Source organism: Dasypus novemcinctus, chromosome 27 (assembly GCF_030445035.2).
Source record: "Dasypus novemcinctus isolate mDasNov1 chromosome 27, mDasNov1.1.hap2, whole genome shotgun sequence".
NCBI lineage: Eukaryota > Metazoa > Chordata > Mammalia > Cingulata > Dasypodidae > Dasypus > Dasypus novemcinctus.
Genome location: NC_080699.1, coordinates 1736375 through 1879847, shown reverse-complemented (window position 1 = coordinate 1879847; position 143473 = coordinate 1736375). Strand labels below are relative to the sequence as shown.

Genomic DNA, 143473 nt, shown 5'->3' with positions numbered 1-143473 from the left:
CGGGCCCCGGGCGGCATGGAAGGGACGCAGGCGCCCGGCCGGGAACACGTCTCGGGGGAGCAAGACTCAGGCTGTCGCCTGCCGAGTCCCTTCGCGGAGGGCAGAGGAGCACCCCAAGGCTCCGAGGCCCTGTGGGAGGAAGCCAGGTGGCCACAGCAGCGGGACAGAAGGGACAGGACCCGGCGGCTGGAGAAGAGCCCGCAGGGCTCCGGGGGCCAAGGGCGAGCACAGCCGCCCCGGGGGTCCTCGGGAGCCTGGTCTGCAGGAGGCTGGGCTGGACCACCGAGCCCGCACGCGAGCTGACGCACGTCCAAGCTGCTTCAACTCGACCCAGCACGCGCCGTTTATATTTTATTTTATTTTATTTATTTTATAGGAAAGTCTGCAGCTTTCATCACTGGTAGGCCCTTCTAGCTCGCAGAAAGGAAGCGTGACGTGAAGGGCAAGTCGTGCATCAAGAGCCAAGCCGGGGTTGTGTCCTCAGCACCCGCCCTGCTCCTCGCGGAGCTTCCTCCTGGAAGCCCGCACACGCCCGGCGGGCCTGGTGCTCGCCGGGAACGGCAGCTCCTCCTCCCGCCTGCCCTCCGAGCTCTCAGGTCGACGGTGCTCAACAGCAGCGCCTCTTCTCAGCGCTCTCTCTGCCAGGCCACAGAAATCATCCTTGCTCGTCTCCAAGGTGAGGCGGCCAAATTAGTCCTTGGACGTAACCCCGGGGCTCTCCAGTGACGCCTGGGAACTCGGGTCTCCAGAAGGAAGCCTCGGCTTCATGTTCCTTACACTGTCGTGTAATCGATTCGCCCCTTTACAGGATTCGCCCATGTGACCCACAGCAGATTAGTAATGCGCTGAAGGGACTTACTGTCACCGTACTGGCATAGCTTTTGTACGTTAAGTGACAATTCAAGTTCAAATTCCCCTGGGGTCAAGTGGTTTTGAAACTGGTCCTCTCCTTTTCCCACCCATTGCAACAAAGATAATTTGGCTTTTGAAATGCAGGACCGTCCTAAACAAGCTGATATTTCATGCAGCATACGTAATGTGTACCTGCTTTCATTTGGCTCCTTATTCAGCACCAGTCAATCCTCATGCGTGTGCGTGTGTCTGCGTACCTTTACGGGGAGCAGGGAGCAGGGAGCCAGCACCCGCCGGTGCTCACACACATTTGTGTGCCTACGTGCCTTTATGGGAGCAGGGCAGCCAGCACCAGCAGGTGCTCACGCGTGTGGGTGTGCCTACATACCTTTACGGGGAGCAGGGGAGCAGGAACCCATCAGGATCATTACAGCAAACATTCTGCCCAGGCGGCTTCCCTGGTACCTACCCGTAGGTACTCACAGGTTTGGGGCCCTTTCCTTACACAGCTGGTCTGTGCTTTCTCTGGGAATGCAAACACATTGTAATATCAGCTCAAGCAAGGCACAATTAGGAACACAAATCTGCTGCAAGAAAACAATGCAATTCATTCAAAAGCCAAGATTCAATGACTTTTGAATTATCTGTTGCTGGGCTTTTTTCCCCACATCCTCAGCGCTCTCCATTCCAGTAACTGAAAGCTGTCCATCTAAGAGTGCAGCTGGAATCGGCCTCTGACCAACTCTCCCAGGCAAGTTCTGTTGTTTTGTAAGAAGATGGAATAGGATAGCTCATCCCCCTCTGGCACAGAGTAGGGGGAGGATGAGATCCTTTCTAGATTCCCACTGTGACAGACACAAGAATAGAACACTCTCCTGGCGCTGAGTCACACTCCAAGGGTATTCTTTTGTGCTGGCTACTAGCTCTTATTTTCCATAACAACCTTTTCTTGAGCTTTGCCTTCATGCTAAACCACCTGCCTTCTCCTCAGCAGATCTGTTTTGTCCTGACGCTTGCTTTACCCTTTTGTCAACGTTGCAAAGTGAAAATAGAAAGTAAACACCCCCCTCAAAGTTGTCAACTTTTTGTCATTCAAGGACCACATAATCAACACCATAGTTACGGCGTTGAGTTCTTTTATATAAGTGTTCTTGTCTGTGTTGGGGGGAGGGGTGTAAATGTGTATGTGTATATGTTAGCAAAACCTAAAATCAAAAATGAGTTTGTAAAGCACAACAATCAGAGATGGTCATCGGCTGATGGGGCTTTATTCAGGGAGAGGACACTGGCCACTCCTCAGTTACATCCCACTACCCTGGCCGGCAGGCGAACACAATCCTGCACGATGTAACGCCTGTTTGTCTTTCCAGCCTCATCTCACCCCCCTCTCCCCGGGATTCTCCAAGCTGCAGCCGAGGGGGCATGTTCCCGGCCCCCGCAGACCCTTCCCTCAGGCTTCCATTCCTCCTGGACTCCTCTTCTGCCCATCACGCGGCACTTTATTCCTTATCCTTCAGGTCTCAAGTCACCACTGGGCAGCTGGGCTGTGAACGGGATTCACACCCAGTTACACAGATTTTCAACCGCAGCAAATGTGTCCTGACGCTTCCCACCGGCAGGTCTATGTGTGGAGCCTTGGGGACGGAGGGGGACGAGGGGGAGCCTCTGGAGAGCACCCAAAGACCTTGAGATCCCCCCGTAACACTTCCAAACACATGGATCCCGAAGCCTCTCTGAGCTGCTAATGTCCTTGCAGTATGAACATTTAAGCCACGGACTCTGACTCTTGTCATTTTGTGCAGGCTTCTATGAGCCTCAACTTCTAAATTCCTTATGGACAAGGTCCATCATATTTTTAAACTACCTCCAAGACTGACTTTGGGGTGAATACAAGAAAGTCCCCAGCAAATACTGCTGGTTTTTTGCCCACGACATACCCGTGGGGTGACTCCCACATCAATCAGTCATTTACAACATTGAAATGCTCCCGTGTCAGCATTTCCCACAGGCGCATGACAATTTCTGAATGCCACAAGTGTTCGACAAGTATTCGTGGAGTAAATGGATGGGTAAACGAACAGCACAAAGGCAGTGGCGAACCAAGTCAGACCAGGAAAGGGACATCAACTTGCCTTCTCTTCTCCCCTCCCCCGCCCCTTGTCTTCATTGAACATTATTTACACTTTCTTTCTCATATCTTCTGAAAGATCTTTTGAAATGGAACCTTTCTCTTTTCTCCTTAAATGGCTCTAAGGTAAAATCACAGTCTCAGCAGAAACGTACGAGCAGGAGCCTTCTTCCACACAGCTTTAGAAAGTGCTGGAAGTGGAGCAACTGGGAGACCAGTCTACCCCAGGAGGCTCTGTGGAAGTAGGGTGGAGACCGCCCTTGGGCTGTGGCCTTCTCTTCCTCTGTGGCCACTGACAAGCATCGCACGTTGCAAGAGCAAAATCAGTGATTCAGTGTAAGCTGACAAATGGTCATCGCGTAAAGAATGTAAAAATTAGTAAGACATAGACCTTCCCCTCGGAGGCTTATCAGTGGGAGGGGACTGGCCAACTGGAGTGGAGTGAGAGAACGCAGGGAGCAGTCACGGGGCGGGGGTGGGTGGCTGCTGGTCCAGGGGCTGGGCAGCGTGCCCAGGGTGGTCGGGCACAGCAGGTGGCTGTCTCTCAGACCGGGAGGAAAAAGGCACAGAAATCCATCAAGGAACTTGGCCTCCAGGACGGGGAAGAGGTGACCCAGACACGCCACGGAGCGGGCAGAGTCAAGGCATGGGGCACACATCATCTTCCAGGTGATCAAGGCAGAGAGGCTGGGAAAGGGCTTCCCAACAATTTCTAAACTGCAGCGTTTCCTTTGCATCCACATGAAGAGAGCTGGAGCTTTAGCAACCACTGATGGAGGAAATGCAGTGCCGCAAAATCCACGGGTTTCGTAAAGCTCTTGAACAAGGGTTTTATTCATCACTGCTCCGTCTGTGTTCAGCCCAAAAGCTGTAGCCGTGACGGCAGAAAATAGCCACATCTACCTTCCCTTTCTCTGTATGTGCCGGTGAAACCAAGATGGAGAATTGTTGTCTGAGGGAACTAGACAATCTTCCTAGAAAATCCTCCTGCTACCAGAGCTTGGAGGGAGGAAGAGCAGGGCAGGGGTCTGCGAGCGGTGTGGGGCGGGGGCGCCGAGGGGGAAAGGCACCTGAGCCCAGGAGTGAAACGCTGTCTTCCAAAGCTCTGCGTCACCAAAGCAAAGCCAGCCTCCCGGAGGGAAGAGAAGGCCAAGGATAGCTCCCAAATTTTCTATCAAAAGAGTAAAAAGCATGCAAAATTGCAGAGAAAAGAGAGGAGACAGCAGAGCTGAGTAGGCAGTGATGTGCTAATTTCCCAGCCTTTCATAACAAAGTCAATAATTCTCTCTAGCTGGTAATAACTAGCAATAGAGGCTTAAGAGTCTTCTTTAAGGTGGTATGATTCCCAGCAGAACTGCATATAGGGCCTGTTAATAGGAATTGCTTCCGGGCAACAAGCCTGAGCAGAGGAAACTGCCTCTGGAATCAAAGGGTTCTGCTTCCTTTGAGGAAAAAAAAAATTACTGTATAGGGATACATTTCTTCTGATATTTTACATAACATTATCCTTAAAAATTGGAACCCATTGGCAGAACTGAGATGCCATTCCCATCTCCAAACTGTTTGAGAAGGGTAAGATGCAGCTTTTCTATGCCAATGTGGGGCTCCTTTTTAATCAAAAGAAGCCCTAGAATGAAGAGCAATTTCCACTCAGGAAATGTGCATTGAATACCTGATCTGCACCAGGTAATTTATCCTGATATGCATCAGGATAAAGCAGTTAAAAAACAACAAAAATTCCTGCCTTCGTGGAGATTGCTTTCCCTTAGCCCGAGAGTGCCAGGGTTATTACTTTGCAGTCAATAGGCACAGTGCTATCTTAACAGAAGAATGTGTCTCCCCAGTGTAGCAGTTTGATACTGTTTATGAATTCCAAAAATAGATATTGGATTATGTTTGTAAACTGGTCTGTCCCTCCAGGCATATTAGATTATACTGGATTCAGAGGTTTGGCTTTTACTTGATTAAATAATGATTAGGGCTTTGATGGGGCCATGTCAGTAGGACGTTGCATCCCTGCCGCTTGGTGGGCCCCTGGGGGCTCTCAGAGGAGGGAGATTGGAGTGTTGAGCTGGAGCCCAGGAAGTAAACACCCAGGAGGAGAACACAGAGGAATGGAGACAGCTCCTTAGACACGGCAGAAGCCCTGGGGAGAGACACAGAGCCGGTCACCTGATAGTCTACAGCTGACCTTGTGGAGGAACCAGAGGAGCTGAGCCCAGAGGAACCCAGGAAGCCTGAGCCCTCGCAGACGTTGGCAGCCATCTTGCTCCAACACGTGGCAACAGACTCTGGTGAGGGAAGTAACTTAGGCTTTATGGCCTGGTATCTGTAAGGTCCTACCCCAAATAAATTCCCTTTATAAAAACCAGCCATTTTCAGGTATCTTGCATCAGCACCCCTTTGGCTGACACCCAGTGAGAAGAGACTATATTATCTTCTGAAGAGGAAAGTAGAACAGTCATGAGGCGCGCTCGCTGCCAGGTCAGTTCAGGTGGACCCACCACTCCACACCACCCCAACAAGAGCTCTTCCAAGTGCAGCGGCCCCCAGGTGTGAGGAATTTAAAGAGGGGAGCCTTAGGAAAAGGTCAAAGTGAGGAGGATGAAGTCAGAGAAGGAGGAGACGCCACGAGACAGCCTGCGCGCTGGAAAGCAAGGCCCTTGGTGTGGTGCCCGGGAAAGCCAGCAACCAAGCCCCGACCCCCGTGGCCAGGCCGCCTGCTGCCCCCGCAACGCGCGGCTGCGTCCCGAGCGAAAGGCCGGCTCCTCCCCGCGCCGTGCGGAGGTTTGGTTCTGGGGACGCAGGCGTGGGGACGCTCGAGCAGCTTCACCTCTCCCAGGACGCCGAGCAGGCGGCGGCAGGCAGCTCGAGGGCACGTCCGGGCTGGCGGCTCCTTGCCTGGCCCCCAGGAGGCCTCCAGGACCGCCTCACCCTCACGTCCACGGCAGGAAGGCCACCCCGCCCACGAGCCGCCACGCACCTGCCGCCCAGTGCGTGGGCTGAGCCGGGACGAAACGACGAGGAGCGGGATTAGACCTCGGCAAGATCAGGGACTCCCGCTGCCTCCGCCTACCCAGGAGGCAGTGCGCGCTCGGTATTGTGAGCCTAGCACACCTGTCAAGGCACGCTGCTTAGCCAGGTGCAGGGGCCGGCAGGTGCAGGGGCCGGCAGGTGCGGGGGCCAGCAGGTGCGGGGTGGGGGGCCGGGCAGGTGTGGAGGGCGGGGGGGGAGGGGAGGCCAGGCAGGTGCGGGGGCGCGGGGGGGGGGGGGGGAGGCCAGGCAGGTGTGGGGGGCCAGCAGGTGTGGAGGGCGGGGGGGGGGGTGGTGGGGGGAGGCCGGGCAGGTGTGGGGGGCCGGGCAGGTGCTGGGGCGCCGGGGGGGGGGGGGGGGGAGGCCGGGCAGGTATGGGGGCCAGGCAGGTGTGGGGGGCCGGCAGGTGCGGGGGGCTGGGCAGGTGGGGGGGGTGGGGGGGGAGGCCGGGCAGGTGCGGCGGGCTCTTCTCATCCTTGGAGCAGCACAGCAGGGCTCAGGTGCTGCGGGGACACTGAGGGCTCCTGTGAGAGCTGCTTGGCCGGAGGCATGAGAAGGAGGCCAGTGAGGGGTGTCAGGTCCGCTGTGAAATCTCCCCTTGCGCCACGCTGAAAAACCCATGGCAGAGCCAAGAAATGCACAAATCACAAAATCACGACCAAGACAGCGAGGGAAGGGAAGGTCAGTACGGAAGGGGCGATGCGCTCAGGCCGGGTTTGAGGGGAGGACGCTGGCATGGCTGGACCGTGGCTCGGCGGGCCGGGGTCACGGGGAGCCCGCGGAGGGCTGGCACCCCGGGCAGGCCAGCGCAGCCCCCAGGAAGCACAGGGAAGGGGCGCCTCCTGCTCCGCGCCTGCCCGCCCCCCAGCCGCTGCTCGAGCCCCGTGTCCACACGGACGTCCTGGCTCAGGGCCCACACGGGCTGACCGCAAGGCCTCAGCCCCAGGCCTGGCCCGGCCGCCCTGCCCACCCCGCGCGCCCGCCGGGACCAGGGCCACACACAGCCTGCCAGGCAGCGCTGATGCGCCTCGAGGGGGGCTCCCACCCAGCACCACCTGCCCTCCGCCCCGGCCGTGGGGACCCTGGGCCACGGGCCTGGTGCACGCTCTGTTCTGGTAGGATCAGCGCCAACACTGGGACCAGGAGGGGAGGAGAGAGCAAGACGCTGAGGTGCCAGCAGGGCGCTGGAGCCGGAGGGCGCTGGAGCCAGAGGGCGCTAGCTAGCGGTGTCCCGCCATGGCTCCTGGCCCTGGGCGCTGCACCCACACATGCCACGTGGCCGACACGTGCTGTCACACGCCATGTGGCCGACATACAATGCACACACTGACGTGCCGCGTGGCCGACATGCGCTGCCCGCACTGACACGCCATGTGGCCAATGGGTGCTGCACACACTGACACATGCAGCACGCACTGACACTCCACGTGGCCGACGGGCACCGCATGCACTGACAGGCTGCATGGCAGACACACACTGACGTGCCACGTGGCCGACGGGTGCTGCACGCACTGACACATGCAGCACGCACTGACATGCCACGTGGCCCACAGGCGCTGCACGCACTGATGTGCCACATGGCCAACACACGCTGCACGCACTGACACACACCACGTGGCCGGCACACACCTCCCCACCACGTTCCAGGCTCGCACCTACGCCGCGTGGCCAAGCGCCGACCCGCTGAGCCTGGGCCGGCCTCTCCCTCCCTTCGCCCGGGCTGATCTCGCTCCTCCCCTCCTCACTCGAGTTCTACCCCTCAAGCCTCTTTTGTCACCCACATCGCACAATCCATTTTCACGCTCTGAGGTAATATGCTAGCCGAGCCAAATTTACAATTACAGGGGAGCAGAGAAGTAAATTTTATTGGAGACAAGCAAGCGGGAGTAGAGGCAATCCATCACTTGGCAGGGTAATTTGCTGGCACCATGAGAAGTGAAGTTCTCATTTTCCATTTTCTTCTAACAGACACTCCTCTGAGAATCGCCTCTGTCCACCGAAGTCAGCAGGACCTGACCTGGGGGCTGTCGTGAGCCCCTCCTGTTGTCCATGTGATAGGGAGGGAGAGGCCCATTCCGTGTCCAAGGTCAGCTCTCAAAGACCCCCTGGGGGGGAGGACATGGAGGGTGGAGGATGAGGCCGGGGGGTGGCGGGTGGAGTCCGTGGGGGGTTGGAGGACAGGGATAGAGGGTGGGGGGTGGAGGATGAGGACATGGGGGGCGGAGAAAAGGGGGTGGAGCATGGGGGGTGGAGGATGGGGGTGGAGGACGGGGAGGTAGAGGATGGGGGGTGGAGGACATGGGGGGGAGCGGGGGTTGGGGGACATGGGGGTTGGAGGAGGGGGGTGGAGTATGGGGGGTGGGGAGTGGGGGACATAGGGGGTGGACGTGGGGGTGGACGTGGGGGTGGAGGCCGGGGCAGCCTGTCCGCGGAGCTGGTGGAGAGAGGCCGGATGTGGCACTGTTTTCTCACGTGCGAGTGGTGGCGGAGGGCCTGGCTTAGGCCTCGTCGTGCCTGGACGCCCCTCATGTCATCGAGCTGGGCTCAGGGGCCGGTCTGGCTTTTGTCACCGTCAGCCGCTCTGGTACGCAGAAGAGCCAGCAGAGCTTAATTTCCAAGCGCGTCTGAGATCTTCCGAGCCCCTGGTGAGGCCCCCGCAGAGCGCCAGCGCGCGGGCCCCTCTCCCTCCGCGGCTGCGTCCCGGTCGCCGCAGCCCCTTTGCCCAGACGAGCACCCGAGCACCCGGGCTCTCGGAGGAACGCCGGCACCGCCTCCAAAGGCCACGCTCCAGCGCCCCTTGAGCTGCGCATCTTCAAGGGCCCGGGAGGGGGCGGGTGCTGCGGGTCTGTCCTGGACCGCGAGGGGCCCCTGGCACTTGGCCCGCGACAGAAGCGCTTACCTCCCCCGGCCGCCCTCGGCTCCAGCGGCTCTGGGACAGGCCCTCACAGGTCCGTTCCCTCTCCCCGGAAGTCACTCTCCAAACCCGGGTTTGTTCTGATCCTCTCAGGGCTTTGTTTGCTGGGGAGGCAACGCTTGGCTTAGGAGGCAGGGGCTTTGGCGGCTCTGACTTCCCGCCAGCCTTCCCCAGCGTCTCTGGAACTGTTCTGAGAACCTTGAGCGAGTCTTCCTGATTCTCCCCCTCGTGCGCGCGCACACACACACATACCTTTCCACGCAACGTTGTCCATGACTGTGGAGCCATATTTGCTCGGTGGATTTAGTGGAGAAGCGTGGGGGGCGGCGATTTGCTAGTTATTGTAAGAGCTGAGTTTATTGGGAACATCATCTCCATCAGTCACACTCGATACTTTCCGTGCATTCTTTCATTTCATTCTCTCCAAACCTTACAGAGGCAGGTATCATTACTCTCCCCGTTTTACAGATGAGAAAATTGAGGCCTAAAAACATTCAAGAGCTGGCTCAGGGCCCAAACCAGTTCTTTCCGATACAAAACTTATACTTGATGTTATCATGTCTTAAGTTAGAATGTCTATCTCCAGCACACGCCCAGCTCTTTTTCTCAGAATTCTATTCTATCAAAACATAATGTCTCATTGGATTTTTAGGAGAGCAGGTCTGAGCCTGATAAGCTGATAGCTGTAGATACTGGTACTTCTAGGTGTCACACTAAATACAGAAACTTACAGGTATGTAAACAACAATCCATATTAATCTCACTTTATAGATAGGAAAATGGAAGTTCAGATTTTTAAATTAAGTAACTTTTCCCAGGTCACATAAGTGGTAAATTGTAAATTGGATTCAAACCCAGGCATACTGATTCCAAAGTTTAAAGTTTCCCAGAGCCAGTTACATTTTTTTTCTTGATTGTTTCTTAGGAAAATTGCCCAAGGAAAGAGAAGGAGTTTGACAAATTTCCAATTTATCCCTGCTCAAGTGCCTGCCCCTTGCTTTTAATGCATACGCAGCCTCATGTGCTCAACACATGGCATGAATAATTTGGAGACAAATACTTCAGAAAATGAGAAACATTTATTGAGCCTCTACTGTATGCTGGCGCTGTGTTGGGTCTGGAAATACCAACGTGAGGAAGAAGTCTTGCCTCTTAGGGACCACAGAGGAGAGGGCGCTTAGAAGACTCCTTCACTAGGACACAGCGCAGCAGGGCTGTGGGCCCCGCGCCAAGGAGGGGTGGGCCAGGCGCCGGGGCTCCGGGGAAGCCTGAGCCCCGACCTGTGCTGTTTCCAGATGCTCCCGTTTGCACGTCACGCCGTTTGAGCAGGTAAGGATACTGCTCATTGCCTGTGAAACTGAGGAAAAAAGTGACTGCAGCAAAAAAATGAAATTTAAATTAAAAAATCCATTAACTTGGAATGTCCTACTCAGAAAGTCCCTGAGGCTCCCATCACCCCTGGGGGCTCGAGCCTCTCAGCGGGGCCACCTGCGCCCAGTCCCAGCCTCACCTGTGCCACTGGGCTCTCCCAAAGGCCCCGGCGCAGTTTGCTGGGTGGGCCACCTGGGGACGCCCTTCCAGGTGCGGGGACAGCCAGTAAGCATCTGTCCCTCAAAAATGGGTCCCGCGCACCAGGGGGTGGGTGCCCTCCAGCACTGGGCTGTGGCCAGGGGAAGCCAGTGAGAAAAGGAGGAGGCGAAGCGGACGAACAGTGAGAAGTAGAGAGCAGACGCCCCACAGCTCCTGGAGGGGGCTGCCTGATTTCCTGACGTTTCCGTGGGGCCAGCTGCACCTTGAATCTTCACAAGTCTTCTGCTGGTGTTCTAAAGCCTCACGTATGGTTTAGTTTGGGTGGGCGCCTGTTTCTTCCTGCTGAAAGATCCTTGACTAGCGCACCTTCACCTTCCCTAACGAACCACGAAGTTGTCTTTTTAATCTGCTGCATCACTTCAGGATCCAGACCCAGCAGGGCGCCGTGTGATTCTGCAGGTGCACAGAGCCTTTTGCAGCCGCTGTGTCTTGGTTGTGTTTTGGTTCTCTCTATGGGGCATGTCCATGCCTCCAGAGCCCACGCCTGGTGGCCCACGCCTGATGGCCCACGCCTCCACGGCCCACAGCCCATGGGCCACACCTCCATAGCCTGCACCTCCATGGCCCACGGCCCACGCCTCCACGGCCCACGCCGCCACAGCCCACACCTCCACGGCCCATGCCTCCACAGCCCACACCTCCACGGCCCACAGCCCACACCTCCACGGCCCGAGACCCACCGCCTGTGCCTCCACAACCCATGGCCTAGCGCCTCCGTGGCTCACACCTGGTGGCCCACATTTGGTGGCCCACACCTCCACAGCCCAATGCCTCCACAGCCCGCACCTCCACGACCCACAGCCCGTGCCTCCACGGCCCACACCTCCACGACCCACACCTCCACGGCCCACACCTCCACAGCCCACGCCTCCACAGCCCACGGCCCTGCTGGAAAGTGACCTCTTGGTACAGGACCTCTTCCCCTCCTCAGGCTGCACATGCAGGTCTCCCGGCACACCGCTTTTCTCCGGAAGGCAGAGAGCTTAGTGTGCCCAGCTTATCCTTCCCAAAGATTGCAAGCTGCTGGGGCAGACTTGTGCCTTGTCATTCCTGTATTTCATCAGTATTGAGCACAAAGTACACTCAATTGCTGTTTACAGAATTAAGGAATAAATGAATAAGTTCAAATTACCAGGAAGCTAAATTAGCTGAAAGGGGTCAATATTCCAATTTTGGAGGGTGAAAAAAGGAAAATAGAGAAATTAGATCCTATCAAACATATAGTCAAAATAGGAATTTAATGGGAACATACAACCACTGTGCAAAGCACTGTGGCCATTCCCCAAGAGATTAAATACGGAATTACCATATGAATAGGCAACTCCACTCCTTGGTATATCAAAGTGAAAGAAATGAAAAGAGGGTCTCAAACAGATACTTGTACACCAGTGTTTACAGCAGCATTTTTCACAATAGCCAAAAGATTCCATCAACAAAATGGGGAACATACACAAAATGGAGCATGATTCTGTCATAACAAAGAGCAAAGTCCTGAGATGGGCTGCAGCATGCAAGAAGCTTGAAATTGTCATGCTCAGGGAAATAAGCAGTTACATGACATACGGTATGATGTTATTAAGAGAGATGACTAGAAATAGCAAATTCAGAGACAGGAGGTAAGCCAAAGGTTGGGGGGCTGGAGGGCGTCGGGGGTGGGGTGGGAGTGTTTGGGAAAAAGGGCCTAAGTGGAGGTTGGAGGGCCACAAACAGTTTTCCCAGATTATGAAGCGGGTGGGTTGGGAGTGTCGTTCGTCACATCTTTGCGTAGGCAGACACCGTCCCTCCCAGTATAACCATCTCGCAGTGATTAAATGCACTCGGCAGATTCCCAGCCTGTCTGCCTAAAACAAAAGTGAGCCAAAGGGAATAAAAACTGAATTAAATTGTTAGCATTTACAGCGTGCTTGCTCCATGCCAGCCACTGTTACGGGCACTTTATTCTAAACATGCAAAATAATTTTTTAAGACAACAGCTCAAATTCGTAGGTATCACCATTATCCCCATTTGAAAAATGAGGAAGTAAGAGAGAGAGCAATGAAGCAACTTGAGCCAGGACAGGCAAAAGGTAAGGGGTGGAGCCGGGGTTTGAACCAGGCTGTCTTAACCACTTAATGATTAGCTTCCAGACTTTATCAAACCCAGATAGTGGTGCCTAAGCTAGGACAAATAAAACATTGGAATACCGTGCAGTGGAAAATTATTAGGCAAATAGTAGCCTTTTCTTGGAGAAAGGGAGAGCAGTGCTTGTGCTAAACTTTGATGTGCTCTGATATTTGCCTTTCTGTGTAATGCTGTCAAAAGTACTGGACTACCAGGGTATTCACATGTGTGCGTGCCCACAAAAGAGGTAAGCAATGCCCAGAAATCAGTAGAAGGTCCACCAAGCCTTGAACTCTTGAGCTTAATCTCTCAGGTTTCTCCCACTACAAAAGGTCTTTGCACCCCGGATTCTCTGCAATGTGCCTCCACAGTACTCCACAGGGAGGCACAAAGTTGGAGTGAAAAGCTTGAGGCCCTTAGGTCTGCAGTGACTAGAGCCCATGCCCCCTTCTGACGTGGTACGCAGGTACTTACCCGCCCACCGGCGTAGCTGCCCCTCTCCCGCTGGAACGCGAGCTCCGAGATGAAATGATATTTATTTCATCCTCTGATGCATCCCACATGCCTAGCGTAGTGCTTGGCATCGAGGTGGCTCACAACAAATAGTTGCTGAGTGGATGCTTGAATGACTGAATCGGTGAATAAACAGGAAATATGAGGACAGATAAGCTTAGCCTCTGCCCTGCAGAAGCGTCCAGCTACCCTCAGAGCAGGAGATGGTGCCCTTGGCCCAACCAGGCCGGAACCCCAGTGGAGGTGTTGGCTTCTCCTGGGAATGGCCCCCGTGTCTGGAAGCCTGGACACCTGGACGTTGAGTGATGGGCCCCGCGTCTCCCAGAAAGGCCCTGGAGATTGCGGCCTCCCCCCAGAGGTGGCCTGTGGCAAACCTCTGCCCAAGGAGGGGGCTGCCTCAGGATGGACAGGCCTGGGACGGCGTTGAACATCTGGAGCTCCCCATGGCAGCAGCTGAGAGCACAGCTTGGCCCAGCCCGTCCCCCTCCGCTTCTTGTGTCTCTTATGGCCTCTCTCCAAGGGCATCCTCTCAGTGAATCACTGGAGGGAAAAGTCCCTTCCCAGGCTCTGAGTCTAGGCATCCCACCCTTTAACGTTCAAAGTTATGTTATCTGTTACGTGCCTTGCATTATTTTTGAGACTCTATATCCATTAAGAAATTTAATTTAATCTGACCACCAAACCAATTTGCAAAACAGTTATTGTCATCTTCAATGATTACAAGCTCATATGGGCTAAGTGATTTGCTCAGTACCTTATATGTGTGGTAACTGTGGGATTGAACCCAGAACCGTGTCTCACATCACCCTACATTAATGCAGAGGTTCATTCATATAGATCAAAAACATTTTTAAAACAAAATACCCTTTTTTAATTAATCCTCAGCTATTCAGAATGTGTAATTAATCACAACTGCCCAATCTCTAAAATTCAAGGTAAACAAGTAGTCTCTTCCTGCCCAAACTGGCTTTTCCTTCATATTCTGACGAGAGTCTGGCTTTAGGAATTCACATGTCAAGGAGTCTTGTGCAATTTTTCATTGCCACATGCCTTTAAGTAAGATCTGGGCACTGCAGAGATGTGTACCTGTTGATTGATGAAGGCGTCTAGACGTTGAGTGATACTCCCAGGGCCACACAACACATCCTCATCAGAAGCAAGCATTCCACATCCCTCGCCTGTGCCACGGGCCTTTCAACTGCTATCTCACGCAGACCTGCTCTCACAGTGCAGAGAGCTGAGTCACAGGAGAGCCTGTGTCACTCGTCCCTCACTACCGTGTCTGATTCTACTGCAGAAAATGGGGGGAAACTATGATACGTAAAGAGCAATCGTCTTTCCAGAGGGGAGTTCGCAGCCTCATAGACCAGATTAAAATGGAATTTGGGGTGGATAAAGTATAGAATTAAAATCTTAAAAGTATTTAAAATTCAGGGAAATGGGCAATTTGGACATTTCTTTTCTCCTTGGGATACTTGGACTGCTTTGCTTCCAGGGCCCATCTCTTTTGGAGGTTGTTATATTTTTATAAAGGTGCTTTTTGTACTTCAAAACCCTTTTTGTTTTAATTATTGCAGGTCTGAATAAGCAGGGATAAATAGTAGAGAGATGAATAATAAGCTGAGTGGGGCAGCAATGATGAGACACAAACACAGTCTCCACGAAATGGGGAGCAAGACTGAAAGTGTGCTTCCCTGCCGTTGCTTCTGTTCTGTTCTTTCAATTAAATTACTAAAAGAAATATGGATTAGAGTATGAATTTCAGTATTCTCTCGCTGGTAGTTTTTGTTTCTAGTGAAGGAATGTTCTGGATTTTCAGACCCTATCTAGATTTTATTTGTACTTGGCAACTATAGATTTGGAATTAAAGAAGAAAATACAAAGAGGAGGAGTCTAACAGCTGTCCAATATAAAAGAGGAGAATTGAGATATGATCCCCGAATATAAAAACTGACATTTGTAACCACATCCTACTAAGGAGGTGCTGTTTTTCTTACTTTGAGCTCCACCTCTAAAGCTGAATCTCCCAGATTAAAGACCCTGGGCCGCCTCTTTTCACTGTAACGACAAACACTTGGGCGTCCACATCTTGACGGTGACTGGACGCTCAGGCCGGAGGCCTGCTGGGTCTGTGGGATCCACAGCTGACGGGGTTGTGGTGTTTCACTGACCCCTCCTTGCTCTCCGTTTCCTCAACTGTATGTCAGGAGGACTGAACTAAGCCAGCCCTAGGGTTTCTTCCAGCTCAATATTTGTATGACTTCGCACTCATGAAATTGATTTAAGTACTTTAGTGAAAAATCTCATAACCTCCATAATTGGTTTTCAGAATTAACTACACTCTGTTTCTCAGGGCATTTCTTTCTAAGCTGTGATGATATGGTAAAACAGAGCCTTCTCCCCAGAAACATGTCATGTTGAGACCTGCTTTTACAAAATACATCATCATTGTTATTGAAACAATGTTGAGGCCAGATATGGTGCAGAAGGAAAATATGATGGACAAGGCGAAATGAAATTACGCAAGAATACAGATCTGGAAAGCACTCAGGAGACATTCTCGAGACAGAAAGGGCTGCACAGACAAACAAGTCAGAAGGCAGGCCCCAAGAAAGCAGCCCCTGCAGGAAGGACAGGGCAGATGCTGGAGGCTGAGGCGGACGGAGACCAGGGTCTCAGGAACGGACGAAAGCAGCCCCGAAAGCAGAAGCCTCCGTGGGAGAGCCGATGAGGGCACGGCGCATCTCCTCTCCTCGCTGTCCATGCTTCTCCACGTAGCAGAGAATGCGCTCCTTTAGTCAGAACCATGTAAGAAGGCGAGAGCAAGACCCTGGACAGAAAAGGTCCTGAGGAAGCTCTGAGGGGCCGGCTTTCCCCCCAAGAGTAGGCGCGGCCCAGACGGTTTGGAGACACCGCAGGTGGGAGAGGAGAGGGGAGGAGAGAGCAGGCAACGTGGCTTCCTTCCACGCGCGCTTTGCCCTGGCCTGTCTGGAGAGAAAACGAACCACTCCTGTTTCCTCGTCAGCCTCCCGCCTGCCGAGCCACGTGGCGTGGCTGGCGCTGGGGACCTTGGTCTGTACTGGCAGCGCCCTCGCCTCGCTCGCGCCGCCCCTTCTGGAACTCTCCTCGGGGAACCCCGTGAAGCCTCCGTACCCGCCTCCCCGGCCCGGGGTGAAGGGCTCTCGCCTGTTTCTCATTCAAAATGAAGACCGCAGAGAGCGTTTGTGGCAGAGACGCCGCTCTCCTTCGTCCCAGCTGACCGGCTGGGGACAGAGCGAGGCTGGTTTCCATTTTAGCCGCCTTCTAGCTGCCCTGTGGGGAAGGTGCCCACGGGGGCAGGCGTGACGGCAGCACGGCCACAGGACGCTCTGGCGGCGACCCGAATCCCGTGTCCACCCCACCCGGTGTCCTGGCGTCCTCGGATGGGGCTCAGCACAGCAGAGACCCACTGCCGCCCGGCCCGAGCCGGAGGCCCTGCTCCCCCGGGAGCCCCTGTTGCCGCCCCGGGCCTGCGGCCGGTGCCTCCGTGCCCCTCTGCCCTCCGCAGCACTGCAGCAGCCCGCCCCCAGGGCCGACGCACCTCCCCGACAGACCCAATTTCCTGGGAAAGCCCCGGGTACTGAGTGTTAAGGCCACGCGGCTTTCAGGGGATACCTTTCAGGCATCTGGGAGAAGTATCCTGACTTGTGCCCCGCAGTTGGCCAGTGCCCTTGACCAGTTCCGGCCAATGGGTCGTGGGCAGAAACCAGGCCAGTGCCCGCCTGGCGCTCTGGACTCTGGGTAGGACTGCCTGCGGGTCCTTGCTCTGCACCTGTGACGGGTGCAGGCCCTTCAGGAAGGCCCCAGATGGGGGGGCCTGTCGCGTCTCAGCCCCCTGACCTGCTCTGGGCAGCAGCTCGTGCAAGACGCAAGCTAGCATTTGTCATTCAGACGGCAGAGCTTTGGGGATACTGTCCCGCAGCGTACCCAGCCTGTCCAAGGTGACACAAACAGTAGAAATGAGGAATGGCAGTTAGTCTTGGCAGAGACTTAACAGACAGGACTTTCTGTTGGAGACAAATGTCAGAAGAAAGTAGAATCGAGCATGCCATAAGTTTTTGGCCACAGCAGCCCATGGAGGCCGTGGCTGGCCTTGCTGATCGATGACAGCCCTGTCCCCACTGAGCCCACACAGGCTCACAGCGCCAGAGCCACTAGCGTGGGAAGGGGCACGAACGCGACAACTGCGAGTGCTGGGACCGCAGGGTTTCACGCATCATCCAGCTCTTGGAGTTTTTGATTCTTTGAGGGACAGATGGCTAGAAATTTGTATCAATGAGCTAGAGGGCTGGGATGGGGTAAACAACCAAATACATTCCAATCTCCCCCCAAAAGGCATCTCTGACCACAGAGAAAGGACATAACTGAAGCATCAAAAACAGTTCATGAGTACCAGAAATCAGAAATGAAACGCTTCCTTCTCATGAATACTAGTGCTGGGGACTTCAGGCGTCCAGATCCCTGCCCTGAGGCCGGTCTTCGCCTAGACTAGGTTCAGAAGGGAAGCTCCAGGCCTTGGCTGAAACCTTCACGCGGCACTAACTCGCACGACCTTGAGGTCACGCTAAACTGTCAGAGTCTTACCCTTGTCACCTGCAAGCCAGGGGTAATTCTGAGATTGGAGAAATAAACGAAATCATGCATATAAAAGCTCTTTGTAAGCCACACAGTGTTCATCTAAAATGCAGAATTATTCATTTTTTTTAATGCAAGTCAGGGGTTTTTCTTTTCTCTCAGTTTTGAGCCTGTATGTAACCCTGGCGAGGCTAAGAGAGGAAACACGAGAAGTCTAAACCACTGCAGACTGGAATCCTGACACAATGACATTTTCAATGTATTGCTGGCATTCGGACCCCAGCTCGTGGAGGAGAAATTAAATCACTATTCACTGTGGGCATTATTAGACCTAATGAGATCAGCAGAGCGTGCTCTCAATTCTAGTATCATTGAGCAGTTTGTGTCATAACCACACGGACTAATTTTAGCTGCCTTCTCCCAACCCCAACAAACCCACTTCTAAAAGGCCGGCAGAAGTATCCAGCACCACGTTCTCAATTCCCTAGTTTCATCACCAGTTAAACCAGTCAAGTGCTAAGCATGCAAAGGAATTGGTGGAAGAAGGGTAGTTCCCCAAAAAGAATGAGTGACCTTTCAATCTAATGCCACAGCAAGTACATCATGGCAACTTCATCATGAGGTTAGACAGATGTGCTATAGCTCTATTACAGGCCTGCCTTGAATATAAATACAAATAAACTAGCTTGGCAATAACTTAAGAGTTGGTTAAATCCAGTAATGGGTATGATACAATTTTAAAGAGCTTCTCTAATTAGATTCTAAACAAATTCACCCATATCTTGATTATTTTCCCTTTGGTATATTCAGTACCTTCAATGAGATGTATAATGTCTAGTCTCTAAATTGTTGGCTTTAGTTAACAGATAATTGAGTCCTGGTTTTTAATATCAAAATTTCACTTTGTATCTATCTTCAGCTCTACACAATCTAAAGCAATTAGAAAGTAGAACAATTTCTCCGTAAACCTGAGAAGGCTAACCAAGAGGGCGCACCAGACTGTTTGATTCAAAAGTGCAGGAGGGCCTGTTTGTGGAGCATGAATTCACATGACAGTTTCTGGTTCTTTATGGTGACAAGAGTTTTAAGAAATGTTTACTGAGTACATAGAATGTACCAGACACTTGTGTTAGGCACTAGGATTGCAGAAATGATTTGAAAGCTCCTGCCTTCGAGGAGTTTAGAGTCTAGGGAGGACAGACACACAATCACCCTGACATGGTGTGGTCACTGCTAAGATACAGAGGAGCACGGGTGCTGAGAAAAAGTCAGCCCGCCTTGGCTTCTCAAAGGGATGCCTCCCAGAGCTGGACTGTGAAGCGCCACGAGTGCCACCAGGTGAGTAAGGCAGGGGAGGGCATTGCAGCACAGGGGATGAGCTTACCAAAGAAATGGGGGCAGCAGGTGTGGAGGCACGGAGGCACTGCAAAAGTGAAGTAAACCAGTCTACAGGCATCTGGAAATCAAAACCCAAAGCTCAGAAGTCGGGTAAGGGCTGGGGATGCAGCTCTGGGAGCCAGGGAAGGAGCTGAAGGGAAAGATCCCTGGGTGAGGCTGGGTCCCTGGGGAGGTCAAGTTTAAGGAGCAGGAAGAGGGAAGAACTCAGAAGGGGCAACACGGAAATGATCGGAATGGTAGAAGAAGGCCAGGAAAGAAATCCACAACGTGGAAAATTTTCAATTAGTAATGGCCAACAAAGTCAAACACAACCCAAAAATGCAATAATATGGGCCTAAAAATATGAATTCCACTTGGCAATTTGGAGAGCGTGGCACCCCATTGAAAACAGATTCAACAATGAGGGAGGTGGAGGGTAGGAAGGGAGAAGAGAGTTTAGAATCTGCTTCCTGACTATGAGGAGCGAGTTAGAGAAACCTAGGTCAAGGAAGGGTAATTTAAGCTAGAAGAAACTGTAGGGAAATATAGGATAAGGGGGGGAAATCACTAGAGTGAGAGAGTGAATATGTAGAGATGATAGGAAATTAGTGCAGTGGGGATACTGCAGAAATGGGAGGGAGTGGGAAGAATGGCCTTGGAGCGGGTAGAGTTTTAACACTTTATGACCACAAGTTCCTAAAAGAAATACAGCTCACTCAAAACCCATCAACAAAGTTCACGGAACAGCAGTAACCCTCACTACATACGATGTACCCTGAAATTTTCTTTTCTGTTTTATTTTATTCCATTACAAAGTGCTAATCACAACCCACTAAGGTGATTTCATGCCCCCATGAACTGACCAGGACCTACAATTTAAAAACAAAAAAGACTCGAGTGAGAAAATGACTCCTCAATCTCTAAAACTGGATGAAGGAAATAAAATTGGTAGAGATGAAGAGAAATACATGTGTATACAGAATTAGGTGAGGCAGTTCTTGCTTTGTGGCCTCAAATTTCTTGACATGGGAGTTGAGGTCATCTGTTTACTCCTTAGTAGAACAGAGTTAGATCAAGGGTATAATGAAAACCGTGGCAATTTGGAAAAGCCACAGAGGAGAAGGGGAGATGATGGCGTGAAGACAAGGAGAAGGCTGTCCAGCAGACCGAGGGCCCCGGAGTGTAAGGCCAGCGTGTATCGTACCAGCCCCGTGGTCGTGAAGATCAGGCAATCCATTCCCTTGGGCCAGTCGAGTTCCCCCTTCTTCCACTAGAGCACCTAATAAATGAAATAAAACAGTTACAAATATTGACTCAAAGCTACTCCATCCAGGTGGGCTGTTTCTCGGCCTGAATTGAAATGCCACACTGCCAATGTCAATTCCTCTCTCTCATGACCCAGGAAGCTTTCCTCAGGTTCTCCTTCACACAGTCAGGGTTTCTTTGGAGCTTCTGACCTCAGAGAATTGCTCAACTCTGTCTAGTTGTCAGCACTAAGCGTGGCACTCAACACCTCGGAGGGGCACGTTGCTTACTGGTTGGCATCTGGTTTGCAATATATAAAATAGGCCGCGTAACCAGCCTTTGTGCTTAGACTTCGTGTCCAGCAGAACAATGCCGTGAGGTGAAACCGTGGCCCTTTGCAACAATGTGGCTGTGTAACTCATTTGACAAGTATGTGTTGACCACTGACAGCATGTGCCAGGCATTGTTCTAGGAGTGCAGACGGAGAGTGAGCAAGAACAACACGGTCCCTGAACTCAAGGAGCTAACGTGCTCTTCCGGGGGAGGAGGAAAGCGGCTTTGTTTTGTTCTGTTCTGCTTTATCTTTTTGTTTTGTTTGGGGCTGCAGACAGTAAACCCCATGTAGGAAGAGAGAGCAGCACGTGCAAGCCTAAGGCTGGACGCAGCATCAGGCATGATGCTGGTGTGTTCCTGGACCTGAGAAGATGGCTGTGTGATGCTACAAGAGAGGGCGGTGGTGGGACCAGGCTGTGCAGAGCTTTGCAGTCATAGTAAAGATATTTAATGACTTATAAAGATGAGACGTTTGAAGTTGTGTGTACCCCAGAAAAGCACGTTCGTACATTTACTCCGTTCCTCCGGGTGGGAACCCACTGTAAGTCGGGCCTTTTGATGAAGTTGCTCGGTTAAGGTGTGGCCACCTCACACGGAGTGGGTCTTAATCCTATGACTGTAGTGTTTTTTTTTTAAAGACTCATTTTTTTATTTATTTCTCTCCCCTCCTCCCCCCCAGTTGTCTGCTCTCTGTGTCCATTCGCTGTGTGTTCTTCTGTGTCCACTTGCATTCTTGTCAGCGGCACCAGGAATCTATGTCTCTTTTTGTTGCATCATCTTGCTGTGTCAGCTCTCCATGTGTGCAGCGCCACTCCTGATCAGGCTGCATTTTCTTTCATGCTGGGTGGCTCTCCTTACGGGGCACACTCCTTGCGCGTGGGGCTCCCCTACGGGTGGACACCCCTACACAGGGACACCCCTGCGTGGCAGGGCACTCCTTGCGCGCATCAGCACTGTGCATGGGCCAGCTCCACACGGGTCGAGGAGGCCCGAGTTTGAACCGCGGACCTCCCATGTGGTAGGTGGACGCCCTTACTGTTGAGCCAAATCTGCTTCCCTACTGTAATACTTTTTAAGAGGAATGAAATTCAAACAGAAAGAGAGAAAGCCATGGAAGCAAGAAGCTGAAATTCAACAAAATCCCGAACAGAAAGGAGAGGCCAAGAGAGGCCACCACATGCATTGCCGTGTGACAGAGACGCCGATGACAAGGCTCGCTGGCGGCAGCTCCAGCCCGCCAGCCTTGGGAAGAAAGCAGTGTCTTGACGACACCTTGATCTGGCCTCAAAACCGTAAGCTAATAAGTTCCCATTGTTTAAGCCGACCCATTTCATGGTATTTGCTTCTCCAACCCAGGAAACAGAAACAATATTCGTCTCTCCCCCAAGAGCAAAGGGAAGCCGTTTTAGACGGGGGCATGGTAAACAGAAGGCCGTTTTAGACGGGCGCATGGTAAACAGAAGGCCGTTGCTGGACCTACCTCAGAGCCTGACAACTCCGCCACTGTTCATCCTACAGAAGAATCTCTCTCTGGCCGGTTAGTCAAAGATCTGGTTTCTGTTTTGCTTTGTTTTGCTTTTGCCCCAAATGCACGTACTGGTGAGCAGAGTCTGCACTTTGCGTGGCTTCCCGGCCATTCTCACAGTCCACGTCTCTGCTAGGGCCATTTCTGCTTCTATCCACTCTAACCTTCAGGCCAAAAGGTAAGAGGGGCCTTTTTAGCGGGAATTTACAAGAGGCTCAGTGGTTCAGAAAATATCCCACTGTGCACTCTGGATCAGTTTCAGAGAAGAGGTCCAATTTCAGTATTTCAACAGAAAATTGTATGGAAACATTTCTCTTTGTCAGTCAGAGTGGAGGGTTTTGCTCCCATACCACTCTACTGACGTACTTCCAAACTGGAAATCTTGGAACTGCTAACTGCATTTTGACTTGACTTCTCAGTTTCCTCCTGGATTTCTGTTGCCAGGGAGCCTCAGCATCCACGTGGCCAGCCCTCTTCCCTTCCCTCGTGTCCAGAGGTAGCTGCGTTTCTGGACTGGCACTTGGAGCTGACACCATAAAATGCAAGGTGCAGCAAGAGAAGCGCAAGCTCCTCTGCCAGGCACGTGGCTTTTGAGTGCAGCCCCAGCCTTAGTGACTAGTTAGAATGGCAGCAGAGGCCTGTCGAGAAGGCTGCCCTGAGTTCAAGCACCCTGTCTCCAGGAGCCGGACGGCCTGGCCCCAGCGGCCCTGGGCGTGAGGCCGACATCATGATGTGGCTTTTATTAAAAATATCTGCCCTGCTCCAGGTTGACCATGAAGCCAACTCAAAGCCACCACCTGCACCTGACTGTGGCAGATAAAATCTGTTGTCATCTTAGAAGAAAGAGCAGGAGCTGCTAGTCTTGTCATTATTTCCACTCCACTTGCTGACCTTTGACGTCTGCCTCTTAACTATTCTGAGGCACACACATCAACTAAATCAGACCCAGTTCCAGGAAGTTTTGCATTTTCAGTCAGTCCTTTGTATCTATCAGATAAAATCCTTTTTTTTTTTAATTTTCTTTGATTGCAATGAAATACAATAAATTCATCAAACAGATCTCACTTTGAATCCAGGCTCTGTTTTCCTGCTTAAACGATCTAACCTCACAGAACCTCTTTTTCTCAATTATACAAGAGTAGGGATAATAGAAGCCACTCGCGGGGTTGTTCTGAAGATTAAGTGGAATGAGATAATGCAGTGACTGGCAAGAGTATGTGCTCAATAAAAGCAGGCTGTTATCGTTGTCCTCTACTAACCCCGGCAGGAAGGCACCATCGCGGCTTGATCTTGTGGTCAGAGATCTCAGACCCTTGAAGATGATCCAGAGTTTGTCCATTGCAGTTTGGTTCTGTGTCTGCTTCTTTGGTAGTATAGAACTAAGATGGGATTTGGCTCCATCAGTCCAACCACAAAGGTTAGGGGGAATGGATGGGAATGGATGCCACCTGCTAAACACAGTTCTGCATTAAACAATTTCTCCAGAACTTTGTTTTCTTCCAAACAAATGGCCCGTGCAATGGAAGCGTCAGTATTCTTTATTTAGAGTCAAAATGCAGAGGCACGCATGTCCCACGCCAATAAACCCAGGTTCCGAAGTCCTAATTTCCTAGGATTTGGTGAAATCCTCCCAGACGCTGCTGGTGGGTGGACGGGGAAACAACACAGTAATCAGTCCCATGTTTCTTCTCATCTGTAGATGTCCCCACGCCCAAGCCCCCCCCTTTCCCGTGGCAAGCAGTCTTCTCCTGGGCCTCCGGGATGCTCCCTCCAGCAGCCCTTTAGTGCAGTGACTCACTTATTTACTGAAGTGTGAACGGGATTCTGGACTCCGTACAAAGTGTCCTGGAAACGTCATCCCGGCCCTCGAGATCCTTTCAGGTCTTCTACTGGTTGGTGAAACTGCCTGATTCCTCCTGCCTCCAGCCCTTGGCTCATGAGGCTTCTCGCCCTGAAAGGCCATCGCCGCCCCCCACTCCCCACCACCCCGTTATCTCTACCTGTTAGTCCCTCGGTATCTACGCCCAGGACAGATGCCGTGCCTCCTGGGAGCCTCTCCCAGCCTCTGTGTCCCACCCCTCCTCCCAATCCTCAGCTTAGAGTCCTTATCTTATCAAAAGTATCCCTTGGAGCGGCATTTCTAGCTACAATTTTCGCTCACCTAATTCAGTATAAGATTCTTGAGGGAGAAATCCTGTTATTCATCTTGTGCTTCCTACAACTCTTACAGAACATAACAGCAAACACTATAAGCTGAGTGATGGATGGAGGAAATTAATTCATCCAACAGATAATTATTGACTGCCCACTTTGGGCCAAGCACTGCTGTAGGTGCAGTGACTCAGGTGAATAACTCCAGCATTGTTTAAAAAGTAAAGACAAGCTGTTTAAAAAACTGGTGTTATCACAAGACAAAAATTATTGCAAATATTTAACCTCATTGTTATTCCTATACTGATTTTCCCTCAACTAACATGTCATTAAAATTATTACCAATTATTGTGTACTATTTGCTGGGAACTGTGCTTAACTTTCACTTTATGGTCACAACAATGCCAAGTAAGAACTATATATTACATTTGAGGAAATGGTGGCCCATGAAGGCTAAATAGCCTGTCGGAGAACAAGCGCGTCAGTGGATGAGCATCCGAGATTTGAACCCCTCTCTGCCTTGCTGTAAACACACACCTTGACCCTGGGCTGTGCCTCCCTAAACTCTGGACAAGTGTCATGTGACTGCAGCATAAACCAGTTTGCCCTGTTCATCTTCCACTTGGCACAGTCTTGCTGAAACCAGCCTCCACTGCTAAAACTTCACACATCCCTTCTGATATACAGTATCAACTAACAGTATATGCTTCATAAATTTCATCATGTTCAATTTTCTATTTAGAAAAATGTGACCTGCGCAGTGCCTTTGGCTGGGGATCATGCGTTAGGAGAGAAACTGTGCTAACTTGGCATCCACCCTGCCACACAGGCTTTGCCTACACAATGACGAGGTCAGATTACTCACCAAATTTCCACACTCTACACACTGTCAGTGATTAACCTGCAAATTACCTTCTAAAAACTCTCCCTGGGAGCAATGTGGCTCAAGCAGTTGAGTGGCTACTTCCCACATGGGAGGTCCCATGTTCAGTTCCCAGTGCCTCCTAAAAAAACAAAAGCAAACAACAAGCAACCAAACAACAACAACAAAAAAACCAACTCAGGGCAGCCAACCTAACTCAGTGGTGAGTGCTGGCTTCCCACATACAAGGTCCCTGGTACCTCAAAAAAAAAAAGAAAACTCTCCCAAGTCCAACCTGCAATGCCCCCACTGAGAGTCCGTGTGGCTTTGCCCAGTATCATCGCCGTGGCAGCCAGAGGCCAGCAGGACCAGGCCACCTGGGGCAGCCTCTCAGCCCTCCTGCAAGGCACTGCTGGTGAGCCCATGCTGGGGAAACAGTGTCTTTTTGTCCCCACAGGCTAGGCAGTGTTTGGAGCACACTCATTCAATGAATGTTTGTTGAATGAAATGATCGGGGTTTTTTTAAGTCACTCTGAAAACAATCTAAGATAAGATAGATGTGGACACAACCAATCCAGTGTCCACATAGAAGAGGTGGCATTGGATTGGGAAAAGTGGACATAATGGACAAAGGGTATGGGGAAAGGCAGGAAGAGATGAGAGGTGGAGGCGTCTTCGGGACATGGAGCTGCCCTGGATGGTGCTTCAGAGGTAATCACCGGACATTGTAAATCCTCACAGGGCCTACATGATGGAATAGAGGAGAGTATGGGCCATGATGTGAACCAATGTATATGAGGTGCAGAGGTGCCCAAAGATGTACTTACCAAATCCAATGGATGTGTCATGATGATGGGAACGAGTGTTGTTGGGGGGGGGGGGAGAGGGGGGGTGGGGGGTGGGGTTGAATGGGACCTCACATATATATTTTTAATGTAATATTATTACAAAGTCAATAAAAAATAAAAAAATTAAAAAAAAAAAAAAAAAAAAAAGATAGATGTACGTGGGGCCAAAGGGATTGAACTTGGAGGTTAAAAAAAAAGTGTGATTCCTGGCTCACTCCTTAAGATACTGTGGCAGGAAGCAAGCCATGTCCTTCCCTTGGGTCATTGTGAGGGAAATGTGGGACCCTGTGGAGGAGCACCTGGCGAAATGTGGGGCAAGATCAGTCCTCGCAATGCTTCCTCCAAATAGGAAATCGGCTGCCCTGAGTTCACTGTTTTTAAAGCAGACCGAAAGGGCTAGATCAGGAGCACACTGGCACGGCACAGGAGATTACCTGGGCAGGTGGTTGTCTCACCTGCACAGGATTCATGGGCAGCTGGCAGCGAGTCAACTTGGCCTTTGAACTCTGGAGGGAGGGCGTGTCCCAAGAAGGTGAGTGTTTTCCATCTGGAGCTCTAATCTGCTATCTGCAGGTATCGTGGTTGTCCCGCAGGAATGAAGGGGAGAAAAGTGAGCAAGATCCCAAGAAAACACTGGAGTGCTTGAAGCCCAAGAATGTAACGTCCGTTCTTTCCATAGCCAAAGCCAGCGCCGTAGACCTTGCCACCGAGGTGGCTCTCAGGCTGGAGGTCGCGCTCCCGGCACAGCTCCTGGCACGTAGGTGCTTCCACTCCTCAGTCCCCCCACCAGAGGTCTTCATGTCCTGACCACTGCATGTAGGCGAAAACCTGAGAAGATCCAAAACCAAAAAGAAGGAAGAGTGTGCAGTGGCTTCAGCAGCTCCCAAGCTCTGTAGCCCTGGACAATACTTTCCACTCGTGTTTTTAAATGGCAGGCACTTGCAAGTTAATTGTCTCTCAAGCCCTGGTTCCACGAGCTAGCCATTGCTATCCCCATCGTTAGAGAAGCGGACACGTTACCAGAGGGGGGGAGCTCCCAAGCTCCTGAGAGTCGAAGCCCGGGTGGAAGCCGAGGTCTGCAAATTCCAGTTTGCTCATCCTGCCTCCAGGTGAAGAGCTCGAAAGTGTCATCTTCAAGATCTTCTCCCTTAAGGCCTTTAAGCTCTAAATACCTTCGTTATTTATTATTCAATTCATGTTGAAAATTTGAGGTTCCACCATACATAGTTTCTAATCTGCTAGGTATAATTGGATGATATCGGGAAGAATAAGGCATAAAATTATGATCTATATTGACACATGCACTTATCATAATTCAAGATAGAAAGTGGGAACAGCCATCAGAGGACGGGCTCGGCGACTTCAGACAAGAGAGGGCTTTAGTCTCACCGAGCCAAGGGAGGCTTCCTGAAGGAGGAAGAGCTTCACCCACCCTCAGAGGTCCTCCCAGAGTCCAAAGAGAGAGACACTTCTGCTTCCCAGCATCAGCACCGTGCCTGGCTTCTCCATCTCGGTCGAGAGAATCCTTCTTTGAGATGAGAGCTTGACATTAGTCTGGACTATTCTGAAAGCAAGAGAACTTCCAATGCTCATAGTAAAATAGTTTTCAAAGGCAAAGGGCCATGGCATTTAAGGCTCAGTTCATCTAAATTCTTCTAATTCGTCATCTTTGTCATTTCACCTATAAACCACGCACACGTGAATGTCCAAGCAGCGCAGATGCTTTTCTGCCAGCTTCTCTTGGTTGACGGAGGGTGGGGCGGGGGTTGCAGGGAGAGCAGCTGGATTTCATACCTTTGACACTCAATCTCTGGCATTAAATTACGTTCTCTGGGAGCAGCAAACACAATACTGCTCACGTGTGCCAGGCATAGTTCTGAGCACTTCACATATGTTATTCTCATTTAATCCAGTCATCCTATGAGATCATGTTAATATTCCCATTTTACAGACCAGGAAACTGAGACTCCAACAGGTCAAATAATTTGCCAAAGGCCACCCAGCTAGTAAGTGCCAGGCCCCGCATTTAATCTAAGGAAGTCTGTTCTGGTGGATGAGCTCGAAACAAACATCCACCAAAATTCATTTGGCTAGTTTGAAAGCAATAAAAGAGAAAAATCTATCATGAATCCAACATGTGGGAGAAACCAAAGGTTTTGGTTTGTTTTGTTTTGCTATAAAGTTTCAGTTCAATACATAGTTTTAGTAGTCTAAATTTTGTAGGCTTTGATCTAAAAAGTTATTGTTTTTTCTGTTGTTCTATTGTTACTTCTATTGTTATTTTCCTAACTATAAATGTAAATCAATGTTGCTGTAGAAGACTTTTTAAAAATAACAGAATGGTATAAAGAAAACAGAAGTCAGTTATGATCCCAACTCAGAGACAACCACTGTGTTTATATTTTGGGGGTTTCCTTACAAGTCATCGTTTGTCCTGTTCAAGATGCACGTTGGGGTCTGTAGCACACAGTTTGTTTTCATCATCTTTTCCACCTTGTCCCATGTTATCAAAAATTCCTTTACATTTTAAAAGCTGAAAAATGTTCCATTAAATAGTCTATAATTTATTTACTCAAGCCTCTATTTTAGGCATTCAGGCTGTTTCCATTTCCCATATTATAATAAATGCTTCCATAAACGTCTTGGTACACTTTTCTAACTGATGTTAGTTGTTTAAGCTTTGCTAGGATTATGTTAGATTTCATTAATTAATGAATTTCATAAGGCCTTATTTAATATTTACGGTGGGCCAGCTGCAGTGAGGGGCTGAGGATACTGGGTATTCCTGGGTCCGGAAGGATGAACAGGGTCAGGAATCTTGGGAATTCGTGGCCGGGAACCCCGCCCACGAGGCTGAGACCACGCCTCCCGGAACCTGCTGCCTTAGGAATTACACGTCTAATCTGGAAGGTGAAATGGCATATCTCACTGTTGCTCTCTGGTGTGATTATACCTTTTTGGTACATTTATTATTCATAAAATGTTTAATTTTTAAACTCTTGTTCCAGGCCTAGCCTAATTGAAGAAGTTTGTCATTTCTTATTCTTTATGGCTTGGGAAAATTCATACCAAAAACACTCCCTGAAAGTTTTAATGTTGCCTTTTGGTACCCAAAGAAGTCAAGGTCAGCCGTCTCATTCTTCCAGCTCTCACCATCCGGGTCGCTGGAGAACATCAGAACGCGCCCGCTGTAGGAAGTGAGAATTGGGAATAACATGGACTGGGCGGCGCTGTTTTTAAACAAAATTGGGTGGAAGGCCTGAGGTCTGCCGGTCAAACCCCTGCGGATCAGGAGCCGGAGCTCTTCCTACAAAACATCTGCAAAACCCCGGGTTTGTCTCTAAGGCCTTCATGTAGTACACGGCGTACACTGCACAGCGCATGGCATACAGTGTAGATACTATGTACACACAATATATATACTAAGTATGTACACACCAGGGCCCAGGCAGAAAGCGTGGTGAGCGGGGACTCCTCACGGTAGCTCAAGAGCTCCTGTTCGGGACGGGGACTCTCCCGGGAGAATTTCCTTCTCGAGCTCGCCTTCTCGAGCTTCACATTAGCATGAGCAGGACTCTGCAGAATCGGGGGTGCACCGAGCACCTGGTGGTCAGCTAGGGGCCTGGGCTTCCAGGCCGACCTGTGGGCAGGGAGCACGCCTGCTGCTGGGCGCTGGGTCTAGAGGGAGCAGACAGCTGCAGGGAGTGGACATTTGTTTCGACCAAGGCCTTCGGCAGGGCAAGTACCACAAGAGGCCAGGGCAGTCTCCTTTGGGGACCCCCAGGAAAGAGCTGACCCCTGCTGGCCCCCAGGCCCAGATGGCCTCCAAGGCAGGGTGGTGTCCAGGGCTGCAGGACTGGCATGTGCCGTGGGCAGTGCCGCCATGGGCTGAAGCCATCACTGTCAAGAGCGAGTGGGTGGTCCGGCCAAAGCCTCCCACTGGCCGGGCTGGCTCAAGCCCCTCCAAGGTTCCCCGTGGCCCTGGTGAGTGTCCAAGCGCCGGGCCTCAGCCTGCTGCTCTCAGCTGCCCCTCAGGCCTCCCCCTCCCCATGCCCTTCGCACCTGCCCTGCAGCCTCGGGCCCTTCCCCAGCGCCTGGCCTGAGCCTGGCTGGCGTAGGTGCTGCCCCAGGCTAAGTGCTACTATTTCTCCCACTTCCCAGAGGAGGACAGTGGGCCCGGAAGCGCAGGCTGCACCTCCAAAGCCATCGAAGACTGGGCTGTGTTCCCTGCTCTACAGGACATCTGAGGATGGGTTCTTTCGAAAAATGGAACACGAACGACATACAAAGACAATGAATTTTTTTTTAAAAGAACAAAATAAAGCCCCAATTTTTTATTATTATGTTCAACAGGCACAAAATTATTATAAAAATGTATACACACTTTAGTCCCAATTTCTGTGCTTATCTCGTCATGGTGAACCCGCAGACCAGCGCCCGCCGCAGGCCGCCCTTCGTGGGGGGCTGTCCAGCCCACTCAGCCCCCAGGGTGGTTTTCTTAGACTTGGTTGGTTAAACACTCCCGAGTTAAAATCGCCAAGCCCACATCTGCCGCGTTCAGTCCTCGGAGGGTCGCAGGGCAGGCTCCTGGGGGCCACAGGGGGCGGGGGCCTGGCGTGGGCCGGCCTCTCGGCCGCTCGCACTCCCCGCTCCTCGCAGCGCTTGGCGTCGGCTGACTTGGCGCTTTGCCTCTCGCTCCTCTATGGTGAAAGCTCCACGAGGGCCGCACCTGGTCTTGTCTGCGGCGTCTTCCGTGGATCTGGCACTCGGTGGATATTAAATAAACACGCAGTTGATTGAGCGACTGATGAATCTGAGAGCACGCACGGACAGGGAGGCCGTGTGCGTGGTGGTCAAGGCACGGCCCATGACCGGCTGTGTCCTCGCCTCTGCACTCACTGGCCGTGGGGCCCTGGACATCCGCCTGACGTCAGGCTCCAAGTTCTTACCTGAAAAACTGAAAAACGGGGGTAATAGCACCTGCCTTGCTGAGTGATTGGAATTCACTGAAGCCCCGTGGACGTGCAGTGTTTGGTGCACAGCAAGGCCCGAGGCGGTCACGACGGCTACAGCTCGAGCAGCGTGAGAGCAGGCCTGAGGCTGAGTGGCCTCTGCAGACCACCCGGGGAGGGGACGGGCACCGCCGCCCTCCTCCCCACCCACCGAGGCCTTGGGCCCTCCCCCAGCTTACCGAGAAGCAGGTAGAGGTGCCTCCCAAAGGGGAGCCCGTTTCTAGGCCATACCAGCCCCAGCCGCGGCCGCGGGCCCAGCTGCCGACCACACGTGGGTCACGGCCCCTCGTCCCTGGAGCACGGCCCACAGAGCTCCCACGCCCACCCTCAGCACAGGCCGGCCGCGCCCAGCACCCCCGCCCGATCGTGCCACACCCCTCAAGCGGGGCCACCTTTCCGCTTCCCTCAGACGGGTCCAGGAGGTCCCACAAACTAGCACGCACACCCCACGCTCACGCTGCCCGCTCCCCTCAGGCTGCCATTGGGACCCACAGCCCTGTGGCCTCACATCCCAGAGGCGAGGCGCGAGGGCCAGGTACAGGCAGCCCCGCGTCCCCTCAGCCTGCAGGGTGAGCGCCGCCACGTCCACCCTCCCGTGTCTACAGCCTGGCCTGGTGAGAAGCTGCAGAGCCTGCCTCGTCCCCCCACACGGCCTCCTCCTGGCCCTCGTCCACCCCCTTGTCCCCCCTCCTGGCCCTCGTCCACCCCCCGTCCCCCTCCTGGCTCTCATCCACCCCCTTGTCCCCCCTCCTGGCCCTCATCCACCCCCCGTCCCCCTCCTGGCCCTCGTCCACCCCCTTGTCCCCCCTCCTGGCCCTCGTCCACCCCCTTGTCCCCCCTCCTGGCCCTTGTCCACCCCCCATTCCCCTCCTGGCCCTCGTCCACCCCCTTGTCCCCCCTCCTGGCCCTCATCCACCCCCCTGACCCCCTCCTGGCCCTTGTTCACCCCCCTGACCTTCTCCTGGCCCTCATCCACCCCCTTGCCCCCCTCCTGGCCCTCATCCACCCCCCTGACCCCCTCCTGGCCCTCGTCCACCCCCTTGTCCCCCCTCCTGGTCCTCATCCACCCCCCTGTCCCCTCTCTGGCCCTTGTCCACCCCCTCGCCTCCCTCCTTTCCTACAAGGACCCCGCATACTGGACGGCCCCTCCCTGGATGCTCCCTCTTAACCGGCCACACTCAGGGGCGCTGTCCCTAAAGAAGGTCCATCACAGGCCCGGGAGGTGGGACCCGAACACGTCTTCTGGGAGACACATCTCAACCCACAGCCCACTCAGGGCAACATTTGCTCATTCTTTATTTGTTTCCCAAATGATCTTGGTAACCTCAGCGCACAGCACCGTGCAGGAGCTGGGGGCACGGGTAACCGCCACGACAAAGCTGTGACAAGCGCAGTGGGAGCAGGCGTTAATTTAGGTTTTCACGTAGGGAAACACCTTTAAAACGGTCTGGAAGGATGAAAGGCTCCTTCCTCCCTTGGCATACCGGGCCCTAGGTGCGAGGTGACGAAGAAAAGCGCGAGCGCAGGCGCCTCCTGCGGGCGAAGAAAAGCGCGAGCGCAGGCGCCTCCCGCGGGCCAGGGGGCGGGGAGCAAGGGCAGGTGGGACAGCTGGCACAAGGTGGACGCAGGGCTTTTTCAAGGGGCTTGTTTGGGAAACAGCGTTACAGCGTGGCTGGTGCAGGGCTTGGGGGCGAGCGGAGAGGGGTGGGCAGGGGAGACCAGACATGTCGCCGAGGCGTTGAGGGCGACACTCGGCCACCCAAGATGTGCCCAGGGGAGAGAGGGGAATGAAAAGGCATCTAGAAAGGTCCCTGGCCATCGTATCGTCTACAGCAGTGCTGCAGTCTTCAGGCGGAAATAACGGCCCTGAGCAGAGACAAGGACAGGTGTAGATGGGCTGATGTGGGTGGGCAGGTGTGGATGGAGAGGTGGCGAAGGATTTGCAAGCACTACAAGAGGAAGGAAGGCCGCAGCTAGGGCGGTGGCCACCTGCTAGCCCCCCTTCTCCGAGCACTTCAGAGCTTTGGAGGGTCTAATCCACCCAGGTCAGGGGAAGGACTCAGGTTCCGAGAGGCCGAGGGGTCTGCCAGGGCTTGAGCTGGTCGCAGCTGGTCACCTGGTGCCGAGGAGCCCTTCCCTGGGGCTAGACACGCACAGGCCCTTGGGCCACGGAAGCAGGAACAGGCCACTCGGGAACAGGCGCGCTCCGGCCTGTGGGGAGACCACGGTGCAGGTTCCAGTTGTTTCTCACTTTGGGGTGCGGCCTGGAATGACAGGGCACAGGGGTACACCAGGAGCCTCTCGTTGCTTCGGTGCTGCCCCTGCGCCTCCTGAGGGGAAGCGACCTCCCCGCCCCAGAGCGCAGCGCACGAGGCCTCGGCGCCCTGAGTTCAGCGAGTCTTTAGGCCGCGAGGAGGACACCTGTGGCCAAGGAGGACACCTGTGGCCACGCCTCATCGTCAGGCCTGCTGACTGTGAGGAGCGGAAGAGTCCAAAGCAGCAGGCGCTGCAGCGCCAGGAATCACAGGCCCCACCGGCCTCCACGGCCCCCATTCCCCGGCCCTGCGCCCACTGCAGCTCCCGGGGTGCTGAGCCGGGCTGGGAGCGCCCCCAGCGGCTCCGGGCAGCACACCCCGGGGGCACGAGCCTGAAGGACTGCGGGAGGCTGGTGCGGTTGGGGCTGGCCCGGGGCCTCAGTGTCCTGGGGAGCGTGGCCGTGGCAGGGCCCCGAGGCCCGGCGTGAAGCTCAGGTCCCACCGGAGCCTCTCTCTCGAGTCTGGGGTCCGCCGGGGCCTGAACTGGGCTTTAACTGTGCCCCTGCTGTCAGGACTTGCTCAGCAAACCAAGGCCAGGACGTAAACCCGCCTCCAGTTTGCCCGGTGGCCTTCGCAGGACAGCCGGCCTGCGTCCTTTGGCAGGAGCGGCCCCCTGGGCCTTCGACGTGCGTTTATCTCCAGGTTCCAGGGGTGAGGGCCGTGATTTCCGAGGCACCGTGCGCTGCCGGGGCCTGGCCGGCAGCTTCTCGAGCCCCGCGGCCACGCCGGCCTCCTGTTGGCGCCCGTGGCTGGAGGCCCCGCGCCGGGGCGGGAGGGGCTGGGATGCGAACCCGAGGCCCCAGACCCCGCTCCCGGCCGCGCAGCCGCCCCCTTCCACCCGCCAACTAGGTCAGCCCCTCGGTGGCTCAGAGGGGCCGGCGCTCAGCGGTTTCTGGAAACTCTGCTTTCGTCTCGGCAATGAGGATTGGGGAGGGGGTGCAGTCAGCCAAGCAGCCCCAGCAGTGATGCTGCCACGGCGCCGGGTGGGCCCCCTGGGCTCCCAAGAGCCCACCACGGACGGGCACTCGGGGCGGGCCAGACACGCCCCGTCGTTCTTTGTTCTCTGTGGGCTTCTTCTGTCCCATGTGGGACAGGCCGGGGCCAGAACCTGCCTGGGGGTGGAGGGGACAACAGCCCGGGAGGGGGCGTGGAGCTGTCTACGAAGATTAAAACCTAACCAGAACCAAGGCTGGTAAAATGCCGGAGGATAACCACACGTTCTCAGAACCCCCGAAGCCCCGTGAGGCCATGTCTGCGTTATGCCGTAATCTCCCCACTGGGGCTTACCTGCAAAGCGCACACAAAGCCCCTGCGAGTGCAACTAGAGAACTGGGGCTGTTGACCCAGAACCAGCAGCCTCTGGCTTCCAGACTGCTCCTCATCAGAGGGACGGCTTGAAACACCGAAGATCAAGCTTGAAAGGTACGTCTTGAACTTCCCGTCTAGCTCACGCGCCAAGGGCCGCCCCGCAGCACAAATGCATGAACCCGACAGGTCTCCAGGAGTGGCGAGGCACGGCCCATACAGCAGGCCTTTGGAAGATCAGGTTTTATTCGCACTGAAGTTTTAATTGGAAAAAATAAGGCACTTGCAGAAAAGCGCGGCCGTGCCTCGCCGCCCGCTGGCCGACTGCAGGGCGCAGGCCTCTGCAGCGGGGCGCCCCTCGGCTGGGCGCGCAGAGGGAGCCGGGCAGGCGCTGCGCCCCGAGCCGCCGGTCCTTCCGCCTCCTGATTGGTCGCCCTGCGGCGCTGACATCACCCTGTTGCCGGGTGGAAAACGTCTGCCGCGCAGCCCCCGGCTGCAGGTTCCTGGGAGGGGAACTGGCCGCAGCAGGGAAATCAGGTCACAGCTCAAGGGGCCCGGGATCTCCGCGCAGGGCGGCAGGGGCAGCAGGGCCCCGAGCCCGCGGTCTAGCCCCTCCCCAGCCGCCGGTCAGGCCCCCTAGGGTGCCGGGCAACGAAGAGCCCGGCGCTTCCAGCCGGGTGCCCGCACGGCTCCCAGGTGGGCTGTGCCCCTCGAGGGTCTTCGCCTCCAAGCAGAAGTGAAGCACGCCCTCGAGACAACGCTCACGGAGCAGGTCTTGGACCTTTCTGGAATCAACACCTCTCCTGCGTTTGTTTTTCCCTCCCTTCATCCTGTGAGGCAGAGGTAAACCGGGGAAGGGGTGCGCCGTTCACCTTGCCTGGTGCCCTTTCCAGCTGGCAGAGCACTTTCAGACGCGGTGTCTCGTCCGTCCCTCGCACGACCCAGTGAACTCAGCGCTTTTATGTGCTGTTTTACAGACAAGGAAACAAGCCCCCGGCAGCGAGTTCTTTGCCAGTGCAGAGCTCACCTGCGGCAAGGTGTGTCCCCCCCCCCCCCCCCCCCGCCCAGGCTTTCGGAAGCCGCTGCCCAGCTCTTCCCAGGGCGCACGGCCCGGGGGCTGCGGCTTGCAGCGCAGCTCAGAGCGGTGGCCAGGCCAGAGGCAGGGTCAGCGAGGCCCTGCCCGTTTCTTCTCAGCCTCTTGCCCGCTCTCACCAGGTGCGCTTCAGAAACGCTTCCAGGCACACACCTGTTTTATTTATTTATTTTAAAGATTTATTTTATTTCTTTCTCCCCACACCCCCGTCATTGTCTGCTCTCTGTGTCCATTTGCTGTGTGTTCTCTGTGTCCACTTGCACTTTTGTCAGGCGGCACCAGGAATCTGTGTCTCTTCGTTGCGTCATCTTGCTGCATCAGCTCTCTGTGTGCGCAGCACCACTCCTGGGAGGGCTGAGCTTTCTTTGCGCGGGGCGGCTCTCCTTGCCGGGCGCACTCCTTGTACTTGGGGTAGCCCTATGCAGGGGACTCCCCTGCATGGCACAGCACTCCTTTCACACAGCACATGGGCCAGCTCATCACACAGGTCAGGAGGCCCTGGGTTTGAACCCTGGACCCTCCATATGGTAGGCGGACACCCTATCCGTTGAGCCAAATCCACTTCCCCACACATCTGTTTTAGAATGCTTGAGGCTTTCACCAGCTTTTACTCATTAAGAGCAACTTGGAGAGAAAAAAAAGCTGAATAATTCAGATGCCCGTCTGCACACATTGCTTGAGACTTGCATGACAGTAGCCAGCTGAGTTTGAGTTGCAAGGGATGGCCTGGACGAGCAGGAGCAGCTCGGGAGGGCAGGGGTCTGTCAGCATGGCTAAGGAGCCGAGGCCACTCGCCCGTCCCTGGCGGGAACGATGACCTCCTCACCCGCACCTGCCCCGGCAGATCCCCCCTTCCAGCTCGTCCCCCCTCCCGCTTCTAACACACTGGAGACGCGGAGCTGGCCCACGGCGCTTGGTTTTCTTTGCGTTTTCACTCCGCGCAGCCTCTGTGCCTGGGTTGCTCAGGCTCCAGCAAGCCTCCCTCGTTCCCCGTATTTTCAAGTGGACAGAAAACCCTTCGAGGAAGGCAGAGGAGCCTGGAGACCTGGAGGAGGGGCTCGAGGAGGGGAGGGGGCCGCTAAGGGACACACGGAAGGTGGGGCTTCCTTTACGAGCGTGCCTCGGCGACGCGGCGACACGGAAGCCCGCGGCCCTCTCTTACCTCCACCATTTGCCCAGCAGCAGGCGTGGACCTTGGGGCGCCGTCGTTTCCTCGGTCGATGCCGCCGGATCCCACGCTCCCAGCGCCCCTTGGGCTCCTTGCGCCCACGGTCACTGCAGTCACAGCAAAACGCCCTCCAACGGCCCGCCTCTTCACTTGCTGCGGCAGTTCTGTCCTTCTGGGTCGTTCTGTGCCCTGGTCTGTCCTGTTGGAAAACAGAACCTTCTCGCGCTGGCTGCAGAGTAAACCGGGGCGGCGCGCACATGAGCTCCCCGCTCCGCTCGGAGCGCGTGCCGCCCTCACACCTTTGCTCCTGCTGTCCCTTTGGCCTGAAATAGATATTTTTCAAAATAGCACAGAGTTAGCGCTCAGTAAATGCTTAAAAAAACCTGCGATCACATAGCTAGTTGGTAGCAGCAATTAATAAAACTAAAATTAGATTCCAATCCCACTTAATTATTAAGCAAATATTTTATCAATGGGAAATGCATTAATGTAGGTTAAGAAATTTGTGCACTATCCGTCCAATTCCAAAGTGCGGCCCCCACAAGCCTTCTCCTGGGGGTCCAGGATAGAAACACATTCTTCCCACTCAACTTGTTCTCGCCCTCGAGAGCTCCATCTTGCCAGAAAGCGACAAGGTAACTCCCGACCACAAGCGCACACCTACCCCTGTGCTAGGACCCCTCAGAGGCCTGCCCAGCACGGCGTCCTGGACCCCTGGGTCCCTCGTGCGAGCAAGGGGTGTCGAGAGCTCAGGAATCGGGTGCATCCCCAGCCCTGCCCCACACAAGCAGACTTGGGGGAGGGGGGTCAGGGAATTGAGCCCCTCCCGACTCGCTCGTTTCCTGAAAATCGAAGCCAGTACCCTGACACCCTCGCGGAGGAGGCTTAGGTAGGACGCACATGCAGAGCGCGTAGCACAGAGAGGGTGGGGAGGCAGGAAAGCTGGGGAAGACGTGACGCCAAGCATCTCTGCTTTCCAGACAAACTGATAGAAATTCAGACACAAGAAGAAAAGAAAATCCAGGTAATGAGGAATTAATAGGTATCCCTTGAATAGTGAATCAGACTGACACACACACACACCAACAAAGGAAACAGGAGAGGAAAGAAAAACTCCACCTATGTGACGGTGACACCTCAGTGGGATAAGTTTAGCTCAGAACCGCAGCAGTAAATACAGGTGGAGAAAACAGCATCCACGTGGACACACTGGCACGGAGGAGCGGCCCACCACCGTCTTCAGGCTCCTGTAGAAACCCTGCTCAGAAAAGCGCCGTCAGCTCCGTGAGAGAAGAGTGCACACATCACGGAGGCGCACTGATCCGGGCTGCATTTAAAACTTAGCAAGCAATGCTGTAAAGCACTGATTGTAGATTCCTAAAATGCTGCATCTTAGCTTTAGTGTGATAAAGACCAATCTGGCTGAAAGCATGAGTTTAGTCTTTCTTATAGAAACCAGGCACTAACCTGTAGAAAAAGAGAAGAAAAAAGAAAAAGAAGGTTTCAGGAAGTCTTCCCTTACTAGACTGTGGCACGTACTACACGTTTGCAAGCCTTCTCTTGGCAAAATCCAGGCCTTCTTGATTGCCCTGTTTAGGAAACTGGGAACCAGGTTGTCTCTAAGGTTGAAGATCACTTTCCTCCTGATTTCATTGCATCACTTGTAGAATAGCTGGAAAAACATAAGTGAGTTTATATGGTTAAGAGTCTCCAAAAAAGAGCCGGGACGTCATCAGGGGGTGATGCTTATGCATGCCTCAGCAGGGTACCAGAGACAGCCAAGGGAGATGGAAACCCAGGTGCTGGTTCTCCTGAGGGCTGCAGAGACCCACAGGTTCTAGGGTCAAGGCAGATGGCTCTGGAGCTCAGGGCCATGTCAGTTGGCCCTACTTTGGAGTTTGTGTTCCTGAGTGTGATGGAGTTGAACTCAGATATAACCTTTCTACACATGCCTCTTCTGTCACTTTTACCAGACCTGTGGTTGGTGTTTGGGTTGGTGTAGACTCAGGAGACCTTAATCTCTGGACTGTCCACATGATGGTCAGGCTCTGGGCCTCAGCAGACTTGCAGCTCCTACCCTCTTGTTTATTGGACTTACCCAGGTCAGCTAACAGGGAGGGGAAGGTGGTCAACCACCACACCAGGGAGCCAAGAGTGCCTACAGCTGCAAGCAGGAGAATTGCATCCATCATCCATGTGGAATCTAAGCCCCCTCTTGATGTAGAGGGGGACTGGACATAGCCATACCAGGGTCCACAGGATGGAGGACTAGAGTATGGATTAGAGTGGACTTACTGGTGTTCTGCTGGGGAATTGTTGTGATTAGTAAGGGAAGAAATTGTACCACTGATGTGGAGAAAGTGACCACAGTAGCTGCTGATGAGGGAAGAAGAGATGTGGTGTGGGGGCATTTTCAGGATTTGGAGTTGTCCTGGGTGGTGCTGCAGGGACAGATGCTGAATGTTGTGTGTCCTGCCGTGGCCCACTGGGTGGCCTGGGGGAGAGTGTGGACTACAATGTGGACCACTGTTCATATGGTGCAGGAGTGCTCCAGAATGTATTCACCAGGTACAGTGGATATACCATGATGATGGAAGAGGTTGCTGATGTGGGAGGGATGGGGTGGGATGGGGTGGGTGGGGGATATATGGGGACCTCATATTTTTTGAATGTACATTTAAAAGAAAGTAAAGAAGAAGAAGAAAAAAAAAATTATCCTATTTAAGCATGTTATAAAAACGGTTGTGTTAAGTCCCTGGGCAAGTGTTGAGTGTCCACCGTGTGCAGTGCCCTGTGCTCATGGCTGGGAAACAGTGTCCCCAGGACCGATAGCTGGAAATGCAGCAAGGCTGAAGCTCAACGTCACGGGTTCTGTGATGCTGAGTATTCGCAGGTGCTGGGGGTGCCCATAAACAGAGCACTTCAGTCTGCAAGGCAGGGAGAAGCTTCCGGAGACAAGCACCCACACTGCCCCAAGTGCACAACCAGTAACCACCTGCAAGGGGCTCTGCTCCTGCAGTGCCGAGGGCTGGAGGGCCCTCGAGACCTGTCACCAAGACTTTTAAGTGGGATCCTGAGGGACAAAAAGAAGACCAAGTTGGAACAGAGAGCTAGCACGCTGATGACTGAACAAGATTCTAAGAGAAAACAGGCTGGGAGGATGGCCGAAACCAAGAAAAATGCGAAATTTTGTATTTAAAAAATCCAGTACGTAAGAACACAGGTTGGAGGGATAAAATATGGTTTAGAGTGGACTTCCTGGTATTCTACTATGGAACTGTTGAGACTAGTAATGGAAGAAACTGTAGCATTGATGGGGAGAAAGTGGCCACGGTGGTTGCTGAGGGCAGGGGGAGGGAAGTAGAGATGAGATGTGGGGCATTTTCAGGACTTGGAGTTGTCCTGGGTGGTGCTGCAGGGACAGATGCTAGACATTGTATGTCCTACCATGGCCCACTGGGTGGACTGGGGGAGAGTGTAAACAACAGTGTAAATCACTATCCATGTGTGCAGCAGTGCTCCAAAACGTATTCACCAAATGCAATGAATGTGCCATGATGATGAAAGAGGTTGCTGGTGTGGGAGGAGTGGGGTGAGGGGGGTGGGGGGTATATGGGGACCTCTTATATGTTTTAATGTAACATTTTTGTGATCTATGTATCTTTAAAAAAATACAATTAAAAAAATGATAGGGTGGGGGTGAGGAGTGGGGTATATGGGAACCTCTTATGTTTTTTAATGTAACATTTTGTGTGATCTGTTAACTTTTTAAAAAGATAGTTAAAAAAAGAAAAAAGAATAAAAAGAACCGAAGGTGGGAAAACTGGCTCAGAACCAGAAGCCATTCGATGAGAAGGCACAGAGAGTGATTAACTGGAAGTTCTTCAGTTCACGATAATAAAGTCCTTTAATGCAGCAAAATTTAAAAAAAAAAAAAAGGCCTTCTGCATTGCCGGTCATCATCTTCTCAATGAGGCGTCTGCACGTCCCTCTCCCTGGCTGGCACGGGGTCTCATTCCCGGCGCGCGCTCGCTAAATCTTCCTAGCCGGGTGGGGGCCAGAAGCCCACAGGCGGGCTCCCCGAGCGGCCACGGCGGCCAGAACCGTGGCGGCGGCCGAGCCCACGCCCCAGCCGTCCTCCACTGCTCCGCCTGCTCCTCCGCCTTCTCCTTATGAGCCACGACCTCCGCGTGGCGTGGAAGGGCCCGCCGGCCTCAGTGGCCTCAGTGGCCTCCATGCCCGCAGGGCCCGGCCTTCTCGCAGGGGTGCACCTGCCCCCCGCCAGCCTCCCACCTTCCCCCCGCCCACAGTCAGGTGAGGCCGGCTCCCTCTGACCCCTGGGGCACCTTCCCCGCGTGGACCGAGTCGCCGCGGCTTGGCTCTGCCACCGGCGTGTGAGGCCCGGAGGCCCGCGCTGCCTGCACCTCAGCGCCCCCCGCACCCAGGTCAGAGCCCCGTGTCCTGGAGCGCCGATAACCTGCAGACTCTGATTCTAGGTCTGGTGGCCTGAGAAACCAGGGGCTCCGACACGCGGGGCGCTGAGCGGCCGCCTGCCCCGGGCTCCCTGTCCCTGCCGCCCCCTCTGCTGCCCCCACCGCTGTCGGCTTAACCAGCACCTCTGCGCCTCAAGCCAGCCACCTGGTCCCCTGGGGTCTCCCTGCCCCAGTGCTTCCGGGACCCCGCCCCGCGCTGCCCCTGCGGAGGGCTTTGCTAAGATGTCAACCTAATCGAGCTGTCGCCTTTAAACATAGCCTCACAGGAAACCTCCAAACCCCGCTGTGGCCCCAAGGCCCGAGCGAGTGGCCCCCGCCCAGCCCCCGGGCCCACCCCTGCCCTCCACGCCTTCGCAGCCCCCACTCGGCACCAGCTCTCCCTGGACGCCCCCCGCAGCTCGGCCCCCGCCGCAGCCCACGCGCTTCTCCAGACGCGCCCTCGTGGAGGCAGGCGCGGGCCCCTCTCTCCGGGAGGCCCAAGGCCCATCACTGCGCGGCCCGTGGCCAACAGCCTCCTCCTTCCGGGCAGGGCGTCCTCGGGGCCCAGCAGCCCGCACGCCATGGCAAGCACGTGGGCAAGACCTGGCGCCGAGGAAGGACACCGGCGTGCGCGGCCCAGGCAGGGACGCTTGGACCCGGGCTTCTCCCAAGGGGGAGTCCCAGGGCGTTGGCCAGAATCCCAGGGAGAGGAGGGCTGTTTAGAAACGGCCCGCTCCAGCACCTGCACAGAGCGGTGCCTGCACATAGTGGGTGCCTGCACAGAGTGGTGCCTGCACAGAGCGGGTACCTGCATGTAGTAGGTGCCTGCACAGAGAGGGTGCCTGCACATAGTGGGTGCCTGCACATAGTAGGTGCCTGCACAGAGTGGTGTCTGCACAGAGAGGGTGCCTGCACATAGTAGATGCCTGCACAGAGTGGGTGCCTGCACATAGTGGGTGCCTGCACAGAGTGGGTGCCTGCACATAGTAGATGCCTGCACAGAGCAGGTGCCTGCACAGAGTGGTGCTTGCACAGAGCGGGTGTCTGCACATAGTAGGTGCCTGCATAGAGCGGGTGTCTGCACATAGTAGGTGCCTGTACAGAGTGGGTGCCTGTGCATAGTAGTTGCCTGCACAGAGCGAGTGCCTGCACATAGTAGGTGCCTGCACAGAGCAGGTACCTGCATGTAGTAGGTGCCTGCACAGAGTGGTGCTTGCACAGAGCGGGTGTCTGCACATAATAGGTGCCTGCACAGAGCGGGTGTCTGCACATAGTAGGTGCCTGCACAGAGTGGTGCTTGCACAGAGCGGGTGTCTGCACATAATAGGTGCCTGCACAGAGCGGGTGTCTGCACATAGTAGGTGCCTGCACAGAGCGGGTGCCTGCACATAGTAGGTGCCCGCACAGAGCAGGCGTTCAATAAGCGTTATTGAACACGTTAGCAGCTGCGCCCTAATATCTGTCTGCACGTGGAGCTGCGGGTGGAAGAGAGCTTGTTTGCGTTCTGAGCACCTGTCGCTCCAGAGCTAGAGCACTAGGTCTAAGGCAGGGGGGTTTCAGTCCAGCCAAAGCAGCCAACAAAACCAGGAGCCAAACTTCACTTCCTCTAAGAGCCCCCTAAATAGTCTTCCTTTTAAAAATACAAAAAGAAAGTAGCACAATGTAGTCTGTGTAGCAGATAGGGTTATTTTTGTGGCAAATGACAAAAAAAGGAACGAATTAATACTTAACATCCGAGGGCGTCCCCAGGGCCTGCCCCGCCCCCCACCCAAGCCTCCTGAGCTGGCTTAGGGCTCAGCTCCCTGGCCCGGCACCCACAGCCAGGACAGGGCCTCCTTCCAGGGCTCAGGCCTCCTCACGGGCCAGCCGTACAGCCCGGGGTGGAGACGCACCTGGGAGAGGCCCCCCAAGGCCCCTCAGGAGCTCAGTGGCGGTGTCGCCCAGGGGACAGTGTTGGGGGGTGGCCGGAGGGAGCAAGAGCTGCAGGACAGCCCGCGTCCCTGATCCCTTTCCGAAACTTGAAACGACGGTCAGGCCCCACTCACGCTCCCGGGCACCAGCCGGCAGCCGCTGGGGACAGGAACCGGGAGCACAGCCCGCGTTTGCCAACCAGGCAAGAGCTCGCTGGTCCCGGAACAGAAGACAGGAGTTTCCAGCGTGAACTTTCTTTATTCATTTCCTCCAAGGAAAAAGCAGTCCCGTGCTGGGGCCTGGGGCTGGGGGCGTGCTCGGGAGGCCCCTGCGCTCACGGGCGGCGGCCGGCGAGGACTGGAGGGTGGCACGGGCCAGGCACGGGGCCGCCAGCCAGCTGGCCCAGGCCTGGGGACCCGGCATCAGGCCCCTCGTGCAGGCAGGCTGCTCTGGCTGGGTGGCCGCGACCCGCCCTGGGCAGACCAGAGCAAGACAAGGCACCTGCAGTTCCCAAAGCCCAGGTCTGAGACGGGTGCCTTCCGAGCAGGAAGGTGACAGCAGCCGAGGCCATGGGCGGCTCCTGCCCGCGGCTGGTCTGGAAATAACCAAGGAGAGGGCAGGAGGCAGCCGAGTGTGGTGGCCACTCGGTCCCCGGGTCACCCCAGGAGGCCCTGTCTCGCTAGCGTTTTTAGTTGTTTTTTTTTTTTAATTTTTATTAAAGTTAATAGATCACATAGGAAGTTACATTTAAAAAAATAAGAGGTTCCCATATAAAGCACACCCCACCATCCCACCCCCATCATTTTTGTAAATTGTATTTCTTTGAAGATACATACATCACAAAAAAGGTTACATTATAAAAAACATAAGAGGTTCCCATATACCCCCCATGCCCCCACCCCACTCCTCCCACACTAACAACCTCCTCCCTCATTGTGGCACACTCATCGCACTCAGCGAACACATTTTGGAGCACAGCTGCACCACGTGGATAACAGTTTACTCTGTAGTTTACACTCTCCCCCAGTCCATTCAGTGGATTATGGCAGGATATATAATGTCCAGCATCTGACCTGCAATCTCGTTTAGGACAACTCCAAAGTCCCAAAAAAGCCCCCACATCAGATCTCTTCTTCCCTCTCCCTGCCCTCAGCAACTACCGTGGCCACTTTGTCCCCGTCAATGGTAAAATTTCTTTTATTAGTAGTCGCAAAAGGTTTATAGTAGAATATCAGTAAGTCCACTCTAATCCATATTTTATTCCTCCATTCTGTGGGCCCTGGGATGGTGATGTCCACTCCACCTCTATATCAAAAGGGGGCTTAGATTCCACATGGATGATGGATGCAATTCTCCCTAGTTTGATTGACAATCTTCACATCCCTGTTAGCTAACCTGCATAAGTCCAACGGACCAGAGAGTAGGAGTTGCAACTCTGCTGAGGCTCAGGGCCCAGCTGGCACATGGACAGTCCAGAGATTCAAGTCTCCTGAGTATACACCAATCCTAGCACCAACCCAGGTTCAGTAGAAGTGACAGAAGAGGCATGTGTAGAAAGGTCACCTCTGAGTCCAACTCCATCACACTCAGGGACACAAATTCCAAAGTAGGGCCCTCTAGCAAGGCACTGACTCCAGAGCCATCTGCGATGACCACAGGACCTGTGGGCCTCTGTAGTCCTTGGAGAACCAGGACCTGGGGTTGTATCCACTTTGGCCGCTTCTGGGGTCCTCCTGAGGAGGCGTAAGTGTAGCACCTCTGATGACCTCCTAACTCTTTTTTAAAGACGCTTAGCCATTGTCTTTGTCATTTCCCCTTTTATTCAAGGTCAAACCTACAATGTGGTCTCTCTGCCGTCCCTGCTCTGGGACCGTGTTTCACGGCCGTGCACGGCAGAAAGCACTTCCCTCAGGTTTGAAGAAGGGGCTGGGTGGGCCATGCACCCTCCTCAGGCAGAGAGCCCAGCACCCCTATCCTGCCTCTCGGTGTCCCGCACATGACAGCGACCCCGGAACTACGAAGCACTCGCGTTCCGATCTCGATCAGCCTTCCCCTGCCGCCTCTTACAATCTCAGTGCTCTGGTCGAGGAGCGCAGTGCGCCAGGGGCGCCGTGTTCCAGGAGAGCCGCGGTCCAGGAGTGTGGTTTTCCAGGGGTGCGGTGTCCAAGGGGCGCAGTGCGCCAGGTGCACCGTGTTCGAGGAGCGCGGTGTCCCAGGAGCGCGGTGTGCCCAGGGGCATGGTGTCCCAGGAGGGCAGTGTGCCCAGGAGCGCGGTTTTCCAGGAGCGCAGTGTTTCAGGAGCGCGGTGCCCCAGGGGTGCAGTGTGCCCAGGGACGCAGTGTTCGAGGAGCACAGCATTCCCAGGGGCGCGGTGTCCCAGGAGCACAGTGGGCCCAGGAGCGCCGTGTGCCCTGGGGCACGGTGTTCCAGGATGCGGTGTCCCAGGGGCGCGGTGTTTGAGGAGCACAGTATTCCCAGGGGCGCAGTGTCCCAGGGGCGCGGTGTTGCAGGATGCGGGGTCCCCGGAGTACGGTGTGCCCAGGAGCGCAGGATGCCCAGGAGCACACTGTACCCATGGAGCCAGCGCTCGAGGACACTGCGGGGACTGCTCGTTGACCTCGCGGGGAGCAGGTGTGCAGCACGCGGTGGCCTCCGAGGCAGTGGGCCCCACGGTTAACTCCTGCCTCCGCCGCGGCTCCTGTGACCCCGGGGGCCAAAGCACCAACGTGTCTGGAATCACGATTTGTGGAACGTTAATAAAATTTTGGAGGAGGGCCAGGAGCATTCAGTGCTGGGGATGGATTTCTTGGAGTTTCTCCAAATATATGGGTTATCCATTTGTGCCATGGAGCCAGACTGGAGGCTGGACGAGCCGGTTATGAAAGCACGTTGGCGGCCGCCCGGCTGTGGTGGGTGAGGGGTCTTCTGGGCTCTGGAAGGCGGGCGCCATGGCGCAGCGTGGCTTGGGGGTGGCTGCAGGCCCTGAGGGCAGTGACCACGGACATAGAAAGGGTGGTTAAAAGGAAAATGACGGCTATGACTAGAAAGGGCTCTGGTTTTTGGCAAATGTTTTATCTACCCGAGAGGAAGGTAGGTCCAGGTAATTAGTAAAAGTATGGACTCTTGAGTCAGTCTGAATTGGGGTCCCAGCACCACCACACAAAAGCTGTCTGACTTGGGGAGAGTTGCCTGACTTCTCAGGAAAGTGGCTGTACATAAAGAAAGGCAGGAGTGGGGGCGACACCCACAAAGTGCTTCACGGGATTCCTGACATAGTAAAAGCCCCCGCCAAGCCTTGTAGGAGACCTTCTAAAATACTACAACCCAGTGGCTTCTAAGGGTTTTGTGGGTCTCACACTACCTTGGGAATTTAATGAATGCTATGGATCTTTATTCCTTAGGGAAAAAATGCACATATCCAAAATGTTTTCACAAAATTCAGGAAATTCAAAGACTCAAGGCAGTATAACCCCAGAATTCCAGTTAAGATTCCTTACTCTAGGGCTAGAGCAATCCCCAAAAGACAAGGTTCTTGGTTTTATCCATTTTTAAAGCAATTTATTGATGATTTACAATCACAGCCTCATAAGTTTTTAGACTTGGAAATGGCCATATCTACTCTTAATCTCTTTATTTTAGGGATAACAATAAGAAAAGTCTGCAAAAATCACTTTGTTTCAGGCACACGGAAATTTCTATAATAGTATAAATTTCTCTTCCCCTCAGGCTTCCTTGTTTAAGCCTCTCCTCTTGGTCCCTGAGCTGTTCTCTGGGACGCCCCTGCAGAGCGCAGAAGCCCCGGCTCACCCGAAGCCCCCCTGTGCTCGGGGACCCTTCTCCTGTGTCTCTGACCGGCACACTGAAGTCCACTCTGCCGCTCCAGGGTGCCGCGGTGCCTGCGGGAAGGCAGCGCCAGGATGACCGCCTCGCCCACGTGAAGGCAGGACTCGCTGAGGGCAGCGCCTGGGACGCACGAGGGCCTAAACACGGCGGCAGGTGCTTTCACAGCGCTTACAGTCGGACGACGCAGTGAGCTTCCTTCCAGAAGGCCATGGCCGGGCCCCAAGGAGCCTGTGCGCCCTTGGCCACTCACACGGCGCTGCAGCTCCCCCTCCCTGGGGACGGCCTGGCCTTCACGTGCGGTGCTCCATGCCACGGCCGAGGTCCACCCGGGTGACCCCACCCTGAACTCGCCCCTGCCAGGGGCACAAACTTCCTGAAACGGCAAATAGGGTCATTTTAGGCTCTTCCCCTTGGCTACTGGGATAAATTGAGTGACTTCTGAGAGAATTTGAGCAGGATAACAATGGTACGAGTGTTTAGGAATTTGCTCTAGGAAGTAGGTGGCAGGGAGAAGGACTGGCAGTGGGGAAAAGACGCAGATAATTAAAAGGGATGGAAGGCTGGAAGTGGGTTGGGTAAGTGACGATGCCAAGGGACAGCACGAGGTTTTGAACGTGTCACCGTCGACACAGCTTCTGGAGACTCAGGAACGGAACTGGTGCCCAGCCAGCAGGGCTGCGGCATCCTTGGGACCTGAGGCTGTGAGCACACCTGCAGCTGTGAGCACACCTGTGGCATCCTCGGGGCCTGCGGCTGTGAGCGCACCTGCGGCTGTGAGCACACCTGCGGCTGTGAGAGCACCTGCGGCTGTGAGCGCACCTGCGGCTGTGAGCTCACCTGCAGCTGCAGCATCCTCAGGACCTGCGGCTGTGAGCATACCTGTGGCTGTGAGTGCATCTGTGGCTGTGAGCGCACCTGCGGCTGTGAGCGCATCTGTGGCTGTGAGCGCACCTGCGGCTGTGAGCGCATCTGTGGCTGTGAGCGCACCTGCGGCTGTGAGCGCATCTGTGGCTGTGAGCGCACCTGCGGCTGTGAGCGCATCTGTGGCTGTGAGCGCACCTGCGGCTGTGAGTGCATCTGTGGCTGTGAGCGCATCTGTGACTGTGAGCGCACCTGCGGCTGTGAGCGCACCTGCGGCTGTGAGCGCACCTGCGGCTGTGAGAGCACCTGTGGCTGTGAGTGCATCTGTGACTTTGAGCATACCTGCGGCTGTGAGTGCATCTGCGGCTGTGAGAGCACCTGCGGCTGTGAGTGCATCTGTGACTGTGAGCGCACCTGCGACATCCTCGGGACCTGCAGCTGTGAGCACACCTGTGGCATCCTCGGGGCCTGCAGCTGTGAGCGCACCTGCGGCTGTGAGCGCACCTGCGGCTGTGAGCGCATCTGCGGCTGTGAGCGCATCTGCGACTGTGAGCGCACCTGCAGCTGTGAGCATACCTGCGGCTGTGAGCGCACCTGCGGCTGTGAGCGCACCTGCGGCTGTGAGCGCATCTGTGGCTGTGAGTGCATCTGTGACTGTGAGCGCACCTGCGGCTGTGAGCGCACCTGCGGCTGTGAGCGCACCTGCGGCTGTGAGCGCATCTGTGGCTGTGAGCGCATCTGTGACTGTGAGCGCACCTGCGGCTGTGAGCATACCTGTGGCTGTGAGCGCACCTGTGGCTGTGAGCGCACCTGCGGCTGTGAGCGCATCTGTGGCTGTGAGCGCATCTGCAGCTGTGAGCGCATCTGCGGCTGTGAGCGCACCTGCGACATCCTCGGGACCTGCGGCTGTGAGCGCATCTGTGGCTGTGAGCTCACCTGCAGCTGCAGCATCCTCAGGACCTGCGGCTGTGAGCGCATCTGCGGCTGTGAGCGCACCTGCGGCATCCTCGGGGCCTGCGGCTGTGAGCGCATCTGTGGGTCTGCAACGGGGGGAAGGAGGAGGCTGCTGAGGCCGGAAGCCAAAGGGCAGGGAGCAAAGCGGCCGTGGCTCCTCTCCAGGGCAGCAGGCCTGGCCCTCAGGCTGCAGCTGCCCTGGGCAGCAGCAAGGTGCCGGGACCAGGACACCAAAGCACCAAGGCATTTGTCTTCCCTTCTTGGCTTGTGCCACCCAGGAAAATCTTACCCCACCTCGTCACCCTCATCTAGACCTTCATCCGTGTTTGGCCAAACATGGTCCTTAGCTCTTTGAAAAAAGGGAGCCCCTCTGCTTGATGTTCTCATGAGGACTGAGCTCCGCCTTCGCTTCAGCCCCTTCCACCTGAGATGCTCCCGCACAGCGACTTTGTTTAGTATTCGGTATTTGGGCCATTTTATTTCTCCTTGGTTTTACGTAAAGCAAGGGTTAACGCATCACATCTGAGCAAGCCCAAAGACACAACACAGAATCCAAAGCAAGCTCGGCGTCCCGGCTGCAGAGGTGCGGCTCTTTAGTTCTCCTCTAGCCTTGAGGAGCTGGAGACAGAGCAGACCCGTGCTCTGGGAAGAGTCTGGGTCCACCGCGGGCCACCGGCTTCGTAGGCTGCTCTCCAGGAAATGAAGAGGTTCCTCCACGGCAGCGCCCTCCGGGCTAGCTCAGGGCTTGAGTCACGGCTCTGCCTTCCTGTCGCCCCTCGCTGCCACTCCAGCTGAGCCTTCTCGCCTGCCTCCTGCCCCTGCGCTGGTGCTCCAGCCCTTCTTCGTGGCCATTGTCAGCAGGCGTCTTGGTTCTGCCACCTGCATGTCCAGTTCTTCCTGTAAAAGACAAAAATTGTGCTCCTGACATCTGAGGAAGGTGAAATCAGCCAAAATGCGCTGCATCTTGAGCTTGAGAGAACTAAATCGTTCACTCATGACCTGGTACGGCAGTGGCCTTTTTCGTGGGCACTTGTTATTTACAGGTCACAGTCCTTTCAGCAGATGAATCGCTTATCTCTTCTCCCAGCGATCCCTCTGATAGACAACAGTATAAATATCCTGTAGGCTGGTCCTTGCTTTCACAAACAGCCAGGAAACAAACAGGGCATTTTGCCTGGTGACCAGGGCAGACCCCCAAGAGGCTTCTCAAAACAGGCGGCAGTGGTGACGCAGGGACGCAGGGACGAGCCGCGGACGGGTCCACCTTACACACCTGCCCGCTTCCTCACCAGAGGACGTTCCAGGCCGACTCCCCATTCACGACAGCAGACCGCTGGGACATGCTCGGGCTCCTGCTGGAGGAGCCACAACACTCGGGGAATGCTGTCTTTCATGGCTTCGTGCACATCACTCTGCCTTCTGTGGAGTGGAACTGGGAGTCCTAAGCTACAGCGAGGAGAGAAAGCACTTAACTCCGGGGCACTCTACCTCAGGGCTCTGGCTCTTTTATTTTTTTTACTTGATTTGACTGGTTAAAAATTACATTTATTTATTTTTAAAAGATACATAGATCACACAAAATGTTACCTTGAAAATATAGGAGGTTCCCATATACCCCACTCCCCACCCACCCCCACTCCTCCCACATCAACAACCTCTTTCATCACTGTGGCACATTCATTGCATTTGGTGAACACATTTTGGAGCTCTGCTGCACCGCATGGATGATAGTTTATATTGTAGTTTACACTCTCCTCCAGTACATTTGGTGGGTTACGGCAGGATATATTAACATCCTGAATGATACTGCAGGGGCGCCAGCTCTTAAACGTGAGTTTTATTTCCTCTGTCATACAGTGGCCAGCAACTTCGTTACCCGGCAAACTGCAATTCTTCAGTTAATAGTTTAAGGCGTAATGCAAATGCTCTTCTAATGACTGAAGTGATGAATGCACAACTACGTGATTACACCAAAAACCATTGATTGGGCACCTTGGATGCTTGTAGGCTTCATTAATACGTATCAATAAAATTGATTTTTTAAAGTTTAAGGCATGATTATGACTCCATAGAAATAAAGGTTATCATGAGGTTGGCAAAAAGAGAGTTTGTTGAGAGCAGGGCCTCTGACGCTACACACACACTCTCCCCTATAAAAACACACAAACCCAAGTTCTTCGGAAGATCGTCTTTCTTCATCTTGAGAGGGGTTAGGATGAGGGCTACGTCTTGTCATTTAATCTCTCCAGGATCCTAGTGTCTCCACTATTGGAGCAGTGTCTCTGACACTGAGTGGCCTATCTAAGAGTGTGACAGGATAGAGTACGTAACAGAGGACAAAATTGCACTTCGCAAACACAAGTGCAATAAAGACACTTAATGATAAATTTTGCATGTGCTCAAACACGTGAGGCCTTTTAAATAAAAATAAATTGTCTTGGTAAATGATATCAGAGAGCCAAACACTTTAGAATTCACATAAATTTTAATTACTATTGAAAATGTACATTATTGTTGTCTGAGACCTTTCAAAATAACAACGTGTAACATTTATTGAGGGTTCACGGTGGAAGGGGCACTGTTCCGAGCATTTTACATATATCTTCTCATTCAACCCGCACAAAACCCTATAAAATGACTACCAAAAACTGAAATTTGACAAGTTTTTGGACGGTGGCTATTATACGATAGCAAAGTAGAGAAAAATAAGAAAAGATTGGGCGGTGGACTTGGCCCAGTGGTTGGGGCGTCCGTCTACCACATGGGAGGTCCGTGGTTCAAACCCCGGGCCTCCTTGACCCGTGTGGAGCTGGCCCATGCGCAGTGCTGATGCGCGCAAGGAGTGCCCTGCCATGGTGTCCCCCCGCATAGGGGAGCCCCACGCGCAAGGAGTGCACCCCGTAAGGAGAGCCGCCCAGCGCAACAGAAAGTGCAGCCTGCCCAGGAATGGCACCTCCTACATGGAGAGCTGACACAGCAAGATGACGCAACAAAAGAAACACAGATTCCCGTGCTGCTGGAGGGGAGAGAAATAAATAAATAAATCTTTTTAAAAGGGAAAATAAGAAAAGGTGTTGCTTTCTGTCTCACAGGGGTCTGGAGCAATATGTTCCAGATCATAGCTGAAGCCATGCTTGAGAATGCCCGAATGTCTCCATTTCTCCCACTCCCCTCTGGGTGTCCACGTCTTCACTGGGACATGGGAGTGCTTGAACGCACAGAAGCCAGGCGTCACCTCAGCAGCCGCAGGCCCAGCGCAGCCGCAGCCTCCAGGCCGCCAGGTCGGGCGGCACCGCCTTCTCCCCTCCCCCGTCGAGAGGTCCCCCGAGGTGGAGGAAGGCTCCCTGAGGAGCTGACTCCCTGGAAGCTGCGGTGTTTCCTGTTTGCCAAAGGCTCAGCAAATCCTGGGAATGATTCCACCTGAGGTAGAGCGGGGAGCCCGAGTGGAGTAGAAGAGGCGCGGGAGGAGGGCTGGGCGGGTGCGCCCAGAGGCAGCGACTTTGCCGACCGAGACTCGGAGCGCACTGAGGGAAATAGGGCTAGAGGCAGCGGCGACGGCGAGCAGGGTTCAGGGTCACCGCCCACCCGCCGAGGCGAGGCCGCTTAGACCCTGCGCCCAGCGCACGGTTCCAGACGAAGTGGCCTCCTCCGTTCCCTTCCACCTGCCTCCTGGTACAGAGCCACGTCACTCCATTCTCTTTTTCTTGACTACTTAGTACTTGGAAACTTTCGGGAAAGTTTAACTTAGATTTTCGTTTGCTTTTGCTTTGCTGTACTCTTCTGGTCCGTCGGCTCTAGAGAATCACTGACTGGGTCTGCAGCACAGAGCCTGATGGCCGCTAAACAGAGGAAGGGGAAAAGGGCTTTTCCCCCTCCAAGTTCCCTCGCAGGCAGTTGATAGCGCAGTCATTTAGAATCCCTTTTTAACATTGAACTTGCACATTTTAGAGTCACTTTAATATTGAACTTCGGGAGGAGAAGTAGTCTGGGTGACGGTTTGCCGATCTCTCTTCTCTGCCTAGGAAGAAAAAAAGGTTCTAAAATGTTTGGCCCTGTGAGGGTTTGCAGAGCAGACGTTCTTAATCAAATGTAGACAGATTTTTTATGTGCAAAACTAAAATAGGTCTTTTTGGCCCAGTGATTTCTTGTACTTTCTTTCAGAATATCTTCTTTCTCATCTCTTCACCAAAGAGAACACAGGACAATATTCTACATTTTTAAGCACTTCGCATGGGAATGAAGGAAGATTGTCTCTTTGGTTGAAAGAAACTGAGACCCACTCAAACTACGTAAGAAAAAGGAGGGAAGGCTGGACGAGGCGGAGAGGGGACCACGACCAGGACACGGGGCCCGGGGCCGTGCCAAGCCTGAAGGCGGCTCCCGACACGGTGTGGCCGCTGCCCGGGCAGGCCCATGCTCCCTCCCACCGGCCTCCGCGGCTCCTGCTCCCTGCGCGGGCCTTCGCGGCTCCGCTCGCAGATGGTTCGTGGCACCCCCGCACAACCTCACCTTGCTGCGGCCGGTCTTAGTGACCCAGGGTCTCGCGTGCAATTTCCAGGAAAGGAAGCCTGGTGGTCAGGGGCTCCTTCAAGCCACCCCGTGCAGATGGGTGGCCAGCTTACAGGATGGCCGCCCTGCCTTGGACAGCATCCCTCAAATCTCACATCCACCCAGAACCCAGGAGTGTGACCCTGTTAGGAAATCAGGCCTCTGATTCCTACTGAATCACATATAAAATGCCGATATTAATAACTACTTCATAGAATTTTTGTAAATATTAGGCAAGATAATATATGTTTTGCTCATTATTGCCTACTAACACATAGTAAGAACTGGGTAACCAGTAGTGATTTCTTCTATTACTTCATCCACGATGATTATTATCCTTAACATGGGTGCGATGGGGATTAGAGAATCTAGGTTGGACATGGGGGCTATCTTTGAGTATTTTAGAGTCTTATGAGAGATAATATAAACTTCCATATTAGAAATGGTGCATATATATCTTGCATATACACAATGGAACCCAACAAATCTCGGATTGATTGGTGAGCTAAATGGGAAATGCTGAGTGTGAGAAATGATGTCAAGTGATTATCTTCAATCAAGCAAGGGAGGTAAAATTTCTGGTGAATTTTTAACAGGAGAAGTGCCTTGAGTGGGAAGGTGAGGAGGGGCTGTTCCCAGCATGACAGTGAGTCTGCTGCCTTGTGGAAAGCCGGGATTCAGGGGCCTTTTGTAACTGGAGCCTACATTGTATCAAAAGAGGAAATCCAAACGCTCTGATGAGCATTAGAAATGGAGAGTCGACCGCATGGAAGGCTGGGGGTCCCTGTCCAAAGCAGGGGTAGCCCACACCAGGGTTTCTATTGACGTCACGGCCGCGGGTCCCTGGGCTGGGTCAATTCCCCTGCCAGCTCCCTTCCTGCATCCCCCCCTCCCCGCCCAGCACTCAGCCGACACTGGCTCCCGGGCTGAAAGTCCATCTTCTCTGCTAGGGGGTCAGTTCTGTGCGAGCCCGGCTCTCCTGCTCACCACTTTGCAGCCTGCCTAGCCAAGTCCCGGCACGGAGCTGGCACTACAACAGGTGCAGTGAACAAATGCACAAACGCAAGAGGAATGCGGTAACGAGCCTGGCGTCAGCAGGCGGCTGCAACATACACTGTTCTGGACTCTTCCCTGCTTCGTTTCTAATCTTTAGAGGTGCTAATTCCATCTTCCTCTTGGCATGGTAAATTGCAACGAAACCCAGAAAGAATTCTGCACCCTCTGAATCCAGAGGTACCACAGAGAGCTTTACCTTCACGGGCAGAAGTGCTCACAAGGCCCCTCTGAGCTCTTGGCTAAAAGTCTACCCTACCCCCGTTACCACGTTATCTTATCTTCTGAACAAGCCAGGATTAGACTTCGTTCTCACTGTTAGTGTCTAAGCCTCTTGTTATTTTTTAACACCAGGGCTTACTATTTGGTAAATGCTCAGTAAATAAATGAGTGAATAAATGAATATCTGGGTGACATCTCTTTCAAAGCGCCTTCTTCCAGATTTGCAGCTTTCCCGCTGCTGCAACCCCAGGCCCACCGTCCCTGCAGGAATGCCTCCTCTCAGCCAACATTTTATCTTGAAAGTGCTGTCTTCGTTTGTCTTCACTTAAACTTTGGAAGTGTCTTCTTGCTAACAAGTCAAAATTTACTTTTGCATGAAAATATTTTTATAATTTTATGACTTTTGGAAAAAATCATTTTGTTCACTTGCTTTCTAGTTCACAAGCTTCCAGCTCAGCCACTCATTTCACTCAGCACGTCTCCCTGAGCACCTCTTACCCTCTAAGGACTGGAAGCACTCGGGGCAAGTCTCACCCTGCGTTGCTCCAGGCCCGGGTGTGACACACTCAGCGGGTGTGAGAGGTGCTCCCTTCTGGGGGCCCCACACCTCCACCCACTTCAAAGCCCTCGCGACTGAACGCGACCCTCTGAGCCGCCTAGGTCTCCAGATCCTCTCCTCTCTGCTTCTGCTAAGGAGGCTCTACTCCCAAACACTCCCCTTCCCTGCGCACTTCCTCCTCCAGTCGTGCGCTTTCCTTCCTAACACCCCGAGACCGACCTGTTTCACAGCCATCTTTCTTTGCAGTGTGTTTCTCTGTCAGTTTCCTCATCGTAAGAGGGGCCTAGTGAGCCCTGGGGGCGGGGGTTCCCAGCGACAGAGAGAGGAGCCGGCTCACAGGAAACAGTCCTGGGGGAGGAAAGGAAGACTTAGCTCCAGGGACTCTCGAGAAGAGAGCTGCTTAGACTTGCCCCCTGCCCTCTCAAAGAAATTCTTATTGTCTAGACTCTGCTTACACTGCACACTCATGGAAATACCAAGACAAAACAAAATCACAGAATTTTAGAGCCCAATGAGGTCTCTGCAGCGCTCTCTTCAAACTGAGATCAACCTCAAACTGAGGGTAGCGGACTTGGCCCAGTGGATAGGGCGTCTGCCTACCACACGGGAGGTCCGCGGTTCAAGCCCCGGCCTCCTTGACCCATGTGGAGCTGGCCCATGCGCAGTGCTGATGCGCGCAAGGAGCGCTGTGCCACGTAGGGGAGCCCCATGCGCAAGGAGTGCGCCCATGAGGAGAGCCGCCCAGCGCGAAAGAAAGTGCAGCCTGCCCAGGAATGGCGCCTCCCACAAGGAGAGCTGACACAACAAGATGACGCAACAAAAAGAAACGCAGATTCCCGTGCCGCTGACAACAGAAGCGGACAAAGAAGAACACTCAGCAAATAGACACAGAGAACAGACAACTGGGGCTGGGCGGGGGGGGGGGGGGGGGGGGGGGGGGAAGTGGAGAGAAATAAATAAAATAAATAAATCTTTTAAAAAATATATGCCATCTAATTCATCACAAAATCCTACTTTAAAAAAAAGCTTTAAATTGAAGGAAGTTTACCCGGCAGGGTCCATCAGGGGAGAGACCCGAGCAATGTGTTCGTATGGCCATAGACCACCTAAAATTTCCACTATTTTAACCACTATTGGTGAAGATGCTGTCTCTTTGCTCGCCGATTCCCACTGACCTTGAGGACACTCCGTCCTGCCGGGGGCCCTGGAGAAGTTGTGGGTGTTTTCGGGGGTCTGGCCGAGGGCGGGTGGGATGGGACAGCTCCGTCGGGGCCGAGGGGTGAGCTCCGCCGCACGTGCTCCAGGCACCTCGCCGAGCAGGACCCAGTGCCCTCCTTAGAGCCTGACGACTCAGGGTACCGTTCCTGCCCCCTCCTAAGACGAGGAAACTAAGGCGGAGAGCTGGAGGACCCGGCCGAGGCCTGGCCTGGGCAGAGGCAGTCAGCACAGGTCCCCGGGGCACCCAGGGCCGGGGCTCTCGGTCTCGCCCACCGAGGAAGCCGCCCTCGGTGCCCCTGGCATGGGCTGCCTTCCACCGCTGCCGCCTTCCCTAGGGGCCCTTTCTCCAAAGGCAGCGAGTGGAATGGAGATGTGGCCTGAGGAGGGACAGGGAGTGGGGCTGGTGGGGAAGGGGCAGGGGTTCCTTCTCCCCCCTGACTCGGGGCCTTGCTATACACACCACTGTGTTACCGGATTCTACCTCGGTTCCTGGCTGTGCTGCAGAAATGACTTTCAAGAGCATGCGGGGTGAGTTAGGGCAGTCATTTATTCAGGTAGGGAGGGAAGAGAAATGGGAGACAATAACAGAGCAGGGTCCCGGGTAGAGAGGAAGGGGGTGAAAAGGGATGAAGAGGGCTGGTTTACAGGCTACAATTCCCCATTATAGGTTATAAATCCTGGGGTTACTTGCATGGCCACGTGGCAGAGGAGAAACGGCAAGGGTGGCACACAGAGGGCAGGACGGGTCTGCAGACAAGAGAGTAGGCGAGAGCACGCTCCAGCCTCGAGGTTTGCTTTTAAGTGGCTAATTACTCCACCCCTTTGCTAATGGCAGGGGAGGGAGTTTCAGCAGTGTGCTGTTTTGATTGGTTACCCCACCCATCAATCCCTTAGTGAGGACCCAATGATAAAGGTTCTAGAGAGCCTCCAGGACTTTTCCTTGTTCCCGGGAAGAGGCCCGTGTTCTGGATAGAGAACCCCAGGGGTGGGTCCTCCAGCAGCATCGTGGGGGTCCCTGACACCACGGGGACTCTCTGCCGGGTTCCAGATTCGTCTATTAATTCCTACCTTATTAGCCTGCCTCCACTGCATTTGGCTTTGTATTTTGTTCTTCATATTTGGCCTCTTTCCTCAACCTTAGCCATAATAAAGAGATGACAGATTTATTTAAGGTAAGAGTGGCAGTCAGTGGATCAGTAATTTAGATGATGGAGAACGTTTATAGAGGTGGCAAACTAAAATCCTGCAAGGGTCAAGAAGACCGTGCAAATAATGTGGCAAAAGACGTCGCCCCAGGGAGTGTTGGGAGCCTTGGCAAACTAGAGAGCGCAAATCTAAAGTAGAATAGCCATAGCCGGGACTGGGCTCCCACAGGAGGTTGCATGTGGGAAGTGAGCCCAGTGCGGCCAGACCTGCCAATTTCCCAAGAGAAATGGGAAATCTAGTTTTTGGTGTAAAATTTCCCAAATGTAAATATTTGAAAGTAATTCAATTTAAACACCACTGTGCAGGTCAATGTTACACGCAGGCAAGAAAAACAACAACAAACCCCCACCTTGCGAGCCTCTCATTTGTCATCTTCTTCACACAGAGTTAAGAGCAGATAACTGGAATGCGGGTAAGAGAAGGCTGGTAGGAATCTGGACCTTGGTGGAAAATGTTTTTTTGAAAACTACGCTTTGGTAAGAATAATGTTCTTGGTAGAAGTGGGGGCCTAGGGTTGGGAAGGGGAGTGGATGGGGACTATAGCCGTCTGGGATTCCATTCTCTGTTTCCATTAGTGATTGTATTGGTCTTGGGAAAAATAGCAAGAACTAATTAACAGCTCAAAGGGAGCAATCAATTTACAATTGTGTAAAGTGTAAATTCCTTTGTGCAAGAAGCAAATTACAGTATTTGCAAATTTGTAAATAATGCAGCACTTTACTTTCAATTCAAATGTTTCAGGTGCCCTTGGGAGAAAGAAAAAGAAGTCTGAGAAGGCAAAATGTTAGAAAATGACTTATGTTCCAAGAAATAGAATTTTAAAAATATTTTTTGTAGTTGATTTATTCAATTGAGTCCTTACTTAGGAACTATAAGGGGACCCAGTTCTTTGGTCAACAAGAATAAGAGTATGTAGAGAAGTGTACAATTTCAAATCTAAGAGTCAAAGCATGTCATAATAGACTACCTTCTTTCAAAAGTATTGAACAGTCTCTTCTCTTCAGTGATAGTTTTTTGTTTCATTTTTTTAACCATTCAATTCACAAATATTTATCGGGCCCTTTTATAAGATCCTGTAACTGCTATTAGAGATTCAAAAGGCATACCCTAGAAGAGCCTATGGTCTTGTTTGGAAAGTACAAGTGCAAACTCACTAAATTCTCCAAGATTTTTAAAGCGCATCTCCATAGATTGAGCTGGGAACTGGGATACAAAGGCTCGTTCCCTGTCCTCAAGGGGTTTACAGTCTACCAGAGGAAACAGGATTTAAACCAGTCATTTCAATTACTGAGCTTGAGGCCGAAGAAGGGGATTGAGTGGACACCCAGGACGACGCCTTGGCAAGTACTTAACTCTGCCAGGAGACCTTTCAAACAGGAGAAGATCACTTGGAAGAGCAAGACATTCATTAGAGGGAGAGGCAAATGGAATTTTGATGGGCCTCATGCAGGTGACAGATCAGATTGGTGCTTTCACATGGCTTTCACTTGTGTTTCAGTCACTGTGGTATGTATGCAAATTGGTTAAAACTTTCCACAAAATACTTCAGTGGGTTGTATCAAGAGTCTTAAAAACTAGTCAAACTCTTTTATTCAGGAAACTCCCTCCCTAGGAATCAGAGCTGCTGCCAGAAAGCTATGTACAAGGAAGTTTATCAGAGCATGATTGGCAACCATGAAAAACTGTAAACAACCCATGTGTCCAATAACAGACTAAAGATCTACAAGTTGCCCTGTGTCTCAGTCACACAATTTTATGCATTTCTTGTTTAAAAGAACCACATTTAAAAAAATATTTCAAGACAAGTAAAAATGATCAAGACATGAGTTTAAAAATGATTCAGAACATTTAGTAATCCTAATTTGGTTTGAAAAAAATTAAAAAAATAATTCTCAACATTGGTTGTTAAGTTTTACCCTTATACTACTTTTGTAAAGTTCTTCATTGTTTTAGACACACCACACAATTAAAGAGCTGGGGTTTCTCCTTGTTCTGTGCAAAATCATAATTGTTTTTTGTCTCTTTCCCTCTTACCCAACAGTGTGCTTCTAGATGTGCAAGTCACTTACTCTCCAGGTCGCTCATCTTTAAGGTGGCCAGGCTGTCCAGGGCAGCGAGGCCAGGAGAAGGCTGGGAGAGACCGGTCCAGGAGCTGGACACGGCGGCGGGAGCAGAGAACAGGTGCGGAGGGGGTGAGGCTGGGAGAGCCTGAGGGGAAGGTGGTGTCTTGAGAACCAGCTCGGGGCTTTCAGGATTTCAGGGGTAGAACAAACAGAGAAACAGTGGTTCAGTGTGAGAGATGTCACAGTGCGGTCCCTGGCTAACTGCAAGTAGATGGCCCTGCAGGCAGCTAGGGTCACAGAAGGCTGGAGGAGAGTGAGCCTTCCTCTAGCATCTCTATCCCAGGGGCAGGGCTGGCCGCTCTTGGCCATCTTTCAGGGGGTTTAGTTATCAAAGAACTGAAAGGACCTCACTGGGAAATGATCTGAGCTATTAAATAAAGGAAAGGGCATAAGATGATTCCAAGGTAACAGAAACGACTTGAAGTTAAACTACTACTTGAGAAATTCGATCTTAGCACCGAAACCACTTAATGGTTCAATGTCTCCTTTCCTTTAAAACTTGTTCTCGTTAAACCTTCTTTAGAAGATAGAACCCGCCCAGGAAACGCACTAGGCGGGCGCGGCGCCTCGGGCCTCGCGGAGCTGCGCCTCGCGGGCTTCTCCCCGCACTGCAGCGCGTGGGAATGTCCCCTGGCTGAAGCTCTCGACTTCACGTTTCCTCGGGAAAGCACGCTCCCGCCCCCCCCCCTCCCCCCGCACTCCTCAGGCCTCGTGTCTTCAGGACACGAGTGGCCTCGAGCGCCCCTGGCCACGTGGACCCGCACGTTGACGCGCGGCCGGCGTCGCCCTCGGCGGGTCCCTCAGCCCGGCCTGCAGACGCCCCCCTGTCCCCGGCGGCAGACGCCCCCCTGTCCCCGGCGCAGACGCCCCCCTGTCCCCGGCAGCAGATGCCCCCCTGTCCCTGGCGCAGACGCCCCCCTGTCCCCAGCGCAGACGCCCCCCTGTCCCCGGCGCAGACGCCCCCCTGTCCCCGGCGCAGACGCCCCCTTGTCCCCGGCCTACAGACGCCCCCCTGTCCCCGAGGCAGACGCCCCCCTGTCCCCGGCGCAGACGCCCCCCTGTCCCCGGCCTGCAGACGCCCCCCTGTCCCCGGCGCAGACGCCCCCCTGTCCCCGGCGCAGACGCCCCCCTGTCCCCGGCGCAGACGCCCCCCTGTCCCCGGCGGCAGACGCCCCCCTGTCCCCGGCGGCAGAGGCCCCCCTGTCCCCGGCGCAGACGCCCCCCTGTCCCCGGCGCAGACGCCCCCCTGTCCCCGGCGCAGACGCCCCCCTGTCCCCGGCGCAGATGCCCCCCTGTCCCCGGCGGCAGATGCCCCCCTGTCCCCGGCGCAGACGCCCCCCTGTCCCCGGCGCAGACGCCCCCCTGTCCCCGGCCTGCAGACGCCCCCCTGCCCCCGGCGCAGACGCCCCCCTGCCCCCGGCGCAGACGCCCCCCTGTCCCCGGCGCAGACGCCCCCCTGCCCCCGGCGCAGACGCCCCCCTGTCCCCGGCGCAGACGCCCCCCTGTCCCCGGCCTGCAGACGCCCCCCTGCCCCCGGCGCAGACGCCCCCCTGCCCCCGGCGCAGACGCCCCCCTGTCCCCGGCGCAGACGCCCCCCTGCCCCCGGCGCAGACGCCCCCCTGTCCCCGGCGCAGACGCCCCCTTCATTCCTCGCGCCGGGCAGGGCGGCCTGGAGGGGGGCGCGGCTGGGGACGCGGGGGGCGGCGGTTCTGGCCCCGCAGGGTGGCTCTGCGCGGGGCAGGGGACACCCGCGGGCCCGGGGCGCGCCCCTCCCCTATCTCCCCGGCGCTGCGGGCGGCGCCTCCGGATGCGAAGACGCGGAGCCCCCGGCAGGACCCCCGCGCGCCGCCCGCGCCGCTCAGAGCGGGACGTGGGGCCTCGCGCGTGCCGGTTCCCGGGGGCGGGGGGCAGGCCGGAGGCGGGGGCAGGCGGGGGGCGGGCCTGGGGGTAGATGGGGGCTGGGGGACAGGCGGGGGGTCGGCCGGGGGCGAGGGGCAGGCCGGGGGGTGGGGGACTGGCCGGGGGCAGGGGTAGGCCCGGGGGGGGGGCAGGCGGGGGCGGGGGCCTGGCCGGGGGCGGGGGACAGGCCGGGGACAGGGGACAGGCGGGGGCGGGGGACTGGCCGGGGGCGGGGGACAGGCCGGGGGCGGGGGACAGGCGGGGGCGGGGGACTGGCCGGGGACAGGGGACAGGCGGGGGCGGGGGTAGGCTGGGGGGGGGCAGGCGGGGGCGGGGGGCAGGCCGGGGGCGGTGGACAGGCGGGGGCGGGGAACTGGCCGGGGGGGGGGGGACAGGCGGGGGCGGGGGCAGGCGGGGGCGGGGGACTGGCCGGGGGCGGGGGACAGGCGGGGGCGGGGGCAGCCGGGGGCGGGGGACTGGCCGGGGACAGGGGACAGGCGGGGGCGGGGACAGGCGGGGGGGGGGGGCCTGCGGCGGGGGGGGACTGGCCGGGGGGTGGGGGACTGGCCGGGGGCAGGAGCAGGCCGGGGGCGGTGTCTTGGCCGGGACAGGGGGCCGGGGGGGTGGGCAGGCCTGCGCTTTCGGCTTCGCCGCCGCACGAGGAGGGGCTGCCCGGTGCCCCGGTCGCGAGGGGCTGCAGGGGCCGCCAGCCTCCGCCTCCCTGCCCCGCGGCCTTCCTGCAGAACCAGGCCCCAGGGCACGCGGCCCGAGCTCCGGGGGCGGCCAGGCGGGGCCAGGCCGGGGACGAGCCCCTGCCCCCTGCTCCACGGCGAGGACGCGGGCGTCGACCCCGCGGCCAGCTCACGCCCCTCACCATTTCTGCAGAGGCCGAGGGGGCGTGGCCGCCCTGGAGGGGGCTGGGCTTCTCGGTTCATTTGCATATGCCCCGCCCTCTTCCTCCTATTGGCGGAGCCGCGCAAGCCGTGTTCCCGGCCCCCGGCGCGCCGCCGCTCGAGCCCTGGACGACACCGCTAACCTGCCCGGAGATCCGAGGGCTCCTCGGCCTCCGCCATTGGCCGGCGCGGCTCCCGGCGCCCCCGGCCGCTCATTGGCTGCGGGCCGGGGGCGTGGCCGCGGCTGACGATTGGCGGGCGCGCGGAGGCGGGGCGCGGGGCGGGGCCTCGGGCCGGGGGCGGGCGGCGGCGCGGACCGCGGAGGAGCCGTCCCCTCGGCCGTCGCTCGGGCAGCCGCCGCGGTGCGCGCTCCGGGGCCGAGGTCCCCGCGGAGGAGGCTGAGGCCGAGGCGCGCGGGCGCTGGGGACGGCCCCGGGGCCGCGATGAGCCGCGGCGGCAGCAGCCCGCCGGCCGCCGGCTACCTGCTCTGCTCCGGCTGCCGGAAGGTGCTGCGCCAGGTGCGGGGCGCGGGGCGCGGGGCGCGGGCGGGGGGCGCGGGGCGCGGGGCGGGGGGCGCGGGGCGCGGGGCGCGGGGCGCGGGGCGCGGGGCGGGGGGCGCGGGGCGCGGGGCGGGGGTCGCGGGGGGCGCGGGGCGGGGGTCGCGGGGCGCGGGGCGGGGGCGCGGGGCGGGGGCGCGGGGCGGGGGGCGCGGGGCGCGGGGCGGGGGCGCGGGGCGCGCGGGGCGCGCGGGGCGGGGGGCGCGGGGCGCGGGGCGCGGGGCGGGGGTCGCGGGGCGCGGGGCGCGGGGCGCGGGGCGGGGGTCGCGGGGCGCGGGGCGCGGGGCGGGGGGTGCGGGGCGCGGGGCGGGGGTCGCGGGGCGGGGGTCGCGGGGCGCGGGGCGCGGGGCGGGGCGCGGGGGGCTCGGGGCTCGGGGCGCGGGGCGCGGGGCGGGGGGCGGGGGGCCCGGGGCGCGGGGCGCGGGGCGCGGGGCGGGGGCGCGGGGCGCGGGGCGGGGGTCGCGCCTGCAGCCGGCTGGGGGAGGCGCGGGCCGGGCAGCCCCGCGGGCCTGGGGCCGGGCAGGCGGCGGGAGCGCGGCGCCGGGGCTGGCCCATCCCGGCCGCAGGGCCCCCCGCCCGCCCCGCCGCGGGAAGTCGCTCTGTGCGCCCCGGGCGGCGGCGGAGGGCCTGGGCCCGGGGCCCCGCTGCGGCCGCTCCAGCCGCCGGCTCTCTCCGCGCCCCGCTCGACCGTGGCTTAGACGGCGCCGTCCGGGAGGTGCCTCTGTTTGTCCGGGGAAATGAATTAAAAGTGCTGAGCTGGGCAGAGGCAGCGGCTGCCAGAGACCCGGAGGGAAACCGTCCCGGCTTTGGTCGGTTTTTCTCATTACGGTTCACTTTGGGGTTGTTTTTTATATACTAAAAAGCAAGCAAGCATGCAAGTAAGCAAGCTCGAATATTTGTGCTCTTTGTCCAAAAACAGTTTTTCTTCCTCTGTGGGTCAGGCCAAGTGCCAATCAAAGTTGTTTTTCAAGCCTCTTTTCCCTGCAGTAGGGCTGCTGCCTTTTTCTTTTTTTCTTTTTTTTTTTTTTCTGTTTTATTTGAGAGCATTAGGAAAGCAAAGGGATTGCAGATTTGAAGTTAATCGAACAGTTAAATATGCCTCAACTTGTGTTTACTCGATATGCTTCTCTTGAAACAGATTTTTATTAAATGTGCATGTTGAGTATGTGCAGTTATTTTTTTCCATAAACTCTGGGATCAAATTACAGTTGATACTTGCTCAGCTCATCGTAGTGCAGCTTGTGAAAAATGGAATGGATCGGAGGTGCAATCAGCTCAGTTGAATGTTAACTCTTTCAGTGCAGGGCCAGATGTCTTCTGAACTTAAGTTATTATCATTTCTTACCTTTAAAAGTGATAATGTATTTTTGACATGACAAGAGTTTGAGGCACAGTTGATTAAACGCAAGTCTTTAAAATGACGGCTAATTATTTTTTAATTAAATACAAAAAAAAAGAAAGCTGTATTGGCTTAGATAAATGCGTGTTGTTTTCTAAATTTATTAATGGCTCTCTGATAATTTGGTAGACTAAAAATGTTTGGAGGTGCTACTATAAGCTTCAAAAACCATTTTATTTTTCTTTTGAGAACCTGGCTTTGGATCCCTGACTCTCTGCTAACGTTTGAGACATCTTTGTATCTTTTTCTTACGTTTTAAGAGATTATTTCTGTTTGCCTACAAAGAGCATTCTCATTTCTATTATTAAAAGTAAGAAGTATTTGGAAATTGAATGTTCACCATTTCCGTATTTTATAATTGCTGTGCACAGGCCAATATTCCAGTTTTTAGTAACTCGGAGGCATTTAATATTGATTCATGCAGTAGCATGAAGTAAGGTTATATGGAAATGAGGATGAGGTGGTTTGAGCCAGTTATGACATGATTTGGCAACATTTGCAGCTTTTAAAGAGTGCCATTGGTGAGTGCTCTTAAAAGAAATCAAGTGTCCAGATTTTAAATTCGTCATCATTCTAAAAATAGCATCTAAGAGTTTATTTCGAATAGATCTCATTTTCTTTTTACTAGAAAGTATATAACTCTAAGTAAAATTCAGCTGTAACACTCAAAAAATGACCTAAATTTTTTCCATTTAATAAAGTGTTTTTTCCATTTAATAAAATGTTTGGTAATTGCCAAGTGATTCATAGTTCATATGGAAGACTGAAAGTCATGTACACCCAATGTGAATTACTGTTTGCTGTTAGAATTCTCATTAGTGATGGTGGGAGGGTCACCTTTATGTGTGGCATAAGCCTTTTGCTCTTTGTAAATGGCTTGATTTGTTGTGTTGTATTGAATTTTGGGAGAATATCAAAAGAACTGAATTTACCTTCAAATGAAATAATTTGGTTTAACCCAATATCCGAAACTCGAATCGTATATTAAATGAAATCATGTTTATCCTTGGAATGGCCTTCATGATTCTTATTCAGTGTCTTCAAAAGTATAGAGACTTCTCCCAATACTCTAGAATGTGCCTAATCCAGTAATCTTAGGTCAGTAAAAAGAACCAAGAGGTAACCATATACAAAAGCAACAGCAACAAACAACTATCCTCAAACATCTAAAACTCTTTAAGTTTAATTTGCTCTGTTATCACTGAGGTGGTTGAATCATTTTTAGTAAAAGAGGAAATGCTTCTATTTAACTTGCAAAGTTACTAAGTTTTGAAGTGTAATACATTTTACTTGAAGCAATTCCAGTCCAGTGACAACTAGATATATGTGATGCTTCGGTTTAATTTCAAAGTGGAGTACCAAACTGCATTAGGAAAAGTAGGTGTCTGTTAGTCCACTCATCTTCTGATAAATAAAAGGTAGCATATTACAATGCACTTTGAAAATTGAGCAGGTGGTGCTACTGAAGTGAATAATACTCTGCACTATAAGTTAGAGGATTTAACATTTTAAAATTCCTAATATTTTTAGGAAGTTCCAGTGATACATCTTTGTGTGATTATTGTACTTTTCCATGTTGCTTAACTGCATATTTTGATAACTTTTTGCTGGTATTATAAATGAAGATACAAATTAAAATTAAAAATATGAGGCTGAATTATACAAATCTCATTTTTTATAGGTCAAAATTGTCAGATATTTGTAGTTTCAACTAATAAAATGTAATTGCTTTGGGTGTGGATTATAACTATAATCTGCCTCGGTTAATCATGTTTCCTGTGTACATAGTTTTGATGGTCAGAGGCAGTTTTTTTAACTTGATTTTTATCTTAAATTAACCAAGTGGAATTCAAGCGGTGAATCTAAGATGGCAAATCATAGTGTAATGGTTTCCAAACTGCCTTCTGTGGAATCTTAAAAAGCTTCAAGTTATTTTAAACTATCTCTAAATTACAATTTAAATTATAATTAAAAAGGTATAGATATCCAAAAAATACACCGAATTTTAGCACATTGGAACCTAACATAATTATCTTTTGCTACAAAGTTAATTTATTCTTTGTGCAGGCCTTGAATTAACACCTGTTCTGCAGTCTTTTACAAATATTTAAACTTTTAAAAATATTTTTATTGATGAGAAAGATTGTCATTAATTATGAAGACACCTGGCTTTAAAAACTATGCCTTTATACATCTCTATTCATGTTAAATTTTTACTTGCGAGAGCTCAAACTTTTATCAGTTGTTACTTTATAAGTAAAACACTTAGAAAAGTTGTTGCTGTTATGTATTTAGATATTTCATATATTCAGGTTCATCGTAAGGCTTGATTTGTAAAAGGAATTCTGCTCCCCCATCTCCCCCCCCCACACACACACACGTAAATGAAAAAGCCTAAGCTGCTAATACAATGATACTAATAGCCACAAGATGGCTTCTAACAGGCCTTTTAATTTGGGGCAAGTTAATTTACTTCTTTGAAGCCTAGTTTTTTCTGTAAAAATGTAGATAATTTCCCCCTGCCTTGTAAATGATAAAGTTACAACTACATTGTATCATTTACAAAGCCCTTTGACACATCTCTTTTCAAAGAAGGCAAGCTTATTTCCCCTTTTTTTCAGATAGCCTGAGTTCCTAGTGTTTGTAATGTATTTCCATACATACTGAGTAATTTGGTTAATCTTCAGTTTTCTCTTGTTTAATTATTGTCTATAAAGTGAGTATGCTTTTAGTTAAGAGTAATCTACATGTTGGTTTTTGATTTGCATATTTCTTTTTGTATTTTCCCTCTCTCTTAAATGGTAATCTAATATATTGCTTTTGCCTTTTCAAATCAGTTGGATAAAACTATATTGATTCTTTGACACTTTAGCAGAGGGGGGAATTCATATTTGGTTTGAACAGATTGAGTCAAAGAAGGTTGTGTGTCATAGAGAGGGGGTAAATCCAGTGTAAAGCAAAGAATTTTTGATTACTTTAGGAGAAAAATTACAGATCTAAAAGTCTTAATTTTTTCTCCCCATCTCTTCCTCCCTTTTTTTCCCTTCTTGAAGAGGTTAGGTTATAACTTAGGCTTGTATAGAACTTCACAATTTTTAGAATACTTTCACATGATTCTTACAAATTAAAATTAAGATTTATGTGGCATGGCCACAAAGAAATGTGGCATGGCCACAAGCAAAGAAGAAGAGCTTTTACTTCTTAATCCTGCTCTGTAATAAATGACGTCGTGTTCTGATTGTGGACTTTGCTACGGGGATGACTGGGGCTGGCTCCCCCTCTCCCCCGCTCTACCGCTGTGGCATATGCCCACAGGCACCCGTGGCTCTGCAGGTAATATTGGGGGAAGTATGAAGGTTAGCTTTAGCTCCGTAACAGTTTGGTTAATTCTTTAATAAGGTAAAGCAGCAGTTTGCAAAGTGTGGTTCTAGAACCCCTGGGGTTCTCCAAGACCTCTCATAATAGCACTGGCCGAGACTGGTTTTTCTGCTGTGTGCAAAGCAGTGTGGTAAGATCCTGCTGCCCCTTGGTGTAAATCGAGTTAATGGTGCCAAATAGTAATAATCACCGTTTTCTTTACTGCCACACACACGCAGGGAAGAAACAATGCCAGCTTCCCTTAATGTCCTTGATATTATATTCTATTAAATCTTTCCCCTTGAGTATCTGTCTTTTTTAATATCCTGTGTGACAAAATAGGAAGTATGTAAAAAGTGTTTCTACTGTATAATAAACTGGTTGTCTCAAGGGAAAGCATTTGTGCAATTGAGTTGTAAACTGAACTACCCGTTGTTTTTTTTTTCATATAACACCATTTTTACTTGAACAAACAACTGACATAACTGAAATAACTTTGGTTATTGACTTGAGTATTTCATAAACATTTCCTCAAAAATGAACAAAATAACCTGACAATATTTGTTGCCAGTGGTAAAATTTGAGCTTCAAGGAAAAATTAGAATTTTGGAATATGTGTGTCTGTTCCCATTAGCCTGAACACTCCCCAAATCTCATAAAGCTCTCCACTTGAGATCAAGGAAATATTAATAGATTAATAGATAATAGATTAATAGATATATTAATAGAATAATAGATTAATAGATCAAGGAAATATTAACAGATATAGCAGGGACAGATGCTGAACATTATATAGCCTGCCATACCCACTGAATGGACTGGGGAAGAGTGTAAACTATAATCCATGCGGTGCAGCAGTGCTCCAAAATGTATGCACCAGGTGCAGTGCATGCGCCACAGTGATGAAAGAGGGTGTTGATGTGGGAGGAGTGGGGTGGGGTGAGGGTGGGGGATATGGGAACCTCATTTTTTTAATGTAATATTTTTGTGATCTATGTATTTTTTTTAAAAAAAAAGCAATTAAAAAAATTTTTTTTAAGTGTCCACATTTAGAAGATCTGAGGAACTCAGTGAGACCTGTGTTTTCCACATGGTCAGCAAATGATGGTTCACAACCATATAGTGAGAAAACGATCGTAAGTACAAGATATGCTAAAGGATTCTAATATATTTAATAGAGGATAAAATGCTCACTGACATGGTTTCAGATTCCACATGGCAACTAACCTTTAAGAAACTGTGTGGAGTTTTGGTGTAGTATCAAACAAGAATATTCATGATTATGTCCTTTTTCCAACTACATTATCTGAATGAGGCTGGATTTTTCAAAACGTCATAACAGATTGAATGCAGCAAATATGAAAATTCAGCTGTCTTATATTAACTAGACATTAAAAAAGTTGCAGAAATATAAAACAATGTCACTTGACTTTTTCTGGAAAAATACCATTATTTTTTATTAAATGTGTAAATTATGTTAGCATGTAATAATTTTTTGTTATTTAAATGAATTGATAAACATCTTTAAAATGTGTGAGTTTTAATTTTGAATACAGTAAACATTGATGTTTTAACCCACACATCAACAAAAGCTCTTTGGAATCCTCAGTAATTTTTAAAAGTATGAAGGGGCTCCCAGGCCAAAATATTTAGGAACTGCTGAGCCAGTTATTGAGGCAGTGTGAGTAACGAGACCCTCAGGAGTGACTGTGTGGAGAATGAAAGGTTGATAACACGGACAGAAAGTGTGGCTAAGGCCAGAAACAAGACTCTTCCAGTGCTCTCATGCCTCTTGAGTGACAGCCTGGACGCTTCTCCACCCCCGCAGTGGCACTCTGGCTGCCCAGGGAAGGTCCTCCTCTAACCGGGTGAGCGCTCCTTCACCTGCGGATCCCAGGGAGGGCGCGCACGCCCTCGGCCCCGAGGGAAGGTCCTTAGTCCCCTGCGGCCCTGAGGAGCACCAGGTCTGGGGACTCTGGGGATGGCAGCCAGGTGCTCCAGGAGGTGAGTCTTGGCTGGAAAGGAAAGAAGGGCCCTGAGTAGCCCTGTCTTAAAACTTCAGTCTTTTTGCTTGAAAATGGGAAGTGTGGGAAAAGAAACAGAAAAAAGAAGGGACAAGAAAGAATCAGCGAGTAAAGAGAGCGTCAGTGTGGGGGTACTGATGTCAGGCATCGTCACAGCGAAGAAGCCTGGAGCCACAGCAGGAGAGGAGAGAGGACCGCTCTGCGCGCGGGGGCCCAGGTACTGCGGGCCTCGAGCCACAGGGGACCTTCTGCCTGGGAGCTGGGGAGAGGGGTGTGCTCTTCCCAGAAGCCGTGGCGGCCGACTCAGGGTCGCGTGGAGGCCTGGGCACAAGGACCCAAGGACCTTCGACCCTGTCTGGTTAGGTCTGCTGGACCCACAAAGGCCTGCCGGGATCCGAGCCGCTCCTTCCTCTCCCTGGGGTGGGCGTGGGGCTCGGGGGTAGAATCCACACTGCACAGTGACACGTCGCCACAGAGCACTTCATCACGCCCCCATAGCAGTTACCTTGAACCTGTGTACATCGGAGAGGTATAAGTTAACCGAGAATCTATGCCCAGTACTATCTAAACCTACAGTTAACGTGGAGAATTCCTATTTGTCTTTCCAAACTTTTCTTCAAAACTTTGGTGACTTCTCCAAAACCCCTTTCCCAACCTTCCGACCCCCTTCCATCTCCTGTTATCCTCTGGACTGCCGTGCCATCCAAGTGTATTGCATTTATTACACTTAGCACAATATTATAATGAACAATTTGTATGTCTCTTTCCCCTACAAGACTGCCACTTAGTGGAGATCAGATTAATGGAGAGTATAGGGAAATGGGGTTTGATTTGCAGATGTATTGATCTTATAAAAATTTGTGGTGTAGTGCTATTTGCTACAATGCGATATAGATAATGAAATCAAAACCTTTCCATTTCCCCAAGTTGTATGTTTAGCATTTGTCAGGGATGCTGGTTCTTTACAGACCTAACTGGTCTCTTTATCTAAAAGGAACATTTTCAGAAGTGCAGGATCAAAGACTATTTGAGGACATAAGGGTTTTTCATGTTCTTGGTGCCTGCTTTTTTTCTTTTTAAAATGTTACCGTGTTTGTGGCTGTGGGGATATTTTGGTTAAATATGCCGCTTTTCAGAGGGTGTTCTGTCAGGCGCCAGGACTGTCCCCGCCCGGAGCGTTGGGGCGCCTGCTCAGCTGCGGGTGCCCTCGGAGCTGCGTGGGCCGTTGCTTTGAAAGGGACCCGTGCACCACCCCTTGAAACCTGGGGGCTTGCGAGGCGCAGCCGGGTCGGGCGCACCTTCACCCGCGGTTCCAGTTTCAGCACGTGGTGCCCTCCTCCACGGCCCCCAAGCCCTTTCCTCTCGAGACTCCCCTGGGACCCCGAGAGCTGCTTGTAGCCTGGGCTACCCCGTCACTAGCCTGGCATTGCAGGTCCACCCCGAAGGGGCCACTCACCTTCTGTACCGCAAAGATGGGAGAGTGGTCAGCCGAAGAAAAGGAAGTCGGTCTCTCCAATTATAGATACTTGCTGAATACTTAGAAAGGTCGAATTTACCTCGTCAATAGCTAAAGAAGACTTGTAGTTTTCTGAGGCTATGTCTCTTAGTTTCAAAACAGATTTTATAAGTCAGTAACAACAGTAATTTCTATTGACTGCTGCCCATGCACCGTGCTCCATGCTGGGAACTTGAGCTTTAGGTATATGATCTCATTTAATCATCACAGAGAACTATGAGAATTATTACTCATTTCACGGATAAAGAAACTCAAGCTCAGTGAGCTTCAGTAACTTGGTTAAGGTCAGAGTACTAAGTGGCAGACTCGGGATTTAAAACCTGGTCTAACTCCAAAGCCTTACTCATTATACAGGCCTATACATTCCACTTTTTTTTTTTTTTTTGCTGTAGACGCGTGTAAATTGTAGAATTAGTGAAACACAATAGGATCTCTGATTGTTCAGAACATTAACGGAGTGGTTTCAAATTCAGGTATTTTCTAGTTTATTTTTACATTATTAATTAAAATGTAAAAATTAATTAAAAATGTAAAAATTTCTCTTTTTGAGATTAAGTCCATCAAAGTTCTTATTGAGCAGCTTTATTCTATCTAGTTAGCTCTTTCATGGGGCCATTCTTTCCTAAACCCAGGAAACTTCTTTCCTCAGTTCTGAGTATACTTTACTCCTCCTGCCAACCAGTCCTCCGTTAGTTGATAGCGTCGGGCCATTCAGTGCTGCTCTAAGAGCTGTGACGGAAGACACTGTCTAGAGACATTTGCATTTAAGCATTGTGTCTCTTGAATAGGACCTCTAAAAATATTCTCATTTTTAAATTTTTTTTTTTACAGTACAGAAGAGTTATTTATAAAGATAAAAAGTCACCTGAGTACTCCTTTCTACCATTCATTTTGACCTGTGTCAAGACAAAAATGGCTATAAAAGGAAGCAAAGCAACCCTGTAATTGGTATCCTTTCCCACCCCTCCCCACTTCATCTCCTACAATAGTGCAAGCTAGCAAAAGGGGATTTACAGTCTACAGAGGGTTCTTGTTGGGAGGGGGGTCTGTTGGGAAATGGGGTTCTGATATTTGTCAATTAGAACTCTGAGAGTTCCGTCAAAACACTAAGATGTGTAGAGAAGTTCCAGAGCTCAGTTAATATTGCAGTTCTATCCTCTAGGCATTTACTGATTAACCTGGAAAACATTATTTTCAGGGAAAAATATATCCTGAAATCTAAGCAACTGCTTCACTGGAAGCTATCTTTCCTAATTTTGTGTACTAAGCACTAAAAGGGTAATGATCTTATTTTTTTTTAAAAATTTAATGTGTTCATTCCACTGATGTATTTATCAACAGGTTGTTTTGTCTAAATAGGAAATCTGTTTCATTCTGTGTTAGGTTAGAAGTTGAAATGAAGGAAGGGATAATATTGGGTGATCATCAGCTGGCTCTTCCTTGTTATCTTGGTACTGGAGGAGGTGCTGGTTCAGCACAGTGCGTTTTAGGCTTGGTAGCCTATATTTGATTACCTGTTGTTGTCTTTAAGGTAATATGTATGAAAAAATAATTTTAACTCTCCAGAAAGACTTTAAGTATAAAATTAGCAATTTAGCATGTGTTTCATTATATTTTTGGTATAAATTAACAAAGGAAAACAAATCAGTTCAGCAAAATTACTCTACTAAAAAGAGAATTAAAATGAAATGAAACAAACAAAAACACAAAAACCCCTGCGCTAAGGGGTTCAGGAAGGCGGCAGAGCGGGAAGCTCTGGGAATCAGTCCCTCCACCAGAACAGCTGTTCAACAGGCAGGACCTGCCTGAGTCGACGCCTCTGAAACCCAGGAGCCCAGCAGAGCTCTGCAGCACCCAGGGAGAGCAGGAGGAAGAGGCTGCTCCTGTGGGAAGTGCCACTGACGCACGCCACTGCGTGACGCCCTGTCGCCCGTTCCCCAGCCTTGTGCGGGCAGCAGTAAGGTGCTGGCACAGCCGCAGTGGGACATAAAACCCAGCGTCCCAAGAGCACTGACCCTGCTTCACGTTGCTGGGAGCTGGGCTCTGAAGGCAGCCAGTGGTCTAACCCTCCCTAAATGAAGGCTGCAGAGTAAACTAAGACGTGTGCTTCCTCCGAGCCGTGGAGGGCAGTTGAAGGCTGCATTTGCTAGGTAGGGGCGAAAACAAGAAAGCTTGCCACCCTTGGTGGTCCTTCCCTTGTCCCCTCCCAGGCCAACTTGGAGCCAGCTGGCGCCCCCTCTGTAGGTCCCTGGCTTTGTTTCCCTGGGAAAGGCTGACTTGGGAAACTCCTCACCAGCTTGTGCCTTCTCCCAGAATTTGCCCTTCAAGCCAAAGCAGCTTGAGGTAGGAAAGCAGAATAAGAAACACATGAAACCAGCAGCTGGGGCAAAGACTTACTGCTCTCAGTCCTGCCATGGGACACCCAGGAGAGGGAGGTCTGTTTCCTGGGGAATAGAGGAACAGCCAAACTCCTGTATACAGGGGAACTCCTAAGGAGCAGGCACAAGCCCAGAACAAGAGGCAGGCCCAGAAAAGACAGGAGACCCTGCACCTTGAAACTGACTTGGGACTTCCAGGTAGGAGGACTGAGCTCTGCAGGAGAGCACAGCCAGCATAGGCCCAGTCTGCCAAGACGGAGAGGTGTGTTGGTGCTTAGGTTTGCTTGGTTTTGTTAGCTCTTGGCACTCTAGAAAATCTCTGCCATATCACTAGCTAGATACATATCTCAGGGAATAAATATCAAGGTTAACATTTTTAAAATGTTAGACTATACAGTGTACAACGAAGGTAACAAGATAAAGTGACAGGATAAGGGGCTATGGGACTTTTCCTTTTGGAGTAATGAAAACATTCTAAAATTGAGGTGATGACAGCACAACTCTGTGGTAAATATCAGAGTGTACACTTTGAATGGATTGTACAAAACATGGAACTGTAAAACAGTGAATCATATGGTGGAGGATAGACTAAATAACAGAACAAATATGAGAACATTCTCTCATGAAATATAGCAAGTGTATAATACTAATACAGAGTGTCATTAACCAGGTAGGTTGGGTGAAAAATACACCAAATATAAGATATTAGTTAGTAGTAATGTTTTGACAATGCTCTTTCATAGTTTTTAACAATTGTTTCATAACAATGCAAGGCATTGATGGTGGGATAATATATAGGAACTCTGTATGTGATATGCATGTTTCTTTTGTAAGTTCACAACTTATACTGTGCAGTTTTTGTTTATAGGTGTTCATGTATGAATGATACACTTCAATTTTTAAAAGTTTTAAAAAAGATATTCCATATGCTCAAGGAGATCAAAGAAAATAGACAAAGAACTAAATGATAACAGGAAAACAATGAATGAACATTATGAGAATCTCAGTAAAGAGACGTTTTAAAAAGGAACCAAAGAGAATTACTGGAGTTCAAGACCACAATATCTGAAATGAAAAATTCCCAGGAAGATTTCATCAGCAGATGGAGCTGGCAGAAGAGAGAATTAGTGAACTTGAAACCAAGACCATTGAAATGAGTCAGGCTGAGGGGCAGAAATAAAAAAGAATTATAAAAAGGGAAAATAGTCTAAGAGACCTGTGGGACACCATCAAGTGTATGAATATACACATTAGGGGAGACCCAGGAGGAGAGGAGAGCAAGGAACAGAAAGAATATTCAAAGAAATAATGACAGAAACCTCCCCAAACTTAGCAAAAGATGTGAAAATGGACATTCAAGAAGCCCAGAGAACACACAAAGGATAAACTTGGAGGGAAACCTGCCCTTTCCCAGGATGGTCAAGCTGTCAAATGCAAAGGACAGGTAGAGGGTTGTGAAAGCTGCAAGAGAAAAGCAATGTGGTACGTACAAGGGAGTTCCAATTAGGTTAAGTTCTGATGTCTCATTAGAAACCATGGAGGCAAGAAGGCAGCTAAATAAAACAATTACCAACCAAGAATTTTATGTCTGGCAAGACTTTTTTTCAAAAACGGAGAGATTAATACATTCTTAGATTAAAAAAACGTGAGGGAGTTCATTACAACTACACTCAACCTATAAGCAGTGCTAAAGGGAGCTCTTCAGAATGAAAGGAGAGTGCACTAGACAGTGGTTCAAAGCAGCATGAAGAAACAAAGACCTCCAGTAAAGGTGGCCATATGGGTAAGTACTGTTTGTCTTGTCTTGTTTGGTATGTACCTCCACTTCTTCCTACAGGTGCTAACCATGGTAACCCCAAAGAAAATATATAAGCAATACATTAGAAAGAAATGAGAATGGACTCAATATGGTACAAAACAAAAAATCAAAATTACTGAATAGCACAAAGCCAGAAGGAAGCCCTATATTATCAGTTGTGACTTTAAGTGTAAGTAGAATAAACTCTCCAGTCAAAAGGCAGAGATTGGCAGAATGGATGAAGAAGTGTGACCCAACTATATGCTGTTTACAAAAGACTCACCTTGAATTCAAAGACATAAGTAGATTGAAAGTGAAAGGATGAAAAAAAAATTTACCGTGCAAGTAGAAGAAAGTCCTTATATACTGATGAACAAGTCAAATCAACAAAAGGATGTAACAATTATAAAAATATATGCACTTAACAATAGAGCTCCAAAATATTTAAACAAAATTGACAGACTTGAAGGGAGAAAGAGACAGTTCTAAATTAATAGCAGACTTTCAAACACCTAGACAGAATATCAATAGTAGAAGATTTGAACGATGCTCTAAACCGACCAGACCTAACAGACGTATACAGAACACTTCACACAACAGCAACAACAAAAATACACTTGTTTTGCTAGTGCACATGTATCATTCTCCAGAATAGATCATATATCAAGTCACAAAACAAGTCTCTGTGAACAAAAATATTGAAATCATACAGTGTGTCTTTTCTGACCATAATGGAATGAAGCTGGAAATCAGTAACAGAGGGAGAAATGGAAAAGAAAAAAAAATCACAGATAAATGGAAATTAAGATATTCTTAACCTGTGGGTTAAAGATGAAATCACAAAGGAAATTAGGAAATATCTTGAAGCAAATGAAAATGAAAACACCACATACCAAAATGTATGGATGCAGCAAATGCAGTGCTGAGAGGGAAATTTCTGGCTGTAAATGCTTATATTAAAAAAGAAGAAAGATTCAAGTCAGAGAACTAACCTCAAAATTGGAAAAACTAGAAAAAGAGCCAACTAACACCAAAGCAAGCAGAAGGAAGGAAATAAAGACTAGAGCAGAGGTAAATGAAAGAGAATTTTTTAAAAGTCAAAAGCTATAGAAAAAGTTGGTTCTTTGAAAATATAATATTGACAAACCTTCACTTAGACTGACAAAGAAAGAAAGTAACAGGACACACAAAGCTACAACCAGAAATGCATAAGGGATGTTACTCCAGACCCAATAGAAGTATAAAGGACTGTAAAAGGATACTGCAAAGAACGGTATGCCAGCAAATTAGGGAACCTAGATGAAATGGACAGATTCCCAGAAACACATAAACTACCTATGCTGACTCAAGAAGAAACAGAAATAGAAATCTTAAACCAATACCTAGTAAAGAGATTTAATCAGTAATCAAAAACCTCCTCAAAGCACAGGACCAGATGGCTTCACAGGGGAATTTTGCCAAACATTCCAAGAAGAATTAACACCACGCTGGCTCAAACGCTTCAAAAAATTAAAGAGGAGGGAACATTCCCTCTTTATTCTACAAGGCCAATATCACCCTCATAACAAAGCCAGATAAAGATGCCCCAAGAAAACAGAATTACAGGCCAATATCTCTTTCAAAACATGGATGCAAAAATCATCAACAAAATATTGGCAAACCGAATCCAACAGCACATTAAAAGAATTATACACCATGATCAAGTGGGATTCAGCATTTCAAAAAACCAGTCAATGTAATACACCACATAACAAATTAAGTTAAAAACAAAAAAACCACATGATCATTTCACTTGATACAAAAAAGGCACTTGACAAAATACAGCACCACTTCTTGATAGAAAGCTAGGAATAGAAGGAATTCTTCAGCATGATAAAGGACATATGTGAAAAACCCAGAACTAAAATCATACTTATTGGTGAAAGACTGAAAGCTTTCCCCCTAAGATCAGGAACAAGACAAGGATGCCCGCTGTCACTTCTGTTGTTCAGCATTGTACTGGACGTTCTTGCCCAAACAAATAGGCAAGAAAAAGAAAAGAAAAGGCATCCAAATTGGAAAGGAAGAAGTAAAATTTTTGTATTTGCTGATAACATGAACTTATATACAGAAAATCCTGAAAATTTACAACAAAGCTCCAAGAACTAATTAATGAATTCAGCAAAGTGACGTGTGATCCAAGATCAACATCTCAAAATCAATAGTGTTTCTATATATTAGTAATGAAAAAATAGGAAGAAGAAATCAGGAAATACATTCCATTTGCAATAGCAAGAATCAAGTATCTAGGAATAGAATCAAGTATCTAGGAATAAATCTTAACCAATAATGTAAAGTACTTTTATGCAGAAAACAATAAAATAGTTCTACAAGAAATTAAAGCAAACCAAATATATAGAAGAATCTTCCATATTTATGGACTGGAAAACTAAATATTATTAAAATGTCAGTTCTACCCAAAGCAATTTACAAATTCAACATGATCTCACCCAAAATTGCTATAAGCTCCTTTGCAGAAAAGCCAATCATGACATTTATATGGAAGAACAAAGGGCCCCAAATAGCCAAAGCCATCTTGAAGAAGAACAAAACTTGGTAGGCTTGTACTTCCCGGTCTTAAAACTTATTACAAGCGACAGTAATCTAAACTGTGTGGTACTGGCACAAGGACAGACATACAGACCAATGGAATAGAACTGACAACTCAAAAATCAACCCTCACAGTTATGCCACCAATTTTTTAACATGGGGGCTTTGACAGAGACCACTAAATTTGGAAAGGATATTTCTTCAACAATTCGTGCTGGGAAAACTGGATATCCAAATGCAAAAGAATGAAGGTGGATCCCTACTTCACACCATATACAAAAATCAACTCAAAATGGATCAAAGAACTAAATATAAGAATTCTAAAACTCCTAGAAGAAAATGTAGGGACACCTCTACAGGACCTTGTTTTAGGCAGTGGTTTCTTAGACTTTATACCCAAAGCACAAGCAAGAAAAGAAAACATATATAAATGGGACTGCATCAAAATTAAAAACTTATGCATCAAAGGACTTTATCACTAAGTAAAATGATAACTACATAATAGGAGAAAATATTTGGAAATGGCATTTCTGATGAAGATACTCTGAATAAGGATATTCTGGATATTCTTTATATACCCTGAATATGTAAAGAAATCCTGCAACTCAGCAAACACAAACAATCCAATTTAAAAAATGGTCAAAAGACTTGAATAGACATTTCTCCAAAGAAATATACAAATACATGAAAAGATGCTGGACATTATTAGTCACTAGGGAAATGCAAATCAAAACCACAATGAGATACCATTTCACACCCACTAGAATGCCTACTATTAAAAAAAAAAACAAAATTGCAAGTGTTGGAGAGGATGCAGAGAAATAGGAACACTCATTCATTGTTAGTAGGAATGTGAAATTGTGCAGCTGCTGTGGAAGACAGTTTGGGCGGTTCCTCAGAAAGTTAAGTATAGAATTATCATATGACCTGGCAGTCCCCCTTGTAGGTATATACCCAAAATAATTGCAAGCAGAGACCCAAATACATAATTGCAAAATGATGCATATGTAGCATTATTCACAGTTTCCAAAAAAATGAAAAGCAACCCAAGTGCCCGTCAAGTGGTGAATGGGTAAACAAAATGTAGCGTGTAACCACAATGGACTATGATTCAGCATTTAAAAGGAATGAAGCACTGGTTAGTGCAACAACATGGATGATCCTTGAGGACATTATGTGTGAACTCACTGATATGAAATAATTAAAATAAGCCAACTCATATAATCAGAATCTACAATGTATCTTGCCAGGGAAGGGGGTGGAGCAGGCAGTGAGGAGTTAGTGCTTAAATTGTAGACAGTTTCTATTTGGAATGGTAGAAGAGTTTTGGTAATGGATGGTAGTGATGGTAGCACAACATTGTGAGTGTAATTAACAGCAATAAATTATATATTTGAATATGGTTAAAAGGGAAATTTTTAGATTCTATATATGTTACTAGAATAAAAATTGAAAGAAAAAAAATTCTTGGAAAGGTTCAACAAACAGTGAACCCTGAAGTAAACCTCACTTTGTAGTTGATAGTACAGTTATAAAAATGTGCTATCATCACTTGTTATAAAAGTGTGTTACTAATAGGGTAGTATATGGGAACTGTGTATTTTATGCATGATTTGTCTGTAAATCTACAACTTTTCTAATTTAAAAATATTTAAAGAAAAAAAAAGAAAAAAAAACACCTAAGCTAAAATAAGAGCCCTTTTCATTGAATTCCATTTAATGTTAAAATTTTTTAACAAAATATTTTTGTATAGTGTATTACTTGAAATTAATGAATTCCGAACTGAGTTACAGTGTAGAATGTTTGTTTTGTAGTTTTACTTTTTAAATCGCTAATCATGTATGTATTTAATAATCTTGTGAGATGTTTATTTTGTTTCTTTTTATACTGTATAGCCATTAATATAACTACAGGCTCTAGGTTCTAATATTCTTTAGGCATATTGAATATTATGGGTGTTGAACACCCAAAATTGGCATAAAATAGTATTCTTTACATTATGCAAGAGACGTATTTGGAAGTTAGTGCATTTTATAAATGAGGGAGAATATATGCTTAGGTAAATAGGAATGTAGAAACAGGTGTTTTTAGTAAAATATATATATAGTTTGCCATTTTTTGTTTATCAGGGTTCTATTTTGTAACTTTGTTACCCTTTATGGCCCTTTGCATTCTTAAGCATACAAGAAATGTTAAGGCTATTAACTTTTATAAACCACTCATAGGAATACCCTTCATTTATTTATTCATTCAACAAATATTAAGTGCTCCCACCTGGAGGCACTGAAAGGACTTTGGGGTTCTTGGTTAAGCAGTGTGAACAGGTGCAGCATACGCCTGGATCTCAAACAGATCTGCCCTATTATGCTCTTTGCTTGGCAGATAGCTGAGCACTGATTCAGCCAACTTTTTTTGTAGAGTGCTATATATGCTCCCTGTGGCAACTACTCAGCTCTGTCTTGTATGGTGAAAGACGCCATAGGCAATTTCTTTTTCCTTTTTAATTTTTTTTTATTTTTAAAGAAGCTTTAGATTACATAAGTGTTACGTAAAAACTATAAGGGATTCCCATACGCCCCGCTCCCTACCCCTCACATGCTTTCTCACATCAACATCATCCTTCATTAGTGTGGTACATTTGTTACAATTGATGAACACATATTGAAGCATTGCTACAAACCATTGATTACAGTTTGCATTATAGTTTACAGTCCGTCCTGCAGATTTTTTAGATTATGACAAAATATACAATGGCCTGTATCCGTTACTACAGTGTTATACAAGACAACTCCAATGTCTCAAAAATGTCCCCATATTACACCTATTCTTCCCATTCCCATCCCTCAGAACCTCTGGTGGCCACTGCCTTTGTATCAATGATTAAAGTTCTTTCACTGATAGAATAATAATAAGTCTATAGTAGAATATAAAAAGTCTACTTTAGTCCATTGTTCATGCCCCAGTGTTAAGGATTTGGGGATGGTAATGCCCACTCTGCTTCTAATTGAGAGGGAGCTTAGATCCCATTGGGCAGATAAATGGAACTATCTTGCTTGCAGTTGCAGATAATCACTGTTCCTTGGGATGGGTTTTGTCCATCATCATCTCCTTGTTAGTTGTCTTGGTAAGTCCATTGAACTGGAGAGTAGTGTTGCAACTCTGCTGAAATTCAGGGTTCAACTGGTGCATGGATAGATCAAAGATTTAAGTCTCTGGGACATAAATTTATCAAGTGTAGTGCTACTTATGGCTTCAAATAGAAGGGGCAGAAGAGCCATGTATAGAGAACCTATAAATGAGTCTAACTCTGTTACACTGGGGAACAGAAATTCCAAAGTAAGGCACACTGACATGGTGCTGGATTCCTGAGCTGTCTGCCCTGCTTATGGTTTCTGAATATCCCTAGAGCCCTCAGGAGCCCCACTATTTGAAGCACTGTATACTATGGCAGTCAATGAGATCCTGCTGAATCTTGCATAAGCATAACCTCTGGAATATTCTCCCAACTCACTTTGAAATTTCTTAGCCATAAAACCTCATTTTTATTTACCATTTCCCCCCTCTTGTCAGGATCTTTTTCCAGATCCATTGCTAGTTGGCATATCATAATACTCCCTCTTTGCCAGGGAGGCTCATCCCTGGGAGTCATGTCCCATGCAGGGTAGTGCATTTATATGCTGCATTTGGCTTAGAGAGAGGCCACATATGAGCAACAACTAGATTTCAGGAGGTAACTCTTTGGCAGTATGTAATACTAGCGTAAGTTTCATTTTCACAAGAAAAGGTTCATATATAATCAATCTCAAGGGGCTGGCATAATACTTTTGTCTTCCTTCACTAGGCCCTGCCCTTGTACTCAGTGAGTTCTTGCTATTGATTCTATTAGAGAATATAGCAGAACTCCCCAGGATGGAAATTCAGTATTCTTTTGGTTATTTTGTGAATCTCCACCCACTGAGACAATGCATAGGCAATTCTTAAAGGGATGATTGGGCTGTGTTCCAATAAAACTATTTATGGACAATGACATTTTAATTTTATATAATTTTAATGTGTAATTAAATATTCTTCTTTGACTTTTTTTTCAACTATTGAAGAAGGCATTGTTAGCTTCCAGGTGTTATAAAAACAGGTAGCAGGCAGGACTGGTCAGCAGAGAAGAAAGTGAGGACCAGGAGTTTGTCATCAGTGTCCTGGGTTATGTAGCCTTGCTGAACTGTACTTCCTCAGCAGTAAAATCCGTGTAGTGTTAGTACTTATTAAAAATCATCTTCTGTTTTGTTCTAACTACTTTCATTGATGTGTAAAGTTAATTGAAAGCTGACAATGGAATAAACACACTCATCTGATTAGAATGGCCTTTTTATTTAGTACCTGGATAGGTGCCATATAATTTGAATGGATCCCAAGTAAAACTTTAAGAAATCTATAGACACTGAGTGTTCTTGAAATCACATCCATGAAAGGAGACTGCTGACACAAAAATGAATTTGTTTTCAAGAAACCCTAACTTGTCTATCACCTTTAAATGACAGGTATGTATTTCATGACCATAAGAGAAGAGAGAATGAATTGTTATAAATGGCATTTCCTTTTATTTTTAGTCCTTTTAATCATATTTTTAGGTATTGTTAATGGCTTGACAGAAGCTATAGAGCACTTTAGAACTAAAATGTAACTCGCCATTGATTGTAGATCAGTCAATTCAAGATAAGGGATTTCTAAAACAGAGATGTAACTCAGTGGGAAAACTAGATTGGACTCAAACTCAATACATACCTTTCTGGACCTTGTATAATATATAATTTGTTTTGAGTTATTTCTGAGAAAACCTTCCATGAAGTACCAAGTTCTTCCTCACTCTTAGGGGAGACGTTTATTGCTCAAGGCCAGTTGACCTCGTGGGAGACTCAGTTTACCCTGTCCAGGACTCGTTTTCCTGAATGTCGTTGTGTCCGACCTCTGGATAGCACTTCCTAAGAATAACCTGGTCTTGATTAGAGTAACATCCTTTCCAAATTGCCATGTTTGACATTCTTTTTTCCCCCAGACCCTGAAGCTCTTGTTTCATTTTAAATGATTTCGTTTTTGGAAGATTGAAGTCTTTTATTGAAAAGTACTAAAAGGGGATGGCAATTCCGTAGTTAATAAGTTTGTTTAATGTCTTAGACAGTGGTTCTCCAAGTGTGGCCCCAGAGCCAGCAGCGTCTGTGTCCCCTGGGAGTTTGTTAGAAATCCAAAATTTCAGGCCCCAGCCCAGCCCTGCTGAGGCAGAAGCTCCGGGCTGGGGCCCAGCCATGGGCGGCTTAGCAAGCCCCGGGGTGTCCCTGGGGAAGGGTTATTAATGAAGTGCTGCTCCGGGAAGTGTTCAGCCCTCACCTGGGTCGGCTCCCGTGGTCTTACCACCTTACAGGCCGTTGTTATTTCAGAACGAGGATTGACTCTTAAGCTTCCATGGAGAAAAAAATTATCATGGCCCTTCATTTTTTTAAATAGAAGGAGAAATTATAACATTTGTCATAAAGACAGATTTAGGATTGCTATAGTGGTGTGTTTTTTAATTGTTTTGAGTTTCTTAGATAAGATGGTGTGTGTGTGTTTATTTATATAATGGATATTCTTTTTCACCTGTAAATTGGTAGCTTAGCTTACTCTTTAATTACAATTGGTATGTCATTAAGTCACATTAGGGAGCCTACAAATTAAAACCAGACAAACCTAGGGCATGGGTAATATACTTGGACCATAGATGAATCAAAAGGATAAAAGATCGTGCTTTGGAAGGGAAAGGTGTTTCTCCCTTGGTTGCAGTTCTATCTAGGATAGCGAATATGCGTAATTTTATGTTTTTCTTTGGTTATTTCAAATCATGAGGCAGTGTGAGCTTTGCTCATATTGACTCGTTTTTGGTATTGATCTTACTAAGGAAAAATCGGGTCTGTTAATCTGCAGCCACCCCAGCCCCTGACTCCTGTGTCTGCCGCCCGGAAGCACATGCGGTTCCTTCACTGCAGCAGGGAGAGCAGCTCTCCTCTACGGACCACGTTCAGTCCTTCTGGAAGGAAAGGACTAATATAGTACCCTAACTAGGACTGTCTCCATGGCGATGGACAGTCAGCTTTTGACTTTGAGACGCAAAAAAAGGGAAATTTAAAAAAGCCTTTTCATGCCCTAAAATAGCAGTGTGGCCAAAGAAAGGTATGAGGATATTTCCTGTCAGTTATTGCATGACTGATTAAGCTAACATCTCTTTTCACACAGCATCTTTTATCTCAGTATTTCAAAAGGCAACACAATTTTCCTTGGTTTAAATAAGGAATGATCATTATCTTCAGGTTGATAGAAATACTGAGAAGCCGGGATGTGAGCCTGGGGTTGGGGCGGTGCCTGAGAGGACAGCATTGCCTAGCTCTGCTTGTAATCTTATCCTCATGAAGAATAAAACTCCTGGCTAACTTGTGCGACATTCCTGGTCATATTTAAACAAAATCATCTCTGGAACCCAAGCAATGAAAAGATACAAATAAAAGCTTGACAACTGATGTCATTTTTAAAACCACTCCTACCGTTTGGGTCCGTGGCTCACCTGCCTGTGCAGAAGACGGCGGACCACCTGCTGCCACTTCCTCTCGCGTCCACCGCTCCAGTGGCAGCCTCGGCATCTCCAGGGGCCGCTGAGCCTGCAGGGAGGTGCAGGGAGAGGGCCCCGTGTGAGGGTCCAGCACGCAAGGCTGTGTCATCAGCAGTCCTTTGTCCTTCCCTGGCCATATGTGATTCCTCCTTCACTAGCCTCTTCTCAGGATAGGGTTAATTTCCAGGGGGATCAAATCTCTTCTTTAAAGTGTCATCAGTAAATACTTAATACTCGGAGGTTACTGTTGATTGGGGAATTGGTTCAGTAAATTATGTGCCATAAATACATTGGAATACTGGACAGCTCTTACGCAGATCCAATTATTTAAGTGACAGATGTCTATAATAGGTCATTAAGTAGAAAGGGCTGGTTTTACGAAAAGCACTGAAGCATGATTTTCATTTGCACTTTTAGAAACAAAGAGCTAGAAGGATGGACTCCAGAATTAGCAGTACTGATTTCTGGGTGGTGGGATTACAGGTGATTATTTTTACTGTCCACTTCTCTTCATTGTCTTTTGTTTTACAACAAACAGGCATGTTATTTAAAAAATTTTACTATGGGTTTGAAACAGTAGAACAAATAATCGAAGTGAATGATAGTGAAGAAAGCAAATCCAAATGAGCTGATAAATTAAAGACCCATAGAGATAAAAACAAAAGCTCATAGTTTAATAGCCAGCCGTGGTTGCTGTGGGCAGGTCGCCACCAGAGTAATAATTAATGTGTGTGTGTGTCACTAATAAGGACTCTGCTATGTAAACATAGATACATAAAATCTGGAAACAAATTCAAGCATTGTATCCATCTCTAGTGTATTCCTTTATGTTCTAGCAATCCTTCCAGGATTTCTCTTTGGGAAACTGATTTACTTACATTTAATCAGGAAAATATTATTTTCTTCAATTTTGAACTCAAAAGATAGGTGAAATCTGTATTGTTTCCTAGGGCAGGTGTAGCCTGAAGCAAGAGTATTCTTTCTCGTTGGGGCTGAGAGGCCAGAAGTCCCGCCCGGGCGTCCACTGGCCCACACCTCTGCAGCGCGCAGGGCAGCTTGGCCTCAGCCCTGGGCATGGTGGGTGGCCCCGGTGCTCCAGGCCTAGGGCGCGTCTGTGCCCAGCTGTCCCTCCTCTTTCAAGGACACTCACCTTAGCCCATTACCTCTGCGAAGACCCAAAGGCCCCGTTTCCAGATGACTGCACTCTCAGCAGTGGACAGCAAGTGTGGGCCAGCCCAGCCGCTTCACAGTGTATCGCTCGACTTTTTACTGCAGGGCAGACAGGAGGATGTGTGTGAAAGTCAGGAATTTATCAAGGAGGTAATGGGAACTTTGTCCGGTAATCTAGAGAAGTTTTCTTCTAGGACCTGAAGAAAGGCTGGAGAGAGAAAGATTTTCTACATAATGATGAAGAGAGGTGAAAATGGAAACATATATACCTATTTAGCTTCTAATAAATATAGATTATTTTATATCTTTAACAGTTCTGAAGGCATAAATAAAATTTCAATTACCCACATACATTACTGTGTGAAAAAGAGGGGCAGTTAAATATCAAATACTTGTTCTTATTTTCAAGGCAAAGCAACATGACCTTGAAGTGACTTTCTTCATTTTTAAAATGATTTTTAAATTAAAGTTTAGTCCTTAAAGATGATTATTTATTCAGTATAGACCATAACTCTTTCTTACTTTAATGCCTTTATTCTCCAACTTTATTTTCCATTTTTAGTGGTCTGGGTCATTTGTTGAACAAGATGTGGAAATTAAGGGCCTATTATAGGTCAATTAATAGTTTTCTAAACCCAGTCTATCCTATACATCTTTCCTCTAACTTGTTACTAATGTTTAAACATTTTGATTAGTTACATTTTACTCTATGAACTCAATGTTGCATAATTCTAGTAACAGCGAGCAGTTACGTAGTAGATACTGTGGCGCCGTTGTAAGAGTTACAGGTGCTGTGGCCTTTAGTATTCCCGCGACCCTGTGAAACAGGCAGCGCCGTTGCCCGTCTCGGAGAGGGGCGACTTGCCTGAAGACCGTGGTGACCACCCCCAGCCGTTTACTGGACGCCTGCTTTCCCTCAAGCCAGAGAGGAATCTCTGAATCCAGGAATAAAAAGAAAGCAAGTAGAAATTCATGTTTACCCCATTTCATCTCAGAAATAGACACAAGTCACCTCAGTGGTTTTATTACCAGTTGCCGCGGGCCCCAGTGGTTTTATTTCATTTGTATTTGTAAGTTATAGGCTGTGTCTGAGGTCACTACATTTGCATTTCTTGATTGAGAACTGCTGGGCATAGTTCAAGAGGGGTGATAGATTCTGTTTTTCCTCTTCTGAGAGCCTTTAAAAACAGTGTATGTTGAAGATAATCTGGGTTTTATTCTATCTAGTGTGGAGGGAATGGTCTGCTAGTCTTCATTTACCACCTAAACGCCAGTTTCTTATTTATACGAAAATGGCTTTTGGTTGATAGAAATGGTGCCAGTTTACTTCATCACAACTTTGGAGTTTGCAAACTTGTTGGTTTCCCATTATTGTTTAAAAAACATACTTTCTATTTATACCAGGAAGTAATTAATGGTTATCTGAGGTATATATTCTGTTTTTCACTCTAAAGATTGTCAGGGCCACTCATCATTTGTTGATATGAGCCGTAGTCCTTCCAATATCCATTTCCCCAACCATAAATCTTTTTTTTTTTTAAAGATTTATTTTTATTTATTTAATTCCCCTCCCCTCCCCCGGTTGTCTGTTTTCTGTGTCTTTTTGCTGCGTCTTGTTTCTTTGTCCGCTTCTGTTGTCGTCAGCGGCACGGGAAGTGTGGGCGGCGCCATTCCTCGGCAGGCTGCTCCCTCCTTCGCGCTGGGTGGCTCTCCTTATGGGTGCACTCCTTGCGCGTGGGGCTCCCCTACGCGGGGGACACCCCTGCGTGGCAGGGCACTCCTTGCGCGCATCAGCACTGCGCATGGGCCAGCTCCACACGGGTCAAGGAGGCCCGGGGCTTGAACCGCAGACCTCCCATGTGGTAGACGGACGCCCTAACCACTGGGCCAAAGTCCGTTTCCCATAAACCTTTTTTAAGGTAAAGTACTTTAGCTCATGACAAGTCGCAGATGTCTCTGAAGTGTGTAACCTGTGAGGCAGCAGAGGGCACCTGTCTCGAGCATGCCGCCTAAATTCAGTTGAAAGCATTATTGATTATTGTGCAGTTATTAAAATTATGTTTTGGGGGGAATGATGGGGAAAAGGAAAATTACAAAATTGCACAACTTTATGACCTTTAGTAAATTTTTATATATGCATATACATGTAAATACTTAGAAAAATATCGGAAGGATGGAAACTACTATGTTAACTGTAACATAGTAAGATTATGAAGGCTTTTTGTTTGCTTATTTGCACTCCTTATTTTCTACCTTGAGAAAATGTTACTTTTATAATCAGAAATAAAGAAAACATTTGTTGAGCACTTGACTTGAATATCATTAAGTTGAAACATTTCCTCTATAATCAAATTAATGAAAAGAAGTATACACATATAAAAGTGGTGAATGATACCAGGGGTCATATAAGTGGAAAGTGGTGGCAATACGGGTGTCCAGAAGGGAAAATCACTCTGGTTTGAGTGACTCAAAATGGAGAAGGTGGGAGCGGAGTCAGGCCTTGTGTGAGGAGTGTCAGCCTTGTGATAAATGTGAAGAAGGGGTGTGGCGCTCCCCTTGCCAGAAGTGCCGGAACAAAGCAATGTGCCGAAGTGCTGGGAGCAGCAGGCGTCCGCTTCAGGAGCACAGGGCGAGCACAATTTGGAGAGCTACGTAAGGATGTGTTTTGTTTTGCCTTCCCCAAAGCTGGGGATAAAGCGACAGGCTAAACTGGAGTAGCAGTGGTAGAAATAGAAAGCACGCTAGAGTCACTCTTTTGAAAGAAACTTTTCAAAGAGATGGTGAGATAACCTAGTATTGAGGTTGTTATTAGATATTGGAGTCTTACGCATAATAAAAAGTTTGTATTTCAAATGCAAATTGACATCATGAAACATGTGACTTTCATCTCCTTGAAACTCTGGTCCTCCTGCATACCTACTTACAAACACATATATATGCCTGCATTATCAGAATTGACCTGCATCTAAGACTTCCTCACGTTTTGTTTACTTTAAAAAAAGATAATTAAAAAAAAAAAATTCCTCATTGCCTTGATACCTTCCGTTTCAGTTGGTGGCGCCATGATGCATTTTATTCATCAGTCATCCAGTGCAGAAATCTCTGAGGCCCTCGAGACTTCTCTCATTATTTAACCCTCATATCCGGTCCATCACTGAATTCTATTTATTCTGTCTCCTGAATGGCTCCTAACATAATCCCTTTGCTAATCCATAAATATTTTCTTTCCTGGATCATTATCACAACCTTCTAACAGGTCTTATTTACTCCGTCCTCCCCCACCCCAGTCCTTTTCCAACAGATGTCAGAAATATTTTCCTGAAAAGCAAATATTATTTTACTCCAGTGCGTTGTTTATGTGAACTCAAGACCTTCCGAATAGCATTCGTGGTGGGACTTTTGGCTGCCTCTCTAGTCTTGCTTTCACTTTCTCCTGTGCTCCCCTGTGATGTCGTAGCAGGTCCGGACCTCCCAAATGCACCCTGCACTCATCTTCTCCCTCTTCTGCCTGGGTTGCTGCGCCCGTACACCTGTCTCTCCTTTCCCAGGTAGCCTGATGAATTTCTACTCCTTCTTAAAGGTTGTCTCACCTGGAGGCCTTTTCTGATCCATGTCTTTGTAGGAGAAGTTAGGGGTTCTGTTTTGGTCACTTTCATTATAATTGTACTTACTTACCTGGTGTTTCCTTGAAGTCAGGATTTATGCTGTATTTATCTTTGTCCCAGTACTTAGCCCAAGACCTTCCAGCTAATGAGATTTTTAAAAAATCTGTTAAATGAATTAATAGTTCTTTATAAAAGCTGCAGTGTTTACTTTTAATCTTAGTTAAGTTTTAAATATACATAACACATTTATTCTTTAACTTGTATTACAAATCACCCAATTTTTATTGTAATAGATACCATTTATTGAATGTCTATTACATGTCAGGATCTTTGTTAGATACCTTTAAAAGCTATCATACAAAGTTTCTAGCTACACAAAAGTAGAAAAACTAGTACAACGAACCCCTGTAAACCCATCACCAAATTCAGTATGGGCAAGATTTTGCCACTCGTACTTCATCAGTCTCTTGTTGCTGATGTAATTTAAACTTAATCTCAAAACTCATTTCCTTGTACCCCTGTGTAATTTGGTGTACATTTCTAAGATTATGGACACTCCCTTGTGTAACTTCAATACCAGCATCACACCTAACAAAATTAGCAATAGCTGCTTGATACTATACCCTGTCTTACTCGATTTTTCCCACCTGTCTCAAAAGTGTCTTTTTAGAGTTGATTTGATCTGAGTTAGCCCCACGATTGCATTTGGTAGTTACGTCTTCTGAGTCTTAGGGTGTTGCTCCTCTTTTATTTTTCCCAATGCGATTAACTGCTGAAGAGATCGGGTCCGTGTTCCTGTAGTGTATCTCATGATCTGGATGTTTTTCTGTGCTTCCTCATGGTGTCACTTAACTTGTTCCTCTATTCCCAGTATTTCCTGTTAGGTTAATTTGAAGATAAAGCTAAAGTCTTGGGATTCAGATTTTAGTTATTTTTGTTATTATACATAGACATTTTCCTCCTTTTATTTACTTATTTATTTTTGGCTTTATATGCGGGGTCGATTCCTAGAAGTAGAATTGCTGGGTAAAAGGATAAATGCATATGTAATTTTGCTAGATGTTGCCAAATTTTTACTATGGCAGTTGTTTGCTTTTGCGTTCCTACACAGTTTTTGAGAGTACCCATCCGTCTACAGCCTTGTCAATACTGTATACTGTCTAGCTTAATAGAGTACGTTGCCTAACTTGGATTTTTGCCAGTATGGTGTATGAAATACAGTACTTGCTTTTCTTCTTTTGTGAGCAATGTCTAGTCTTTGTTAATTGCCTCCTCTTTGTCCATTTTTTATCATGTTGCTGCTCTTTTTTCCTCTTCATTTTTTTGGAGCTCTTTATTTTGGCTATTAGTGCATTGTTAAGTTGCAAATATTTTTCTTATTATTTGTCGTCTGACTTTGTTTATGGTCTTTTTTTACTGTGTAAAAGGTTTGGGTTTGTGTAGTTTAATGATCAGTTCTTCTTTTGTTGTTTCTGGATTTTGAGTCTTAGTTAGGAAGTTTCCATTGGTCTCTGTATCTTCTCACGTGCCAACGCTTTTAATTATAGAAACATTATGCCATATTTTATTCTAAGGTAGGGCTTGCCCTCTCCCCTCCCCATTGCTCTTCTTTTACATGGTTTTCTTGGCCTTTCTTGCTTGTTTGATTGATTGAAATTTTATTTTACAAATACAGAAATGAATACTTCTGTAGAAGATCGATGGCCTTGTAACAATGGATAAAAAATATATTAATTGTATTTAAGGTTGTGTTGTACCCACCTCTCAACATGAGGGTTAGGTGTCGCAGTCTTTTTTGCAAGTGACCCAAGCAGTTTAAAAGGATGTACAATGTAACGAAGGGGACGAGAGTGTGCTTGAAACGCTTACTGAAGCCAGCGGCCCTCGGGGTGTGACCCGGCCACCCCTGCACCCTGGTGGGACCCAAAGCAGCAGCCCCGGTGGCCCCGACTGTGACAGCAGCCTCTGACGTGCACATCACCCAGCACTCACAACCAGAAGCCCCATTTGCACTCAGAATGTCTGATGAAATGGTAAAAAGCATGCATTTCATCCCTCAGCTGCTGCATGAGTGCCTTCTTTTGTTTTAACATGGGTGTGTGTAAAGCTCACGGCACACCCAGCGCCGCAGCCGGGTTCCGGAGCGCCAGCGCCCTCTGTGTGGTCCAGCTGAGAACCCGGCTTCCACTTGTTCATGGAACAGCAGATAATTATGGTTATTCAGACTTGGGTATTTGGCAGACCTTTTTCTAAAAAAAAAATGAACAAACGGAATCTTTCACTTCAGGGAAAAGAGCTGACAAAATTTGATGCCAGTGATAAAATTTGAACTTAAAGGTGAAAAGAATTTTGGGGGAAGTGGACTTGGCACAGTGGTTAGAGCGTCCATCTCCTACATGGGAGGTCCGCAGTTCAAACCCCGGGCCTCCTTGACCCGTGTGGAGCTGGCCCATGCGCAGTGCTGATGCGCGCAAGGAGTGCCCTGCCATGCAGGGGTGTTCCCCGCATAGGGGAGCCCCACGCGCAAGGAGTGTGCCCCATAAGGAGAGCCGCCCAGCGGGAAAGAAAGTGCAGCCTGCCCAGGAATGGCATCTCACACACGGAGAGCTGACACAACAAGATGACGCAACAAAAAGAAACAGATTCCCGTGCCGCTGACAACAGACGCAGCAAATAGACACAGAGAACAGACAACTGGGGCGGGGGGGTAAGGGGAGAGAAATAAATTAAATAATTAAAAAAAAAACCAAAATACAAAAAAAAAAAGAATTTTGGAAAGCTGATATTCCATTAACTTGCCAATACTTAAAGACTTCTATGACGTGATCTGAGGTGATATTAACAAACATGTGAACAGTTGGAGAACCTGCAAAAACCAATGAACCAGTATTTTCTAAGTGTTTAGTGATTTTTTTTTTAAAGATTTGTTTTTTATTTATTTCTCTCCCTTCCTCCTTCTCCCTCTTCCCTCCCCCCCCCCCCCCCCACTTGTCTGCTCTCTGTGTCCATTCGCTGTGTGTTCTTCTGTGCCTGCTTTTATCCTTAGCAGCAGCACCGGGAATCTATGTCTCTTTTTTGTTGCATCATCTTGCTGTGTCAGCTCTCCATGTGTGCAGCGCCATTCTTGGGCAGGCTGTGCTTCCTTTTGCGCTGGGCGGCTCTCCTTATGGGGCGCACACTCCTTGCACATGGGACTCCCCTACACGGGGACACCCCTGTATGGCACGGCACTCCTTGCATGCATCAGCATCGCACATGGGCCAGCTGCACACAGGTCAAGGAGGCCTGGAGTTTGAACCGTGGACCTCCCATGTGGTAGATGGACGCACTATCCACTGGGCCAAGTCCACTTCCAGTGTTTAGTGATTGACATTACAAAATTATGAGTGGGCAAAAAATCTATTCAGAGTAGAAGATAAACCAATGTATTTTTTTTAAGATTTATTTTTATTTATTTATTTCCCCTTCCCCTCCCCCCCTCCCCCCCAATTGTCTGTTCTCTGTGTCCATTCACTGTGTGTTCTTCTGTGACTGCTTCTATGCTTATCAGCTGCACAGCAATCTGTTTCTTTTTGTTGCATCATCTCTCCCTGTGTGCGGCGCCATTTCTGGGCAGGCTGCACTTTCTTTTGCGCTGGGTGGCTCTCCTTACAGGGTGCACTCCTTGCACGTGGGGCTCCCCTACGCGGGGGACACCCCTGCATGGCACGGCACTCCTTGTGCACATCAGCACTGCACGTGGGCCAGCTCCACACAGGTCAAGGAGGCCCGGGGTTTGAACCATGGACCTCCTGTATGGTAGGTAGGCAGCCTATCCATGGGGCCAAGTCTGCTTCCCTAAACCAATGTATTTCAATCTGAGTAACATAAATTTATTAATCTGGTATCAGATTCCACATTGTAGCAAACTTAAAAGCTGCCACTTGTCAAGTTTTGGTGTAGTATCAAAAAATGTCCAAAATCGGGAAGCGGACTTGGCCCAGTGGATAGAGAAGCGGACAAAGAAGAGGCAGCAAAATAGACACAGAGAACAGACAACCGGGGTGGGGGCAGGGGAGGGGAGAAAAATAAATCTTTTTTAAAAAAATGTCCAAAATTATCTTGGAAAATATCTAGCAATGGAAGAAATTATATCACTGATGTGGAGACAGTGGCCACAGGAGTTGCTGAAGACAGGGAGAAAGAAGAAGAGGTGTGATATGGGGCCATTTTCGGGACTTGGAGTTGTCCTGAATGATATTGCAGGGACAGATGCAGGACATTATATATCCTGCCATAACCACTGAATGGACCAGGGGAGAGTGTAAACTATATTACCATACTGTGCAGCAGTGCTCCAAAATGTATTCACCAAATGCAATGACTGTGCAACGATGATGAAAGCAGTTGATGATGTGGGAGGAATGTGGGGGGGTATATGGGAACCTCTTATATTTTTTAATGTAACATTGTGTGTGATATATTTATCTTTAAAAAATAAAAATAACCTTTTCCAGCTGCATATCTGTACAGAGCTGGATTTTCTTCATGTAGTTCAGTTACAGTGATATAAAGCAACAGATTAAATGCAGAGGCAGATAGAATCCAGTTCTTTTTAATCAAGCCAGATATGTGCACAAATGTGAAAATGCTACTTTTCTCACTATTTTGTTACTGTTTAGAAGTTATAACTTCCAAAAAAATTCATTTGTGTTAACATGTAATAGGTTTGCTATTATTATTTTTAAATATATTTTTTAAATTTTTATTTAATTAATTTCTTATGGTACATATTGATAAATATACCCCATAAACAAAAGCTCTTAGGGTCCTCAATGATTTTTATGAATGTTATGGGGTCAGTCATCATATCAAAAAGTGTTGAAAATGTTAACTTAAATGAACATAACAATTCATGGTTTGATTTCGATTTAAATAGATTTTAATTCTACCTGTGTCCACCATCTTGTCAATCTTCTGTTGATAGACTTAGAGATTGGTAAATAGAGCAGAAATGAAATACATGGAAATACATGAAAATTCACTGTGCACATCAGATGATCTATTCCAGGCAGAATTTAAAGCACAACTAATCTTTTCAGATTCAGGAATAAAAACTCCTGCTCTTCTTTTACATTTTATTAAACTGTAGTTTAATTCAAATGTTAAATCAAACATACTTCAGTTTGTTCAATTGTGTTCCTGGGAGGCTGTGTGAAAACTTGTTTCTCAGTTTAAATGAAGTGGTGTGAGCACTTATTATTTCAGGATACTGAATTCAGCTTAGCATAGGGAGAAGCATAATGGAAAGCGGTGATCCTTGCTTTCGCCACAGTCTCGCAAGGCACGGAGTCACTTTTATTCATTATTCACGAAGGCATTGTCATCATTCACGAGCATATGAATCCATTTATCCCTTAATTCCTTTTGTATTTCCGGGAAACATTTTTACATAAGACATAAACAAATAATTATTATGTAGGTACAGTCATTATCAAAGTGGAGAGCATTTTCCTAGTGCTGGTTAGTGGGAGCTTTTTCTTTTAATTGGGATGTCTCAAAGTAGAACACACCCACACTGAGTTCATCTTTTATTGAAGAGTCATGGCGTTAGCATTATATAAGGTATATGAGAGGAATCAAAGGACAATTTTATACCTCAAGGAGTTTGCAAGCTCAAGCTGGAAAGAAAAATAAAATAAGTATATTTGGGTCAGGAAAGAAACAAAGACAGCAAAGTTTTGAAAAGCCTTGTCAAACATAGAGTACTTTTTGTTTTTGTTTTGTTGCTGGAGGCCTATCTTCAGTGGAAAAAGGTTTTGTTCTTTTCTGTTGCTTTTAGAGTTATTTGTGGCACTTGGTGATTGGTTTAAATTTTTGCAAGTACATCGTCTTTAATTGTCACTTAAAGGGTAGTAGAGATAAATAAATGATTTTGGTGTTTTACCTTAAATCAATGCAGAAGTGGGTAGTGCTCCAATCTTCAGAATCCAGGTATTTTTGACTACTCAGTATCTAAAGAAGTGTTGGTTTTCCAGTGGCTAATTACTTATATGTTTTGTAAATTTCTAAAAATTGAATTTATTTAATGTGTTTTTCTTGATTCCTCTCTAAGCTGAGCAGGTAGCCTGTATTTTGTTTATCGTTGTATTTCGAAAGGCCTGGAAATTATCCTGTAATTCTGCATTCTGCTAGAAGAACAGAAAGGCCTTTGGTTTTATTATAGTTGAGATGCAGGTGCTAAGTACAAAGGTTTCCTTTAAAACCCTTTTTCCTCAAATACCAACGTAACTATATTCACAGCCTATTTATTTCTCAAAAAAGACTAGTAGCTATCGGCCATCTACTGAGTAATATTAGAATATTGTATTACTGTATATTGTTTCTCTTGAGAGTTTTACTTCCTAAAACTTCAAATTTTCTATTCTTGTTTTTTTTTTTTCTTTTTTTAGGAGGTACCGGGGATTGAACCCAGGACCTTGTACATGGGAAGCAGGTGCTCTAACACTTGAGCTAATCTACTCCCCTAAAACTTCAAATTTTAATTTCTTAATATCTAATTGGGCATAAGTTTAATAGATAAAGCTTTCTAAAGTTCAAGGTGAGGTTTTATTATTATTTAGGCAGAATCTTTAAAAATTGTATATACGCTTTGGGTGGATTGTTTGCTTTATTAATATGTACCAATAAAGTTGATTTTTTTAGAAGTTGTTTGTGGAGACGCCCTTCTCAGCGCTTTGCTGGGACCTGGAGCGAGGTCTCACAGTTAGTGGCAGAAAAGTGGTGATGGGGAAACCTTGAGTTAGGTGGTGGTTATGGACTTGTTTTATGAGCAGCTACTGTTCCTTCTTCATTTTCTTGGATTTTAGCCCAAAAATTTAAAAGATATTCAACAAATATATTCTGTAGTAGTGAATCTCTAAAGAAAACGCTCGGCGCCTTTGTCCCCAAGGTTAGTGTTTGAGCCCTCAGTGCTTTCCCGACTTCTCGGAGAGTAGCACAAATGATGGGAGATGGCAGGCACCGTTTGTTTTAAGACATGAATAAACAAATGGCGAAAAGGGAATCTCACCTGGGGAAGCCAGGGCGCAGCGGAAGGCAGCTGACACAACAAGATGATGCAACAAAACAAAAAGAAACACAGATTCCCATGCTGCTGACAACAACAGAAGTGGACAAAGACAGACGCAGCAAATAGACACAGAGAACAGACAACTGGGGTGGGGGGGAGGGGAGAGAAATAAATAAGTCTTTTTTTAAAAAAAAGGTTAGTTAGGGGTATGTTAACAGAACAGTTTAAAGATTATCCTCGCCCTGTACACACTTTGTATTTCCATGATGTTTGCAACTATCAGTTGCAATCAGTGTGTAACTATAGAAATCTGTCTGCTCTTTGAATAGGTTTATATGTTCTAATAAGTAGAATTTAAGGGATTTTGTTAATGGGTAAGGGAAATCTCCTTTAGTAACTGAGCTGTAGTGCAGTGCAACTTTAACTCATTAGCTACTCTGCCTTATGGATATAAATTTCTAATTCTTTTGGAGCTGGGATGATGTCCATTCATCTTTGTGTCCTTAACTGCTTCTGCCACGACGACGGCCACTGCTGCTTTCTGCTCGTAATAGTGGAACCCATGGCTCCATTTCTGGAATATTAATAGGGGACTTTGTCTAACTTAAGCCTGTAGTTAGTAAAGCAAATAAAATTTACCTAATGACTCCTACAGAAAGCACACCAAAGTGGTTTTCTTTACTTCTTTTTGTTTTTGTTTTTGTTTTTGTTTTTTGAGGTACTGGGGCCACAGATTGAACCCAGGACCTCATGTGTGGAAAGCTGGCACTAAATCACATTGCTCCCTGAGGTGGTTCTCTCATTTGTTTGCTTGTTGTTTGCTTTTTTCTTGGTTTTAGGAGGCACCGAGAACCGAACCTGGGACCTCCCGTGTGGGAAGCGTGTGCTCAGCTGTTTGAGCCACATCTGTTCCCCCAAAGTTATTTTTCAATGAGAGACATTTAGTCATGATATCTCATATTACTTGTTGGAACTCTTTTATGGAAAAGTGAAATAGGAAAAAAATTCCTATTATTCAAATGACCAGTATGTAAAACTTAGAAAAATGAGCCAGAGTACACCTCGCGCCATAAGCCTTTCTGGTTGCAGCTGTCAGCGGTGAGTGAGGCACTGTCCCAGCCACAGGGGCTCTCAGCGCAGCAGGGGCGAGGGGGTCACGGAGCTGGAATAGGGCAGGTGAATAAAACGTTCTGAGTGGAAATGTTTTGAGATTTCGTGTTAAAGAATTAACCCAGCGTGCTTTGTCCAAGGCTGAGATCAGGGTCTCTGCAGTTTTCTTGTGGGACTCCCAGAGTCGGAGCAGGAAGGACTCCAGAGCCATGGTTTGGTTTTGCTTGTTTTAAGATTTATTTAATTTATTTATTTCTTCTATCTACTCGTTTGTGCTTGTTGTATGTGTTCGTCTTCCTTGTTTCCTTGGGAGGAACCAGGAACCGAACCCAGGACCTCCAGTGTGGGAGGGAGGCGCTTAATCGCTTGAGCCACCTCCGCTCCCTGCTTTGTTGTGTCTGTCATTATGTTTTTCTCAGGTTTCTTGCTTGCGTCATTTTGTGTCAGCTCACTGCGCCTGCCCGTTGCGCCGGCCTGCTGCTTCTCTAGGAGGTGCAGGGGACCAAGCCTGGGACCTCCTGTGTGGGAGGTGGGAGCCGGGTCCTGGGGCCACAGCGGCTCCCGAGCCGTGGTTTTAATAGCAGCATGGTTGGAAGGCATCTCCTGAAGGCTCAGGCCCTGAAAATGAGGCGGGATTCTCCGCGTATGAGGGGGAGTTTTGTTGTTTTTGTTGTTGACTTGGGCTTTTTTTTTTCTATTTATTTTTATTAAGTTTATTTCAGATGCACAAAAATAAAAGAACAGAAAAAGTAGCTAAAAAGTTCTTTTTCAGGCACTTTTCTCGTCTCATTCTAACTGCTAACTCTGTTGTTCCTCTAGTGTTCAGAAAGATGCACAGGTGAGCACAGATGAGCTAAGTGACAAAGTCAGGGTCTCCATATTAGTGGAAAAAACTGAGGAAAAGAAAAAAAGGCTTATTCGCGTTCTTATCTCACATGAGGGGATTTTAAATGCTCTTTGGAGTTTCTGATTTCCGCAGCACTGGGTCGGCCTGGGCCGCGCAGTGTGTCCCTGCATCACTCTAGCTCAAAGAAACAGGAGTCATGTGACAGCCGCGACGTTTTCTAGTGCAGAGCTTTGCTCACAGATGGTCTCTGATCCCAGGAGGCAGAGCAGCATCTTGAAGTTCTAGACATATTTCAGTCTAACATAGGAGAGATTGCAGATTATTTAAGTCTTCTGGGCTTTTCTTCTAAGGAGCATAATATACATTCTAGGTAATGCCTGACATTTAAATTTGAGTTTACGGTAAAATTCTCAATCCATTTCAACAAATCTCATTTAAAACCTGCTCTTTTCTCCATTAGGGTTAGAGACTTCTCAGAGCCTTTTCTCTGTGTTCCTTCCATTTGCCCTATCCCTTTAAAATATATACTGTCAGCAGTTTCTACAAACTAGTCATTACTCCTGAAACGTCTGCCAGGCAGCAAGAACGAGGCGTGTATTATTTCACAGCATTCGGATCGCTGCCCACACCTGCTCTTTTTGCAGTGGTTGCTGCCCAGATGCGACATCTGAACAGGCAGCTACTGAAATTTCCTATTGTACTGATGATTACGGTTGACTGTTAGGTGCACACCTAAGATTGTGTTTGTGACATGTGTTTCATATTTAAAATAACTTGTAATTGAAGTGTGTTTAAAAAAGAATGGCATGCCATGACATAGCCTAGCTTCTAAAGGTATCTTTAAAAATTGCCATATTAGTATTCTCTGTGGAGTCAAATTTCTTCTTTGTCAGAATTTTTTTTATATTGAACAGATTTATTTTAAAACTGTCTCTATGTAAAATGAAATACACATTTTATTCTTAATACTCTTTTCTCCTGTATAGATAAATATATAGGCAGCTTTTACATTTTCTTGGATAGAATTTAATTTTTTTACTTTTCTCTTTTCTAGTGAAGGAAGGATAAGTGAAAGTTAAATTTAATAATTTATTTTAAAAAGGACTTAGGAGCTTAAAATGCAGCAGTTAGTTCACTGAAAGTCAGGCCTTTTGGGGGCAGGTAATTTCCGGATTACTTCTAATGACTCATGATTTTAAGAATCCCTGACCCCCAGGTATCTTAATTTTCTATTGGGATTTATTTATATAGTGACCTGATCAATTGTTTCACTGTTAGGTATCAAAATAAGCAAATGTTTAAATATAATTCATCTTTATTCTTCCAGTGTTTTATTTTCCAGCAGATAATTACTTAATCAGCATAATCCTAACTGATGAATTTCAAGCATAACTCTTGCAGCTATAATAACATGTCTGGAAAAAGAAACATTCTTTAATATAGCATTTTTGTTATCACTGCCATTGTAAATAATCTCTTAGAACATATAGAACTGACAGAAAGTATGAGATTTTTGTTTTATAATAGTTTTTCTTTCTTGATTGAAATAAGATTTTATGGAAAAATTTAAGGAAGTTCTATGACTATAGTCTTGTGAGATATTGGAAAACAAATCACAGATAAATTTACTGCTGTTTAAAATGCCTTTATGCCCCTTCTTATTTTTCTAACACTAGAGCCAACATTTTAGAGAATTTCCTTTCTTCTTTTTAATGATTTGAAAGTTGTCCTCACAGTAAGATTCTCAAAAGAATCTCACTTCCACGTTTTCTGCCATTGCAGTTAATATGCTAATTACATTGTTTTTTTTCTAGTTTTACCATCTGTACTAGTCAGCTAAAGGGGTGCTGATGCAAAATACCAGAAATTGGTTTTTATAAAAGGTTTTATTTGGGGTAGAAGCTTACAGTCACAAGGCTATAAAAAATAAATTACTTTCCTCACCAAAGTCTGTTGCCATGTGTTGGAGCAAGATGGCTGCTGGTCCCTGCGAGGGTTCAGCCTTTCTCTTCGGAATCTGTGGTCCCAGCTTCTTCTGGTCTCAGCTGTAGGCTGGTGTAAGGTTAGTCTCTCTCCTGGGGCTCACTTCTTTCCAGGTTTGGCTGCTCTGCTCTTTCCACAAGGTCAGCTGTAGATTCTCAAGCTCTCTCTTCCCAGGGCCTCCGCTGTGTCTATGGAGCCGTCTCTGTTCCTGTGTTCTTCTACTGTGTGATTACTTCCCGGGGCTCCAGCATCAAAACTCCTCTGTGAGTCCCCGCCCCCCAAAATGGGCAGGGATTCAGTGTCCTACTGATGTGTTCCAGTCAAAACCCCAGTCTTAATTTAATCAAGTAAAAGTGAAACCTCTGAATCTAATATATCTAATACGCCCAGAGGAGCAGACCAGTTTACAAACAGAATCCAGTTTCTATTTTTGGAGTTCATAATACCAAACTGCTATGCCATTCAAATGAATTTTGCATCTCTATGAAATAACTTTAATACATGTTTCTTTTACTTAAATTCATTCTTCAATTTTTAGCCACTTTCACTTTGCATCATCCCAGTAGCCAAAGTCAAGGGCTGAACAATGCCGTGGCGCAGCACTGTGCTGTCCAAGATTCAGTGGCAATAGAATGTTCTCGATTTGCACTGTCCAAGGTAATGCCCACCTGCCATGTGAGGCTGTTGTGTGCTTAATATGTGGCTAGTGAGACTGAGGCACTAGATTTTTAACTTCAGTGTTAATTACTTTAAATCAAAATAGTCACACGGCTAGTACCTACCCAGTTGGACCATGTAGCTAAAGAACTCAGCAGCTGGTGTTTGTTTTTTTTGTTGTTGTTGTTGGTGGTTTTTTTTTTGAAAGATTTATTTATTTCTCTTCCCTTCCCCCCCATTTTCTGTGTTCTTCCGTGTCTGCATTCTTGTCATGCGGCACTGAGAAACTGTGTCGCCTTTTTTTTGTTATTGCGTCATCTTGCTGCGTCATCTCTGTGTTTGTGGCGCCACTTCTGGGCAGGCTGCACTTTTTTCACGCAGGGCAGCTCTCCTTGCGGGGCACACTCCTTGCACATGGGGGACCCCTACACATGGGACACCCCTGCGTGGCACAGCACTCCTTGCGCATGGACCAGCTCACCACACAGGTGAGGAGGCCCTGGGTACTGAACCCTGAACCTCCCGTATGGTAGGCGGACGCTCTTATCAGTTGAGCTACAACTGCTTCCCTGGTGTTTGGTTTTGATTTTTCACAGAAACTAAACAAGGTATATGATTTGAAGATCATTGTATAAACTTAACTAGTAGGATCGAAGTCATTTATTCCCAAGAATAAGATTTATTAGCTTTATTTTATACACTTAAAGAGAGGAAGCCTGGCAATATTAGTCCTCAAAATTAGTGCACCTGTCAGCTATTTGCACTCACAGTATCCTACGCAAAAAACCCATGACTTTTTCTGTTATGATAGTACCTGCTGAGAAAAAATATAGCTCTTCTGGTTGGGTCTGCATGTGTGTTTTTACCATGGGGAAAACTGGTAGAAGAAAAATAAAAATAATGCCTTAGTTTTTTTTTTTCTTTGCATTTTTTTACAATACTCTTAATATGTAACTCTCCCAACAAGAGGAAGAGAGAAGTCCTAGAATTGGCATTATTCTCACTTGTGAGGAGAAAATGTTTCCCATTATAAGAGAAATTCTTACGTCGAGAAGGGGCTGTGGGAAGAGTGACTTAAAGGTTTAGCAACCCTGCTGTCAGGCTGTGCTGAGTAGCGGTCACTGCATCTGCAGCCGTGCGAGCGCAGGCCAAGGTAGCTGCAAGCTGTGGACTGCGCAGGCAGTGTTTCTATAACGTGAGGAAGGTGAGGACGGCTCGTCGGACATGGATGGGTTTTAGGGTGCTGATGGCACATCCAGGTGAGACCACAGGCGGCTCAAAGTGCCCCAGAGCCCCCCGAAACGTGGAGCAGCTCGCAGCCCAGCAGGGCCGTTCCAGGAGTTGCATGACTCACTCATTTTCATATTTTGTGAGCTTTTTTTCTCCCCCACCCGTTCCCAGTGTAGCGACAGTAACACGATTCTACTGAGTTTTGAAAAGAAGGTGAAAGCCATGGAAGAGAACAGAGGATGGAGTGGAGGGAATGCTAGGAAAAGTGTAAACATGTGGAAAAGGGGAGCGGCTCAGGGTCGTTCCCTGTGGCGGGAGCCGAGCCGGGGAGAGCGATGCAGAGGGCAGGCCTGAGCTGGGTGAGCAGCTGGGTGTGCGAGTCCAGCTCGGCGTGGCCGGCAGCTCAGCCGTGGCCGGCAGCTCAGGCATGGCCGGCAGCTCGGCGTGGCCCGCAGCTCAGCCATGGCCCGCAGCTCGCCATGGCCGGCAGCTCGGCGTGGCCGGCAGCTTGGCGTGGCCGGTGTGAAGAGCCCTGGAACCTGAGCAGATTTGGGTACGGGGTCATGGAACTGGCTGGGCTTTCTCCTTTTCCTGACTTGCCCGGTTGTGAGTTCGCTCCTGCAAGTACAGCCAAGGCTTGGTTCTGAGACTGAGTAGGTGTAACCATCAGACCAGTCACTGTAGAGCAGTCATTTCACTGTTTGTTTCAAGAGGGCATCACAGTGTTTGAACCATGGCACGAGTTGTCTAGAGCAGCTCTTGTCCAGCAGAGCTTTCTGGGTGGTGGCAGATGGCTGTGTCCTCCGTCCAGTATGGCGGCCATGGCCACATGTGGCTGTGAACACTAAGATACGGCTAGTGTGCCTGAGGAGCTGGATTTGATTTTATTTTAATTGATTTTCATTAAGCCAAATGTGGCTGATGCCTATCGTATACACTGAATAGTGCAGGTCTAGAATCTTCAGCAAAGCTCACTGGGGTGTAAAGGAAGTGGGCACTGCGTCACTGAGCATATTGGACTTGAAGGAAAAGTTGAGTAAAGGTATTACACTTGGACCAGACCTCCAGCCTGTGGTTTAAAATAAATGTTTTGGATATAGCGCTGTCCTATTTCTTTTGCATTTGATCTTACTGACTTTAAAAACCTGACAGAGATATAGAAAGTGGGGGGGGGTAAAAACTTCCAGAGTGAAATGGGTAGACGTACAGTAGAACGGCAGTTGTGCCGTTTTGATTTGCACCTCAGGGTAGTCCTGCAAGCGGCCAGCTGGAGGCCGGCAGAGCCAGGCCCGCCCTGTTAACAGCGACCGTTGCAAAAACGGGACAAGGACGCCAGCTGTAAACACCTTAGAACCACATTCGCGTCCCCTCTTCTCCAGCGCTAAACAGATCTGCCAGCTCCTCTCTCCTGAACTTCCCAGATGGTTTTCTGCCTCAGTCTCCCCAGAATTGTATTAAGAACACAGATCTGATTCACAACTCTGCTTGAGAACTTTTTAATAACAAGCAAGCATACAATAAAAAGTTTCAAACAAATTTTGATATGCCCTTTTTCCCTTTTGAACCTAATGAGTTAAGTAGACATTACCCCAACAATGAAAATTAAATGGGTAAAACATTTTTGTTAGCATACTGGAAGTTTGCAATTAGACATTAAAGATATTCATAACCCACAACCTAGTTTTATTCGTTAGCCAAAGGGGTGCTCATGCAAAATACCAGAAATCTGTTGACTTTTTATAAAGGATATTTATATGGGATAGAAGCTTACAGTTATCGGGCCATAACACATAAATTACTTCCCTCACCAAAGTCATTTTCCACATTTTGGAGCAAGATGGCTGCCGACGTCTGCCAGGGCTCAGGCTTCCCGGGTTCCTCTCTTCCCAGGGCTGGCTTCTCTTTCATCACAACCAAGCTCCTCTGTGTGCTGACTTCCTGGGGCTTCTCCTCAAGACTCCACATCAAAACTCCAACATCAAAACTCCAGCGCTGTCCTTCGCCATGTCTTTTACGGTGGCGACTCAACACCCTCCTGGCATGGCCCAATCAAAGCCCTGCTAGTAATTTACTCATGCTCAGGTACAGATCAGTTTACAGACGTAAACCAGTGTCTGTTTTTGGAATTCATGGACCATATCAAACTGCTACACTAGTAAATGCACTCATGGGACTCCTTAAAACACTATCCTATATACCACAAAATCTTTTTATGCAAAGGTGTTCATCATGGAATTATTTATAATAATGAAGACTGTACATGACTTAAATGTTCAACAGTAGGGAGATGACGAGGTAGGTGACAATTACTAAAGTGACGTCTTCCCACATCACTTGGTGTGTGCCTCTGCTATGGTGTGTGTTGTATGCTGTGTGCTCACTATGTGCATTTCTGCCTTGCTCATCTTGTTTGAGTTACCATTATGCCTAGCACGTTGTAAATGCTCAATGAATGTGTGCTGAGTAAATGAACAAATGAAACCAAGTTTCAGTTGCTTCTTATCAACTGGTAAAAATTAAGAGATGCTCTATTCATTTAGGTGCAGTAACTTGCAGTTTCCATTAATAAGAAAATGTATTTCAGATTTAAACCTGTCTCATTGAGAAAATATTTTAGTGGGCAGATTAACATTTCAAACACCTAAAGGTAAATTTGATTAATACATGTTTCAAATATGGTGATTTTTTATAAACTTCATATAAGTAACATATCATTTTATGTTTCCAAAGTCTCCTTAAGACATTTTAGTATGAAAGTGTTTATTTTTCTCCCCATGGGTTCAGAACTTTTTGTGTTTTTAATCATTCATTTTAGCTCACTATTGACCTTTTTTTTCCCCTCAAATCTATGATTTGTCCTCATCATCAGTTTCTCTAAGTTATTTGTTCATTTGTAATGATCAGTTGTCCAGGAAATTGGTTTTTTGCATACTAGTATATTAGGTTATATATAGTACTTTTATTCTCCGTAACTTAAGGAGGCTCACAAAGGGAGACAATCTGCTTATTTCTTTTAAATTATATTCTGGCTAACCTAGATTATGGTTTGATGTGAGCAAGAAGTGCCAGTATTAGAAATGCTCAAATACTCCATTTTACTGTGCGGTCCAGTAGATTGAACTCTATTTGCCTTCACTTTATAACTATAATCTCGGTGTCTAGTTCTTTCTAAAACTTTAGCCGTTTGTCGTTGTTCAGCATATTTGTGTCAGCAGCACCCTGCAAACCGACGAGGCTCAAGAGGGCGGAAACCACGTCTGTTTTGCTCACTGTGTCCCCAGAGCCTGTCGTGATGTCTGCTTAGGCTCTCAAAAAAGAATCGAGGGCCCTGCCTGCTTTGGCCAGTTAGCCTGGTAACTGCTTCCTGATGAACTAAGAAGCTTAAACAATGATTTCGTGTTTGATAGGCTCTTTGATTACACACACAAAAAAGACTCCTACACCTTATGAAGAGAGAGAGCTGCCTACTGAGACGGCGAGCGCGGCGCTCTGGCTTTCCTTTCTCTGCGAATCCACAGAAACTCTAGTGGTTGTCCCCTTAGAAGCAGGAATCTGGTGACACCAATCCAGGGTTTCTCTGTTGTTCTGTCTCCCTGCTTCTGAGTGGTGCTTTGTTCCTCTTCCCTCTATCAGATTGTATTACTTTCCTGTAACTAGCTCCTAGTTCCTGGAGACAGAGGCCCCTCATCGCTGTAGGGACAGAACTTTTACCCCGGGCCACCCCCACGGGCTGCCGGTCAGCCTCTGGGGTGACCGGTGCGGGCCTGGGCTGGACAGTGAGGCCGGACGAGGTCTTGCCGTCCTCGGGTCAGGAGCCCCTGCCACCACTGCCTGGCTTGGAGGTCTTCTCGGGGGCCTTGGCGTCTAACGCCGCCCCCCCAGCTCATTGGTAGACAGGCCCCTGGTTTCCCCCGGTCTTGATGATCTCTTAAACCGCGCCAGCCTCCCTGTGCTGGTTTTATGACCGGCTCCTTTCCAGGACCCAGAAGATGACTTTCATTACCTACGATGAAGGGCCGTGTGCCCCTCCTCTCCTGGCTTAGAAAGGGTCCACGGCACGAGTGCCTCGTCCGACTGTGCCCCCTCAACTCGCCTCGGAGAAAGACACTTCCATGAGTGGAATATTTGTGACTTACATGCAACACATGCACTGGAGATACCAGAATATTTTTCAATTACAAATGTTTAACAACTTGGAAGATGACTAGCACTCCAGCACCACTGAAACCCTGCGCTGGGCAGTACCAATAGAATAGCAAGTAGAACAATAAGAATTGCTGTAGTCTCCATTTTTAAAATTAAATTAACCTCTATTTCTCCAAGCTTTGTAAAGTTTCAATGCTTTATATTAGACATGATTATTGCTCTTTTATTCAGAGAAAAACCACAGGTCAGATAAATGCTTTGGGAGTTACATGTGATCTTCACTGGATTTTGCTCACTTCCACATTCATGTTTACCAGTATACCAGTGTACTCTTAGGGGCAGCTTTATTTGGGGGTTAATGGGTTTTAGTCGTGTAAATATGAGCTAAAAACCACGGTGGCGTAGAACGTGGCTGAGGGAAGTGCATTTGGGAGCCACGATGGTGGGAGTTTATCCACTGGCTCGTCTCAGTGGGGCCCAGCGGTTTTCTTCTGTCTGGCACCCAGCAGTTATTTTGGTTTCACATAATTCTATTTATTTTAGTTCTTTAGTGGTAAATATGCACCAAATTAATGTCTTTTAGAAAGTCATCATTAATACAGAAAACTTCTCTTTTAAAAGCAGGACAAAAGAATCAGAGTATCTCAGCCCTTGACAAGAGGACCAAGTGCCTTTATTCCAGAGAAGGAGGTAAGCGCGTCCGTCTTCAAGTCAAGTGTGATAAAGAGTAACTGCACCCAAGAGTGTCTCCATCTTTAATATAGAGGAAAAAATGTTTTGCTCTTGAGTTTATTCAATGTGTCTGAAAACCACAGAGCAATTTTCTTTCCAGTTTCACTTAAAAATTTAAATGTGTAATAATCTACCTCATTAGTTTAAGATTAGGCAGTACTGCAAGGTTATAATAATACAAATTTAATTATCTCTGACTTCAAATATAACTTTTCTGAACACTCTGAGAAAAAGAAAATCTATTGTTAACCTTCAGATTTTAAGTTGTAAAATGGCCACTGTTTCATGATGATTGTAAGTTACATAAATGTTGAGAAAAGATATTTGAAATGAGTCAATTTCCCAAACAAGCCTATTAAATACATAAAACGTGATGTGACATCACTGCCAGTTGCCCTTTTCACTTGGTTCTGAGTCTTTGATTAGACAAGGTGTCACGTGATCTCCAATTTAAGTCCGCACCGCTTTGTCGAGGTAGGGGGTCAAGGTGGTACAAGCAAGTAAAAGAGGTTATTCAATGGTGCCAGGGAGACTCCAGCCAATAAAAGGTTTATGCCTGTTCTGTGGGATACAGCTCTACGGAACATCGCAGCCATGTGCAGCTGCGGCGCGTCTCGCTTCCTAGATGCCCCTCAGCTAGGTCTGGGCTCAGTAAAGCTTACCAGCCCCTGCCTGAGCAGCCCAGTCTGCTTCCAGGGTGGTTAATTCAAACATGGGGTCACCATGTATGTCGATCCACTCCTTACTGGGAAGATATCATTTCTCTTAAAGTACCAGGATTATTCCTGTATTGCCAACGTGTATAGGTCACCTACTGTATGCCCGCATTGTCTTAAAAGCAGGAACGGGTGAAATTAGAATACTGCATGGCCAGAGTCGGCAGTTCTTCATCTTCAGCTCACTTTCTTGGTTTCGGCTCAGGGTCAGAGGCCGACCCAGGGGGTGACCATGTGCTGGAGAAGCTCCTGTGCTCTCTCCCTTTCCCTCAGGTCACTCAGGGCTGCTCTCAGCGGAGCGATGGCCTGAAGGTGACAGAGATCCCGGAAACAGTCGTGTTAGCACGATGTAGTTGAATATCGTCTGTGGGCAGAAGCTCCCGCTGTTTTCAGGATCTGTTGCATCATATGAGTCTGTTAATGGCTTTTAGGCATTCAGATAGAAGAAACTTTGGCAGGGGAAAACAGAATGAAAACAACAGATATGCTACCCCTAATTGTGTGTGGCTCACCTGGACCCTATTATCAAACTCATCTTGGTCCCTGTAGTAGAGAAATGGGGGGAAATGGACAAATGAAAATATACTTGACTTTGTAATGAACTAAAGTGAAATTGCCTCTTTTTAAATATACCATTGTAGTTAATATTTCCTCACAATTTACACATGATACTTCCTTCAGGATTAAATTTCCCTGGGTCAGTAGTACATTTTTCATAATTTGTACTTATTTTTCAGAAAATCTCTTGAGGGTAAGCAGAAGATCTTAACTGCAGTGGCTCTGGGGAGACCAGTAGTCTGGACTTGAGGAGCCCTTGGCATGGCCCTGCCCTTGCTGGGTCTCTGAGCCTGAATTTAATCTTGGGTGGCTTCTTCATCTCTAAAATAGGAAGCATATCGTTCTTAATTCTAGAGCTCTGATTCTAAACTACCAAGAATGAGCCAACCTAGAAATAAGCGTCTCGTGTCCATTAATCCCTGCAGAGTTGGATCCTTCTACAAGGTGCTAATCAGCTCTTAACACTTTCAGATCCAACCCATCCCACCACGGCATCGTGCAGAAAGCTGTATGCAAATAATCTGGTTTTGAAGAAAGTCCATTTTTGTAATTTACCTGGTTTTGGGTAATTAATATGATAGGGCCAAAACAGGAATGACAGTATTCTAGGGTCCTTATTGATTTTTAATTAACACTTTGCTACAAATTATGTTTTTTCTTTTATCCCTAGAATGACTTCAGAAAGCTTTTCTTTTTCTATTTCCTATTAAATTTTTCCTATAAAAAACAAGGCAAGGGTCAGACTGAAAATACTTGTCTTAAAGATAACATGATTAATTATCTTCACAAACTGTTGAGATAAAATCGTAAATGTATGTAATCAAACGCCACTGCTTTTGCCTCACCACAAATAAATGTTACAACAGCCAGGAAGTGGGTCCTGAAAATCTGCTTATGTTCCTGGCAAAACAGATGGAGGCCTCTTTCTCCAATTTCATAGCTGTGTGTGTAATGTTTGATAATTTGACATTTGTTGTTTAATAAATTGTGATATCAGAGCCAAAAATGGATGGCACTTACTTTTTTATTTGCATATCTGGTATGAGCAACTTCATCATTTCAGTGTCTGTTAGTATCAAAAGAACACTCATTTGTTTCAGTAGTGGCATAACTATGTGTTGACGTCTCAGTAACTTGTTGGCTTCTGGGTACCAGGTGGCCCAGGCACGCCCGGTGGATGAGCGCACCAGCCTTCTCGTGGAAGAGTACTCCACGTCCGGCCGCCTGGACAACATCACGCAGGTCATGAGCCTGCACGCCCAGTACCTGGAGTCGTTCCTGAGGAGCCAATTCTACATGCTGCGCATGGACGGCCCCCTGCCCCTGCCCGACAGGCACTACATCGCGATCATGGTAGCCGCCCGCCACCTCCCTTCCCCGATGTCATGTCCTCTCCACTAAAATTATGTGTGTCTGTAGAGTCACGTATGATTTATGGAAACAGGAATTGAAGAAGCCCCTGGACTTGTGGCTAAAAGTCCCTCAGGGGAAGCGGATGTAGCTCGGTGGTTGAGCCCCTGCTCCCCATGTGTGAGGTTCTGGGTTAAAAAAAAGGAAAGAACCCCCAAAACATTTGCAGTGCATTGAAACACTTAGTGCACTGAATGTTAATCAGTTTTCTGTAAACACACTTTCCGTATACGATCACTTATGATTAAAGAGCTTGTAAAGTCTAAAATAATATCCCACAAGTGTTTTTGCTTTTGATTTCTTGTTTTTATTACTAATTTGAAAAAAGGTTGTTCATGATATTTTACTTAGTTTTTACATGAAGAATATCAATAATTAGGTCAAATAGAGAAAAGTCCCCGCACTAATGGAGAATCTGCAAAAGAGAAGAATTCTTTTTTTTTTCCCTATAAGAACAAGTTTTGTTTTTTTTTTTTCAAGATTTATTTATTTATTTAATTCCCCCCCCTCCCCTGGTTGTCTGTTCTCTGTGTCTATTTGCTGCGTCTTGTTTCTTTGTCTGCTTCTGTTGTCGTCAGCGGCACGGGAAGTGTGGGCGGCGCCATTCCTGGGCAGGCTGCTCTTTCTTTTCACGCTGGGCGGCTTTCCTCACGGGCGCACTCCTTGCGCGTGGGGCTCCCCCACGAGGGGGACACCTCTGCGTGGCACAGCACTCCTTGCGCGCATCAGCACTGCGCATGGGCCAGCTCCACACGGGTCAAGGAAGCCCGGGGCTTGAACCGCGGACCTCCCATGTGGTAGACGGACGCCCTAACCACTGGGCCAAAGTCCGTTTCCCGAGAAGAATTCTTAAATGAATTATAACACTTCTAGGTATAGTACTTGTAACAAACTAGTTACCTCTTTAATGTTATTTTTTTGTGGGAGGAGATAATTATAAATTGGGATGATAAGCAGTGGGAATGAGAAGGGTAGAGAAAAACAGTGCTCCAGGCGGACTGTTACTGAAGAAAAGGGGGAAAGAGGACGTGATCAAAGTGCCGTGTGTGGGGAAAGGCTGGTGGACCGCGGGCTGCGGAGCGGGCAGAGCGCACCCGGAGGGGCAGGCTGGCTTCTACCAAGTCTGTGCCCTCACTGAAGTTTGCTATTCAGCAGCAGCTGAGAGGGTCTGGGCAGCGTTCGGGGTTTTCCTGAACAATGGCTTTCACCTGAGACTACCATTTTAGCTTGAGGTTTTGGTGACACACTGAAAGCAGAGCTAGGAGAGAGAGAATAAAGCAGGACTGTCCTGCTGAGAAGTAGTCCCAGGGCAGGGAGAGGTCCAGGCTCTGCTTGGCATGGCTTTACCACGTTGCTGTTAAGGCTACTTCTCCTGCGTGGGAAGGGACGAGTCCGGGAGCTTCCGTTTCACCCTGCGGGGGTGTGCGCAGCGCACCTGGAGAGCGCAGGCGTAAGACAGGTGCCCCAAGCGGCCTCAATTCTGACCTGGCAGAATACGGGTTCTTTATGATGTTTTAAAGAGAATGCACTCTGTATTACTTGCCGTAATGAAGAATAGACATCATTTCCTTAAAGTAGCTAGAAGGGGGCTCCAGGTAGACGTATGCCCACGTCCGGATGAGAAACTAATTGACCTCACCTGACATCCATTTGCCCTATGTACGCGTCAGCGTCAGGTATCGTTGAGGAGCCTCTTGCGGCCTTGTGATGGAATCTTCAGAAGAAGGGATGTTCCGTAAGAGAAGAATTACTGGCTATAAAAATTATTAACTCCCCCCAAATCTTTCGTTTAGAAAGAGTGGAATTCTACTCTGCCAGGACTGTTTGACCATGAGCCCTTCGTTTGTGTTTCAGGCTGCAGCTAGACATCAGTGTTCCTACTTAATCAACATGCATGTGGATGAGTTTTTAAAGACTGGGGGCATTGCAGAGTGGCTGAATGGTTTGGAATATGTGCCACAAAGACTGAAGAACCTTAATGAAATAAATAAGCTGCTGGCACACAGGCCCTGGCTGATCACAAAAGAGCACATTCAGGTACTGACTGCCTCTTTGATATAAAAAAGGAAGTTTACTAATGATTCTGGCAAAAAAGTAAACTTTTAGTGAACTATTTTGCTTATGACTTAACTTTAAATACTTGCATGTTAGGACATGGAAAACACAATATAGTGTATGAATATGTGTAGAAAGATAAACATAGAAAGTCCATGGGTTTCATTCAGGTTAAAAAAAAAGAATTTCCCTGTTTAAGAGATGAGTAATTACCTTGTCCAAGCACGCTGGCGAGTGGCTGAGCAAAAAGCTGATTTCTGTTTTCCAGCAGTGGGTGAACATAGAAATTCCCTGGGGAGATAGGCTGCCCCAGTTCCCGCCTCTGCTGTTACTCCCAAGTTCATGACCTTTAGAAAGCTGGCTTCTGCCAGCTTTGGTTCCTTCCTCTATAAAATAAGGGAGCTGGGTTAAAGGAATTCTGAAGTTTTTCTAGGTCTAACATTTTATAATTTTATAATTCTCAAAAAAAGTTTTACAAATAAATAGTGATTTGTCCGCTGGTGTGTGGAAGCTTAAATCCCGGTTTTAAAAGTCTGAATAAGAAACAGCGATGTGATTGCTAGAACGCTTGGCCTCTGCAGGACCTTCGGCGGGGCCTTGGTGAGCCTGGCGCTGTGCGTGGCACGTGGGACGGTCGCCTCAGTGGCTGCTCCAAAGTAGGAGCGGTCGTCATTTAAACCCTCTGCTTCTGGTGCATAGAAATGTCCTTGTTTCTTTGATCCTCTTATTTGACTACATCTTTGTTAGTGATTTGCCCAGTTATTTAACCAAACTTAGTCTTAGCCGATCTGTGTGTGCTCAGATTTTGATTACTTCTCTGGGAATCCGTGAAGCTTAACTCCGTCCTGAAGATTATGTTCGGGTTTGATCATCTGTCAGGGACATCAAGGAATTAATCGTCATTGCTGTGTTATGTATTGATTACTTTGAGCCAGAGGACTGTGGTGGGGCTCAGAAGATAAAGACCCTTCCTTAAACGTGCTGGGAGCCTGGAGGAGAAGTGACGGGGGTGGGAGGATGGAGAGCAGGCGATCACAGCTGTCGGGGCACGAGAGGAGGTAGCACTTGAACAGATCTCGGAGAATTTGTGAAAGTTTTCAAGCAGAGGAGGGCATTCCCATGGAGAATGAAGTGTGCAGTATTACCAGATACTGGAGTTGTGGCTGCCAGCTCCAGGTGCTGGCGTAGGAATGTTTAGGTAAGGTGGGGGTTGGGAAATGGGGGAAAATTGGGATCACATTGTGTGGCCCAGTGAGTATTAAATTAAAGAATTTGTTTCATCCTTAGAAAGTTATGGCCCCAGAGTTATCGGTGCCCCAGGGAAAGCATAAGATAGTCCTTCAAAATACTGGAAAATATATACTTACGTTTGTGTTTTCTTATCTCATCCTTTTAAATTTCTGTATTTGAATGTTTTATAATATTAGTATTAGAGTATGTTATATAACTTCTATAAAAATAGTATGTGTTACAAGTATATGTTAATTACTTTGATTTATAAAAAGTCTACGTATTGTTGGAGTTTGACCAGCCAATTGTCACTGATGGAAGTATATATAATCAAAAGAGTTTGGAGATCACTGTGGTAGAGAATCAGGAATCATTAAAAGTTTTTGAGCAGAGATGTGACATGAGCTTACTTGATGATTTGGAAGGTAAATCACAAAGGGTACAGAGTAGAAAGAAGCAGGGAGGATGGTCATGAAACAGCAGTGAGAATAATCAACCTGAGAGGTGAATATTAAAAAAAAAAAAAAAGCAGTGGGGAGATTAGAGTGGAGGGGTCAGGCTACAAGGATTATTCCACATGAGAATAAACAGGAATAGAGACGGGCAGGATGTGAGGAGGGAGAGAGTGGTGGATGGAGAGTGGTCAAGGTCTCTGCCCTGGAGACTGGTCAGAGGCCCCCTGTGGACCAAGATGGAGCACAGAAGGTTCCGACGTCCCGGTGATGTGGTCCAGGGACTGAAGCGAGCACAGGTCTGCAGCTCAAGGTGCAGGGTGGAGTGGGAAAGAAACGGGATGGTTACAGTGGAAAAGCAAGGTCACCCGCAGGAATGCATGATGCACCCAGGGAGGAAGACTGTGGCTAGAACATGGCAGGCCAGTGCTCTGGACGTAAGAAGAGAGGAGGCTGAGAGGTCGATGGAGAGAGCCCCGTTCCTGGGTAGAGAGGTCCCCCCCAAAAAAAGAGAAAGAAAAAGAAGGTGGAATTGCTGAGTCAAGGGAAATTGATTTCCAGAAGGGAGGAAGGGAGGGACGGTGTGAACGCTGCGGCGATGGGGTAGGGTTAGGTTAGCCAGACCCGGCCATTTGGAGGTCACGTGTGATCTGTGAGTGCAGGTCAGGAGTGAGTTTGTAAAGGAAACCAGATACAGTGACTAAAGAAGAGAAGAGGGATGCGGTGTGGTGAGAAATGAGAGGTGGTGGGCTTAACGGTAATCCTGCCAAAGTTGTCATTGTAAATTCTGCCGGCCCTTTTGGAAAGCTCTTGGGCACTTTTATCAAAAGTTATAAAAAATATTAATATTCTTGGCCTAGAAATCCTATTATTTACAGTGGCAAATAAAAAAATTTAGAAGCAATTTGACTGTGTAACATTAAAAAAATAGAGAATTAAGATGTTTTTCGATTATAATAGTACATGCTTAAAAATTAGTATGACAGTGTAGCCCCATGAAAATTGCACATGTCAAAATGTCAAGTTTGAAAAGCAAAAAGAATAGATGTATGCTTGATTATAACTATACAACTATGCTTATAAAAATATGTAAAAGTTATATTAGGGTGGTGGGGTATGACTATACTTCCTTATTTTCTTTTATCTTTTGAATAATATATTAATTTATGTATGCATGTTTAGTTAAATAATGAGATTAAAGCAAAAGAAAGCAGTTTTTTTGTTTTTGTTTTTTTAAAGAAGGAAAATGAGCCAAATGAGTTTTAGATTTCAGAGGGGGAGAAGGGTGGTCCTGCACAAACCCACACCTGAGAGAAAAAGAGAGCAAGAGAGAGAGAGAGAGAGCGAGAGAGCGAGAGAGAGCGCTGAGGGAATTGAAGGGTCGTGGGTTGACTGATGGATGGAGCTGACCCGCGGAGAAGGCGGGCGGGAGAATTACCGATTTTAATGACTCATTCGGTAGTTCAGCTGTAGGGTCAAGTAAAACAGCATGTGAGAAAGCGCTTCATTTTTTTTAAGTTCTTACTCAAATGTGAGGTAGTCTACTGCGGTTTCTGTCATCTGCTGCAGAGTCTTTTTCCATTGGAGAGGATATTTAAAAGATAACCAAAAGTTGGCTAGTTGATTTTTATGGAAAGAAGTTTCTAAATCAAAAGAGTTAAACATAAAATAAAAAAAAAAAACACCTTAAACTAAATGAATGGCTTTGCTAATCATGTTTAAGGTCCCTTGTAACCTCCCTGTTCTCTTTGTCCCTAAAGTATCTTGTTAAAATAGCATCATGTGTCAAGGTGCTTCGGAAACAAAGGTTTCATTGTATATGTAAAGGATTTAATAAAAGGAACATAACTAGAGTGTTAGATTTAATCGTTTCAATTTAGCATTATTTGACCAAAGCTATATCTTTAATACATGAAGCAATATTAAAAAGGATTTTAAATTTTATTACAGTAAGTGAATATGTGAAATGCAGTAGATTCTCAGTGCTTTGTGAAACTTTTCCAGCACTCTTTGATTTCCACATTTACTCTGACTTGCTTTCTCATTTAAGAAACTTGTCAAAACTGGAGAAAATAACTGGTCTCTGCCTGAACTTGTACATGCCGTGGTCCTCCTGGCTCATTTTCACGCCTTGGCCAGCTTCGTCTTCGGCAGTGGCATCAATCCAGAGAGAGCGCCGGAGATCTCCAATGGACTCCGGCTGCTGCCCGTCAACAGCTTCTGCGTTTGTGACCTCGCCAACGACAACAGCATAGAGAACGCGTCGCTCACAGGCGGCAGCTTTGGGGTTGGTTCTCTTACCATCCTTCTTCACTGTTTTCTTTCTTTTCTCACAGGCACAGTTTGATCCCAGTGCCTGTGCTTCCCATTCCTGTCCACACTGTGCGGTCAGCGTCCCAGCACAGCCCAAGCTGGCAGCCACAGTCTGCTCAAATGCTGTGGCAGCTCATGAGCCACGAAACGTGGGTCTCGGTGTTCCTGGGTCTTGCGTGGGGTGGCCAGGCAGTGAACTTGGCATAAATTTGAACCAGGACCTTTCCCAAGGGTGTTTCATTTCCAGCCTGATGTCTAACTGGGAGCGAAAGGGGCGTCTTCCTCATTAAAATGAAACTCTCCCAGGAGGGCTGGCGGAGGTCGTCTTGGGATGGCAGCGCACTGTGGGGACCCTTGGATTGCACCCATAGGTGCTTAGACGCCCGCAGACCTCCCGAGAGGCTTCGGGCAGGCTGGGCCCGTGATGGGCACGTGGCCTCCTTGCCGAGGCAGTCGACCTCTGCAGGGCTGCTCCTCTCCTGTGAAACAAGAGTCAATCAACACGGACAGTGTCTCGGGCTGGCGTCGGGCATGAGCCAGTCTTTTGGGTTTTTTCATTCTAATATTGAGCATCTTTTCTTTTTTAGTTTTGTTTTGTTTTTACAAACAGTCCCCATTCTCACCCCCATCAGCCAGTAAATGCTAATCTGCTTTCCCTCGCTATGAATTTGCTATTTCTACTCATCTCTTGTGAGTTGACTCTGTTTCTTTACTCTTTTTGCTTTGAACTTGTTCACATGAAAAACTTCGAGAGACTTTGTTCTTTAAAAAATATTGTTTACTTGAAATCGTTTTTGAATAATTTTTATTACTGTAAAAATGTAACCAGTTCTTGAGGTCCTGGTTTTTCTTGAGAGACTTTTGAAACAAATTGGTTTTATTACAAATCATAAAGCCCTAAACAGTGGTGGCGTTCTAGTGATCACAGGATTTTAACTTCAGACCCTTTGAACTGCAGATTCTGGAGTAATGCATCCATGTCTATAAGATGCTGGAGCAGCCAGTAGAGGAGCTATTTTATGGTGGCAGGAAGTAGAAAGTCTTGAGGCTTCCCCACTTTCTTATAAACTATAATATTACATAATATATAAAAGTGCTGGAATTCTAAGTATACCTACAGTCATAAGTTACTAATAAAACATCTATATTTATACCTGAAGCAAAAACATAATGCTTCTGAAAATGTTTGACCCTGTTGTGATTTTCTCTGGAGCTTGGAAAACCTGCTTAGGAGCTTAGTGACTTGGGAGATGGAAATAACTTTTGGAGCAATTTTAATTATAACAGCATCCAATGCTCTCGTACCTGGTCACAGATCGTGGATTCTCTCAGTGAGCTCGAGGCCTTGGTGGAGAGGATGAAGAGGCTTCAGGACGACAGGCACGACGAGGAGGCTTCTCCGGAGGAAATGACCACTCGTTTTGAGAAGGAGAAGAAAGAAAGCATTTTCGTGGTCTCTGGAGACACTTTCCACGCCTTCGCTCACTCAGGTGCCTTTTTCAGTCTCTTTGCCTGTTAGTTCTGAGCGTCTGGCTCAGCAGCCGGCAGCGTTTTCCGTACCGGTGCAGAACGACTCACGGTCACCTTCCTTGGATCTCCTTCTTCTCCTCTGCCTCATCCCAAGCTCTCCCTCTTGGCTGGTGCACCTGTTTTAATGATAAGTGATATTCCTTTTCAAAAGATAAAATTTTAAAAACTTTACGTAACAAGAAAAATACTAAGCTCCAGGCAACTTCTCACTAATTCAACACTTTACACAATATTAATTAGATCTTTGTACACAGTTAGTACAGCATCCCCATTTATGATGTGTGAGTGTTGTGTGTATATCTGTGTTTATAAAATATCACTCCCTTTTTGTGGGAGAGGAGTTTCTGCTCGCACTGTTGCTTGTCGTGTTCTAAAATTACATTGGCATTTCTTTAGAGAAGTCTTTCTTTGAAATTTTATAAAAATGCACTATTTAAGGCCATTTTCTTATATTGAACCTGGAAGAATTCATTCTGTATTAAAAATTAGGATTCTTTGCTCAGTCTTAAAAATACATTTTTTCTAACACTCAGAGATTTTGAATTATGACTGAAAAATATACTGAGCACCACTTTTACTTACATAGTAAGTAATTCATTTTATTAAAATAGCATAGACTTGAGAACCTTAAACCCTTAAAAGTTACTAATCCAAGAGCATTTTTTTGTTTACATACTAGAGCTGGGGCTTGAACCCAGGACCTCATATGTGGAAAGCAGGCGCTCAGCCACTAGAGCTACATCCACTCCCCCAGATCCATCAATTTTAACGTTTTGCCACATTTTCTATGTTTTTCTATCTGTCCATCTGTCTATCCATCCATCCGTCAATTTTCTAAACATTTATAAGCAGGTTGTATACATCATGGTCCTTGAACACGTATACTTTAATGTACGTTTTCTAAGAACGAGGATATTCCTATGTAACCCTACCTTAAGTACAGTTACCAAGTTAAAAAAAAAAAACTTTAACATTGTTATAAGGCTTTCAGAAACCTTAATTTCTAAGTGCTTCTTTAAGATCTCTACAGCTTCAAGGACATAAATATTTTATTTCCTTTAGGTTTTTAGAAATATTGAAAATATATTTTGCATCTTAGTGTGCCTTTGTGGATCCTTGAAGCGTATTTAGACTAGCAAATATTAGGCCCTAGCCAAGAATTATGTTTAATTTTATGAGAAGGTGCTGTATCATGTCTAAATCGTTCAAGGAAATAAATCGTTTAACTATATATTTGGTTTTATTTTTTCTTTTTAGTTTTAATCATTTACTTATTTTTCTTAGAGCAGTGGTAGGCTTATAGAAAAATCATGCAGATAGTACAGTTCCCAGATACTGCCTCTCACACGGATTTCCTCATTATTAACATTTTGTATTATTGTTATACATTTGCTACAACTGACAAAACAATATTATAGTTATACTATTAACTGTAGTCCATTATTTACATAAAGTTCATTCTTTGTGTTGTGCATTTCCGTTTTGGCTTCTTAAAATTTTAATTCTGATAACATATAATACAACCTAAACTTTCCTATTTTATTCACTTTCAAGTATACAATTCAGTGGTGTTAATTAATTCACAATGTTGTTCCACCATCATCACCATCATCCATTGTCAAAACTTTTCCATCACACAAAACAAACTCCATACCAATTAAGCTTCAGCTCCCCATTCCCCAGCCCCACATAGCCCCTGGTAAACTATTCTAGATTCTGGTTTTGTGAGCTTGCTTATTCTAACTATTTCATATATGTGAGATCATACATATTTGTCCTGTTGTCTTTTATTTCCCTTAACATGATGCTTTCAAAGTTTATCCATGTTGTATTATATGCCAAAATGCCATTCCTTTTATAGTGTCTGTTCCACATTTTGTGTACCCGTTTATCTCTTGAAGGACACTTGGTTGCTTCCATCTTTTGGCTATTGTGGAAAACACTGCTATGAACACTGGTGTACAAAAATCTGTTCAAGTGCCTTGTATTAGCCAAAGGGGTGCTGATGCAAAATACCAGAAGTTGGTTGATTTTTATAAAGGGTAATTATTTGGGTAGGAGCTCACAGATACCAGGCCATAAAGCATAAGTTACTTCCCTCACCACAGTCTATTTCCATGTGTTGAAGAGGCTTCCTGGGTTCCTCCCTTCCTCAGACTTCTTTTTCCTGGGCTAACGGTTTCTCTCTTCCTGGGGCTTGCTTCGTTTCCTCTGCGTGAGCTTACTTTCCAGAGCTCCAGCTTAAGGCTTCAGGATCAAACTCCAACATCAGAAACCCTCAGCTCTGTCCTCTGCCATGCCTTTTATCTGTGCGTCCCCACCCACCAAGGGGGGGGACTCAACGCCCTAATCCTAACTCAGTCACGCCCAAGTACAGATAAGGTTACAAGCATAATCCAATTTCTATTTTTGGAATTCATAACCATATCAAACTGCTACATGCCTGCTTTTAATTTTTTTGAGAATATACCAAAAAGTGGGATTGCTGGGTCATATGGCAGTTGTATACTTAACTTTCTGAGGAACTGCCAAACTGTCTTCCGCAGTGGCTGTGCTTTTTACGTGCCACCAGCAAAGTATGCATGTTCTTATTTCTCTGCTTCCTCTCTGACTGTTATTTTCCAGGTTTTTAAGAATAGCCATTCTCATTGTAGTTTTTATTTGCATTTCCTTAATGACTAATGAAAATGAGCATCTTTTCATGTGCTTATTGGCCATTTATGTATCTTTGAAGAAACGTCTGTTAAGGTGTTTTGCCCATTTCTTCATTGGATTGTCTTTTCTGTTGTTGAGGTGCAGGAGTTCTTTTTATTTTCTGGATATTAAACCTTTATCAGATATATGATTTCCAAATATTTTTCCCATTCTGCAGGTTGTCTTCTTACTCTCATGATAAAATACTTGGATGCACAAAAGCTTTTAATTTTGCTGAAATCCCAGTTATCTATTTTGTTCTTTTATTGCTAGTATTTTTGGTGTATAGTCTAAGAAACCATTGTCTAACACAAGATTGTAATGATGTTTCCTTATGTTTACCTCTAGTTTTATAGTTTTGTTTCTTATATTTAGGTCTTGGTTAACTTTAATTTTTTATGTATGGTTTGAGATAAGGGACCATCTTCATTCTTTTGCATATGGCCATCCAGTTTCCCAGCACCATTTGTTGAAGAGGCTCTTCTTTCCCACATTGAGTGAACTTATCTCCCTTGTTCAAAGATCAGTTGGGCATAGATGTAAGTGTTGATTTCTGAGCTCTCAATTCTTTTCCACTGGTCTAAATGTCTGTCCTTGTGTCAGAACCTTGCTGTTTTAACCACTGTGAGTTTGTAATAAGTTTTAAAATTGAGATGGGCAAGGCCTGCAGCTTTGTTCTCCTTTTGCTATTCAGGACTCCTTACCCTTCCATGTCAATGTGATGATTTGCTTTTCCATTTCTGCAAAGAAGGTTGTTGGAATTTTAATTGGGATTATGTTGAATCTGTAAATTGGTTTGAGTAGAATTGATATCTTAAAAATCTTCCAAACCATGAATATTGAACGTTCTTCCATTTATTTAGGTCTTCTTTGATTTCTTTTAGCAATGTTTTTTAGTTTTCCATACATAAGTCCTTTACATCCTTGGTTAAATTTATTCCTAGATATTTGATTCTTGTAGTTGGCTATTGTAATAGATTTGTTTTCTCAATTTGCTTTTCACATTGTTCATTACTAGTGATTTTTGAGTGTCAATTTTGTACCCTGCCACTCTACTGAATTCCTTTATTACTAGCTCTATAGCTTTCGTGTGGATTTTTCAAGATTTTCTAGATATAGAACATGTCATCTACAAATAGAGATGCCTTTCCAATTTGGATGCCTTTTGTTTCTTTTTTCTTGCCTAATTGCTCTGGCTAGAGCTTCCAGTACGATGTTGAATAACAGTGGTGACAGCGGGCATCCTTGTCTAGTTCCTAATCTCAGGGGGGACGTTTTCAAGCTTTTACCATTAAGTATGGTGTTAGTGGAATGTTTTTCGTACATGCCTTTTATCATGTTGAGGATGTCTGCTTCTTTTCCTAGTTTACTGACCATTTTTACCAAGAAGGTGTGTTGGATTTTGTCAGATGCCTTTTATGCATCAATTGAGCTGATAATGTTTTTTTCCCTTCATTCTATTAATTTGGTGTATTACATTAATTGATTTTCTTATGTTGAAACACCCTTGCATTCCTGAGATAAATCCCACTTGATTATGGTGTATAATTATTTTAATATACAGTCAGATTCAGTTTGCTTGTATTTTGCTGAGAATTTTTTATCTATATTTATTAGGATATTGGTTTGAAGTTTTCTTTCCTTGTGATATCCTTTTCTGGTTTTCATATATGGGTGATACTAGCCTCATAGAATGAGTTAGGGAGTGTTCCTTCTCTTCAGTTTTTTGGAAGAGTTTGATCAGGATTGATGTTAATTCTTCTGGGAATGTTTGGTAAAATTCACCAGGGAAGCCATCTAGTCCTCAGCTTTTCTTTGTTCAGAGGTTTTTGAGGAGTGACTCAATCTCATTACTTTGTATTGGTCTGTTGAGATCCTCTATTTCTTCTTGAGTCAGTGTAGGTACCTTATGTGTTTCTAATAAGTTTTCCATCTCATCTTTGTTATCTAATTTGTTGGTATATAGTTATTCCTAGCAGCCTCTTATAATCCTTTTTATTTCTGTGGGGTTTGTAGTAATGTCTTCCATTTCATTTCTGATTTTAGTTATTTACATTCTCTTTTATTTTCCCTTTGTCAATCTAGCTAAACATTTGTAAATTTTATTGATTTTTTTCAAAGAACCAAGCAATTAGTTTCATTGAGTCTCTGTATTGTTTTTATCCTCAATTTCATTTATCTCTGCTCTAATCTTTATTATTATCTTCCTTCTGCTCACTTTGGGTTTAGTTTGATTTTCTTTTTCTAGTTCCTCTAGGTGTGAGGTTAGCTCTCTGATTTAAAGTCTAATATGCAATAGCCATTTAAAATTTTTAATGTTATCACGTATGTAGAAGTCAGCTAAAATATTATAGTCTTTCCTTAATGCCACTTTAATAATATTCTAAAGTATGCTTAGCACCATGTTTACTCTATATATTGTGTAACTTTTTGCTTTTAACTTTCATTAAATTATCATTTACATACAGAAAAGTCTACCTATCTTAAGCTCAATGAATATTCACAAACTGATTTCCCCCTTGTAAGTAGCACCCAGGTCAGTTAAGAGAGTAATAGCAATACTCAAGAGCCCATTCTCCCGCTCTGCTCCCTTCCTGGTCCTTCTTGCTATATACCTCTTTTTAAGCTAAAAAAAGAACTCTACTGAATATTTTTACTGTGAGTACATCCAAAGGAAATGCTATCTAATTTTCGCAAAGTCTTTTTTAAAATTAACTCTGCTTCATCTCCCCTCATTCCTCACACCTTACTACATTCCCTACAGAGATCAAAAAATGTTCACGCTTTATCCTCACAGGCCTCTGCCGTCGTCCTTTTCTAAGTCAGTAGAACTATATATTGGTCCTTAGCTACTACTGTTCAGATATTTCAATTTAGTCCATTTTTGCCAAGATAACTACAGTTAGATGTTAAGGATTACCAGTATTTGGTAATGAAATTTCTTTCAGAACTTGACCAGTAGGTATTTTATATGACTGTAAGGCATGTAGGCAAAATGGTAACTTCAGAAATGCCGTGGAAATGCTAAGAAGGAGTAAAAATGGAGTTCAGTTTCATTGTCTTAACTATGTGCAGTTTGCTTAACACTAGATTGTTCATTGATGTCCTTAGGTCTTGAGGATTACATGATTATGACAGCTGATGTTTCTCGGTATATCGAAGACCCTGCTTTTGGGTACGAAGACTTTGCCAGACGAGGAGAGGAGCACTTGCCAACATTCCGAGCTCAGGTATAGGATGTCTTTAATTCAGAGAAACTACAGAATAAATACTGTCAATTTAACAGTAAATGGCGAAATGTAAATAAACTGACTTTTGAAGAAATTGATAGATCACTTTGAGAGTTGGTAAATCTTTTTTGGTATTTAACCAAGTTTTAGGCATGGACTAATTTGATGTCCCAGTAGATGGGTAATTCAACATTTTACCCCTTAAGAAGACAAAAGGAAACTGCCTGCCTTATTAGGTTACTTGCATTATTACCTGGTATTTGTGTAACATGCGTACCATTCTTTGGAGGCGCACCGGGAGGAAATGGAGTGATGTTGGTTTGTAACGATATCAGTCCGTCAGTGTTTATGTACGTAAGGGCTGTCCCTGGAGAACGTAACCACACTGCTGGTGTGGGTACCGGAGAGGGTGTGAGTTTGCACGAAGACAGACTCCTGCTAACTGTGCGTTTCACTGACAGCTAGGTACACAGGAATAGCCCAGAGTCTCCTGGGACCCTTCCAGATTAGGGCACAGTGCGCGTACTGCCTGACCACGGAGCTGGCCAGAGTTCACCCCTAAAACCCCAAACCTGAGCCCCGCGGAGCAGGAGCACAGCTCCGTCAGCAGGCTCCCGTGCGGGCTCTCAGGGAAGCTGCGAACGTACCACGTGCTCCTGGGGCACCCGCCCTGCCTGGCTCCGTAGTCAGCGCTCACGCTCAGAGTTAAGTGCAGAGTGCCCGTTTTGTAACTGGGCACGCTTTACACGTAGGACTACACCTGGGAAAATCACGGGTTCTCGCTGGTGAACAGACTCTATTCTGACATTGGGCATCTTCTTGATGAGAAGTTCCGGATGGTCTACAGTCTCACCTACAACTCCATGGCCGCCCAGGAGGACGTCGACAGCACCATGCTGCGTAGAGCTTTATTTAACTACGTTCACTGTATGTTTGGAATCAGGTACGTTTGTCATCATGACAGTTTCATACATTTCTAAGGGAAAATTCTGACATGCATCTTTTTTTACCTCCTGTCTAGGAGTAGATACTTCTGGAGAGAAAATGTTACATGTAGGCATGATAAAAAGAAATTAATTCCATTTTGTAGAAAAGCATTTTCTTTGCTAAATGCTGTGAATCTTAACATTGATGCACACATAAGAACACTAGTAGGAATTTACTAAGGAGGGAAAAGGATCAGTAATCAAAAGTGAGACTCAATCTGAGATCCCTTCCTGGAAGATCAATTAAAAAGCATTCATTGCATCCCTTTAGAGCACTATAATAAATGCTGATTTGTTTAAGTTTTTTTACATTTGTTTTTGAAGAAATGGTAGGGTATAAACAAAACTAAGAGGGAAACGGACTTTGGCCCAGTGGTTAGGGCGTCCGTCTACCATATGGGAGGTCCGCAGTTCAAACCCCGGGCCTCCTCGACCCGTGTGGAGCTGGCCATGCGCAGTGCTGATGCGCGCAAGGAGTGCCGTGCCATGCAAGGGTGTCCCCCGCGTGGGGGAGCCCCCACGCGCAAGGAGTGCGGCCGTGAGGAAAGCCGCCCAGCGTGAAAAGAAAGTGCAGCCTGCCCAGGAATGGCGCCGCCCACACTTCCTGTGCCGCTGACGACAACAGAAGCGGACAAAGAAACAAGACGCAACAAATAGACACCAAGAACAGACAACCAGGGGAGGGGGGGAAATTAAATAAATAAATAAATCTTTAAAAAAAAAAAAAAAACTAAGAGGCATAGTCTGCCATGAAAACTTACAATGTATTATCGTGCAAGAACAGTAAATTGAAACATGTAAGTAAATATAAATTAATGGTCTCTAAATTCAGAAGATTAGCATTAGGAATTAGCATGGTCTAATCAGGAAGCTGTTTTTGGAGAGTGTACCTTTTTGAGCTGGGCTTTGAAAGCTTTTGTGGAGCTACAGTTGCAGAGGAGAATATTTCCAGTCATGAGTATATTTAAGTTGACTATATACGGTATCCTTTCTGAGAGTTCTAAAGCCTTCATAGAATGGAATTAGAATTCAAGTTGTTAAGCAAAGCATTTTCTGTAGATTTTAACTAAGAAACCCCAAAATTTCCTGATAAAGAGACGCTGTTAGGATGACACATAATAGCTAGGCTATTTGTCCATTTACCTACCCATTTAAGGAAAATATACAGGAATAGAATTTGTTAATTGCAATAAATATTTACCTTGTACAAGGCAATGAATAACAAATGTGGTGTTTATATATATCTGTTGGATGCTACTAAATAAAATGTATATAAAGTCCTCAAGATATTTTTTAAATCAATAATAGCCTTGAATTTGGGTTAAAAGTTAACTGAAAACAACAGAAGAGCAAGTCCACGGCTCCCACCACACTCCCCTGCCCTCCTGCACCTGTGCCCGTTGGCTCTGCCGTCTCTTCTGGTATTCTGAAGAGCTGTCCTTGTCTTATGCACAAGATCCCATACCTCTCATCTCTGAAGGGCTCTACCCAGAAATTCTCCCCTCTCTCCTGCATGGAGCGTTTACTTTCTGTGGGCTCATTCCCGTCAGTGTATAAAGATGGATTCTTTCTCCCATCTTTTAAAAAACCCTCCTCCATCCTTCTTTTCCTTCTGGCCGCACATTTTCCTGCTCCCATACATAGCAAATCTCTCTGAAAAACTTCTGAGTATTCGCCACCACCATTTTCTCATCCTCCATTCTCTCTTGAACCCCTACGTATCAGGCTTCTACGCCGACCGTGCCAGCAGAGCTCCTCTTCCTGAGGTTTCCTGACCACCTGCATCCAGCCTCTTCCGTGGTCAGTTCTCCGTCGTCTTACTTGGCGTAGGACGCTCGATCGTTCCTCCCAAGACCCTCTTCATTTGCCCAGCCCCGACGCGGGCACACTCACTGCTTCACCTTCTGGTGTTGCCCAGATGTCCATCTCCTGGAGAACCCTTCCTGCCCACCCACTTACACCCCAGCCCCCAGCCTCATTTTCCTCCACAGCAGCTGTCACCATCTGTTTCTCTTATTTATTTTTATGTTGTTTCCTTTTGCCCCCTTAGAATTTAAGCTCCATGAGGCCATGGGGTTTTGACTGCCTTGTTCACTGATGTACCCCCATGCCTGGATGAGGGCCGGGCACATACCAGGTTTGCAGAAAAGAAAATATTTGTTAAGTGAGCGAATGGGTGAGCTTTGGGGTTTAGTTACTGAGGATGAGTGTCTCTGGACATTAATAGTTTTAGAAATTAGGAGTTTTGGTGATGTCATTCTAAAGCTGTTGCATTGGCTAGGTATGACGATTACGATTATGGAGAAGTTAACCAATTACTTGAACGAAGCCTGAAGGTTTACGTTAAGACAGTGGCCTGCTACCCTGAAAGAACCACGAAGCGCATGTACGACAGCTACTGGCGGCAGTTCAGACACTCAGAAAAGGTAAAGGATTCGCAACCTAACACTTGGCAGTAGGCAGACGTCCAAGAAATAATGATTATGAAATGAAAAATGTGATCCATAAAGTTATTGATAAATTAGTGCCATTGAAGAAACAGAAGTGGCATCATTTAGCTATGTATATATTTTTTTAAGTTTCTTTTAAATTCAAGGTTTTTGAATATTGAATTATTGAACTAAATTCTGGTCATGTGTTTTGTCTGCTGTTATGTATGAAGTAAAAGTCTAGGGGAGACTGTAAACTACAATGTAAACTATAATCCATGCGGGCAGCAGTGCTCCAGAATGTGTTCCCCAAATGCAGTGAATGTGCCACGATGATGGAAGAGGTTGCTGCTGTGGGAGGAGTGGGGGTGCGGTATATGGGGACCTCTTCTATTTTGTAATGTAATATTTTTTGTGACCTATGTGTCTTCAAAAACATACACTTAAAAAAATGATGGGGGTGGGGAATGGAGTATATGGGAACCTCTTAGGTTTTTTAATGTACTGTTTTGTGTGATCTATTAACTTTAAAAAAGATAATTAAAAAATTAAATGTTAAAAAGTCTAACAGCAGCCTTAGAAAGATTAGATCCAAATATTGATATATTTGAAATACATTTGGGAAGTGGTTGCCATTTTGACTGACGGAAATCCCGTCTAGTGAGATGCTGGGCGGGCCAGAGGGGACCTGCCCCCAAAGACTAGCCCCTGAGCCGTTGGAGTCGCCGCCAGCACAGCAGTTCCTCCTTCCATTTTGGCACCTTGGTTTCTCGAAAGTATAACGTGGGACCTTTGAGCTAACTGTATTATTATGTAAGAATACTTCTTTTTAGGGGAGTATGGAAAAAACATACTAAATGTATGCTCTAGCTCATGGTTAGTTTCCTCATCATCTGTAACATATTCCACAGCAGCGTAGTGTGTTGGCGGAGGGGTGTTTCATGGGAATTCCACACATGTGAGTGACTGCTTTGTAAGTTCACAACTTCTCTAATAACAATATATGATAGAAAAAGAAGGCTTCTTTGGATTCAGTGATACAGGAATTCCTAGTTGAGACCTAGTGCATGTTAAAGTCTCCACCGGTGCAGTCGGGTCAGAGATGCCCTTAGACCCGAGGCTGCTGACCCTTCCATCCAGGAGCCTTTCCTTTGTGCCACGGTTTCCAAGTTGGAGACTAAGGAAGTCTTTTTATGGGCCTACCATTCGCTATTTTACTGTGTGACTTTGGCAGAGAATGCTCTGGCTTCAGTGCCTCACAGTTTTTAAATCTTCCAGCCAGTCTGAATTCATGGAAACACCCACTTACTCCAGCATCTCTCTGTGGTGGACCTTTGTGCCTGTTCATATGTTTGCACTAGATTTTCTTCCTTTACTAGGTTGTGTCTAGAAACTCCCTTCCCTCATCAGGAGAATATAGCCAATAATATATCCAACTTCTAGAAAGAGATCAGGACAATTTAAAATAAAATATCATTTCTTTGTAATAGATTTTGAAAATACTTGGGCATTCATTCTATCCTATTATGTAAGAACACCCAAAACAAGTTGGGTGTTTATTCACAGCTGTATCTAAAGAGTCTAGGAAGTTAGACATAAATAATGACCAGTAGACATTGATGAGAGCATGCATAGGTTAGGCATCAGATTCTGACTTTAGCATCTTTAAATAGTAGGAAATTTTTAAAAAATCTTTCCGAGGAATACGCATAGGCTGTAAGAAATATAGGGCTGAGTTTTAGCCATGTAAACTTTTACAACGGAAAGAAAGTATAATTTGTAGGAAAAGAGTAATTTATTAAAAATAGTGTTATTTTATAGCCCACAAGATAGTTTGGCTTTACATAATGTATATTCTAACAAAATTATTGGAATTTTTAGGCTTTATAGGTGGTTTTACTGCTTGCAGAGCCATTTTTTATAAACAACAGTTTCTTACAAGAGTTAAATTATGCACATTCATAAATTGCCCAGGCATGTGTGTGTGTGTGTGTATGTGTCTATTCATGCATGAAAAACCTTTGTGAATGTCTGATACATGAAAACAGTTTTGTTTTTTCAGTTGTTTGTAGTGTTTACTGATGAACTGATAACATTTTTATTTCTAGGTTCACGTAAATCTACTTCTAATGGAAGCACGGATGCAAGCTGAACTTCTTTATGCCCTTCGTGCCATAACTCGACATTTGACCTGACACGTCACCCAGGGAAAATGTCACCAATGTGTCATTGGCCGTTCCACACAAGAGATACATCCGAAGCTGTTTGTGATGTAGCATCAAAAATTATTCAATTCAATTCTCTAGTGTCAAAGTTTAGCCGTTTTTTTTTTTTGTTTTTTTTGTTTTTTTTTTGGCGGCTGTAATGTGCAATGACCTGTTTTATTTTTCTTGATGCTTAACATTACTAACAAATGCAAAAATAATACTGAGGAGCACTACTTTGCATTGTTTATAGTTGGATTTTTGGATACTGATCATAAACATGAACCTGGTTTGGTTAATGCTTAAACTTCAACGCTTTGGGGTTTGTCTGTATGTGTAATTTTTTTCTGTTCCTTTTTTTTTTTTTTTAAGTAAGGAAAAGTGCTTACAATCTGTTCAAGAAGCAGATTGTATCTGTTTTTCAGATAATGGAATTCAGCAAAGAATGACCCCTTCTGGCCATTCAAAAGTTTTAATGTTCTGTCCTAGAGCTGGTGGAGGAAAAGTATGCGCTGTTGAACGAAGCTGCTCAGTGGACATATATTTGTGTCCCCAGGAGATCATTTGTCAGGCACTGTTTTGTTTTTGTTTTTGTTTTTACTGCTATTGGCAATTAACGTGAATTGTGATACAGCCATTGTCCATAATTTAATGTGAAATTAATCATGATGAACTCTATAGCATGCTACTGAAATGCCAAATTCAGCTATTTTCTTTCTCTTCTGAAACAGAAGTTTAAGTTTTCCATATCAGATGTATATATTAAAAGTGGAATTATGCACAATATTTTCTGTCACTGACAGTAACCCTCAGTCATCTGAAATCATCAGTGCTCACAGAGCTGCTTCCAGTTAATTTAGTTGGCACGAATAAACTGGGACCCACACAAAACTGACCAAAAATTTCCTTTGCACATTTTTCCCTTCTCATCGTTATTTTTTTTTTCTTTATTGCAGTAAAAGGAAAGTTAATATACCTATATTTTTCCTCTTAGGCTTTTAGAATTATTTACCATGATTTTCTTACAATAGGTTGAACAGTTTATTATTCAAAGGTAAAAATTGTGTTTCTATGCATTAATGTGATTGAACAACAACAACAACAAAAAGTGCAATATGTTGGAAAAAAAAAAAAACTAAACTTTCCCCATATTATGTCACTGCAGAAGTGTCCTTCTAAACAGAGCCATAAAGAGATTTTCTTCAGATTTCTTTATTGCATAAGGCTTTTTTCAGTTTTACCTTACTGGGGTAGAACAGTGTTCCTTTCATAATGCCAAAGCATGCCCTTCCCCAGAAAAATCTCTTTGGACAACTGGTTGAAATAAGATATCAAGACTTAGGTGTGGAGTAAGTGGCCAAAAAGTCCTTTTTTTGCATTGGTTTATGTTGCTTGATTAGACTATTTTTAGAGAGCACACCATTGTGTTTATAGCTTTAATTTGTATTATGTTAATGAACCAGTGAAGTGCCTAAAGAGCTGTTTTCAGGTAACTATGCAGTAGGACACACCTGCACTGCTTAAAGACATTTTGGTTAATTAAGGGTGACTTGAATCTTACATATGCATGCTGGGTTTTTTCGTTGTTTTTTTTAAACACAGACCCATTTTTTCCAAAGTAAATAATATAGTTTAAATCTTCCGTGAAAATTCCCACAAAGATTTCATGTTAGACTTAGTTGTTATGTAGGACTTACTTTTTCTCTCATGAGAGAATCATGGGCTATTGTTTCATTTAAATCATTGTCCTCTTTGATTCTATCATCCTTTTCTGGTACAGTACATTAGGTTGCTTTACTTTTGATTTTTTTCCCAGATAAGTAAACAAAAAGATGATTGTAAACCTATTAATATAAGGTAGTTTTTGGATTCCACATTTTTTCATTTCCTGGCTCTTGTTTGGAATCTTCCATGTGAGGAAAAATTACTAATATTTTTGAAGATAAGGTGGTTTATTTAAAGAAATTAGTCAAAGAACTTGTGCCAAATCTAGTCTGTTTTGTTCAATGCATATACCATTTATTGATTTTATTCAGTATCATATATAAATATAATAACTACAAAGAAAGTATTTAGGAGAATGGTAAAACATAGTGACACATAATGTCCATTTGATTAGAACTTTCAAGTTGAGGATAATCTTCTATCTCTACATTTGTTTTTCTACTAGAATTCTTTCATTTAATAGCCCTATATTTTCATTCAGGTCAACTGAACTACAGGATGAAAAATAATTTTTATGTTTGAAAAGGAGAAGAGTTCTTCCAGAACACCATACGAGCTTTAGACCAAAAGGGGAAACAAGGTTTAAGTAACTGAAATAGCCACTTAGCTTTTGTTTTGTTTGTAAGAAGCTGGAATTTGGGTTATGGAAATATTAGTGCCTTTACTAGATCTCTTTCCTAGCAGAGTTTCTTTGTAGCTCAACGTTGATCTATCTCATCAATAATCAGGAAAATAATTTGACTTGGAAATAGAAACAAAAACAAAACAATGTATCTGTGAACCTCAGTGAACCAGCCTAGAAAAATTGAGTTCTACTAATTTGTAGCATGCACAGCATTCCAGGTTTTGAACAATTTTACAGCGAGTTTGCAAACTTGAAATTCCAATGCGGTTTTCCAGGGTGGTATTTTTTCAGAGTATTGCATTTACTATGTAGTAATTTATAGTCTAGTTTTTTATATTCAAATGTGATATTTTTAAAAGAGATGCCCGGTTCAATCGGTTTAATGATAGGCTAATCCACAGCTTGGGCTCACATTGTGCCAAACTTAGATGTGCAAGTGTACGTGAAAAAAGCACATATGAATGTGAATCTTTAACATTGTTGCTTATCGTGCTAAAATCAGTGTAACAATCTACAGATGCATATGCTCGAGTAAGGTCTATTTACCTTTCCTTGCTGGAATCACAAGTTTTCCAGCTTCAATTGTAATACTTAACTTCTCAGATCACCTTAGGAAATATCTAAATACTCTCCCATCCCAAAGCAGATCTGTTCTTGAGCCCAGTCCCTTGGCTGGGAGTGGCCAGGCAGGCCCCTCGCTGGACCTTCAGACGCCGCTTCCTATGAGCGAGTGGGGAAGGCTTCTGAGACTGGACTGCCTGTACCTGCTTTACCTTTGGGAACAAAGGATATCGTTCAGTCTGAGGAAGAATCTTTGTCCCCTTTGGGAGACTTTTTAAATTCGAAAGACAGTATGAAATCTGGGACCCAGCCCGGGCCTTTCATTACAGCTTCAGAACCCGAACAGTGGAGGAGCAGGGCCGCTGTGAAGCAGGTGCCCTGTGCGCTTCATATCAGAATCACATTTGAACCAGAGCCCTATTTCAGTTGTGCCATAATGTCTCCTAAAGACTTTAAGTACTTCTAAAAGTGAATTAATATTACTCCAGAGCAATTGTTTCCTTTTCCACCTCGTAGAATTGTTTTAGTCCACAATCTTAGGTTTTATGCCGCAGCAAAATGGCCAGCAAACAAGTAAAGAACTATGATTAAAATCATTCACCATCTTAGTGCAGAGTGCATGCATATGTGATGGTAAGATGCTTTTAAATTCTAAGGACAATTACAGTTCATCATGGAAAAACTTTCCAGTGCATGTTTTATCATGTTTGCACTGTGATAGTAAAATGAGGTTTTTGTTTTGTTTTATGTTACATTTTAAAGACAATGCTCAATCATTTGTCTGGAAAGCAAGACCTTAAACCCTTCTCTTTATCCAACAGGACATTTTCTTTTTATGCAGATAGCCTTGCATGGAGTAAAAGTATGCAACAGACAAATAACGCTCTATAAATAGTACATGGGATTGTCTGAATAGTGAAGCCGAGCACAGCTAAGTCCACGTGGCTCCTGGTGCAGGTGGCGGTGTAGGTGATGTCCCTTACGCCTCCTCTGGGAGTCGGCACCTAAGCCGCCTCCCCCCACGCCCCTGGAGACGGAGCGGGAAGGAGCCGCCCGAGGGCAGCAGCCAGGCCCCTGTGCCGGTGGCGCCTCTCTGCGGCTGACTGGCTGTAGCAGCATCTGCTCAGGTGAGGCCTGGAGCAGACTAGCTGGCGAGGTGATCTGAGAGCGAGGCAGGGCCCCGTGGGGAGGGGCTTCTCCAGGAGCGCGTGGAGCGCGGTCCTGAGGGCGAGGCAGCCACAGGTGTGCCAGGTGCCACTGGGGGCTCCGCCTGCACGCAGCCGCCTTTCCCACCTGCCCCTCTTCCTCAAGTGCCTCCACCTCTGCGCTCCCCCCTCCCCTCAGCCCCTGCTGGGATCCCCAGCTTTACTCTCCTGAGTCACTTTTTCTCCATTCTTTAAGGTTGCGCTGTCTTGGCCCCGTCTAAACCCCATGACTGTCAGGTTTATTTTGGCTAACCTTTACCCTAGGCATTGAACCAGACGTTCGGCTGCCCCACACGGTTCTACCTTTCCCAGCTGCCAAATTCGCCTGGTCTCCTCTACCTCATCCCCAAAGAGCCTATAAATTCAGAGTATCCAACCTTTCCATCTTCAGTAATACTATTTTCCATATTTTAAATAAATCATAAAAGATTTTTGCCTTCTATCAAAGTGGGAGTCTTTATATTTATATATGATAGAGAAATCGAACTATTTCTACCATGCAGAATTTAGCATTTAGCAAGATTTTAACTTAATTCATTGCCATTCTGACCAGATCTATAGTAGGTAATGAACAGTGGTGTTAACCCAGGTTATCTGAGTATAGATTTAAACGCCCCGCAATCCACGCGGTCGGCAGCTCTCCGGGGGCCCGAGCAGTCCTGGCGTCCAGGTGGAGTGGTGGGTCATGCATTGATTTTCTTAGGGCTGTTTAAAACACATTTTTAATAGAAGGACATGAATGAAAAATAGTATTAGGTGGCCCCCTGAATCACAGATGCCCATTTGATCCATAATAAGGAAAAAATACCACAAAATTGGATACATAAGGGCTTGCTGTTTCCTTGGGTGGGATTGGGACCCTGCTCCATTCCTACCCTATTCGCATGAAAAAAATGTACCATGGGACGAAAGGGGATGCCACCTTGTCTTCTCGATTCTGCGCATGCACGGCCGTGATGTCCACGCAGGCGGCGCACAGGGTAGAAGGGAGCAGCAGGTGCCCCCCAGCCCGTGCCCGGGGGCGGCAGGTGCCCCCCAGCCCGTGCCCGGGGGTCAGCAGGACTCCAGCCTGAGGCCAGCATCCCTATCAGGAGGCGTTTGGTCACCACCTGTGGCGGCGCCCGGGTGTTTCTCATTCTCAGGCATGGACACTCAGCTGTCAGCACCCAGGGGAGACCCGATGATGGCCTCGTGAGCTGGAGGCCGAGGGGTTGGGTCTCACTGAATCCCGTCATGAGTTGATTCTAGCTTTAGCCAAGTAGACCGAACCACCATGAACTGAGAAAGAACTAGGAAGTGGGGGAAGACCTGACTCTTTTCAATGCTTGTAGAAGAAACACAATGGATACTATAAAATAACCTTTAGAACAAATGCCCATTTTAAAGCTCATAGAACATAAAACATTCTAAGTATGATAAATATAATTGGTATGTGAATTTGGCTAAAACAGTCTACTTTCTTATACCTCTCAATTTAACCTTTTAAAAATGAATGTATAATTTCTACAGAAAGAATATCAAAGAGGGAGAGATAATCTGTGGTCTTTAGTCTGAAAACATTGCTCACGAATCCGGTTAGTTAAGAGCAGACATTACGATGCTTACTGCGTGAGGTTGGTCTCCATCTCTTCTTACTGATCAGGCTTCACCAGGTTTCCCGTTACTGTCCCTGGTTGGACCAGGGGGGATCAGAAGGTATGATAAAAGGGACACATCAGCCAGATGGCGCCGAAGTTCCCTTTGTAATGTTGACAGACTTTTCTTCTTTCTGAATTTCACTGGTTTTCGGAAATGTAAGTTGAGTTAAATGGTACCTTCATTCACAAAGGAAAGTGAATATCGAATGCAAATATTTTCCTTTGCATTCAGAGAAGATTCTCTGGAGAGGAAATTAATATTCCCTTCTTTTTCTGCACATATTTACTCTTTTCAACCTGAAAATAAGATAGATACAGAAAGCAACCACATGCCCACTGGGCATCTGCATAAAGCTGGTACAGTAGGCACGTCCACACGCAGTCGGAGCAAGGCAGAAAAGAAAAGAAAAAAAAAAGAGAGGCAACCCTGTCTGGTCAGTTTGGAGCATGGTCTTGCTGTTGGGATTAGCTCCTTCAAGCCTGAAAATGTTCCTGCTCATGGAAGAACTGGATGTATTCTTTAGCTTATGAAATAGGATTTGAACTTGAAATCTCTTTTTTTATCCTGATTTTGCAGGGCAGCTACATAATGGATGTATATATTAAGACTTTGTAGCTGAATTGCACATGAAATCAGATTGCCAACTTCTTGACTTTCAGTTTTAGACATTTTATCCTTAAGTTGTGAGCAGTATATGTAGCATGCTGTGAAACGTCTATTCTAGTTCTTTAATTCATCAGTATTAATACAGAATTACCTTTTGTGTTCCTTGGTACTTTTTATTCAATGTAATCAGAAGCTGTGATGCTTTGCCTTTTTAGTCCTGTGCTTTGTTACTGTAATTTTTGTTTTTTTTTTTTTTTACGAAGCACGAAGCACGTGACTTTGGACTAACGTGAGGCGGATGAGGCGATCTTTAGGACTGCTATATATATGTATCAGTCTCTTACTATATAGGGTTTTAAGTTAGAATAAGCTTTTATCAGATAGTCATTGATGCAGCTTAGGATTCACACACGACTCCGTGTCCAGCAGGGGTCTTAGACTTAGACTTTCAATTCTGAAAACAGCAAACTTGATTAACAGCCACTGTAACCTTTTCCTGGCAAACAGTCCCTGCTGTAGACTGTCTAAGGTGGTTAGCCACAGAAACCTTTTCACCTTCCCTGCGCGCCACAGGAGTCAGCAGTTAAGGATGTTCACAAACCCACGACCGCTTGTAGAACTGGGTTTTACTTTTCCTATGTTGCTGATTTACAATTCTGACTACAGCTGACCTGAAGGGATCAGTTTATGTGTGATATTCTAGTGCTTTAATGCCTCTCTCTCTTTCTTGTTTGTGTTTTTGTTGTTTCTGGAGGGATGGGTAATATTATTTGAACAGATGCAGAAGAAACTGTTAGTGAGTCAAAACAAACACATTTGAAATAAAGGAACTGTGTGTTAACATGTTAACAATTCATAACTGCACTTTTTATGACATTTTGAAAATATTTATAGGTACAGAACAATGGGTTTTGTTAAACTGTATCACATTTATACTTGCAGAAATTTATTTCATTGTTATTAGTAGGAATTTTATTGGTTCAATAAAATTGGCAAAACTGAGCCCTGCTTATTTGCTTTTATATAGATGCGTGTATATTTTTGCTGGAGTAACAGCCTTGCCTGGGTTTGTTCTGTCTGGTAACTGAGGCGTGCGTTCCTGAAACGTCAGCAGTGTAGGAATCACCGTTTCCCTCCTTCCTTCCTGACCCACGGTTCTCTCTCGACGTTTCTTATCATCGCTCGATAGTGCTTAGTGGAATATTGCAATAGTGCAAGTTGTAGAAAATATGTACTTATCATCACCTTTTAAAATACCAGTTGTGACCTCAGCAAAAGGCAAAACTAATTTCCTCATGACCCCTTATTACCCATAGTAATGGAGAATGGAGAAAGGACTTTGAATGTGGAGTCACAGCCGGGATTCTAAACCTAGTTTCTTCCTGTTCTAGCTTTAAGACCTTGGCGATAAGTTAATTTCGATGCGCCTTGACTTCCTCAGTGCAAACTTGAGAGGGTGGTTTGGGAAGTCGGTGAAGTGTCATCAAGTCTGAAATATTCAGCCCGGTGCTGCGGTTGAGTGGATGCAAGTGCAGACAGCCACAGAGAGTGGTGCACGGTGCTCCAAGGCAAGTCCTAACTCGTCCTTTTCCTTTTGCTGAGCTGCATAAACCCCTCCCCAGCACCAGCCCTGCCGGCGCCCGTTTGTCCAGCTGCAGTGTCAGCCCCTTGCTGGTTACGGCCTGTCTCCTAAAAAGCAAAACAAGACTCCATGTCGGTACGCGTGCAGATACGCTAATTTAATCCTCACAGTCACTTTGTAAAACTTGGCGTCTCCATTTCGCAGCTGAGGAAACTGCTCAGTTCAGCCTTGCTTCTGCAATTGTTTCTTGCTTAATGATATAAATGACCATGGCATCTACATGACATTTTATTAAAAAGTAAAACAGTAATCCATGCTCCAAACGAGGTTAGATAACTTTCTTCTCTAGCTAAGTTTGCAAAAACCTTTTTTAATTTTAAAACTCAGAATTTTTTTCCTGCAGTCCAAAGCAGTCTTTTTTATTTTCAAGATGTCCCTCGGGAGTGGATGTGGCTCAAGCCCTTGGCGCCTGCCTCCCACATGGACGGTCCCAGCGCCTCCTGAAAAGAAGGCGAGCACACGACGGACACGCAGCAGACAGGGGAGTGCAAAAGCCAAGCGGGGTGGGAGCAGGAAATAAATAAATCTTAAAAAAAAAAAGTCCTTGGGGGGAGGTTCATGGCCCGTTATCTAAGTCAGTACCCATGTGTTGAAAGACTAAAACTTTTCCCCAAGGAAAGTTAATCAGCCTGATCCGAAAGCAGCCAGGACCGGCGCGGGCTGTGGGCATTCTTGCTTTAGGACAGTTCTAAGTGAGGAAGTAGTAGATTCAGGCCCTGCTTTCCCACCTGTGGCCCCGGCCACGTGGCTTCCTGTTCCGTGGACTCGGAAGGTCGGGCTGGGGTCTCTCCTGTAAGCTCACGGGACAGGCTTCCAAGCCGGGACGCGGGCCCCCCCTGCCCCTCAGCTCCTGAAAGGAGGGAAGGGACCCCAGCCGCGGCTCCTGAGCAAGCCTCACCTGGCCTGAAGGTGGAGACAGGCCACGCCCCTGCTGCTGCTCCACCTGCTGCCCCGCAGCGCCCCGCAGCGCCCCGCAGCGCCCCGCTCCCTCCAGCAGCCGCTGCGGTCCCGGGCCTGGCGCGTGGCGGGTTCAGGAGGCAGCCTGGGGCAGGTGACCCTCAGGACGTCGCTCGTGCTCCCCTGCCCCCTCCGCGACGCAGGCGAGGGGACAGCGGGCCCTGGCCCTGGGAGGCGCGTGTGGGAGGCGGGCGGGGAGCGCCTGGGCAGGCAGGGGCTTCGCAGAGCAGCGACGGCTCTGGCCTCGCCGGGCGGTGACCCGGGGCCTGCGGGGCCAGCGCGGGGCGCCGGGCGGGGCGCGGGGGCACAGCCGGGGAGCCCAGGCTCGCGCTGCGGCAGGGGCGCGCCAGTGGGCACAGCAGCTGCGCCGACGGCCCTCACGCCCGGGCTGCGGCCCCAGCTGAGGAAAGCTCTGGAAGCTGGGGCTGAGGGCCAGCGTTGGTCCAGGGCACCTGCGAGGGGCCCGCTGGCCTGTTTCCCTCTGGGCAGCAGCACCGCCAGCCTCCACCCAGAGGTAAGAGCCGGTGGCTTTTTGGGTGTTTTCCTGAGTGTGGGCATTTCCTGGTGGGCAGATCCGGAAGCACAGGAGGAGCTCCCAGTTTCAGCCGTGTCCACTCACAGCACCCGCTGGCCTCTCAGCGGCAGCTACCAGGGCGTCCAGGCCAGGGCTCTGCCAGGCCAGGGCACTCACAGACCAGGGCACTCACAGGCCAGGGCACTCACAGGCCAGGGCACTCGCCATCCACGGGTTCCTCCTCCTCTTTCTGGTGCTGTTTAGTCCGACGGTCCCTGAGGACCCAGCCCAGACCCTGGCCTCAGTTTCTCAAATGCAGCCCAGGCCTCAGCCTCAAAAACAGCAGCTTCTGGCTTCCACCGGCACAGAAGCGATTTAAAGAGACAGTGCACCTCATTTTCCCCCTCACTCTGTTCTTATTTCTTTTCTTTTCTTTTCTTTTCTTTTCTTTTTTTTTTTTTTTTTTTTTTTTTGTGCTCGTTCTGTTAGTATTTCTTCCCTTCTCTCTTTCTTTCAGTCCTTTTGGTTTTCTTTTTGTTCTTAGTCTGGCAGAATGAAGAGTGGGAGAACCAGATTGTCAGAATGTCCGCTTCTCAACAACAAAAATGCAAAAATATTGAAATTATACAAGTTATCTTTTCTGACCATAATGGAATGAAGAAATCAGTAACAGATGAGAAATGGAACTATCGCAAATATGTGAAAATTAAACGTGTTTTTTAAAACTAATGGATTAACGAGGATATCAGAAGTGAAATTAGGAAATAGCTTGAGGTGAATGAAAATGAAAATACAACATACTTTCAAGACTTGGAGCTGTCCTGGGTGGTGCTGCAGGGACAGTTACTGGACATTGTATGTCCTGCCGTGGCCCACTGGGTGGACTGGGGGAGAGTGTAAACTATAATGTGGGCCATTGACCATGTGGTGCAGCAGTGCTCAGAGATGCATTCACCAAGCGCAATGAATGTCCCACGATGTTGGAGGAGGTTGTTGTTATGGGAGGAGTGGGGTGAGGGGGGTGGGGGCTATATGGGGACCAAATATTTTTTGAATGTAACATTTAAAAAAACAAAAAAAAAAAGAGAAAAAAAAAATACAACATACCAAAACTTGTGGGACGTAGTGAAGGCTGTACTACCGGGAATTTCTAGCTCTAAATGCTTACATTAAAAAAGACTTCAAATCAGAAACCTAGCCTCAGAACTAAAACTGAGAAGAAGAGCAAACTAAACCCAAAGCAAGAAGAGTGAAGGAGATAAAGATTAGAGCAGGGGAAACAGACTTGGCCCAGTGGTTAGGGCGTCCGTCTACCCCATGGGAGGTCAGTGGTTCAAGCCCCGGGCCTCCTTGACTCGTGTGGAGCTGACCCATGCGCAGTGCTGATGTGCGCAAGGAGTGCTGTGCCACGCAGGGGTGTCTCCACGTAGGGGAGCCCCACGCGCAAGGAGTGCCGTGCCACGCAAGGGTGTCCCCCGCGTGGGGGAGCCCCACGCGCAAGGAGTGCGCCCGTGAGGAAAGCCGCCCAGCGCGAAAGAAAGTGCAGCCTGCCCAGGAATGGCGCCGCCCACACTTCCCGTGCCGCTGACGACAACAGAAGCGGACAAAGAAACAAGACGCAGCAAAGAGACACAGAGAACAGACAACCGGGGGAGGGGGGGGAATTAAATAAATAAATCTTTAAAAAAAAAAAAAGATTAGAGCAGAGATATATGAAATAGAAAACAATAGAAACAACAAGACCAAAAGTTGAGGCACTGACTCAAGTGGTTGAGTGCCCGCCTATCACATGGGTGGGGGAGGTCCCAGTTTCAGTTCCCAGTGCCTCCTGAAAAAATAAAAAACAACAAGCAAGTAAAACAAAAAAACCCACTCAGGGAAGCCGATGCGGCTCAGGCATAGAGCGCTGGCTCCCCACATACAATCCCCAGGCCCCAGTACCTCAAAAGAAAAAATTCTTTGAAAAAATAATATTGACAAACCTTTAGCTAGATTGGCAAAGAAAAACAGAGAGAGGATACAAATAACAAAACCTAGAAATGAAAAGGACATTACTACTGGCCCCACTGAAATAAAGAGGATAATGTGAACATCTGCATGCCAATAAATTAGATAACCTAGATGAAATGGTCAAATTCTTAGAAACACACAAAGTACCTACATTGACTAAAATAAAAAAATTGAAGGTCTCAACAAAACAATTACTAGAAAAGAAATTGAATCAGTAATCAAAAAGCTCTGTAAAAAGAAAAGCTCAGTACCAGATGGCACCTCAGGGGAATTCTACCAAACACTCCAGAAAGTCTGAACTCCAGTTGTTTTCAAAAAAATTGAATAGGAATGTACACTCCCTAACTCATTCTATGAGGCCAATATCATCCTCATACCAAAGCCAGATAAAGACACCACAAAAAAAGAAAACCATAGACCAATATATTTTATGAATATAGATGCAAAAAACAATATACTAGCAAACTGAATCCAACAGCATATACAAAGAATTAGACACCAAGTCAAGTGGGATTTATCCCTGTTATGCAACATAAAAAAAGCAATTAATGTAATTCACCATATTAACACAATGAAGGGAAAAACCACCCATGTGACCATCTCAATTGATGCAGAAAAGGCATTTGACAAAATCTAGCACCATTTCTTGATAGAAACACTTAGAACATTAGGAACAGAAGAGCACTTCCTTAACGTGGTGACGGGCATACAGGAAAAGCCGATCACTAACATCCCGCCCAGTGGTGAGAGACGAAAGCTTTCCCTCCACGAGGAGGGACGGGACCAGGAGGCCACTGTCACCACTGGTACTCCACATTGCACTGGAAGTTCTTGCCAGAGCAATTAAGCAAGGGAAAAAAATCAAAAAGTCATTCAAATTGGATGCAAATTGGAAATCTGGATGTTAGCAGATGATACGATCCTTTATACAGAAAATTACGAAAAATCCATGACAAAGCTCCTAGGGCTAATAAATGAATTCAGCCAAGTGATGGGGTACTATATCAACCCCCAAAAATCAGTAGTGTTTTTACACACAAGCAGTGAACACTCAGGAAAGAAGTCAAGAAAAAATTCCAGTCACAATAGCAACTAAAAGAATCAAATATCTAGGAATAAGTCTAACACAGAATTTTTTTTACACAGAAAACTACCAAACATTGCTAAAAGAAATTAAGGAAGACGTAAATAAATGGAAGGGCATTGCCTGCTCATAGATAGGAAGACTAAATATCCTAAAGATGTCAATCCTACCCAACGCAATTTATTCAACACAATCCCAACCAAAATTCCGATACCTTTCTTGGCAGAAATGGAAATGCCAATCATGATGTTTATGTTGAGAGGTAAGGACCCCCAAGTAGCTAAAGCCAAAAAAGAGTGAAGTTGGAGGACTCACGCTTCCCAATCTTAAAACTTAGGACAAAGCCACGGTAATCAAAACTGCATGGTACAGACACAAGGACAGACATATAGACCAATGGAACAGAATCGAGAGCTCAGAAATCAGCCCTCACACTCACGGCCAACTGATTTTTGGCAAGAGGGCAAACACCATTCAATAGTAAGAGTCTCCTCAGCAAATGGTGCTGGGAAAACTGGATCTCCATTTGAAGAAAGAAGGAGGACTCCTGCCTCGCCCCTACACAAAAATCAGCTGTAAGTATCTCAAAGACTCTAACGTAAGTGCTCCAGAGGGGAGAGAACGCGTTTGCAGGCATCAGTGCCCGGGCAAGAGTAGGGGAGGGTCACAGCCGTTAAACTGTGGGCACTGAAGCAAATTTACTCTTCCCAGCATGACATCGCCAGTTACATGGTTTAAATTTTATTTTTATTTTCATTTTATTTGTTCTTTGGTTTCTTTTTAGTTTTACTTCACAGCCCAAGGTGGGAAAAGCCTCCTTTCAAATAGTTAGAGATTTAGAAACAAATCACAGAGGACCATTCAGGCATAAAGACTCGGCTACGTAAAGGGGTCTTTAGAGTCCATACTCTGTGGTGTGACAGCCCCCTTCTTCTCTGTAGTTCCAATTAAATAAAAGAGGCTCCGAATAATTGCACCACTTGATTAATGTTAGTGTTTGGTGGAACTGGGGTAAAATAGCATTTCTAGTCCTGCCCTCGATAGTGAGGTTGACTAGCTCATTGCCTTGCGGCAACAGAAACAGCCGGCGTTCCTTGGACACGTGCGTGTGAGCGTGAGTGTGCGGCTTCCCGCACATACTTCTCTAACGATATTTGGCTGTATCGAAGCCAATTCAGGATGAATTGTGGCCAAAACAACATTTGAGCACATGTAACAAGGCCCTTCCCGGTAGCCGTGCTTTTTTGAATCTGTGGGAGAGATCTCTCTGTGAAGTGGGGAAAGCCTGGACGTGCAGTCAAAACCCAGGGAGCCCGATTTTACCACTTACTGCCTGCGTGACCATCAACAGGTCATTCAAATTCCCTGCCTCAGACTTGTCATCTGCAAAACCAAACAATAATTCCTACGATGCTGCCCTAAGAATTAAGAGAGAAAATGAATTAGAAGGTGCATAGTAAACCATAAATCACTATGCAAAATTGAGACATTCATATTAGAGCAATCTTTAGAGGAACTAAATATATTGCATTTTTAAAAAGAACCTCCAGTGGAACTGTTCAGCTACAATGTGATGG

The 143473-nt window shown here is 47.3% G+C and overlaps 1 protein-coding gene and 1 long non-coding RNA gene across 5 annotated transcripts; one reads left to right on the top strand and one right to left on the bottom strand.

Moving 5' to 3' along the window:
• Positions 1–30413: 30413 nt before the first annotated feature.
• Positions 30414–35078, bottom strand: LOC131276310 (uncharacterized). Its single transcript, XR_009183795.1, has 3 exons — positions 34701–35078; positions 33215–33362; positions 30414–31043 (listed from the first exon to the last, which is right to left on the bottom strand). It is a non-coding gene; the product is annotated as an uncharacterized lncRNA (long non-coding RNA).
• A 28006-nt stretch (positions 35079–63084) lies between these two features.
• On the top strand, positions 63085–136691 carry SESN3 (sestrin 3). Of its 4 annotated transcripts, none has more exons than XM_058289319.2 (10): positions 63085–63259; positions 107415–107480; positions 109952–110149; positions 112061–112243; positions 115994–116230; positions 117572–117746; positions 123592–123710; positions 124463–124653; positions 126978–127122; positions 129234–136691. In XM_058289319.2, exons 1-10 carry the CDS (start codon positions 63185–63187, stop codon positions 129318–129320), a joined length of 1476 nt encoding a protein of 491 aa, XP_058145302.1. In that variant the 5' UTR covers positions 63085–63184; the 3' UTR covers positions 129321–136691. The 4 variants fall into 4 exon arrangements, with proteins under 4 accessions (XP_058145302.1, XP_058145301.1, XP_058145303.1 ...); XM_058289318.2 differs by having other exon boundaries at positions 107412–107480; XM_058289320.2 differs by having other exon boundaries at positions 63089–63247.
• Positions 136692–143473: the final 6782 nt, after the last annotated feature.

Coding starts and splice junctions, on each gene's coding strand:
- SESN3 (XM_058289318.2), top strand. CDS start 63,185: ATGAGCCGCGGCGGCAGCAGCCCGCCGGCCGCCGGCTACCTGCTCTGC. Junction 107,481..109,951: donor CCTTTATTCCAGAGAAGGAG/GTAAGCGCGTCC, acceptor TCTGGGTACCAG/GTGGCCCAGGCACGCCCGGT. Junction 112,244..115,993: donor TCACAAAAGAGCACATTCAG/GTACTGACTGCC, acceptor TTCTCATTTAAG/AAACTTGTCAAAACTGGAGA.